This window comes from Tamandua tetradactyla, chromosome 20 (assembly GCF_023851605.1).
Source record: "Tamandua tetradactyla isolate mTamTet1 chromosome 20, mTamTet1.pri, whole genome shotgun sequence".
Classification (NCBI taxonomy): Eukaryota; Metazoa; Chordata; class Mammalia; order Pilosa; family Myrmecophagidae; genus Tamandua; species Tamandua tetradactyla.
In genome coordinates this window covers 45686525-45830703 of record NC_135346.1, presented here as the reverse complement: position 1 = coordinate 45830703, position 144179 = coordinate 45686525, and the positions used below count along the sequence as shown (strand labels likewise).

The 144179-nt window shown below is 35.7% G+C and overlaps 1 non-coding gene across 1 annotated transcript; it reads right to left on the bottom strand.

The window, feature by feature from the left end:
- Positions 1 to 44058: 44058 nt before the first annotated feature.
- Positions 44059 to 44165, bottom strand: LOC143665118 (U6 spliceosomal RNA). The gene has a single exon (XR_013166787.1). It is a non-coding gene; the product is annotated as a U6 spliceosomal RNA (small nuclear RNA).
- Between the last annotated feature and the right edge of the window lie 100014 nt (positions 44166 to 144179).

Here is a 144179-nt window from a genome sequence, read left to right as displayed (position 1 = left end):
ATACCAAATTAAGTTTTCAAAGCAGATTCTCATACTGTACATCATTTAATCAACCTTCTGGTACCTGAAGCACATTTTCTGTCTCCATGATACAAAGGTGTAATGGAGCAGAGGCTCAGAAAATTTGTTGCTCGGGTTTATCAGCTGGATGTCAGTATAGCCAGATCTGCTAATCTAGCAATCTTAAATCAAGTCCTATATAAGTTGTATCTTCGAACCTCTTGGCTGAAATTTTCTTACAATCCAGTCCTTTATGAAAAAATCTGTAACATTTCCTATTTGCAAATTTATGTAGGCTTTATGAATTAACAACTGATACAATTAATCAGCAAAAGAATGGCTTTTATTTTCTCTCTTTGTCACTGCTTTATTCTGATAAGCCCCTAGATAGCACTCAGAAAACCGATGAAGGGTCTATAGTTAAATGATAGGAATCAAATCTTGGAGAGTTACAGTCACACCCTAATGCATTTCAGTGCAAAGACTCAGAGCTAATATTCACAATCCCTGAAAACCTGCCTTCCAAAAGACCGATAAAAGTTACGCTTGTCATTTAACATAGCAACTTCTGGTGTCCTTATTTTCATGATACATTAGTATTCCCCAAAGCTTTTTGTACCTGTTGTTATTGTTAAATGTTAAAAGGGAAATGCTGTTCTGGTATTGCATTTGGTAAACTAAGTATATATCCTAACCCTCTGTCTGGCCCACTTTTGTCCCTGTCTATTGAACTAACATGGGAATTGTGGTTTGATAGTCTGTGTCAATTTATTTTGGGGATCTAAAGTACCCATATACATATCATAAAAATATGTCCTATAACTAAATACATCAACAACGTTAAGAAATGCCCTAATTATAAATTAACCTGACTTTTTCTTCGTCCATAAACATTTTACAGAGAATCAGAGTTTCAATATTCAGATCCAAAAAACTCCAGCTGGTTAAACATCTCCCCGGATTGAGTTTACCGATTGAAATGTCTGGCCTCAATTGCCAGTTCCTCTCTTGTGCTTTCTCCAGATGACATATGGAAACTTCTCTTCCTGACAAGAGACGAAACATTTCTGCCAGCCTAGGTGACATTGTTTTCACTCAATAATGATACAAGACCCTGAGGTCTTTCAGCAAGAAAGATAACAAAGAAATCCTCATTAGCTAACTGAGGAAGAATGAAGGTCATCCCACAGAGAGACTGTCATGCTCAGACGTCACCTAGAACATTTGTTCTTCATTAATTCTGTAAGCCCAAGCTGGTTGATCATCAAATAGCATTTTAATACTCTGTCCTCTGTTAGAAATAACAGTTAGGGGGGTTGTTTGCTCTATACTGTACTTAAGGAGCATTTTATGATGATTTGCTTCCATGTCAATGGATTCAAATAATATTTTAGGATATAATATGATTAAATTTAATATTGGTAATAACAGTTTGGATATCTCAGATCAAATAAATGAGGACTGCTGTCACCTATTCTAAGGAGTTCATTTATACAGATTCATAAAACGACTATTGCTCCTAGTAATGATATTGCACAAAGCACTGGTCTAGTTATGGTCTTGTATCTAAAAAGTGATTATTTGTAGCAGAAGACCTCTAAGTCATTCTGTCTACAAAAGATCCCTTTATAGTGAGATGTCATTTAATTAGTCCATCAATTATATGGTAGACATATATTTTCTACTTGCTACTGCCTAAGTCTAGAATTTTCTCATTAAAAGATATTAAAAAAGCAAAAGTAGACTTCTATCTAAAGAGTGTTACAAAAATTGTCTTTAAAAAGGATGCATGCTGTTTCTTCTGCCATAATTATTTGGCTATTTATCTTAAGTTTGTATGGGCAAGTCATTTCTATAAAATTAGATTGTCTCTGACTATTGGATACAAATCCCAGAAATTTCTTATAAGAAAGATTGGACTTTTTCTAATAAAAATGCAAAGGTTATTAAATGATGTGCTTCTCTTCATGGGAACATAGCTTTAAGCATTTTCCCAACAATTTCAATTATTAAGTGTGTTAAATAGGTCTATAATGTCAGGTTTCTGTAAAACGATACACTCTTAAGGATAAGTACTGCAAATGTCGCATTCTTAAAGCAAAATAACTGTGGTATCATCAAGTGTAAGAACTGTGAATCCTAACTCAGCTAATAAACTTCAAATGTCATTTATCTAAGTGCATTAAAGTTTAAGACAGCAGATAAGTAATAATTCTAATGAAATTTGATATCCAAGCATCATTTGTTAAAGTAAGTATTTTTTAAGCATTTGATTATTTAAGCTTTAATTTCTTTGAGAAACACAGAGGGTTGATAAATAGATAAGAACATAACCATATCAGCTTAAGGGGTTAAATTAGTGAAATTTGGAGTAGAAAATAATTGCCAGCAAAATCTGAAAATGTGTCCTTAAAAACTTAGTGTAATAAAAAAAGTGCATGTGAAAACTCATTTATGTGCAAAATCTGAAATTATTTGAAATATGTCGGAATCATGTAATTTTATATTGCAAACCGTATTGTTCTAATAACACTAGACAGTGGCTCTGTGGCAGGTGAATAGAAACATCTACCATTTTTTGTCAGCATTTTTCTTGCTTTATGCAAGATTTGAATTATAAAAGTACTCCAGGAGCATTTCCTTTCATAAAATGTCAGTGACCAGAAATGAAAGGCGAGAAATACTCACCTACAGGAAAAAAGAATGAGAATAGCTAAATATCAATCTTTTCACTGAAGATGGTTTTTTACCCTACTGAAACATTGCTAGTCATCTTCAGGAATATAGCTTTGGGAATGGAGATGATGGTATCCTTCCCTTATTTATTGAACTTGTTTTATAAAGTATGGTTTAGAGAGAAAAAATGACACCATCAGCTTCTAAACGTTTTCCTGATAAAGCTACTGAGCTCCCCTTTCCTGCTAGTTCTCTATCAAAAAAGACAAGGCCGAACCCCAAGGCACAGACTTCTTTATCATATATCAGCCTGCATATCTAATGCAAGTCAATGAGAAATGTCCATCTGCTGTAGTTTTCCACTGAATTCCACTTGCCAGTGATGCATTTCTAAGTCAATGGCAAAGCCAGACTCATTTCCCTTTTCTGTGTCGTACGTTGCAATATACTGGCTGAGAGATGAATCGAGACAGATAGAACCATATGTGCTAAAACTGCTGCTTTGCATTTCCACATATTTCCTGTCATGCTGTATTATTGTTGTTATTTGAGAAATTTTACTAAGAAGGATCAGTCTCCTCAGCTTACAATATAGTTGCTTAGTCCTATCATTTTATGGAACACAAGCATAAAGAAGTAAAAGGAGAACTCAAAATCACATCAGAACTTCTCTAACAGTAATTTTAAAATTCACCCAAGACATTTATTCTATCATTATGACCATCTAGACTCATAAAGAAATTGGGGGGCTCGGCTCTTTAAGGAATGCTTTAATGAAAGTTATACATGTGTATAGGCATAATTATTGATTCAAAGGAGCAATATAAACAATATAGTACAATTTCACATTACAGTTTGACTTCTGACCTTATCTCAGAAATGTTAGGCCAAAGTCTCTGTAGTAATAAGATATTAATATTCTCCAAATTTCCTTGCTTCCTCCCTCTAGGAGCTTGCATATGGATTATAAAGTGTTTGTATTTGAAAATGCTGCATTAAATAATGCTTTTTATCATTCTTTTCTCTTTTTTGCCTGTTTTCACCGTTAGCATTCTTCCTTCCCAAGTAAACGTGAAGATATTGCTCTCCAAACAGGTCTATTTAATTTTAGTACAAAAATATCCTTCACTTAACCAACAATCCAACCAAGCAAAAAAAAAAAAAAAGTCCTCCCCCACAAAACTAATTCCTCTACATAATCTCTCACCATCCTCTCTCTCCCATACACGCACACTTGTATCACATGGTTGTCTGCCTTCCTTAGTAGCATCAGTTGCTCAAACTCATTACATGCCTCAGTTTACCTATGTTTTCAGGTGTTTCCCCTGGCTTAGAATGTTCTTTCTTCTCTTGGTGGGAATGGTGAGGGAGAAGGGGGTGGTTCAAGATGGGGCACTTTTTCACCTCCTTTTTATCCTTCTCATGTATGTCCCCAACCAGTCATTCTAAAGTGTGTGCTTCAAGTTCTCACAATTTTCACTTATACGTATATCTACCCAAAGAAACCATACACTTCTTAACACCTCACTCAATTTTCTATTCCATAAACTAGTCAAGCATCTGGCCTATAGTAATGCCTATGAATTTTTGAGCAAATGAATTGAGATGTCTGTCCCTCTCATACGTATAATTTCCCCAATTTTCTTCCCCTGTGCTTCTACCATGAAATATATTATCTCATTTGACCTCATGTGCTTTAAGCTTTTATTTTCTTCTGTGATAAAGTAAATTTTGATTCCTTTTCTGAAAATCTGCTTTTCCCTGCCCATTTTCTATCTGTTTATTAAGTTTAGATGCTCCTCCCTGTCATTTTAAAAAGTATCATTGTACACAGGATCTTTCAATTGTATTCAATTCCCTAAAACAGGTGCTTCACTTAATCATCTCATTACCCAATCCTCAGTATTCAATCAAAAGCATGTTTTAGTCTAAACTTTAGCTTATAATTTGGTTGTTTTATTCAAATGCCTTTCTTTTTCCTAAATGGAAAGCTTCTACATAGATAAACTACAAAGGGAAGGGGGCTGTCATTTTCCTCGATTATTAGAACAATTCTTCTTCCTTTTCTTCTTTTTCTTTACATTTCCTCTTCCCCTCTTCTTTGTTTTCTCCTCCCCCTACTCTTTTCACCCTTTTACTCTTTCCTCCTCTACCTTGTCTTCTTTCTCCTCTTCTATATTCTTCGTCAACCTTTTATTTTTATCTTTACCTATATAAATAACTATGGATGATGAATAGGTAAACTCTGTAAAATGATTTTTCTCTAAGCATGGTTGATGGATCAATGGGACTGATGTCATCTGGGAGCCAATTAGCTGTGCAGAAGCTGAGGCACTGCCCCAGACCTATGGAATTTCAACATGTTTCCCATGATATATTTATGCACATCAAATCTTGAAAAGTACTGACCTAGACCATATTAATTTGTTCACAAGGACTACACATAGAATAGTGAGGCAGCAAAGCACTATTTTTAAATGTATCCGTGTATTCTAACATCAATAGCTATGCTGTAAATGCTGATAAATATACATTAAGTTTTCTAAATGCCAAGTGCAGGCAATTTTTTGTACAAATACAGAACAGATTTTTTTTGCTCTGAGAGGATTAATGACATTCCACAATAAATATGAATGGGTGGCAACTATGAGGCGAACACTGTGTTAGGTCATTAGGATGTAACTTACAAAATGATAGAGAGCCTGTCATTAGCAAGCGTCAAGCCTAGTGAGGAAACAAACAATATATTAACTGATAATCACAATACATTATGCTGCCACTGGTGGGAGCTGAGGGAAGAGTACAAGGAGTATTAGTAATATAGAGGAATGTTAACATAAAATGATCAGGGAACACTGACTGAACTGAAACATGAAAAAGGATCAGGTTATAAAGCTGGAAAGGAGGTTAAGGGTAAGAAAGAAACTTCCACACAGAAGAAACAGCATATGTGAATGCTCACAGGTGAGAGAACACATGTCATCAAGCCACAGGATCACAGTAAAACAGCGGTAGCTGAAAAGTTAAGTCAAACTTAATTTTACTAGCACATAAGACCAATCTCAACAGTTCTACCTCGTATGGCAAGTATTTATCTCCACTATAATTTCTGAGCTTTAATTTTAGAAAGGGATCTTTTAATTAAATCAGGCCTTCCAAACAGATTATAACTAGTATGTAGTGCATGAGACTTTCTTTGGAGGTGGGCAGCAAGGAAATTGTGAGGGCAAGGAGAGACCTCTCCACGGCTGTGTCAGGGTGACAAACCACGTTAGGGAGACTATGCCCCTTTTCTTTGATAGGGGTAAGTAACATTTTAGAATTATGTAAATTGCTATGCAATAAGTTATAACCTCTTCTTTTAAAAAAATCTGCCATATCAGATGGCCACACCTTTGTTCCTAATATGCAAATAAAATACAGTAGTTGCAATTATGTCTGTGCCAGAAAAGCAAAATAGTAACATCTTTTATAAAACAAAGTATAAATCAAGTTTTCTGTAAATATATATATATATGCACTGTTAGGTCGAGTATTGTATATTGGTGTTTGTCTATTCACTGTTTTTCAGTTTATTATAACTATCACATTTTTAGATATTCTCTTTGGCAAATATTTTTAAATAAAAATAAAAGGAAGAAAAATACTTCTCACTTATTGACATTTTAAATGGAAAAGATTTAACTTTATGGCAACAGCGTTTTAAATAGGAGGATATATGTGCTATATATTACATGTTTTTCTGAAATAGGGATGTATTTTGAAATCAAGGGAAGGGGAAGTTAAGGCCCCTAGTTCTCTTAGTGCTTCCCCTCACCCCACTTTCCCTTTCAAGGCCCTTGACCTAGTTAGGTATTTTAGTGCTTTATTTCTTCCCTTGCCAGGCTCTTACTCCCTTGACTCTACTTTTCTTTGTCAACACCTAATAGCCAAATAAAATTGATCAAATGGAGAGAGAAGGATTTCTCTTGGATATGTAGTTTTAAATTTATTTCATTCCAAAATGTGAAATTTCCTAAAATCTTGAAGTAGAAATAAATGGTATAAATGTTTAGCACGGGATCACCTCCTGAAACTTTCATGAAATTGGAAGAAATTTTACATTGGCAGAGCTGCTCATGTTATCCGCTATTATGTGTTACCTTCCTACACACATATCTAGCTATTTTTAGTTAATGAATTAATGAGCTGCTCCTTGAAATATGATAATTAACCACCCAGTTGACTGATAGGAGAAACAAATTCTCTGATGGGGAAATGAGAGGCTTTCAGGAATTCTAATCCCTCATGCAAAGCATATTTGAGGCAAATATTACTGCCCTGCATACTTTCCCTTGTTAGAGAAAACTGTTTTCAGTTCCATCAATCTCAGTCTATTTATTTAGAAATTACTGAGTTATTAGAGCTGCTGCCTGGTCTCTTGTGTTTAATTTTCACTCGGCATCACATTCAGAAATCCTAGCTGCTGACAAAGTGCTGTGTAGTTCCATTTCTGCATCTTCCAGTCCTACAAAATGAATCTTGCTGTGAAAAATGAAGATTAATGGGCTTCATAATGACTCTCCCCTACTAAAGCCATACTTAATGAAGAGGAAGTGTGTGTGTGTGTGTGTGTGTGTGTGTGCGCACACGCGCACATGTGCATGCATGCTTGCCAAGGTGCTGGAGTGAGCGTGATGAAGTCAGAAGCAAATGAACAAGAAACCATTATGGATTTCTTTGTATAAAAATAAACCCTGAGCCTATTTACCAGTTCATGAACCAAGTAACCATTTGTTGCAACTGTGCCATTTCAAACAGGAGGAATGGTGATTCCATGTGTTTCCTTCTTTTTAAACCTGTTAATAGTCCATCAAAGACTTGAGATGTGTGCTCCTCACCGGAGCATTTGAGTAACTGCCTCAGTGAATTCCCACTCTGGAACCCAGGCACATTAGCTCTTTTGGGATTAGGCAGCCTTATCCTTTTATTTTAAAGTGAATTGCTGCTATCTCTGAAACATAGTTATGGCATTTTTAGACTTTGCAGAGGAAAGCTTATATGTTAAGTGGGAGGCACAGTTCAAACAAAGAGTTGATGAGTAGGGTGGGCAGGATGAACTTGTGGATTTCCAATACTCTCTTTGCTTCATGGATGGTCACAGCAAACTTTATTGCCCAGTTTCTTTTGCAAACATCAACTTGAACAAGTTCACACTAGAGTGTATGGGCTGATAGTGGCAAAGCACCACTGAGGTTACATATCCATCTTTCCATTCAGTTACAAAGTTTCTGTTAGGAAGTCACAAATATTTGTGTTTAAGTTTCTCCCTAACTTCTGAGCATGGGCATTACATAGATTTAAGCATTTGGGAGAATCCCGACACTGCTGGCCTTTTGGTATTTAAAGCCTGGAATTTCATAAAATGTGGGCAGTATCACAATCAATTTCTTACTCTCAAATAAGTAGTGATTCTATTTTTATTTATTAGGAATAGATGCACTGCAAATTTTTAAAACAGTCATCTCAGTGAAGATTAAATATTATTGGAGCTAAATAGAATTTGTCAGCAGCAGCTATTGCTTCATACAATGAATTTCCTTTAATCACTGTTTTCTCTTAAATATCGAGAATGTCCACTTCTTGAATAACGATGAGCAGGCTGCCAAAAGTCCAATTTACTAGCTCCCCTTTCAAAGCTTCCAGAAATTGTTACAGATCATTGACCTTTGCTTAATAGTGTGACGTCTTGAGACAAGCTTAGCGCTGACTCTCTTGAACGTGGTCATTGATCCAGTAGCTTCTTCCTCCTTAGTGATACCAGCTCAATACTGCCCCTTCTTTTCTATTCCTTTTCAATTTACTTCAAAACCCCACAGGAATCTATAGGCCTTTCTTTGCCAGAAACTTCAGAGATATATGCAGGGTAGTGGGCAGGACAAAGTACTGACAGTCTCGGTGAAAAAAGTCTTTAGGCGAAGGGCTCTCATTTGATCCCATTCCACAGGAACAAGAGTTTTATTCACAGTAGTATTTCCCGGAGCATGAGAAATTTATAACAAAGCCTTAACTTTACTGAAGGCATGTGATGGGCCAGACACTGAGCTAAATACTCTACAAGCTCCGCCTGGTGTAATACCCAAGATTATTTTAGGGGCAATGCAGACAAGCCATTACACTAAATAGCATCACACACAGACTGCCTTTTCAATGTTCTTTCCACCCTGATTAATCCAAGGAGAAAGGGATAATATGATGCTAGTCTGTCTTTAATACCTATCTGTTGGTAATCTTCCTTTTTAGAGGAGAAGCCTGTGTCATAGCTGGTGACAATGATTAGCTGAACTTTGATACTTTTTTGTTCAATTTTGTATTTACTTTCACAGTATTTATGTTCAGTAATAAAGGATCCCTACTAGAAGTGGTGACAAAATCTCTACTGTAAATAAATGAAGTAGAGATAAAAATGAGTAATGTAAACAGAAATACTAATTAATGAAAGAATAATACAAGAGTATTTAGATATGGCCAAATCAAGATGGTGACACGAGGATGACCAAAGCAAATTACACTGCATTAGAGAACAGGGTACCTAAAGATCTAAAACCACCAGGATTGATGTAAACTCCTTTTGAAAAGCATTAGGGCATTGGCAGATTCAATGTATATTACTGAGCGCACAGGATATGCCATGCTGTGGATACAGCTGAGAATATGGTATTCATAACTCCCAAATGAAGCCTATCATTTTTCAGGGGAGAAGACATTAAATATGTACTTTAAAATAAAGTGTGATGAACTTTATATTTTAAAAAATCCACAGGATCTAAACTGTTTCTTTAAAATTACCATCTTCAAAAAACTGTATATTTACAGAAACAGAAAATGGGGAAAAAAAAAGTAGCAGCCAAGCATTTGTTGGTTTGTTCATTTAACCAACAAGTCTCATTCCCTATTGGTGAAAAGGGATAGAGGGCTGTTACAAGCTGAAGCAGCAGAATCCATGAGAACAGCTGACAGCACCATCAATAGGCATAACTGCTTTACAGTGGTATAGGGTGGGACATGAGCTTATAAACGTAAAAAAGATTAAAAGGCAAAAGCAAGATAAGGAACTTTGAATTCTTCTAGACCAGCAGTGTTCGTGTTCTTTGCTTGCATAAACCCTAAAATCAGACTGATGTTTAAAAATCTCATTTTAAGTTCAGCCTCGAAGATGCAATTTATAGGAATTTCTAAATGGAGCTACATTTAAAATTACTCAAACATATTGAATAAAGTCTAATTGCTGCAGTTATATGAAATCTTCATATCCATTTTGAAAATCTGTGGACATGTTCTTTAAAAGTTAAAAATTTTATAACAGAATTTTTCTCCTTGAATTTATATTTCTATTCAATGTGCTTTACTGAATTACTTTCCTAGCATTATATTTTCATCCCTGAATGTTTTTCACTGGCTATTTTGTCATAATTGTGTATAAAATAATCATAAAAATTGAATTTAAAAATTTTCCTGTGACCATAAAGCTCTAGATGTTAAGTTTTCTTCTGGATTGAATTGTCAGTATTATTATTAGTCATACAACATAAAATATAAATTTCAATCAAGGGTTATTTAACAATATAAAATTTTAATCATAGCTATATTCCTTAATTTGATGAAACCTTTTCCATTGATTTATATGTACATGAATTTATATTACAAGAATAAAACTTTCTTATTGCCAAAATAACCATGAAATCTATTCTTATTTTCCTTTTATAGAAATTTTGAAAAGACACTCATTAAAAATGTAGATGCTATGGAAAGAGTTATGTTCTTTAATGGCATTCAATTCTTATAACTCTGTCAAGTTTTATGTCAAAACACATGTTAATATATCTCAAAAATTATTTTTAGTGATCTACCCGCTACATTTTGTTGAAAACAAAAAATTGGACACCATCTGACTCATAAATATGTTTGTATGTAGTCATTATAGTCATTCCCTTTCCCAAATTAACACCAACTTTTTGAGTGGAACCTTGGTTTAGCACCAGATTTTTACAAGAGAAGGAAGGATAAGTGGAAGAAAGGCAAAGAGGTATGACACCTAAAGTGTCATACTAACCTAAAGCTAGGTTAGTTTAGGAAAGAATACAGAGGGTATTTGGGATGACACCGTATCACTAACCCTACATCACTAGACACAGGTGATAACATAAACTAGCATAAAGAATCTCTATCTTAGGGTATGGTCTTGTGGCTTAAAGGAAGGTCCTGGCACACTTCTCTGAGTCTTATTTCCAGTAAACCTAACAATCAGAATTATCAGGGAATGTGTTGTGTTCTGGTTGATTTATTGTGATCGACATCATTGTGGTGGTGGTGATTTTTGTTAATTCAGGTTTAGCCAGAGAATTCTTTTCTAAAATATTTGTATTATTTATTTTTTTTCTTTTTTTTCTTTTTTATTAATTAACAGAAAAAAAAAAAAGAAATTAACCCAACATTTAGAAATCATACCACTCTAATATGCAATCAGTAATTCTTTGTGTCCAATATAAATGATCCTTCGTAATTTTATTAATTTGCATTAGGTTTCTTTTTTCCTTACAGTTAGTGAACAATGTAAGGTAACTTAGGAATGAATTATATAGTAATTAGACTGAACATATAATTAAGAAAGACATTTTTAAAGCTGTCCATTTCTTAGTTTGTCAATGATGTTTCCTATATTTCTTGCTCTAGTGCCCATAATTCTTCGCCTATCCCCCCAAAAGAGAAAGAGAACACTAAGGATTTTGAGGGAATCTGGAAGACACAGTTTAAATGCCCAAATAGTTTACTTTTCAGGACATTCGTATTGAATTCACAAGATAAGGTGAAATCTATTTTTAATTTCGACATACTTTCTGAATGGATTTTATGATTCCATCCTTCTCTCTTATTCCCAGTCTGCAGAGAGCAGGGAGCCCCCCACTTGCCCACATACATCCACACTTCTCAGACAAAATCCAGGTCACAGTCAAAATTCAAATTTCAGATGAACAAATCATTTCTTAGTATAGTATGTCCCAAATATCCCATGGGATATCTTTATACCTAAAAAGAAATATATTTACACTTAAAAGAAAAAAATAAGCTGCCACTAAATGAATATTAGAAGATTAGAGCTTAGTAAGGGTGGACCTTCAGATGACCCTGACCAGGTGGAAAAGCCAACGGTAGAGTCCTGGCACTTTCCCACTTCTCACCTGTGTGACCTTGTGCAAGATATTAACCACCCTGGGCTGTAGTTTTCTCACGTGTAGCTCAGAGATAAAAACGGTGCCTACCATGTGCATTAACTGATTTCATATTCAAAAGCATTTTTGAAACATTTCTGACACATAGTAAGCACTACATTTTTTTCAAATAAATAAATACATCTAATGTTTTTAAAAAATATCTAAATAAGAACATCAAATTAGAAAGAGATATATGATAGGGAACTCAGACACTCCTAAGATTAGAAAATATGAAGACCTCAAATTGGGAAACACTGAAATAATCATAGTAAGGCTTTAGCGGCTTTAGCAGACTATCTAGACCAGAATAAGTGCTTGGTAAATATTATTTCAAAGAAGAACTGCAGCCCTAAAACTCTGCTCACCATTGCAGTGCCTTCTGCTTTATTTTTATTCAGGTGGCCTAGTTACTTCACACAATCTCAAAAATGAATCTCACATAAGTTCAAATATGTCCTAGAAACTGTCTGCTATTCCTTCGTAATTAATGAATACATAAACTCCTTCTATTTGTCTCCTTGGAAGTAGCCATTCCAATGACAAACAACTTGCTGTGTCAGAGGGGCCTATTTTCCTTTCTGGCCATGATATTTACTTATGTTGAAGTAGAATCGATCTCCCGATCACTTATTCATTAAGCTTAGTTGTGCCTTCTGGGGCCATATGAACACATCAAATTGTTTTTCCATAGGATAGCCCCAACAGTGGCCTTTCTAGTGCTTTTCTTATCCAAGATAACTACATTATTATATGGAATCATATAGATTGTTTTTCCTCTCCTTTCTTGGTAGATTCTCCTCTGGGTACTTAATACCAAATGCGATATTCCAGAATGAATCAATTTCTTTTGCAGTTCTCTGTATAGGGCACAGAGAACCAGAGAAACTATTTTGTTACTTAAATATCTTTATTCTATAGAGATTTGTGTACCAGGTGTGTGTCTGGCATTGAAGATGCAAATGTGATCCTAAAGGAGACATGACCCTTAGGTCTTGGAGTCTAAATGGTGGAAATCAAGCAAGATGGACAGCAATTGCAAAGCAGAGTGACCAAGGATAGAACTAAGAAGTACAGAGTGCAGTGGGAAAACAAAAGAAGGGCAATTACCTGATCACAGGAGCTCCAAAGGGCTCCACAGAAACCTCAAAAGAATGATTCATCATGACTTAGATAAGACAGAATGTTGCCTTTGAGAAACTAAATGAAGTTTTGGGTGGTTAGTTCCCTGAATGCAAGCCAAATAGGTGCTGAAGGATAAAGCTGAAAAGTAATAAAATCAAGTTATACGGTGCCTACTAAAATATGAATGTGAACTATGATCAAATGAATTTCTTGGCAGTCATTTTATACATTTCATCATTTTGATTCCAGGCTGACTTTCTATGAAAGGAACTCGATCTTTTAGATTTCTTCATCTGTGTATGTTTATTTGAATTGTATGTGGAAAATTTTTAAATTTCAACTTATTTGCAAAACATGTGCCACTGATTTGTCATTGTACATATGTTGTACTCACTATACTCTCATTTAAATTTCCCATTTTACCCACAAAAACATAGCCAACTTTAACAGTTTCCTTTGAGGAACTGAATTTGGAAACAACATATCTGCCCAGTAATCTGTCTTTGTTCAGAGATATTTAAAAAAGGCACTTAATGTTGTCCTAACCCTAATACAACCCTCATCTCTCCATAAACATTAGCCTTACAATTCAGCGGTTAGAGTCTAAAGCACCCTTTCTGAAGACAAACAATTTTATGCTTCTATTCCAATGGTGCTCATTTTATACAACAGATTCACTCTTTCTGTTTAGTTCTATTTTGTACATCAAAAAAGAAAACTCATTCAGCCTTTTATGGGAATGAACACTAATCAATATCCTTCAACAGAGCGCGTTGAGTTAAATACCTCCCCTATTCAGATACATATTTTAAATTTCCCTAATTAGTTTTTTCATTGGAAGATAGTTCACTGTTCTTTTCTTTGTGATGAAAGGAGATCTGAATAAAGAATAAGAGAGAGAGGGAGAGAGAGAATATGAATAAGTTTTTGAATTTCAAAGGAAGAATCTAAGGAATGTCTATGATTTTGCACCTTTTTTCCTGTCTGCTTTATGGCAAACCAAATTTCCACTTTTAACACCAGATATTTACTGCCTTTTCAGTAGGACATTTTTTTATCATCAGATTTAAAGATGTTATATTCTTATGAAACTTTAGAATTTATGGTCTCTAGACATGACTATTCTCATATAAATATTCTACAATCAACCTGTAATTTATTAAAGAAAGTATTTTCATATTTTTACTTCAAGTAAACAATATATATGCAAACTGCATACACGAAATGGAAGGTACAATAGCTGATTTTTCAAAAGCATTCTCCATTAACACCTTTACCAAGTTTCTCTAAAACACTTAAAGTATGATTCCATTCCTAACTGAACAATATTTAAGTATATACTTATGATACAACACAGGATTCACCAAATTAATTTAAAATATATTTCAATTAATGGCAAAGAAATAAGAAAATTCCTAAAAAAATTATTAAAATGAATCAACTAAGGAAAGAAAATCTCACCAATAAAAGAGTATTCTATTTTATCATGTAAAGACAAAGAGAGAAAGTTAATTGAATGTCAGGAAAGTGACAAGTTACTATCTTAACCTTGAAACTTGTGGGAATGTGGAATGCCAGATTTGTGCCATATGTTACAGCTTCTGACAGTATTATGTGTCTTTACCACAACACCATCTGTGCTGCTATACCTGAATAGAGACAGTGGTTAGAAATGGAGAAAAATAATGAACTCTTGCAACTTTTTTTCCCCATCCTGATCTCGCACAGCTGGTGATGGATGCCTTTGTTCAGTGCTGAAAAACACAACTTAGGTCTCGAACAGTAACAGATCAGAATGTCTTTGACATCTTCCTATTAGACATTTACATCAAACAAGCATGAAAATTATGGATTTCATTTCAAAAATTAAAAAAAATCATTAAAATTAAACATTTTAAGTTAAGGCTCAAAAATTTTTTTAAATATCTAAAACATTGATATCATGAGTTTTATCTCTTTTTTTCTGTATTCACAACACCTCTTACAGGTGCCTGTAAAAGAGACTTCATCTATGTGATGGAAAGAACAGAAGTAGGACACTAAAAGTTGCTTCCATTGTCTCTGGTGTCATCCTGGAATCTCTTAGATATATAACTTAAATACTCATTTTATTGTTTGTTTACTACATGAGTGTAGATTTAATACATGATCTTTTATTCTCATTTGTTTCTCTGTAAAATGAGACATGTCACGTAACATTTCAGACCTGCTCTAGCTTAGAGTTAATATGTGAGTCTAAGGTACCGCAGGTCCAAGGCAGGCAATTCTTAATTATCGCAGTCATACTAACGGGAGTAGCCATACTTTGCAATCAGCAAAGAAGGCAATTTCGTTATCCTCATACTACCTTCACTAAAGCACCCATATGACATATGTGGCCGATGACCTATCAAGAAATGAGTGCGCGAGCAACAGTGGCTCAGTAGCAGACTTCTTGCCTGCCATGCCAGAGACCCAGGTGCAATTCCCAGAGCCCGCCCATGCAAAACAAACAAACAAACAAAAACAAAAAGAAATGAGTGAACCCTTAATATTTTATTTCAAAGAAGCAGTATGCATCTTTAGAGAAAGAAACGGCTTTTATTTTACAAATAATCTAAAATGTTACCTCATGACTATTTGTCTGTCACTATACCAAGCATCCTGGAAGAATATAAAAGAAGGAAGCAGTGTAATCCTTTGTTCTCATATCCTTGGACTTGAGATAAAGAGAGAGAGAACTATTTCCTGAGAGAGAAAATGGACAGTCAGGTAATTATGTAGTAGGGAAGAAGGGAAACTAAATGTGCAGACAGATACATAGAAGGGGAAAAAGAGATGAGGGGAGTAAAGAGAAGGAGGGAAGCTACTCACATTTAAGGGGCAGTTTCTAGGCATAGACCAGAACAAATGCATGTGCAGAGTGATAATTGATTAACTCGACTATCTTGAACCACATTCGAAAGCGTTTACTCCCCTGCTTGTACAACAAAATCTCTGACTCCTGATGAGAAAATTTTAGGCATTAATAAACAAGTAGGGTGGCAATTTTTGCTCCAGCTGATGGAAACCTCTTGCCAATCCATCTACCACCTCCTATTTCCCAGGGTTATCAGGAGGCCCATGATGTCCCACTAATGCTGACTGCTGGCCCCTCATCTTAGACTGTCTTGCCCTATTTTACTCCTTGAACACAGAATTAGGGCACTTTGATTACTTTACCTTAATTATTCCCTCCCAAGTTTCTTAGCCTCAATAGGACACTGATTTTATGTTTGTATCCAGGTCATAATTTTTACTTAGCAATCTGTGATACTTTTATACCACAACCCTACTACTATTTTCTGAAGCACAATGCTAACTGTCTTTTTTTTAAATTACTTTTTGCATGAGATGCTGAGTATTTGACACATGTAGCATTCAAGGTACATATTCTCTTTAACAGAATCTGGAGACTTTGCAATAGTCCAATTAGAAATAATGATACAGTGCCTAAGGTAAACAGAAAAACATGAAACTGAAATTAGAACTTCAGTCTAGTGTTCTACATTGTCTTCATTTCCCAGATGCTAAAACAAATATTATACAATAGGCCGGCTTAAATAATGGGAATTTATTAGCTCACAGTTTTAAAGTTAGAAGTCCAAAATCAGGCAACAGCAAGGCAATGCATTCTCCCCACAGTCTGGGCATTCTGGGGCAGGCTCCCAACATCCCTTTGGTCATTGGCTTTTCTGTCAAACCATGCCCACAGCAACATCCTCTTCTTTCTCTTTTGGGTTCCATTGACTTCTGGCTTCATCGCATGGATTTTACTCTGTCTAAATAATCTTCTGTTTATCCAGTAATCCAGATTAAAACCCAACCTGACACAGATGGACCAGCCTTAACTGAAGTAACATCTTGAAGAGATCTACTTACAATGGGACCACATCCAAGGCCAAGAACATGTGCAAACCGGGCTACACAATTTGATCCACCCCAAATGCCATATACACAGTGATCCAAAAGAGTAATAGCTGGCATTGGTTATCAGCCTACCATGTGCTTGGCAATAAGAGTGAGACATTTACATGCATTATTTCTGTCCTGAATAGAATGCATAAATTGCTGTAGGTAGGAATACACTGATTTTATACATGGGAAGCAGATTCCATTTTATAGATGGCCGCTGTGGCATACGGATAGTGTTGGGGATTGTATCACGTGTACCACAAAGGTATCAGTTCAGGCCCCTCGCCTGCTCCTGTGTGTATAAAACGCTTTGTAAATAGAAAGTCTGAAGATGTTATTAGTTGAGGTGGACCCAAAATGAATAAGGGCGGGCCTTGATAAAATATGCCTGAAAGCCTTATAAGCAAAGGTAACTGGACATGGAGAAAGGAAGCCACCGGGAAACATTAGAACCCAGAAGATACTGCCATGTGCATTGCCATGTATCAGAAAAGCCAAGGAACCCCAAAGATTGCCATCCAGTCAAAAGATATAGACCCCAGGAGGAAGCAAGCTTTCTAGTCTCTGAAGCCACGAGTCAATAAATTCCTGTCATTAAGCCAACCCATTTTAAGGTGCTTACTTTAATAGTGGTAGACTAAGAAGAGAGGGGCAAAGCATCCTTCAAGCCAAGGTTCGTGCTACAACAATCAATCTTCATAGAAAATATTAGGCACAGCTATCAAGCAATACAATGATTGGTACACTAATACTATTATAAAAGCAGCCTAATGCCTACATAGCAAGAATGGTGCAATATTAATTCCTCTTAAAGAAAAATAATCGTCAAATGTGGAAAATCAATCATCTAATTTAAAATAAAATGTTAATGAAAACCTCTCAGATTAAATGAAAGATTTTTGGCAAGACTGTATGTGAAAGCTTCTTCAGAAGCACCGAGAGTCTTCTTATTAAATTCATAATGGGATGCTTTCCTCATAAAGTCATTCTCTGTGAGGCACACTTAGTAAAAAGCATTTACGACTTCCTTTAAAAAGAAGACTCCATTTGCTAATTGTAGTTTTCATAGAAGATATTACATGCACATGTATACATATACATTTACAGATTAAGTGTGGATTTTTGCAGTAAGTATTTATTATGTATTAGCAAATCAACACACTTACATGCAGTGGGTTTTGTAGGCAAGCGTTGTCTGCGCTAAACAAATTTCAGCTTAGTTAAGTCTTTCCCTTCCCTTGACTGTGAATCCCTCTGGTTCTTGCTGAAAAACAGTATCAGGCTGAATAGGTATATGTGCTTAATGTAATTTCTATCCTTGTAAAAAGCAGCTATTGCACATCTGAAATTGCTACTTTTCTTCTCTAATATTACTGTCATTTTATGGTATGCTGTATAATTAAGTTTACTGTAACACAGAGGCATTTGATAGAGTTTCCATTTCCTTCCTAAGGTTTATTTTTACTCCGTGTGGTAAATTAACAGGCTGCAAAATATAGTTTTAAATCCCAGTTATTTTAGTGAATCTTTTCCCCCTCTGGGGTTTTATTATTCTTTAAAAGTTAATGTTGAGGGGTGTGATGCCGACCTGTTATATTAACTCAGATATTATGATGTAGCTTTTATGTATCTCTATTCTTTAAAATGTTTTCTTTAATGAAGCAAATCATACAAATAATTTTAGAAAAATTATATCAGGATAGGAAAATCCTAAGGAAAATGAAACTGAAATTCCAGTTAAAACCATAGCTATCATAAATTTTTATAGCATTATGATTATGAAAAACCCATGATAATGGGGAAATAAAAGAAAGCTATTGAGATTTAAAAAAAATTAGAATAAAGGAGAAGGTAGGAATATTATGATATACACACTTGATGTAATATAGCCTTCTAGAATAGAGTGATGCCAAGTTTTACCTCTTAGCTTTACCTACATACTTTACTCTTACTGTATTATTTTAATGTCTTTGTCCGACTTGGAATTTGATTTGAGATGAAGTCTGTGGTCTCATTCAGCTCTTTTTCCTTTTATATAGCCTTTTGAAGCATTTTTTCTCCGTCCTTAAGTAAAATTCCCCCCACTAATACTTGGAATGGTGGTAGAAGTGTGTGAGGAGTACTTATTGGTTAGTCATTTTTGGAGATGACTATTGTATAGGAATGCCCTGTATTTCTACTACTCTATTGTAACCTTCTTCAGTAGCCCAATGAGACTATCCACTAAATCCCTCTATTTTTATAAATAACAAGACAGCTAGCTGAATGATTTGCCTGGGATTAAGCGATGGTCAGGATCATGGGAGAATTTCAAATCTAGAATACTACAAGAATAAAAGATTCCCTTGCTCCTGCTTATGGTAATCACAAGTGCCACCAGGAATTTCTAGTTAATTCATTGTTTAACATTGATGTTAAACGTCACGTTAACATATAACATCTCTCATAGTTGAAAGAAAGGGAAATGATAGCAAGTCTATCATATATTTTCTGTCTCTATCCAAGATGTTTTTCCTGTAAGTCTCAAAATGTTCCTCTTTCACACCTATTTTTTTTTTTTTGTATGCTGTATGGGGGGGGGCAGTCACATTTCATTCTTTTTCCATGTGAGTATATGAGTATTCCTTTATTGCAACACCATTTGCTGAATTTTTGTTTTTGCTTGGGTTTTTGTTTGTTTGTTTGGGAAGTGCATGGGTAGGGAATCGAAACTGGGTCTCTCTGCATCATTGAGATAATGAAAATTTAAAAGTGCAACTAGGGCAGTGTGACAGTGGCTCAGCGGCAGAATTCTCGCCTGCCATTCTGGAGACCTGGGTTCGATTCCTGGTGCCTGCCCATGCAAAAAAAAAAAAAACCTAATATAAACTATGGGCTGTAGTTAATAGTATAATTATAATATTGTTTCATCATCTGTAACAGAGGTACTAAACTAATGAAAAGCGTTAATAATAGGGAAAGGTGTGTGTGAGAGGGAGGGAGCATATGGGAACTCTGTACTTTCTGCTGGAGTTTTCTGTAATCATACAAATGCTGTAATTAAAAAAAAAACTACAACTAAAATAAATTTCAGAATATTTTCTATGTGCAACCCAACATATACAATCTTATTTGTACAGGATGACCATTATAGTATTCATTATAATAGCAAAAATTGTGAACAAAATTCTCAACAGGGAGATAAGTGAATAATGTTGTGCAAGAGGCCTGGATTATCATGTGCCTTTTAGAAAGTACATTACACTTGTATGTACAAACATGGACAGTTGTCAATATGTATGCATGCATATTTCTATATTTATACATGTATGTGGGTGAGTATATATGCTTGTGCAAATGTGTGTGCATACAGAGTACAATCACATTTTTATTTAAAAAATAAAACTAGCACCCCAGCTAGATTAACTAGAACTACTTCAAAAATATACTTAAATTATGAGTTGAATTAACATCTGAAAAGTAATATAAGGATGTAGAGATTTTTAAAAATTCATATGTCATGTGCTTCTGGTATTGATTAGAGTTTTGAGTATATAATGCCATCCTCAATATGCAAATAAGTAATAAACTTTCCTTGTACAGGTCTTCACTTTGTCCTTCAGTGAAATGGGTTTTTTTGGGGCCGAGTACCATGTTGAACCTACCACATTATGTTGTATGGCACCTAGTAAAGTCCCACCCCAAACTCAGTTATAAGGTTGTCTAGGTTTTCTGAATCTTTTTCCATAACTTCATCACACAGATACCCAGGCTAGTCGAATCCATCGCTTAGGCACAAAAAAAAATTTGTATTTTTCCAGTGTCTCCTGGAGGTCCACTTGTCCCTCTCACTACTTATCTCCTTCCACTGAATAGTTCACATCTGCCTATTGAATAAATTTTGTCAGCAAAATGCACAGCTAGGTGCAAAATCTAGTGTTTTCCCTTCAACCTTTTTAAATTCTAACTAATATTTAAGCTCCTTCTCCTACTTCCTATTCCTTGAAGAATGATTTCTATTAATCCCTTTAATAACATAACAGTTGTATTTTTTTTCTATAGTCTTACTTTTTTTTTCCTATTTGTTTTATTCTGGTCTTTGCTTAAGGCCCATCTCAAATGATGCCTGTTCTCAGAAAGTTTCTGAGTCCTCTTCAACCCACCTGAAATACCTGCTCTATCCTCTGTTCAGTGTTAGCAGTTTGTTTATGCTGGTGAGCTCTTTAAACATTAGATTATATTCTACTTAATGTGGTCCTGTCTCTCCTCAAATGGTGAAGTTAATTTTACCCCTGATCTCTCCTCTGCCCCTAGTTGGTGTCAAAACATAGTAGGAGGTGTCAGAATTTTGTATTATATCAATACTGGACATTCAGATTGTGGTATATACATGGTTATACTTCATGCTCAATTCAAATATGGACTTGTGAAGTAAAATCATCATCTACTTAAGAATTATTACCCACTATTACATGGAGGGCAAGTTATCAAACTTATCAGAAAATGTTCAGATAATGGCAACACTATAATAAATTCTTAACAGCATCTCATTCAGCATGGAACTAACATGAATGTTGATTCTTCATTTAAAAACATCTAGTTAACTCGCCTAGTTAGCATTCCCCTAACTTTTTAATAGGACAGTCGCAAAATTGTCACTACTACACTTCACTAAGGAGAATTCAAGAAAATAAGCCTAAGACGACACCCTAAATGCATCATTTTCCTTCTATATCCAAACCAGCTTCTCTTTCTGTATCACTTGTACTTACCGATTTTTCCCAACTTTTCTCGTTTTAAACCCGCAGTTATCTTCTCTCTCCGTCCCTTCAACTTTCTCTCCCCATCCAGCCTGCCTCTCTCTCAGTCTCCCTTGCCTTCTACATGAACCTTCTACAGTCACGTTGTGCTGCTCTTGCTTCCAAAAGCGTTTTTGGCTGCCCAGCTCTCATTCCTTTCATCAACACTAACACAATCATTCACTTCGTCCTTCTGAACCATTCTTCGTTCACCATTAATTTTTATGCCCTACTTATATTTACTTTTCATAATGTATGCATAACACAAAATTTGTTAGTTACTTCAGCAAATGTATTTTAAACTCCTGAGGGCAGAGTATAATTTTCAGTTCATAGTTTATATTTCCCATAGAAATAAGCACATTCCTCTGCACGTGTTCAAATGATGTTTTTCAAGGAATTTTTGCATATCTTCAAAAAATTGAATGATTTATATTGTAGAAGCAGCTGCTTAACCTTGCTTTATGCTTCAAGAAGAACTTGGCTATTCGTAGATACTTATTGACCACCTACCACACCCCAGATTTAAAAGCTGTGGCTAAAGATACAGCAGTGAAGATGACAAATGCAGTCTCTAAACTCAGAAAACTCACTGTCTAGGAAAAATATTAATAAAGAGACAATAAGGTGTCTGACAAGTACTAGAAAAAGTAAACAAAATATTCTTTTCATGCACTTAGAAAAAAATGTATTTTACCTGGTACTTACCATATTATTTGCCTAATTTAACCTGTTAGCAACAAAAGTGAATCTAGAAAGCAGGAGATATTTTTCACTAGAGATTCACAATGACCTTGGACAACATCATTGAATTATTCCATTTGACTTAGTTAAATGAGTATGATCATTTCCGTAATTGACTAATTCCATAATATGGATGGTAGCAAATGTGCTAACTCATTTATGTGAATTTAAATTTCAGGTGGCAGTGTTTGGTGACACAGATGTTCTTTTCGTCCCAAATTATTCAAATAAAAATAATAACATGCATCTGAGAGGAGCTTGGTGTATTCATAAAAAGGTTAGAAAAAAATGGTTCTTTTTTTCTTTTAAAAAGCGTATCTTTATCAATGCAGTTCACCCATCAGAAAAGCAAAAGTCCCATATTTTTTCCTCCAACTGGCAATCACAAGTGATGGATTAAAAAAAAGTTATTTTTTATTGCCAATTTCTTAAAGTATCAATCCTTATGTAGGAAGAGAAGCTTCACATTCCTCAATCTGAAAACACATCAATGTATGTACATAGAACTTAAATGACTTACTCTTAACCCAGTGTATTACAGGGAATTGGGTCCTGCATAGTTAATAATCATTTCCTATGTGGGTTACTAAACTTACCACCTAACATTCATTGAGAATTTATTATTTCCAAATAATGTACTCAATACTTTAGATGAGCTATCACATTTAATTCTTGTAATAGCACTTTGTGTTAGAAATTGCTATAACCTCTAGTTTATATATGAGGAAATTCAGGCTTAGAGAATAGATTAAGGTCAGAAATCTATTAAGTGAATGGACTGAGAGACCCTTCTGACTGATTTAATTGATATTATCTTGCAAGTTTTGTTTCTTATGTTTCTCTGTATGTGTACATGTAATTTTAGATTTTACTTTTTGATTTTAGAGAAAAGTAGAACACATAATTACTCAAGTGCAAGTCATATTGTCATTTTAGCGTGCTGCAGGACCCAAAATAGACAAATATTTCCACCAAAAAAAAAAACCAGCCTAAAAATCATCATTGGAAGTCTTTGCTGAATTTTCTAAAAATGTAATGAGAAATTTGGGAAAGGCTCTTGGTCAATTATTATGAATACTGTTAATATGATTTAACAAAATAAAGTGTAGCACAGAGGTTGTTTTCTCCTTCCAGATTAGAGAAACAGTTCCTAGCTATGCAATGCTCGATTTGCAATCTTACTTCACTTAAGGTAATTTTGCATCTTTTCTAAGATTTCTATTGATTTAGTTATAGTGAAATGAATGATTGTCCCTGAAACCACATATACAAAGAAATATATATATATGTATACACACACACATATACAAGAAAGCAATAAATTCATAAATTCCTATTTTGATTTTCATAGAAATTAATACTGTGAGCATCTGAACTAGTTTCTAATCTTGTGTTTTTCCTGTTTGTGAAGCCATTGGTGAGAACATCTCCCATTGCTAATTATGCTCCTTCTTGATGGTTAAAAATGGTTGAATGGGCATCAGCATCATGATCAGATTCAAAGGAAAATGTTACTTTTCTTCTATTTTACTGAGTTGCTCAGTGAGCTATGGAGACTTACTGAACTTTTACCATGTCCCTGAGGGCTGCAATTCAGATAATGATACTATACATGTATATTGTTGACACTTGCTTTCAAATTACCCTGTGATTTTTTTTTTTAATCCTGTTATTTTTATAAAGAAAAACTAGAGCATTTTAGAAATCTAGAAAACTGGGGAGATTTTAATGTTTCCAATATGTAAATCATTATTTCTGGAATATATTTTTATTACCCCTCCCCCCAAAGGAAATTATGGGATGTGTACAAGTTGGTTATACTTCGCTGAAATAAAGAAAAAGTAACAATAAGGAGGAAAGTCCGATCAGATTTTATTTTTGTTTTATTTCTAGCCGATTTCAAAAATGCATCCCACCTTGCTACATGTTCCTACTACAGAGTAATTAAAATATAACATTTCCACACAAATTAAAAAATAAGAGGTTGGTAAGAATTTACTTTATCATATATATGCACGCTTTTAAATTACCCTCCTATGGATTGGACTCAACACTTTCTGTGCTATCAGTGCAGTGGGTGACTTGAAAGATGACACACATTAAATCTCCTCGCAAAAGGTTAGCCATCCATGCATTTCATTTTGGAGCACCTGTAGCTTTATTAGTCACTGGAGATATACAAACAAATAATGGAAGTCTGAAGGGCAGAACTTGTGATCTAAATCTGAAAGATTACCAAGTACAGTGTGCGTTGCCTGTAGACGGTATAACTCGTATAAACTCAGAGAGAGAGAAAAGCAAAACAGCCTTCGGAAAAACAACAACTAGGTCCTAGTGGCATATAGGTAGCAAAATTTAATTTAGTAGAAAATGAATTAGGAAAGGTAAAATTGCATCTAGCTTATCAGAATTTCAAAATAAATATGGAGGTTTGTTTATGTGACTACTCACTTTCACATGAGAAATACATTTAAAAACTATTTACTTGTCTTCTGTAGTATAAACGTTTACAATTTTCTGAGCCTCTGGAGAGAACTGTTTTTTATTTTCTAATACCTACTTTCTGGTGTTTTAAACAAAAACATTGGAAAATTCAGAGAACTGAAACTTTAAAATGCTAAAATGGAGATTATTGCAAATTAACTTAATAAAGGAATGCATAAATCTGTTTTGGGTTGTTGCCATTTCATGAATGGTCTATTTTGGGGTTTTTATTAATGCTGTTGACTAGCTACAACAGGTGACATTTTATCCCCTTAGGCTGTCCATTAGCCAAATGAAGGGCCATCTGGAAAGGGATTCTGTTCTTTGAAAAATGTGACAGGGCTGATGGCTTTTTAACTGCTAGTCATCTATGATTGCTGGTAAACACTGGAAATTAGTGTTGATCCCTCAGAATTAAGAAGTTAGTCAAGTACTTAGAGCTGAAACTGGGGAAACACCTTGTAACCAGATGTTCAGATCAATTTAGTTAGTTAAAAAAAAGAAACAAACAAAACAACAAACAAACACAAAACACCTGCCTTACATTCATTACTTTAAAAAGCCTATCTCAACAATAGTGTGAAAAAAAATAAGAATTATTCTTGGTAACTTTCATTTGACAGAAGATGTAAACAAATCTGTGGCAATAAAACACAAAGAATATATACTTTGAAATACGCCAATTTGCATGGATAGCAGGTATTTTTAGGGAAGAAAGGGTGTTTTCATTATGATACTGCTGTTGGCAATTTCCCCAAGTGCTATTTTATAATACTGGCACCCAGATGAACAGAAGGAGATGGCTTTGATGGCTGGTTCCCAACAGCAGTTCACTGAGAGTCTTTTCATAATCAAATTTAAAGGTTCTCTAACAGAACCGTGTTAGAGGGACTTAACTGGCCATTACCAATTAACCCACTCATTTTTCAGATGAAGTTTCTGCCGCTCAGAGAAGCTGGGTACCTTGCTCAAGTTTACAGTTCTCTGGCAATTTTCCCCACATGCTCCTGAATTGGAGGTCTTGGGAATCTGTACATGTTTCTTTGGAGTTACTCAAGAGGATCATGAATTCTTGTAGATACAGCGTTCTATGTAGCATTCACAGGTCAAATAATTCTTGTTCACAGATCTATCTTTTCTCTTATAATTTTAACTTATCAATACAGGCTCATTTAAACATGACTATATATTTGCTTTTTCATCAAAATGCATTTTCATAATTAACAAAAGTACAGCTACTACAGTGTTGGAGTACAGGAACTGTTCGTCCATAGAAAAGATGACAAGACATAAAAGTGAAGAAAAATCTAATGGAACGTTTGTTGAAAAATCTGGCCCAACAGGTCATCATTTTTGTCAATCATGACACTTATTCACTATCATGTTTGACAATTGCATCTACATCAGTCCTATTCCTCATTCTTAAAATCTTAACAATAAAAAGTACATGAAAATAAGTAAAACTCTCTCCCGAATGTGGTGATGATAAGAATGAAGAACCCAACTTGCAATAGGGTATCTTCCAAATTTATGGAGCATTTTCAAGCCCAACACCTTCACCGTTACTCAGACTGGTGGTCTCTTTAAGAGCAGATTGGAAACTATTCTCTCACCTTCTGTAGGTTCAGGTGTCAACTTGGCCAGGTGATGGTGCCTAGTTCTGTTGTTGTGAGCCTGAATCATTAGCACGTGAAACTCATCTATGACTGATTACACCTGCAGTCGGCTAAGGGAAGTGCTTTAAGCAGAGTGATGTTTATTTTAATTAGCTGGAGGCTTAACAGAGAGCTCGGCAGCTCAGCCTACCTCAGCTCAGCCCAGACATTTGGAGATGAAGGAAGGAATTGCCTGAGGGAAGACCATTGGAACCCAGAAGCTGGGAGAGAAGGTCAGCAGACATCCTGCGTGCCCTCCCACGTAACAGAGAACCTCAGATGAAAATTCTCTGCCTTTCCTCTGAAAACTGTAGGTTTTTAACTTTTATTAAAAGTAAATCTATCTCTGGTGTGTTGCATTCTGGCAGCTTTAGCAGACTAAGACTCCGCCTAAATCCTTTCATAGGCTTCCCGTGAAAGGATAAGAAAATGATGCCCCCTGTGAGGCTCTGTTTTTTTAAAGTCTCATCTCTAACCATGTTCTCCCTACTCTCTATACTGTTAGTTCTCCTTTCCGTTTCACCCCCAACACAGGATCCTTACATTCCGCAATGTTCTCTTCCCTCACTTATTTGCCTGGTTCTCTCTGACTGCAGCACAATAGGTTTGTCCTGAGAGCACTCTTCTCTCCCATCCCAAATTACACCAGATTTCCCCGAATGTAAGTACTCCTTGTTCAGAGCACTTATCAGAGTTACAGCTTCACCTGGAACGTAGTCTGAGGAAAGGGGCCATGCCTGTCTCTATCAGCACCAGTGCAGACGTAGGTGCAGTTAGAGTGAATGATGAAATGATCTTCAAACCCACCCTACTCTTATATAGCTATTATTATATTCCCCCCCTTTTTTCTTTTACCTTTTAAAAATATTTTTATCGAAAAATGTTTGCACGCATATATTCCATACATGGTGTACAAGCAACTGCTCACAATATAATCACATATTTATGTATTCATCACCATGATTTTTTAGAACACTTGCATCACTCCAGCAAAACAAAAAGTAAAAACTCATACATCCTATATGCTTGACCCCTCCCTCCCATGACCACTAGTATTTCCATCTACCCAATTTATTTCACCCTTTTTCCCCCTATCATTTATTTTTTATCCATATTTTTTTATACTCATTTGTTCATATCCTGGATAAAAGGAGCATCAGACACAAGGTTTCACCATCATACTGTCACATTATAAGAGCTATATCATTATACAATCCTCTTCAAAACTCAAGTCTACTGGAACACAGCTCAACAGTCTCAGGTACTTGCCCCAGGCACTCCACTCCACCATAAACTAAAAAGGGAAATCTATATAATGCATAAGAATAACCTCCAGGATAATCTCTCTACTCTGAAATCTCTCAGCCACTAAAATTTATTCTGTTTCATTTCTCTTCCCCCCCCCCCCCTTGGTCAAGAAGGCTTTCTCAATCCCTTGATGCTGAGTCCCAGATCATCCCAGGATTACTGTCCCACATTGCCAGGAATTTACACCTCTGGAAACCCCAGGGAGCTGAAACAAAATGTGAGAGGCACATGATCACCAAGAGGGTGTGTGCTGGTCTTAAGCTTTGATTTTTTTTAAGTTTTACTTTATTTTTTTATGCCTTATGGCAGGGGCCACATTTCATTCTTCTCCCATGTGAGCATCCCGGTACTTCAGCACCATTTGTTGAATTCTTTTGCTGTTTGTTTGGTTGTTTTCGCAAGTGCATGGGCCAAAAATTGAACCCAGGTCTCTTACATGGCAGGCAAGAATTCTACCACTGAACTACTCTTGCACCCCTTAAACTTTTATTTTAAATCTCTTTATGCAAGGGCTCATTTTGTTTCATACTTACCCTTAAAGATGCCCAACCGCATCCCTTGCCTACCCATCTTTTTCCATCTAATTTCTTATTAAACTTAGTGGATTTTTACAGTTCCTAGATTTCTTTCCCACAAGGGCTAAATAATTAGAAGGCTTATTATTTAATAATAATCCCGATAATGATAAATAATATCTTCATCATTGTATTCATGGCCCTGCTTCTATGATCATTACAAAAGAGTATTCAAGCAGTGCAGAAGTTACTAGCTAGCATTCAGATAAAGGTTTTTTGAACAATTTAATCAAAACGTAACTTTCAACATTTGCTTCAGTGACTGTCAGTTTAAAAAGTAATTACCTGAAATTTGCCATGTTTCCACAGCATGAGAAACAGTTTTCCTGCCATCCTAACTTTGTTCTATATCTGCCTCTGGATGGGCAAACAGACAACACCAGACATATTATACCAGTGTGCTCTAAAAGCAGTCTTACTGATGTGGAAGCTTTTTGAGGGGTTCAGAAAAAAATGGAAGTAATGGGCTTTTTCATGCCACCAAAAACAAAGTGGTTTTAGTTCTTAAAGAACTGCTTAGAACAACATGGCAAGCAGTACAATCAAATTATTTTGTCTGCTTGTCTAACATGAAGGCAACATTATCAATTGACATCCTGCAGCTCTGAGATAAGACTCTGGAGAAAGGCCTGGGAAAACTGTTTATCTTACAGGAGACAATGGTTGGGTAATTTGGACATTTCATATTTAATAAAAACTATTTAAATCAGAAACCTTCAGATTTGCACTGATGGGACTTATATTTATATTTTATCCTCTGTCTGTCTCCAAAAAAGTGATTGAATCTTTTTCATTTTTAAGATGTACTCTTTAAAATGAAAGAAACATGTTAAATGCTTGGAATTACTTTAAATTAAACCAAACAGCTGACATGAATAAAAGGGAACCTCCTAAAGTGCTTTGTAATGATAGGGAGAACAACCAGCTAGCAGAACACTTGACTTGTTTTTCCATAGTGGCTTTGATCTGCACTGCAATGAAGATATTGAAAATGATTTCTACCAGATATCCTCACTGATAGCACAAATCATAACTTGTATAAAGCCACAGGAGTAATCAAAGATCAATTTGTATTGTGATTCATATATGCACGTGCCCATTCGGAAAATGCTCACTGTTCTATAATCAGGCCCTCAAACATTTTTCGCTCTTCTCTTTTGTTATGAAAGCTGTGAAAAGGAGGGAAAGATGGCATCAGATATAAAAAAAAAATAAAAAAAGAATGAGGTTAGAAAGCAAGGCAGGCTCACATTTTAAAGTCAAAAATTAACTTGCTATATATACTCAATTTTCAAATGAGTTGTATTTCACAAAGTAATCATAAAAATGGCTTTTCTCACACCAAAGGGCTTTTTGAATTTTCAAATCAAAATATAAAACGCACAACTTGACACTCCTATACTGAATAAATCATATTAATTAAGATCTCATTCTTCATAATCTCACATTGTATAGGCAAACAGGTACCAGGAAAAACTGTTTTTACTCTTACTAATGAGATAGATTTGCTTCATCTCTGATTTAGTTATATGTTAAGACGGGCTCTGTGTGTGTGCATATCTGAACTCCGTATCTGAAGGTGAAAACCGTTTCAGTGGATAAGAAAGGCATTCTTCCAGTACCATATGAGCACTATGCAACAAGGATTGCAAGTTTGTTAAGGATTTGAGCTTCATTTTAGAAATGTCCCATAAGAATTTTTGGCGTAAAATTCTAACTGAATGTATGAGAGCAATTACTGCTGGCCCTGAGGCAGAAAAACACACACATACTCCTCACGTAAAATTGAGCTTCAGCCTTTGACATAATTATATGTTGATCCGATTTTTCTCTGTTTTAGAATTCTAATCTTGTTTAAATTGCATTATCTAATTTTTCTATCTTTCCTGTTACACTGAGAACGAATATTCAAAGTAAAAGGTCTGAGTAGAATTATAAAGTTTTTAAAAAACTAGAATCTTCTAATAGCAACAAAAGAAATATTCTTTAAAAAGCCATTTATACCGTGTGTGTGTGTGTGTGTGTGTGTGTGTGTGTGTGTGTGTGTGTGTGTGTGTGTGTGAGCGCGCGCACCAGCTAGAAGGCAGTAACGAGAAAGTGAAGAGGGATGTAGATGAGAGAAAGAAGCTGTGAATTACTGGTGTTACTTTCTCCTTTAAGATTTTTAGCCCTTGCAAACATATATTTAATGATCAATCTTAAATGTTCTGATAGCTTTGCTGTTTCTGCATGCAACTGAGAAATTCACAACTGAATTGTTTTAGGTTTTCCCTCAAAGCAACTGGGTTGTTTAGAATACAACATTACACACACTGCTTAAAATATGGTTATCCAGGGCCACAGTGGCTTAGCAGGCAGAGTTCTCGCCTGCCATGCTGGAGACAGGTTTGAATCTCGGTGTCTGCCCATGCAAAAAAATAAAAATAAAAATATGGCTATCCAACCAATGAATTCATTTAAGGCCTAAAAAATGAAGATGCCATTGTAAAAGGATTGGTGATAATCTGTAGAATAATTTAAGTAGATAATTAAACCTCCTAAAAAATGTTTAGCCTCATCACAAAATAAAATGAAAATGGTTTAAACCATGACAATTGTGAGTATAATAATAAACATGGAGGTCACGGATGACATAGGAGAGCTGGGAAGAAGTTAAAAAAAGGTATTTGACTCATCTTTCATTTAAGGACACATAAATCTTGTCTAACATTGACAATGTAAACTACTGCATTCTTTTTTTTTTTTTTCCATTTGGGCAGGCACCGGGAATCGAACCCAGGTCCTCTGGCATGGCAGGCGAGCATTCTTGCCTGCTTTTTTGCCCATGCAAAAAAGGCAGACACCGAGAATCAAACCTGTCTCCAGCAGGTTTTGATTCAGCCACTGTGGCCCACCCTACTGCATATTTTTAATATTTCATACTCTTCTGGTCTGATAATGATATTTTAGAAACTAACACCTCTTATAAATAAATGTAAGCGTAACAATGTCTTCAGTATCTCCTCAAGCTCTATTTCTTCTGTCAGGCTCAAGAACAGTATATTTTATTTAAATATGAGAAACAAAGATTCATACCATTGTCTGCAATTATTCCTCCTAGCTGACTGTCCTTTAACTACATATATCTTAAGATTCTGCAAATGAAGTTCCCCTAACTTTGACAATGAATCTCTGTATGTGATTGGGTATCTTTCTCTAAAATAGTTTTTCAAAGCCTTATATATGGTATCTGCCAAGCTTCTTTTTTAAACTGCTAATGATTAGAAAATCTATGTTTTTTTTTACTATAACATATAATTTGTAAATATAATCCAGTCTACCACCTAATAAACCAAGAAAATCTTCCTCTAAACTAAACATTATATTTTTATTTTATGTATGTGCATATAGTTCCCTCTCTTTCATCTAAAATGTGATTTATCTTTCTGGTTACATAACTCACAAATAGTACAATCACTTAGATTCTTCATTACTTTTGCTGATCTAGAATCTCTTCTCCTTCTTTCTTTCTTTTTTCCTTAGCCTTAATAGAGATTCAACATTTTCTTTGAGAGCATTTCTGCACTTAATAATTCACTGCTCACATTTCTTTCCTTATCTAAATCACTATTAGACTTAAATATATTCCTGATAGTATGACTTCCTCTGACCATCTCATAGAATAGCTTCATAATTAGCTTGACTTTTATGTTCATTCAACCACAAAAATAAGCCTCATCATTTAAAAAAATAATTTTACCTCAAAAAATTTCTTTGAAATGCATTTATTGAACCCCTAATGTTTATCTATTTTCCTTATACAAAAATAAGTATATATTTTGTAGATTATATCAACTCAAATGACCATTTTTGTTATTATATGCAGAAGATGAAAACAATGCAGAGAAACTACAACAGTATTACCCTTCCCTCACACTCCCTCCTCTACATACCACCAATGTTGGCATTTTTAGGGACACTCTTCTAGGGATTTATAGATACTTATATGTGAAACATTACATATCTATAATAAATATACCTCCTATTTATATATGATAATATTGATGGGATTACCCTATAAATAATTTCTTAACAGTATCCTTCCACTTAATAAAATATGATCAACAATTTCCATATCTGTATGCAAATAGATGCCCAATTCTTTTTGATCACAAAGTATTTTAAAGTGTGTCTGTACCATAATCTGCCCAACCATTTCTATATAGTCTTCTAACCTCTTTCTTCATTTCAAAATTTTTGTTTAAGTTATGGACCTTGGTTGGTTTTATTTGCTTGTTTTTCTTTTTTCCTTTCTTTTTGGATTTTGTGTTTGGGGTTATACTTTCTCAAATTGTAATGCTGCTAAAATGTTGGCTATCAATCCATCTGAAATATCATCTTAATTTCCTTTCATTTAGGATGCCAGATATGCTCTCCAAGGAATAAGGGTTTGCAACTATTAATTCCATTGTCTATTTTCTAAGAGAAGATGATTTACAGGAATATGTTCATATAGTTAATCTTTTTCCTTTTACTCTGACTCTGATCATCACCTTATACTCAGTGCTACTTTAATGTGACGTTGACATGAATAAAAAAATAGCATTTAAGATATTATGTGATAATGCTTTAAAGGTTAGATATATTATCCAGTAAACTTGTTTTATGCCTTTAACCCAGTTTTCCTTTTATGAGAAGTAGAAGAAATGCTGCTTGGTGGAAAAATCCAAAGCACAGATGTACTGATTTCTTTCTTGTCTCTTCTCATATTTAGAAACTACAGAGGACATAGTTACTTGAAATTTCTAAATGTGTTCAAAATACAATTGTTCCTAATGCTAACCAAGCATCCACTGCAAAAAAAAAAGAAAGAGACTACTGCAGCTTAGAAATAACTCTGACAGTCTTTGCTAGTTAAAATTGAAACTCACAGAGCATGACCTGTCATCTCTCTCTCTGTCATGAATCTTTGCTATTACTAATTTTCTGCAAGTGCTAGAGTGACCTTCGGGCTGATTAATTAGCTGTTGGTTTATGTATTTTATAACATTAATTGTAAAACGTCACTGTTACTTCTTGGTTAGATTAACCTTGTTAGCATGTAGAAGTAGAAACAGAAAAGCCTCGTTAGATCATCTCTCCGACATTTTGAAAGCATTTTAACTCCCTGACTAGAAGACAGAACTTCCATAATGTTTTTGGTAGCTGATTATCCATCATATCAGGAGATATTGGCCTATCTTTTGAAGTTCTCTTCTCCTCGATGGTAGCTGCTCTCCTACCCACTCCTAGGTAAGTTACCTTTGCTTTTACCCTAAGTTTCCTATCATGTTGGTTGTCCAAGTGTTTACCAAGCACAATAAGTTTTAAAGTCTGTGCTGAGTCACCATACAATTTAGACTATATAAATTAGATTCTAAACCCCTGGCCTATTCTCCAATGAGGTCCTAACTTCCTCTGAGAAAATATTAGTCCAAAGCAAATAAGCTGGATCATTTCAATGGCTAAATCATTTCCAAATTTTTAGACATCTTTGGAAATTTCATTAATTATCTCAAGTCCCCCCCCACAAAAAAATACCTATTTCTTTATGAATTCCTCTCTCATGGTATGTTAGTGCTTACAAGATAAAATTTAACTTTCAAAATAATTGAAAGTGATTACGGTAACTGATATAACTTGACTGCAAAAATTAATAAAAATATCCGTTTTATTACCTTCTCAACTTCGGTGGTTTGCTGATGATTCTGTGAAGTTTTTTTTCCCTTTCAAGTCAAATATTTAATTACTCATAAAAGACATGAATGAAAGTCATCTCGTCTATTGAAAAAAAAAAAAAGGTTTTCCGTATCCCATACCAAGACACTTGGTGATTAATATTATTCTAACTCATGAGAGCTCACCCAAAGACTATATTTGCTTAGAGGTCTAATTAAAAGGATATAAAATTATTCTCAGGTCAAAATTAACATTTAAGATTTTAATGAGATTTTACACTCAATAAATACACATTGATTGATCAAGGCTTCTTTTTCTTTCTAGATTAAAAAGAAAGTCGAGCTTGATCTTGTGGTTTGTTTTGCAGCCTCACATTGCTTCCCTTTACTTTGATTTCTCTCCCTAACCTGACTAGCAATACATGAAAGCAACATGAGACTTCTGTGTAGTTGAACGGGGATGTGGTGTCCATATTTTATGAGAGAAGCACCATGCCAGGATAGTAAATTGATTAAGGTGTTGTTGGTGCCATTTCTATCACAATACCTCCAATCTTACATCATATAAGTCAATATTAGCTTTTGCTTGTGAATGTGTGCTTACTGTTATGTATGGATATACATATGCATGTAGTATATAGCTGATGTGTACACATGTGTGTCTCAGCACACCAGAGGTTTCTAAGTAAGAGCTGCTTTATATCCTAAAACTCTTTCTTATGCCCTTTCCCTAAACATAAGCCCAATATTGAATGTTATTCATTCCCCATTACTTTTTCAATTTTCTTTCTGATCTTTATTGTGAAGATGTTTGCTTCATCTTGTCATGCTTTCAAAATATGATTGCTCTCTTCCCTACTAATAACCAAAGTTAACTTCTAATCTCTCCCTGCACATGTACCAGTCAGGAGGCTAACATTATGTTTCACTCTTATAAAGGCAAAGAAAATTTCAATGCAGTTTCTCTGCACAGAGCTAATATTTTCTTAGGTATTACTGATTTAATATAAACTATGTATTACAGTTCCTAAAACATGCTTAGCTTATGTCTAACTGGAAATTATTAATGCACTGTGCTTTTATTTTTAGTATTCACCAAGCACTTATTAATTCTTAACAGTGTACTAGATATAATGCTGGGTGACAAAAATAAAAAGACATACACTTACATTGTTGTAAATGTTGCTTTGAGTTTGTAAAAGATGTTCTGCATTGGTGGAGATGATGTTCGTAAAAACCACTCTCTCCTTATAATTGATAGCTTATATTTATTCAATATTTAAGGAGAATATTTGGGAAAATAATGTACAGTTAACTGGTCCACATATCACAACTAAAAACAATTGATTAATCAATATATTTGAGGTTACTTTTCTGTTTTTTTTAAAGACTGTTGATTTCATTCAAATTGATGTTTCAGAAATAACAACTTTATGGTTGTAGAACTTTATCCCTAGTCTAAGGAAAAGTCATTTTCTTTTGGAAAGTTTTCCAATCCTGAAATTTATCACTGTGTAGTGTGGCATTATTTTTACCGTTATTTTGCTTGGGGACAAAAGATTGTGCCTGTCATATGAATTAGAAAAAATACAATATGTTTGTTGTAGTTTTTGATACTATATGTCTGTTACTTGAGGATATAGCTGCATGCTTAAATTTGAATCAATAAGGGAAAAATATGCATCATTTGGATTAAAACCAGTCTTCTAACTTTCTGTGTTTTCGGAAAGTTCAGTTCTAACAAGAAAATAACTCAATATAAGTGAAATTTATTAGCACCAATGTCATAAACCTATTTCCTCAAACCGGAATTAGCTAAAACTAGAACCAAGAAAGCAACAATTGTAGCACCATTTTTAATAACAGCAAATGCTATTTTACCTTAGTCGATGAGCATAATTGAAAAGACAAGAATTACTTCATATTCATCTAACACACATTTTCAGCACTCAGAAATTTGTTATCATCAATAGGAAGTTGATTTTTTTTTTGTATGCTGTATGACAGGGTCACATGTCATTATTTTCCCTTTGAGTACCCTGTTATTGGAGCACCATTTGTTGAATTTTTGTTTATTGTGTTCTTGTTTCACTTGTTTGTTTTTTTGGGGAAGTACATAGACCAGGAATCTGAACTTGGTCTCCTGCATTGCAGGTGAGAATTCTACCACTGAACTACCCTTGCACCACACCCAGAAAATAATAAAATTTTAATTTTCAAGACATTTAAAAATTTTTATCAATTCCAAGGTTGTATCTGAAACTGTGCTTGTTACCACCTCATGGGCAGGGCACTACTGCCTCACTGAAGATTTCCATTTACAGGTTTTATACCAGATTCTGTCCATCTCAAAACTTCAATCATGAGAACTTTTCTCCCACTTTTCTGAAGATTTTTTGTCCTATTTTTTTAATCATCTTGTTAGTCTAGATGCTAAAAAGAAGGCTTGACAGTACACAAGTTTATAGGCTTTCAATTACTCAGCAGTCTGCCATTTACGTGGAACTTGCGCAACCCAGATCAGATGAAATCGAGTAATAAGTACTAGCAGATAAGCCCACCCCATGCTAGGCATAGAACAGGGTAGTAGGAGTATGCCATTTGTGATAAGAGACCCACACTTACTTGCAATCTCAGGATAGTGTTTTCAAATGGAATAGTTGAATTTAGACTTTCAGTAAAGAATTCTAATTGCATTCACACACCTGTTGTATCCCTGCAGCAGCAGGTTTTGAAGCCTCAGCCTATTTCTAATAATCTTGCAAATAATGACACTTCAACACTCTCATTCTATAGCACAACCAGTGTTATGAAGCAAGGCTGTGGTAAGTCAATTTTTTTGGAGAGAGAGGTGCTCTCCTCCTTCTTGAGACAATCTTATTGTTCTAGTTTGCTAGCTGCCGGAATGCAACACACCAGAGACAGATTGGCTTTTAATAAAAGGGGATTTATTTTGTTGGTTCTTCAGAGGAAAGGCAGCTAACTTTCCATTGAGGTTCTTTCTTACGTGGAAGGCACAGGATGGTCTCTGCTGGTCTTCTCTCCAGGCCCCTGGGTTCCAACAACTTTCCCCGGGGTGACTTCTTTCTGCATCTCCAAAGGCCTGGGCTGAGCTGCTAGTGCTGAAATGAGGAATGCTGAGCTGCTAGGCTGTGCTACGTTGTCCTCTCTCATTTAAGCACCAGTCAGTTAAGTCAAACGCCACTCATTGCAGTAGATACGCCTCCTAGCTGACTGCAGATGTAATTAGCAACAGATGAGGTTCACGTACCATTGGCCTGTGTCCGCAGCAACAAGACTAGGTATGCTCACCCGGCCAAGTTGACAACTGAATCTAACTAACACACTTATGATTTGACTTCAATGGCAAAGAACTTTCTTCCTAGTTCCCCCTGCCTTTCTGCTTCTTCTCTCTTTCCTTCAAAGTTCAACCACTTCTACTAAGATGCTATTATTGCAATTTCTCAAAGGTCTATCCAAATTATGCTTCTTTTCACTCTATTACCCCCTGAGCAATTTCATCCACACCCATGACTTTGATCAACATCTGTACATATTTCCTTGGCACTTTAGATTCATATATCTCATAACCTAGTTATATCTCATAGCTACTTGATATTTTCTTTAAATATCTTAATGGTATCTGAAACCCAATATTTCTAAAACTGAATCCAACTGAGATCACAGAATCCAAAAGGCTGTTTTTCTTCCTGGAATGTATTTTCCCATCATTGTTCTGGTCATTTCTTGATTTTCCCAACAAGACCAAATTTCCTTGCACTGTCATTAGATTCTGAACATCCCCTTCAGATGCCTTAGCAAAATTATAATTTAAAGCAAATAAATTACACAATAAAAATGTAATATTAGTCTCTACCACTTGCAAATCAATCACATGAGACTACTCAAATCATGTCTATATGTGCTTCTCTTATTTCCAGTGTATAGCATAGGGTTGGGCCATGGGTTGAGTTCAAAAATATTTGTTGAATAATTGAGAGTTAATGAATGGCTGGGCAGAACTACTGATGAAGATCAAACAATAGAAACCGAAGATTAATCTAAATGCCATTATAATTAAAAGGTATTATCAAAGTGAAAATCAAGTATTCTACCAAAGAAAACTGTTCATTTGAGCTCACCATGTTGCCAGATGCCTCGCAAAACTTAGATGGAAAAATCAAATCAGTGACTTCTTTTGGGGATGTGGAATGGCCTGGAAATGAATCACTAAGCTGAAAGATGGTCAACTTTTTAATATAATTTCATTTTCAATATAATTTCATTTTCTAATTTCCAGTGATGATTGATTTGTCAAACAAATGTGGATTCTGTTATAAAAAATGACATCTCTGATAAATATTAATTAATATAGCAACATGAAGTGTTATAGTTTTGCTTCTTTTTTTTTTTTTTTTTTTTTAAAGGAAAGACAGAGAGAAGGAAGGAAGAGAGGAAGAAAGGGAAACATCTTTTTTAAACATTTTCTTGTATTTTGTTTCTCCGTTTTCGTTACATGGGCTGGGGCCGGGAATCGAACCGAGGTCCTCCGGCATAGCAGGCAAGCACTTTGCCCGCTGAGCCACCGCGGCCCGCCCAGTTTTGCTTCTTTATAGCAATAACCAAGTAGTTATAAATGTAAAAAGTAATCAAGCAACATATACTTTTGGGGTTTCTACCTCAGAAAAATACTAGATACTCTGGAAACCATGATTTACATTATACTTATGTTATGTCCTTATCATAGTTCACACGTGTACTAAAAATGGAACTGAGAATTGTAGGAAACATCTTGAGCAAGTAACATTCTTGCTATGAAAATAACTGAAATGGTAACTCATGGCTTAATGATTTATAATCCTCATTAATTCCTTCCATAAATATAAATACATATGAATATATACATGTATTATGTGAATATATACATGTGTGAATATAAATATTCACTAATATCATACTAGCAAGATTTATGGAGATATTTACCTGAAGTGGCCATAGACCCCAGATTTCCCATAACAGTTTTACTTTCAAATATCCTGTCATATTTATCATAGTACTTTACCTAAGTTGTCATTAAGAGAATATGTTCATCTTACATGAACTAGTATTAAGGAAAAAAGCTACGAACCTATGTCATTGAAAGGAGATATCTTTATACATTTAATGCTTAAAAATAATGAAAATTAATGCATCCCTTTATTAGAAGCTGACTCCATGTTAGGATATCTTTCAGTGTTAATATTTGATTAGATGTCCAGTGTCAGGAGCAACATTAAAACAGAATGATAAAATAAAAACAGGCAAAAAATATTTGTAGGTGGCCTTATCCTAATTTGTCGTCTAATAGGAATGACGCCTTCAGTCCAAAATCAGATATTTTCACAAGGACCGTTCTGTCTTTTCTTTTATTCCCAGATAATCACTTGGGATTTATGGGAACAATAATTTATGGGAACAATGCTTGAGAATTTTTGGCTTTGATTCATTCATAGTCCCTTTGCAAAAAAGTTACATGGGGAAATGGCAAGAACAGGTTTCCATTGTGTATGCAATATGCAAATATTTGATGACTGTTAACATACCTGGCTGTGGCATGCACGATGTTGATGTGACTTATAAAATGCCAAAGGATAAGGGTCTTGGATGAGATCTCTAGCAAAAGGTTTCTTCCTGCCCTTGTTTATTATGATCTGCTATCATGATTGAACGTTACTAGAGAGGGATATTTTAGCATGTTATTTAATAACATCTTCGTGACTGACTCTCAGTCCCATGAAGCTAGAACAATTGGAATTGTGAGTATTTTTACCAATTTTGTATATTTCAACAGGCTTCTCCTTACCTTTTCTATCCTACTTTTTAAATCACTATATAAAAATGACTAAAGCCCTCATTAAAAAAAAGGCATTGCATTTGTGAATACTTCAGAGAAAGAAAAAAGGAAGCTTTCTGAAGTAGAAATTGCCCTCCTGAAGTTTTGTCTTTGTTTTTTTTTTTTTTTAAACAATTTCACATATAACAAAGCTAGTATCAAAGGGGAAAATGAAATGACTATTTGGGTAATAATGCATTTGACTATTAAGCTACCTTTGATTTTAATGAAAAAAAAATGAATTACCAGTTAAGAAAGAAAAATGAAAAACACGAGGTTACCTTGGGTTTAAAGAAATATTGCCACATACTGTGAAAAAGGGGACACAAAAATTGGCACCGATGCCAGAGATATAAAGAACTTTAGAATTAAAGAGACTGGTATTTGAGCTTTGGCTCTGCCACTCAGAGCATAAGAGATACTGAGTAAATTGTTTAACTTTTATTAAAATCATCTCTAAAATAAGCCCAATGCTGTGAGGATTAAGTGAAGCAATCAAATATAAACTTCTATCACAATGCCTATAATATAGGCATATAGAAATATAGAAAAAACTCAAATAGGAGCTAATTTCACTACTAATGCTAATAATACTGATAACATTCTGGGATAATGATTGTTTCTAAATCTCCTTGACTCACCATTGAAAAACAGAGCTCCTAAAAGAAAAATCAAAACCCATGGACAATTAGAAATATACTAAGGCAAACTACAAGCAGATGGGGAAAAAAACACAACAGGTGCTCAGTGATATCAAGGACTAAAGAAAAAAACAAGCCAAGGGAAACAACAGAGTGCCTGAGAGCCTGGAATAGGAGAAAGAGGGTAATAGCTAGAAAGTTTTTATCAGAACTCATCAAGGACTAATCTGAGAACACAGAGTGGAAGGAGTTTTTGGTAAATTTAGAATTTCAAATGCCAGGATTTCCTTTCGTACCTGAGCCACAAGGCAAGGACAAACTGCTGGAAGAACTATCTCACAGAGAAGAGACAATAGATATGCAGAAAAGAAAATGTTGAGAGAAAGATAGGAAGAGGAAAGAGTCAGAAAAATCTCAGAAAGTGAGCCACCATATTTTTGAGCCCTTCATAAAAATGACAGAAGAGAGGGAGCTCTGTGAAGGAAGAAAAGCCAAACTGAAATTCTAAAATTTCAGGAAAAGTAATTTTACTTTAAAATGAGATATGGAAAACTATCAAGGTCACATCCAATACAGAGATTTTATAAGGTAAAAGAGTGTTGAGTAGACTAGCAGCTATTTGGAAAATGAACTACCCAGAAAAAAATTGCCCATAAAACAGAGGGTAAAAAAAGCTAAACTACCTCAAAATAAGATAAAGCCTTTAAGAAAACATAAAACAAGAAACAAAAATATTAATTACAAATGGAAAATGTCAGGAATGTTGTGACAGAACTCAGGAAATAATTACAAATAAGATAAAAATACCATTTCAGCCTTCAAGGTTGAATTTAAAGGACAGAAACAAGCAACAGCAAGATATTCCAAGAAACACCATGACAGAAAATGCCTAAAAGGAAGAACTTGAAAATGAGGAAAACTGTCAAAATTGAAAATGAATAAATTCTAAAAGCATTTTAAAAAAAAGTGGCAAATACTGGAAGCACACACACACACACACACACAGACGTTTCAACGCATGGATGACAGTAATTCTTGGGAAAAGAAACCAAACCTAACAGAATCCACACTAAAGTGCATTTCAAGAAAACTTTCCTGAAATGAAAAACAAACGATGCAACTGCACATTGAAAGAGTGCACCGTGCGTCAATTACTTTTGGACCAGAATATTCCACATTAAGACCTGTGCTGGTAAAGTTGCTAAACTTGAAGACAAGGATTTTTTAAATGAGGGGCCATCCAGTCAAAAAGAGCAAGTGGAGATTAGACCCATGATTTTTGACAGCAACATTTTATAGCAGAAGAAAATGAGCAACATATTTAAGATATTCTAGGAAAGAAAATGGGAGCCAAATATTTTATATGCAGCAAAACTCACATTCAAGTTTATAGGCACACACTGTTAACAACAGGTGAGAACTCAGGTAGCGCTGGTTTCATGAACATGTACTGAGGAATCCACTAGAGAATCAACTACAAACATCACGACCAGGTAGATCTCAACATAAGGATTGGTAGTGAGAATTAGCTATATAATGACTTGCAGGGGAAACCTACATGAAAGTTTAAATTGCTGAGTAGAGGATATAATGGCCATGTGCTCCATTCGATATCAATATGGGAAGAGAATATGCGCAAAAAATATTGAACATTTTCAATCATCATAATCAGTAGTTATAATATTAGTACTGCAATATCAACTTTGCAATTCTGAGCCTGTTGTGAGGAAAATGTGAGATAATTCAATTAAATAGTGGAGACAAAAATCTCATTCTATCATTTACTAAGCCTGAGGACCAGAATTCTCAGTGTGGACAAATAAAGAAACATGCAAATAGAGCAAGTTAAATAAAAACACTGCATTGCTGAATTTGGCTTCAGAGTACCAGAAAGAACCCCAAAGACATTGAATCTTAGAAATTACAACCAATCTAGTGTCAATTCAACATCCACACTGTGACTTGAAGTACTATTTCTACTAAAGGAATAAGGGAGAAATTGCTTGTTTCAGGAGTGGAACAAAAAACATACAGGATGATTCAAGAAAAATGTGGGATATCAGATATCAGGAAAACAAACAGGACAAGAGTCAAGTCAGAAACTCTCAGGAGTCAACAGAAAGAGGTTCCCATTGGTCAAAGATGGGACAATTGAAGCTTCCAGAAGAATAAAAACTAATAATTAATAACCCTTCACATAAATTTGTTTTCTTTCCTGGCTGCTGTGACAAATACCACAGAGTAGGTTGGCTTAAACAACAGGAATTATTGACTCACAGTTTCGGAGGCTCGAAGGCTTGGTTCCTCCCAAGGGTGGTAGTACCCTGGCTGGCCCACCTCTTGAATCCTGGATTTTAGGTCACACGGTGAGATGTTCTTTCTGTAATCTTTAAGGCTCTCGCTGACTTCCAGCTCCTTCCTGGATGCTTCCTCTTTACAAGGCCTCATTAACAGAATTAAGACCTATTCTGATTCAATTGGTCCCAACTGAACAAAATACCATCTTCAAGGTTCTATTCGCCATGGATTCCCATCCAGAGAGATGGGATGAAGGTTTTGTTTGGTTTTGTTTCCACTGGGGTACATAACTCAATCTACCATAACGTTTAATAAGAAGTTCAAAATGCTACTTAAATAGAAAGAAAAAATATTAACCACATTCAGAGGTTCATTAGAAAGCCAATTTATTATTCCAAAACTTGGAAAATAAAAGAAAGTACCAATCATTTCTTCTGCTTTATCGGTACAAAACAATAATAATAAAAAAAAAATCGTGAATTAGAACAACAGCATTTTGCAACCATGGATGAATTCATTAACCTAGCCACTGAGCATCCAAATCTGCTAACATCACAGATAGAGGGTATGTGCCTCCTGTTGAAAGAACAGATCAACACCTGTGGTCTTGAAAACACGATCAAACCTGAGTCAGATTGAAGCTCTGGATTCAGCTGCCAATTTTCAGAAACTAAAGAGGACAGAGGAGTACGCTAACTCCACCATGTGTTTGTAATCAGCCACATACAGAGTATGGGAGAGTATGCAGATCAAATGGCCAGTATTGGCAACTGAAAATATTAAAGGTAGAAAAGGGGGATGGAAGCAGAACCTGTAGAATGTTTAAAAGTGTAAAAGAATTTTCAAACTTTAAATCAGCAAGACTAAATAATACTGTCTTGAGATGTACACTTGAATGATAAAATAATAAATGCAAGGAATTCATCACCATAAAACTCAGGATAATGGTACCTTTTCTTACAGAGACACAAGAAAGGGCTTCTGAGGTAGCTGAAAAGTACTATTATATATATATATATATATATAAATATATAGACCATTTCACCAGTTTGGCTCTCACTTTTGCACAGGGGCCATGCTAATTTTCTCTGTTTCATTCCAATATTAGTATATATGCTGCCAAAGTGTGCACAAAATTACTATTTTTGACCCAACTGTTTGCTTTATGATAATTCATTAAGCTATAGAAAAATTGGCATTTCTATTGCTGTTTCTCAAAAAGTAAGTGTAAATAAACAAGTGTAAAATCTGGAACTTACACACAGTTTTATATTATAGCCTATGATAATAATTTTAAATTTCTGACAATGCCCAGAGAAATATATTACAATTAAAAATAAAATATTTTAAATGTGGTGATTGTCTTTTGAAGTAAGGGAATACCTCCCAGGTGTAAGCAAGTCTTTTTATGTCCCTTCAAGACTTGAAGTAATTTTGGAAAAGCACTCTGTCCCCTGACATCTACTTGCCTTGGAGTTGCTTTATGAGTTTTCCTTTATTGTGCAAATGAGTTGGCATGAAATGCATGCTTCTGCTACTATGATGAACCTCAAGTAGGATGGAAGAAGTAAAAATTAAATGAGCATAGGTTTAAAAGGCTGATGAGACTTTGCTTTGATAATAGGTAGTTCTTCCCTGAATCATCAGGGTTAAAGCTCTTTATTTGCAAGAGGTTATTTCTATTGGTTCTACCCAATTCATTGGATAATTGCTGGCTGCCCATGTCATGTTCTGTTAGACGGGACTTAATTCCTTCCAACTTAATTCTCAGAGTTGGGATTCCTTTATGTTTGATGGTATGTGGTTGTTTCTATGTTTTCAATAAAAGAGCAATATGTGATTTCCAAAAATGTTTAAATACCCATATTTTCTTTTTAAAGTATTCTGAAGGACAAACACATTCCTGAATCATCTATAGGGCAAGCAATGCCCTTTCTTAGTCACTAATGCCCACTCTCAGTGCATTATTTGTTTCAATTCTGATTTCACATATTTAAAATTTTTATTTTTCTCTTTATAGAAAATAACTGCATATAGGGTCTTAATTCAGATTATTTCAAACACTAAACACCTATTTAATGTCTATTATATTTTCCAATTTTTGCTTTGAAAAATGTTACATTCACCTTCTCAACATGAAAAAGTCAGAACAGGTATTCCCCAAAGATCCTTATAGATTGGGACAAGGATTAAAGGAGAAGGAGGAGGTATAACAAATAAAACGTGATTTAACAAACAAGTATAGCTGCTGAGTCATTACATTAATGTTCTTTTAGCCTCCAGAGTTTTGGAGCAGCGAGAAGGAAAAATCTGAGATGGTGGAACGGTAGCCCATGACAAACTCTGGGCTCTGTCCTGTAACTACTTGTTGAAGAGTGCTTTGAAAACTATTAGTTTTTTCTTTCTTTGCTTTGTACATATGTTATGCTATACAATTAAAAAAAGACCCAAAATAGCTAAAGGTATCCTAAAAAAGAAGAGTGAAGTGGGAGAACTATCACTCCCTGATGTTAAAGCTTACCATATAGCCACAGTAGTCAAAGCAGCATAGTATTGGCGCAAAGAAAGAAGTATTGACCAATGAAATAGAATCAAGAGTGCAGAGATAGACCACCAAATTTATAGATATTTGGTCTTCAATAAGTTCCCTAAGTCCACTGAACTGGGACAGAACAGTCATTTCAATAAATGGGCATGGCAGAATTGGATATCAATAGCCAAAAGAATGAAAAAGAACCCCTATTTCACACCCTTTAATTCCAAAAAGGATTAAAGACCTAAATGTAAGATTCGGTACCATGAAACTTCTAGAAGAAAATGTAGAGAAACCTCTTCAAGATCTATTAGTAGGAGGTATCTTCTTAAACCTTATGCCCAAAGCAAGCAGAAGAAAAAATAGACAAATTGGAACTCCTTAAGATCAAGAGCTTCTGTGCCTCAAACGACTTTGTTAAAAAGGTGAAGAGGCAGCCAACTGAATGGGAGAAAATATTTGGAAACCATATATCAGATTAAGCCTTGATATCCTGTGTACATAAAGAAATAATACAGCTCAACAACAAAAGGACCAACAACCAATTACAGAACGGACAGAGGATACAAATAAACACTTTTCTGAAGAGCAAATGAAGATGGCTAAAAAGCACATGAAGCAATGCTCATTTTCACTAGTTATAAGGGAAATGCAAATTTAAGATGACAATGAGATATTACCTCACATCTATAAAAATGGCTGCTAATAAACACACAATCAACTACAAATATTGGAGAGGATATAGAGAAATAGGAACACTTAATCATGGTTGGTAGGAATGTATAATAGTGCAACCACTGTGGAAGACAACTTGACAATTCCTCAGAAAACTAAATATTGATTAGCTCTATGATCTGGCAACACCAATACTCAGTATATACCCAGAAGAGCTGAGGGCAGTGACACAAACAGACATTTATACACCAATGTTCATAGTGGCACTATCACAATTGCCAGTAGATGGAAACAATCCAAGTGTCCACCAGCAGATGAGTGGATAAACAAAATGTGGTACATACATACGATGGAATATTATGCAGCAGTAAGACAAAATGATGTCCCAAAACATATGACAATGTGGATGAATCTTGAGGACATAATGCTGCGTGAAATAAGTCAGTCATGAAAGGACAGACACTGTATGATTTCATTATCCTGACTCTGGTAAAGTGAATCACAAAGGTTACACTATAGAAAAAAAAGCAGACCTAAAGGTACAAAAAAGCTAGAGATGGAGAAAAGGCTACCCAAAAGAGTTGAATTTAAATGCAAGGGGACAGATAGAAGTGATAACAATTTACCGGGTTTATAAGTAACATTCCCATATTAAAGGCGAATATGACTGAAAGAGGATGTATCATGCCATGTACCCCAATGATTAAATTTATGATATAAATAAGTTATTTATTTATAAATATTATATTTATAATATATTGACAAAGAGTCAATAGTAGAGAGCAATAAAGGGAAACTAAAAATGTATGCTGTGGCCAGCAGTTAAATAGGATAACATCAATAGTACCAGCAATGCCAAGGGCAATTAACTGGGGGTAGGAATAGGGGTGGGGGACAAGTGATAAGGGGTTGTTTTCATTTGATAGTTGGTGATATTATGTTTGCCAGTTCTTTGTCATTATGGACTAGTGAAAATTGTCTAAAATTGAGAGGGCTACTAATTGTACAACAAAATGAAGATATCAGAAGACATGGTTTGCTTATTTTGGACATTATCCATGATGCCCAATAGATGGAGGGAGCTGAAGGATACAATGACTGAGAAGAACAACGGTAAATGGTATTATATTATATGATGGAATATGATGAGGCTACAGAAAGGAGCAATGTTGAGGGGGTATACAGAGAACTGAATAAACCTTGGGGACAATGGGCCATGCAGAATGGGCCAGAAACAAATGAACAAATATGCTAAGGTCTCTCAGATGATATGTATAAAAAAAAAGAGAACCTGGATTGTGGGCCCTTATAGCAGCCACATTTGATCTGAAGTTGTGGGTGTATTTCTTGATTCGGAGACACTGAGATATATGTGTATCAGCTGGTATTTCACTGGAATTTTAGATAGCTTTGTGACCCCTGGGTCCCAGAAATGGAGTGCTACAGACCTGAAATTTAGCATAGCTATATGTAAAAACAGTTGAGATAACTGAGAAAGAGATCAAGCCTCAATTCGAATTTAAAACGAAACCATCTGCTGGTCTAAGATAGATTAGAATGCAGGATAAAAGTATGAGATCAAAGGCAGAGAGGTTTATTGTGCCTAGAAATTTTCTGTAACTCCTAGAGTCTGAGTCAGCCTCTCAGGATAGCTCCTCTTGACTGCCCAGACTTCTGGAGTCAAGAGCAGGAATGAGGCCTTGTAATTCTCTCTGGTTTGGTGTAAAGGACCAGATAAATCTCAGAGTATGGTGGGCTGATAATTAAGAAGTACTTGTAGAGTCCCTTGAGGATTAGAAGGGGGGAAAATATATATATATATATATGTATATTATATACATATTTAACTATTAAACTCTCTCATCTGGGAAACCTTGCACCCTCCCAACACTTGGGGACTCCCAAGAAAATAGGCCAAGCCTTGGATTTTGAAGCTTACACTTATGAAACTTTTTTTTTTGTAAAGAAGAAGCTATGACTACCCAGAACAAAGCCTAAGAGTTGTTTCCAGGAACCCTCTTTATTGCTCAAATGTGGCCTTTCTGTCTCTAAGCCTGTTGCTGTCACTTTCAACACAGGACTAGATGGTGCCAACAATGAAAGAGACTGGGATCAGGGGACCTCCCTTCTCAGAGGAGTGCAGGCAAGTTTATTTAGAACTGTACTTCTTTTTATACCCTAGATAAGCATGTGAAAAGCCTTGTTCTATTTTCTCATGTTCCTTTATGTTGCTTATCACTTTGGGCAAGGTCAGCTAGTTCTTGCTAGTCTAAGCAATCTTGTTTTGTTTCTTTTAGCAAAACATGCTGCGTTAAAAACATTGTCTTCTTTCCAGTTCAGCAAGACTGTTTATCCTTGGACTTTGGCGCATACTCCCTGGTCTTTACTTTTGCCTTTTAACCCTTTGCAGGCTGTTTTTCCATCATAAGCCCAACTCTGCAAGAAAAATAGTTACCCTCCCCCCTACATGGTACAAGCCATTTAGGGATGAAGATCTCCTGACAATGTGGGGCAGGACTCCTGGGGATGAGTCTGGCCCTGGCACTGTGGGGTTGACAGCACCTTCCTGAGCAAAAGTGGGGGAAGAAGTGTAATAAGATAAGGCATCACTGGCTAAGAGAGAACAAATGGAGTCAAGAGGCCATTCTTGAGGGCTCTTGTTGAGGGGTATACGAAGAACTGAATAAACCTTGGGGTCAATGGGCTATGCAGAATGAACCAGAAGCAAACAAGGTTCAGTTAGTGTTAATTGCCATGGTTTGCTAAAACCCAACCAACATCATTCCTGTTGACTCTTAAGAACATCTAGAACTCAAATTGAGACTCCATAAAAGTTTCATGCATTGGGTTTGTCTTCCTGGAACACATCACCCCCAGACGGTTCCCAAGTCAGATAAATCCTGAAACCCAGAGGCACCAGCCTCTCCAGGATTATCAATTAATTACATTCTTCCATCCTTCAGTGGACTCCCCTTTTCAACATGAAAAAGTCAGAACAGGTATTCTCCAAAGATTACTATAGATTGGGAGAAGGATTAAAAGAGAAGGAGGACATAGAACAAAGAAAATGGGACTTAACAAGCAAGTATGGCTGCTGAATCACTGTATTAATACTCCTTCTAGTCCCCAGTATTTTGGAGCAGCTAGAAGGAAAAATCTGAGATGTGGATCGGTAGCCCATGACATACTCTGGGATCTGTTCTGTAACTACTTGTTGAAGTGTCCTTTGTAAATTATTACTTTTTTTCTTTCTTTGCTTTGTATATATGTTATATTATACAATAAAAATCACATTTAAAAATTTTGACATTATTCATTGAAAAAATGACTTTTTGACATAATGTCTTTTTAAAATAAGGCCCAAGCCACAGGGCATTAATACATATGTTTATGCAGCCTATGTTCATTTTATATTTAGCAAAGGAATGTCATGGGGCTTTAAGTTGTTTGAATGGTTGATCATCAAAAATAGGAATGAATTTTGTATTGCTTCTATTTGGCTCTCTGGCAAATAGATGCATTTAAACTGCAGGAAAGTCTGGTATCAAATCCTGGGTGGGAAAGAGGGTTTTTGTTCTGTGTTGCAGTGTTTCTCACTTATGTTTACAAACTTGCCTTCGAGAAAAATTTTAAATGTAAAACTTTGAATGGTGTACCCTCTCTCCCTACTCTGGGTCTTGTCCATTACTTCAAACTACTTTATCTTGCAATGTGATAGATTAAGGAGTCAGCTCTGAAAGGGCAGCTGTGCTCCATCATGGAAGACTGATCCTCTAGTAATTTATACTGAAAACTCATGCATCATGATTATTGTGTAACTTGCATGAATTTATTATTCACCAAAAAGAATTATACACATACCTCTTGACTGATCCTCACTGCACGGGGCATCCTTGTTTTAGAGCCTAATTTAACTCTTTCCCATAACCAACTTGCCATCTGGTCAGCTGACTGATGTAAATTGTTATTTTAATATGACACCCAATTGAAGTTTAACAGAAGCCAGTGGTTTTACATAGCTTCAATTAAAATTAAAATGAGCTATCGCTCAAATGTAATAGATAAAAACTGCTATCACTGTCTTTAAATGCCTAAAGAATTAAGAGCAGAATCTCAATTATAAGGAGTAGCCAGTTTGTCCCCATATTCATACCCAAAGTATAGTAAAAGAGAAGTGTGAAGTGTGAATTTGGCTTTCGTAAACTTGAATTGTACCCTTTCCCTCTCAAGAATTAATTCAAGATTATGTATCACTTTAAGGGCTGCAGGAATTTAGCATAATGTTAATAAAGTGAGTATCATACAATTACCCACACACGAGCTAATGCCAGACACTACCGAAAGAGCTTCGGTCAGTGTGCAATGAATGTTGGTCAAATGAGAAAGAAAGTCAGTGGAATATGACAATGCTTTTCTCAAAAAATAAAGAAAAGAAAAAATGACTATATGGGCTTTATGAGTCTAATTAGCATCTGTTTCTGAGTAATTTTCAATGTATGATTTAAAAATCTATTTTTAGATCTTTGCCTCACAGACTTAAGGGAAAAAATGGCACAGAGGTTTGGTAGGCAGGTAGTATTTCATAGTAGCTGGTTTATTGGCTTTGGATTCAGATGGAACTGTGTAGAACAGTTGCGATTTATCGGCTATTAGCCTAATCTTTCTGAGTCTCAGTTTCTTCAACTATTATGGCTATCCAGTAAGTTTCTGGCTAAAAGTTAAAATGAGAAAATATGTAAAGTTACCTAATTTAAAGTTTGAGTCATGGGAAAATGGTGGAGGGCAGGGAGTAGCTGAAAACCCTGCTCACAGCATATTTGTTTATAATTAAATATGAGATCTAGCAATTGGTAAATAATGGAAATGGTTTACATTCCAGTTTAATTTGCAGCTTTTATCAAAGAATCTTCCATGTGATAAATTTTTCCCTTACTATTAAAGTTCCATTAATTAATCAAAGTGGATGATTCCAGGGTGTGAGCACTGTGTGATTTTTACTTTGGAGTACATTAGTCATTGGTATCCCTGTCCTCAAATTTCTCCCCACAAACCTATAGTTCTACCTTTTACACTCCATATCCTTCTTTTGAACTGATTTGATATGCTTTCAGCACATTGCTTTGTTTCCTTGCATTATGTTTTTTTTGAACTCAAATATTTTAGATTATTTCATGAAATCACTCTGAGACATTTCTTAAAAGCCTTGATAGAAATGTCTATGCTTGGCTTTTCCATTTGATTAATAGAAAATAATCACTTTCTCACTCTCTCATGCAGTTTGATTAATTAACTGATAAAGGCAGCACAAATAATTTCTACAGTAGTGTACTTATTGTTTTAAGAATTATGTGAAAATTAGACTGTTACTACATGATTAGATTTTTAGACCTGGCAATGAACAAAAACAGTCTTTCTGTGCCATCTTTTAATGTGTTTTTAATCACCAGCTAAATAACAAAGAATTGTCTTTTAAAATAATTAAGACTACATATCGAGTCTCCATAAGATGTCAACAATAAAGGGGTTAATGAAGCATCCAATCATCATGGAAACAATCAAAAAAATGTCTCACTTTAAACAACCCAAAGCAATTTCCACAATCTAAATGCATCTGTGCTAGAATAATTTCCATAGCATCAGAACATTTTTCATCCTGCAGAGATTACAAGACGAAAAAGAGGGAAGCTTACAAATGATGGCAACCTCCTATGTTAGTGGAGCCAAATATTTAAATGAAAAATCTGTCAAAAAAGCCAAGCTATTACAGTTTCACAAACCATGCTAAACATCATGGCATGACCTCAGTCGTGGCACCATTTAGAATCATGAAAGAATGCTACACTGAGAGATTTCCATTTACACTTTGTACATAGCTTCTCAGCATATTAATAAAACCTCTGTTATATTTTAAGCAACACACACACTCCCCCCACTCTTGCAGAGTCCAATGTCAATTCAAGGCTCGAATCAACTACCAATTCATTGCATCTTTCTGAACATCTCATTCCTAACCATGATTGGAAATAACATACCGTAAATCAGATGAAATGATTGCTTATTTAAAGATAGAATTGGCAAGATAAAAAACATGATGGTACATAGAAGTTTTCTGTGATTTGCTTTAAGTAGTCCAAATTTATATCTACAAGTTATAGTGCTGGCTGACTTCAAGTACTTACTAGCTCTATTATTGGACATGTTTTTTTTTCATCAACTGCCAGTAGTCATTAGGCTCAGAGAGATCAAGATTTACAACACTCTTTTTATAACCATATTATATCTTTAGCAAAAAATATTAACAGTGCATAATGCACATTTGCTAAATAAATAAATTTATAAAGAACTCGCTGATGTTCAGTTTTCCCACCTATTAAATGGGGATAATAATATATATGTTGCTGTAAAAATTGATGGAAGTGTAGATATTGCAAATAAAATATTCTAGGAACATAATAGATGTTCATTAAATGGCAGCTATTATTGTTGTTCACTAAAGGGGCCTCACAATAAATATATTGTGTTTATTTAAGAGAAGAAGATTTGTTCAACACAGTGTACAAGAAATGATATATCTGCCATTAATGTTATCTTGTAGTACAAATTAACATCTGTATTTTATCCTACATATTTATATGTAGTAAGATTGAATGATAATGTCTAATGCAAAATAATGTTTTTGGGCTCTTTGGTCTTACATACTTATTGACACTTCAGATCCTTCATTTAATAATCTCTCTCCATGGGATGAAAAATACACTTTAGCCCTAGCCTCATTTATTTTCTTGCTCTTTCAATAAGGGTTGGTATAATTCCCACTTATTATCAGGAGGGGACGAGAGAACAATTAAACATGGAAATTGAAGCAGTTTCTATTTAATGTGAATATAATCAACATGGAAAACCAATTTTCAGGCCCAAATGATTGTTTTTCCCTTATGAGTGAGTTGTTTTGGCTGAACACACTGTATAACTGTTCTACTTCATAGACTTGGTGCCAGTCAGTTTGCATTTATACTGGGAATGGAATCCAGATTTCTCACAGCGGCCATTTCCATAGAGCCAAGAGTGAAATGAAGAGGTGCTGTTTCCTAGTAAATTGTTAAAGTAACATAAATTGCTATGAAAACTATTGCTAACAATGTAGGAAATGCACAGCACACACAGCTTAGAAATTTGATTTCACTTTGAAATTAAGCCAAATCATATGCTTTCTACCTGACATCACTCTTAAATGTTAATTATACGCAGAACTCATAGGGATCATTGAAATTTTGTAATATGTACCAAATTGACTAACTTCAACAAAGCAGTGAATACCAAGAAATTATAATATGAATATATGGTCTCTACAAACCCACAACAAAACTGTATGTAGGCTCAAATGCACATTTTGAAGGAATGTAAGTTATTACCTGCATATATATATATATATATATACATAGCCTAGAAACCAAATTTATAATATATATTACATGTAAGTAAGATATAGAATGAATATTGAGTATATCTTAAAAGTTGTGCTAGAGTTATGTTTGGTAGTATTGAAGGTCTAGATAACAAGATTATTTGATATCATAATAGCATGCTTGAGAAAATCGATCCATTGTTTAGGTTTTCTATGAATGTACATACTCATATATTGAAGGAAAGTATTCAGCTTGATCACACCAGTAAATTCTCATCCATTATATCTGAAGAATGTAATGATTTAGCTTTCATGCCCATTTCTATTATATACTTTATTTTAGTAGGTGAAATATTTTGCTAAATTATTTGTAAAGCTTATGACAAATGTAAAATGGACTCATTGTTAATAAAGTTATGAAATAAAAGCTTAAAATAGTGCATCAGCCCTTCAAGTAACAGAAGACTTAAGAAACATTAAAATAATTGCTATTAGTAGAATTTAGGATTAAAATATTACTTCTTTATACTTAGTTACCTTTGTTTAAACCATTCTATTCCTTTCCTGATATATTTTGAAAAATTTATTGTATTTATTTTCATATTTCCAATATACAGTCACACCTTGTTTTACTGCACTTCATTGTATTGCATTTTGTAGATAATGCATCTTTTTACACATTTGTGGCAACTCTGTGTTGAGCAAGGGTTTTCCAACATTTTTACAACAGTATGTACTCACTTTGTGATGGTGTCACATTTTGTAATGCTCTCAACATTTAAAATTTTTTCATACTTATGTCTGTATGATGATCTATGATCAGTGATCTTTGTTGTTAATATTGTAATTGTTTGGGGCATCAAGAACTGATCCCATAAAAGACAGTGAACTTAGAAGAAAAATACATGCATTCTGACTGCTCCATCTACCAGCCGTTCCCTCATCTCTGCCTCTCCTTGGGCCTACCTATTTCCTGAGACAAAACAATACTGAAATTAGGTCAATTAATAATCCTGCAATGGCCTCTAGATGTTCAAGTGAAAGAAAGAGTCACCCATCTCTCATTTTAAATCAAAAACTAGAATTGATGAAGTTTAGTGAGGAAGGCATGTGGAAAGCCAAAATATGCCCCAAACTAGGTCTTTTGTGCCACACAGCCAAGTTGTAAATGCAAACAAAGGAAAAGTTCTTGGAGGTAATTAGGAGTGCTATTCCAGTGAACACAGGAATGATAAGAACGCGAAGCAGTTTTATTGCTGATAGGGAGAAATTTTTAGTGGTCCGAATAGAAGAGCAAACTAGCCACAACATTCCCTTAAGCCAAAATCTAATCCAGAGATGGACCCTAATTCTTCAATTCCATGAAGGCTGAGAGAGGTGAATAAGTTGCAGAAGAAAAGTTTGAACCTAGCACAGGTAAGTTCATGAGGTTTAAGGAAAGAAACCATCTCCATTACATAAAAGCACAAGGTGACGGAGCAAGCACTGGTATAGAAGCTGCAGCAAGTTATAGAGAAGCTAAGATAATTGATGTAGGTAACTAAATAACAGATTTTCAAGGTAGACAAAATAGCCTTCTATTGGAAGAGGATATCATCTAGTATTTTCCATAGTTAGAGAGGAAAATCAATGCCTGGCTTCAAAGTTTCAAAGGACACACTGACTCTTTTGTTAGGGGCTAATACAACCTTTTGAAAATCCTAGGGCCCTTAAGAATTATGCTAAGTCTACTTTGCCTATACACCATAAATTGAACAAAAAAGCCTTGATGACAGCACATCTGTTTACAGCATGATTTACTGAATATTTTAATCCCATTGTTGAGAATTACTGCACAGAAAAAAGATACGACTGAAAATATTACTGCTCATTGACAATACACCTTGTCACCCAAGAGCTCAGATGGAAATGCACAAAGCTAATGTTGGATTTATGCCTGCTGACACAACATCCATTCTGCAGCCCATGGATCAAGGAGTCATTTCAACTTCCAGGTCTTAATATCTAAGAAGCATATTCCATAAGGCTCTAGCCACCATAAATAGTGATTCCTCTGATGGATTTAGCAAAGTCAATTGAAAATCTGGAAAGGATTCACCATTCTAGATAGTATTAGGGACATTCATGATTCTTGGGAGGAGGCCAAAATAAAAAATAAACAGGAGTTTGAAAGATTTCGACCCTCACGGATGACTTCGAGGAACCTAAGACTTCAGTGGAGGAAATAACTGCAGATGTCCATAGAAATAGCAAGAGAATCATAATCTTGAGATGGAATTTACTCCTTATTAAAATGCTGTGAACACTGTTGAAATTACAACAAAGGATTTAGATTACATGAACTTGGTTGATAAAGCAGCAGCAATATTTGAGAGGATTGACTCCAACTTTGAAAGAAGTTTTACTGTGGGTAAATGCTGTCAATCATCATCATATACTGCAAAGAAATCTTTTGTGAAAAGAAGAGTCAATGGATGCAGCCAACTTCATTGTTGTCTTATTTTAAGAAATTGCTACAGCCACCCCATCCTTCACCAACCACCACCCTGGTCAGTCAGCAGCCATCAACATCAAAGCAAGACCTTCCACCAGCAAAAAGATTATGACTTACTGAAGTCTCAGAAATAGTTAGCATGTTTTAACAATAAAGTATTTTCAATTAAGATATGGACATTGTTTCCTAAAGCCATAATGCTATTGCACACTTAATAAACTACAGTATAGTGTAAATATATCTCTTATATGCATTGGAAGCTACAAGGCATGCTTGTATTAGGTCTATCTGAACTCTTTAGTCTTTTCAGAGCTTATACTTCAGTTAAATAATGTAAAACTAATTCAATTGATGTATCTGTATTCTGAAGATTATGTACAGCATAGCAAATATAAGTTTTGGATATTAACTGGCATATTTACAGGCACTTCACTAAAGATTATTTTAATAATTCCTATTATAATGAATAATTGAATTATCATAACAAATAATAAAGTTTACAGGCTTTAATCACTAATTGAACATATATGAGTTTCAATTATATTGAATTTGGGCATATGCTATGATCATCTGAGTTCTGGGAACCTATAATTTTATAGAATTCTATTTGCACATTGACTAGAATAGAAATGTAAATGTATTTATATATATATGAAAAATAGAAACAAACAGTTTAAAGGGAAACATTATATAAATGTTTTCATCAAATAACAAACCAATAGAATGGTATTAAATATTAATTTTTAAATAATGGACTCATTGTATCTTTATAGCAGTGTTGTTTATTTTTTATCTCTATAAATCAGTGGTATAGGCACCCAAATCCAAGATTCAGCAACAAATTTTTTTAATGATTGACTAGACTGCTCAAAGAGTACAAAAAATCTTTAGGTTTGTTTTAGTTTGTTAAAGCTGCCAGAATGCAATGCAATGAATGGCTTTTTAAAAGAGAATTTATTAAGTTGCAAGTTTACAATTCTCAGGCCATGAAAATGTCCAAACTAGGACATCCAGAAAAAGATACCTTAACTTTAAAAAAAGAAATGATGACGTTCAGGGTTTCTCCCTCAACTGGGAAGCTTTCTTTGCAATGTCTGCTAGCTTTCTCTCCTCATTTCATAAGGCTCCTCCAGGGGCATTTTCTTTCTGTATCTCTGAAGGTTTCTGGCTGTGTGGGCTCTAAAGCTTTTACCAAAAAGGTTCCCTCTTAAAGGGTTCCAGTAAGTAGACCCACCTTGAATGGGTGGAGACACATCTCCATGGAAACCGTCTAAACAAAAGTTACCACCTACAGTGGGGTGGGTCACATCTCCATGGAAACTATCAAAAGATCCCACCCAGCAATATGAATGAGGATTAAAGAATGTGGCATTTCTGGGGTACACAACAGTTTCAAACTGGCACAGCTGTATAAAACAAAGACAGCATTTGGAGGAACTTTTAAATTTTGAATCATCAGAAAAACAAATTAATACCAATGAAGAGAAAATAACCTGTATGGGAGAAAGCACAAAATAGGGATGAAAGCTCTGATGAGCATTTTCTGTGGGACTTTGGACAGGTTGTTTTTATCTACATTTGTTACTCATTTATAAAGTCAGAATAATAAATGAATATAATTCATAGGGCAGTTTTGAGTACTGTATGTTGAAAAGTGCTATGAGGTTGTAAATCCCTAAAAAATTACAGATATTATCATTATTTTGATAATCAATTCATCACAGCTAAACTCTAACTCTCCTATTACTAAGACACTTCTTTTTGCTCTTTGGTGATGATGAAGATGTTGATTCCAAGTTGTCACCTGGAAATAGCACATTTTTCCAGCATTCTGAAATTGTTGTTATAGGAATCAATAGATAAAAATTTTATTTAATTTAATATAGTATTAGAAATATTAATTGGCCAATTTTCATTTCACTCACCTTTATATTCAAGATCTGGATACATAACATACAAGAAGAAAAATAACCAAAAGACAAATAGCACAAGAGAGGATCAAAGGTCTACAGACAAGCTACGTCCTAAAATAAATGAATAGATCTAGAAAAATTGAGTTGTTTCTATTTCTCTAGGATATTTTTTGTTAAAGTATCGAAACTACAAAATCAGTAATTAGTGGATTTTTAAAATAATACTGTGTTTATCTCTCTTTTGGATAACTGTTGATTTTAGCTCATGACTTTGAAATTTTCCATTATTTAAAAGTTTTATATCTGCAGATATAATATGGCATGCTATCAGAACCTGACATAGAAATGAGCTTTTATAATATTTAAAAGTATCTACTTATTTAGAACACAATTATGAAGTCATCAAATGATATTCACCTAAGAATCTGAACTTTTTAAAAAAGGTAGATAAAGGTTGAGGTAACTTGTCACCACATTTTCTACATGTGTAGCAGTGGTCCACTTCTCATAACAATGTGACTCCTGAGTATTAAAGAGACTTCAAAATGTGGAGCAAAAAGCCTGTGTTGTAAAATGGTCGTTTCATGCCTCTGATGTACAAAGCAAGACAGCCTGAAATCATCAGAGAATTGTGATAGCAGGGGTTGGATAAATTTCAGTGTGATCAAAGTATTCCAAGCCAATGACATTTCAAAGGAAATTAATGCTTTCTCCTCCAAGATTTAGCCATTCTTAGTAACAGAATAGATGCAAGAACACTGATGCACATGATGTGTTAAATACAAATAGCATTCCCTCAAACCATCATAATGGTGCTTTGTTTATTAGAGCGGTGTTTACCATATTCATTTGCAAACTATGGAACTGTTCCTGCAAAAACTTTTACTGCATTTTTTAATCTTTATAATAGTATGCGCTGAATAGAGAAATTACCCACTGAAAAATTATTTGTCTGTCACATTATCGATAAGGGATCATTATGAAATCTTAAGAATTAGTAAGGGTTAATCTTTCATTTCTAGTGTTGCAAAAAGTCTGATAGCAAACTAATGTAGCTCTCTAATGAGAACCATTGTAATGAAATATGGTGTCTTAACACATTTTGATGATTCAAGGGACAACTATTACTTATCTGGGACAATAACTGAAGTGCTAAAAAAATATTGTTACTGCTGACATGATCACAGGTTGAAAGGACAGATTGTAAGTTGAAAGTTTGCGTTTGCTTTTCAAAACACTTCTTTAAGCATTCTCTAATATTCTGAAATTCCATTCATTCTGAGAGCAACCAAGCAATGAATTATTCTTAGCATAGACTCCATTGCTTGGTTTAGAAATGTTAAATGGTGCAAGAAATATTATATAAAATGGCTCTGAGAATTATTTGGTTTTACATATTCAAAAATAATGATGTGATGTAATAATATTGTTCTATTTCAGTTTTGCAGATAGCTATTCTTTGGAGGCAAGTAGTTTTTGTATCAAACAAATATACAAGAATTCTGTTTTGACATATTTAATCTTTTAATGTCTCTTGGAGTAGACTTTATACAGTCACATGTTTTTATGCCATTCAACATGCTTTAATTTAAAAACTAAATATACAGTTCAGAATTCTCCATTAAAAATATCATGGGTATTCTAAAATGAACCAAATATGGTCTCTACTTCAGGAAACTTTTATTCTGGTGAAGAATATGGGCACACAAGCAGAAAGCAAGAATTCTGTATGTTCTTTTGGGATGACAAGATCATACAGAATTCTGGGCTTGAATATGTCCTCTTATTAGAAGTGTGAGATATAACAGGAACAAAAGAGTGACTGGTATTAAAAATATGTGAAGCACTCCCACATACCAGGTAATCCTGTCCTGAAACACCACAATAGATGAAAACACACATACACACACAACCACGCTTTTGAACCAAAGTAAAGACCCCACAGTTTGGTTATTCAATTTAATTATATTGATTGCGTAGAAGGTGAAATGTTACCATGGTTAATGTCCCAGCCTCCAGTATAAGACTATCTTGATCTGAGTTTTGCCTTTCTACTTTTCTGTGTAAGTTTGGAAAATAAGGACCATAGCCTTAACTCATGGAGTTGTTGTAAGATATAAAGTGGTCATAGATTTTTTTAAGCCCTAATAAATGACAATAAACATTCATAATTACCATTAATATTGTAATTATTACTACTATTATTCTATGTTTTCATACAGATGAATTTTGTTCCATATTTATCACTTTTAAATTGGGCTTTGGAAGACAGCATTTTCTAGAAGTGATAGGAGGGCTTAATCATTTGTGTTTGATGGTTCAAATGAAGTGACAGGGCTGCTTGGGCAGGTGGCCAGAAATCCTACAATACTGTGCCAGGATTATGAATTGTGAGTGTTTTGAACAAAAAAGTTCTTAAGGAATTCAGTCTCCAAATGAAATTAAGTTTGTTTATTTCCCAAAAAGAAAGCATCTCAGAAATGTTCATGATTGAGACAAAGTCCCACAAGTAAAAAATGGAAGAATCAGCTCCAAGGCAGATTTTCTCCTATTCCAGTCACGTTTTACTTCCACATTCTCTTTACTCTCTAACTTATGGTGTTCAAATATTGAACTTCTTTTAAAACTATCTTTTCAGGAGCAATAAAGTGAATAGCTCACTGATCCATATGTCTCTCAGTTGTCAGTCTTTTCAATTTTCTTTCAAATATTTTATTGATATAGTGTTTGCAATAAACATTCTTTTTTGCAACTGACAAGGAAGTATGTGTCATTCATAGGTTGGTATCTGTCAGAATTTTGAGTTTTCTCTTAGTAAAGGTATTTTTCAAGTCTTTCTCTAGATACCCGATATGTGGCTGGGTATTTTTTGTTTGTTTTTTTTCAAGGCTTGTTGAACATGTGTTTGGAAAGTCCACCAGGTCTGTATATCTTAATATCATGAACAGTTTTTGCTATGGTTGGTGCCTTTTCAACTATTTCATTTTCAAAAAATGCTGCAATTGTTTATTTTTGTAGTTGAACTCAAAATAATATAATATTTAATGACAGACAAGCCTACCCGGATAAGAGACAATGAAACCCAGATAGAAATTCCTTGCCAGGTTCAGTTTCCTTGTGTGTAAAGTAAAGACATCCATATTATGAGTATTAACTTATCTTAATGATGGCAAAGAGTTTGGGTGTTATATTTTTGTCCCCCTGCTAAATATACTTGTTAAACTCTGCCTCTTGGGCCATGGAATGTCTTGGTCATTTGCCATGTGAAATTCTTCGCTGCATCTGGAAAAGGGTCAATCGAATGAATTGTCTCTAGAATAACACAGTGGGGTATCTTTTATCTGAAAGATTATTTAAATATTTAGGTCCCAAGAAGGGAAGGGAATAAAAGCATTATACTTTTACAGTCTCACTATCTCTCTCTACAGCTAAGATATTTTGCATTTATGTCATTCATAATATATTTGAAAACAGAAGAAAGGACTTCCTTTCAATGGTGCTGAGAGTAAACGGCATTTGTTAACCATTTGAGGTATAAAGAGGGATTCAGATCCCTTTGTCCTAAGGAAGGATTATTCAGTTTGTGTCCACAGAGCTTGCCAACAGAGGAAACTTGCTGTGTAGACCCATCTTAGATGAAGGCGGCCGGGAATGGTGAACCAAAATCAGTAACAATTGAACTCTCAAAATATTGTTACAGGGCGGGCGGTGGTGGCGCAGTGGCAGAGTTCTCGCCTGCCATGCCAGAGACCCGGGTTTGATTCCCCGTGTCTGCTCATGCAAAAAAACAAAACAAAACAAAAAAGCCAGACAAAAAAAATATTGTTATCAAAAGCCATTGGATACTGGGCATGATAACAGAGTTCCACCAATATTTAGAAAATAAAAAGGACTTTACTGGAAAAATATAGTGGCTGATATCTGTCTCTTGAGAGTCTGACTCTTTTACTCACACACCTTATAGAAAAATAAGCATTAATTAGTTTAATACTAGGCAAGGAGAAAGGAATCTTTCTTAGACTTACATCAATAATATACATAAAGGATAAAACCATGGCTATAATCCATTAGAATTAAATTTGACTATTCTGAAAATTGGTTAAAATATTGATATTGAATTCACAGCAAAATAAATATTGTTCTTTGGTTGTTACTCTTTTAATCAGGGATTGAAATAATAGCTCACTGAATGTTATATAAATCATAGCTATAGGCTTGTAAAAGTGTATATGTCCACAAATCTTTATTATACAGAATTATCAATTTCCATCACCAATTTAGAAAATTATTATGGAGACAGAAATTATATAATGCCATATGGTGCTAGACATTATTTTAAATTCCTCATTCTAGAAGATATAAAAGCATATTTAGGAAGTTAAAATATAATAAAGCATATGTAGAAAATATTAATGCTTGAAGAAACTCCAGGATATTGACAATTTTTGTAAAAATAAATATTAGTTAAGGGATGCATTGATCGCCATGATAAGCTGATTCAAATTCTTTCAAAGTGGTAATTCCTAATTTTGTGAATTATATGACTTTGGAATGAGCTAACCAATTCAGAACATGTTAGTAAACACTATAAAAGGTGATCTGGCTATTTGGGTTGATCATAACTTTGCAATTAAATGAGCCACGGAACACATGCAATTAAAACTGTTGAAAAATGTTAACAGAAATGGCTCTAGACCACACATATATATATCATGTCACTCTCTCGTTCAAATATGTTCATATCTGTTTATAAGAGATGAGGTTGGCATCCTTTAATTAAATAGTCATACACTTGCAATAAAATATTACTGCTTATTCCATTTGAGGTAGTAGCAATCCTTTCTGGTAGGTTTAGATTTTTGCCTTGTGGCAATCACTCAATCTACTACACCTTTTGCTTTTCAATGGTTTTCTTTGTTGTTGAATATGGGTATTGTGCATCTTACCTTTCCGTGTGCACTTCTGCATTATATATATCCATATAAAATACTAAAAATAAACTTGTAGTTTATATTCTTTGTAAATAAATGAATAATTTATACTAAAAGTCATAAATTATTCTGAACCTATTTTATTAACTGCAATTTCACTTCTCTTTAGAGTTCTCAGTAATTCAAGTATTACTAAAAATAATTCCTTACTAAGCTGTAAAATTCTTAATGTAGAACCTATATCTGATGCTCTATTAGCACAGTGATTACCTACTTTATGCGTTCCATAAATGCTAGTGTCTAGTGTACAATGCTAGGTAACAATGATAGGCTACAAATGTGTTGAATCCACCCCATTTGGTGTAAATCCATCTCATTTGTTGTCAGCTGAAATGCTATATTTGATTCATTTTCCCAGAAACTAACTCTAGTCCGGCTATAGAAACCAACTTTGTCAATTGTTGAGTGGTGACATTTCAAATGTGAACACAAATAGAAAGAATGTGAATCCCATTCCTTGAAGCCTCCATTTTCATGTGGTTTAATATACTTGTAACAGAGAAGTTAAAACAGACCGTGAGTACCTCTAGCTTGGGGTCATCAGCATCTTAATGCTTGCATTCCTATAAAACAAACACCAGTAATCAATGGGAAACTACTAGGACACATGCCCAGCCCAATTACAACTTTTGAGGAATGTCCCTTCCTCCAATTCACCTCTCCACGTTTGGACTACCCGAGAGCCCACCTTCCAGGCCAAAAGCAATTGAGTGGAATAGATACATAATGTTTGCTGGACCAACTGAGTTTCCTTTTCAGATATTTTTTCAGTTAAGTCACTGGGGTTCAAATCAGTTGGCTGGTGGTGCTAAAAGCAACAACAGCAAAACAAACTAAAAATAGCAGAGAAACCTACTCAATGGTGGCAGGGTGGGGTGTGGCAAAAAAAAAAAAGACAGGAAACAGGCAGATAGAAGAAAATACCAGAGACTTTGAAAGAGGGTGCCAAGGCTATTAATGACTCACAGTTCCTGTTTCCAGTCCTCCTAAAATCTGAACTACACTTCCTACATTTACTGCAATGAAATGTTCCCGTATCTACGTAACAAATCATTTTTATTCATATAGAGCAAGTGCAGTTGTGGCAAATTCATCCTTTGTTATAATTCCCATCAAATTCTCTTGTAATTCCAGTGCCTTTTCAATAGTGTGTTTTGCTATTAACAGGTTAATGTACATCAAAAAAGAAATGGAAATGTGGATGGAGGACGGCTCATGTAACCAAAGTTCTATGAAAGCATGTTTAAACAACTTGCTCAAACTTGGCTTAAATGATAAAACTCACTGGGCTTCCTATTTCTAAGCCAGTTTATAACTATGAGATCTTCCAAAGTAATATATACCAGAAACATGTATCAGTGATATTATCAGAAATAATTAGGTGAATTTCTGAAAAGTTATAAGAGGTTCATAAAATAGGTTTTAAATAATTGGTAGCATTTTAAAATATTTTACTTTCTAGGAAATAAACCATTTTATGAGATTATGTATTACTTTGTACCCTTTCTGTCTGGATATTTTAGTTAAATTTTCAATAGATGTCACATTGAAGGGAAGCTAAAAATGGCTTGAAAGAGTGTGGATATCTTTTAAAAAGTAGGGACAGTTTTAACAGCATAAATCTAGATAGGCCATCACAAATTTTTTTTTAAATTAGGAATGAATGGGCTTTTTAAGTATCTTCTAAAGCACACTATGCTACTTCAACAGGGGCGACAAGAAGAAAACAATCTATATTACTCTTTCTGCAACTAAACAAAATAATATTCATGAGCAATAATAGCAACATTGAATGGTTGAGTGGTTGGATGGATGGGATGGATGGGTGAATGGAGGCATGGATGGATGTTTGAGATGGAAAACTTCTATCATCTTATTTTTGTGTTGACCCCTTGATTTAAATAGATGGTGGGCATATCACAAGAGTACCCATTATTTATATACAAAGTACTGCTCCTCAGCTTATTGAAATGATTAAATAACCAAGAGATTTTCCACTAGTGGGGAAAAAAAAGAGATCTTCTGATACTAGATCTTTTTTCTAATACTTAACTTCCTTTTGTAATTGATTTTTGGAAGGCATGTGCTCATATAAAAATGATTAAGTTATTTAAAAAACTTCCTTGAGTGGCTTACTCACCTTTATATTTTCTGTAATAGACCACTAAAATAATAATACCAAATAATGAAGATATTTTCTCAAAAGCAACCCTGGGAAAATTATGAAATCCTCAAATGATTTTTGCAATAATAACAATTTCATGATCACACTGCAAAATTCAAAGACAAGGCAAAGCATACCATATTGGCATATAACGCTGTTACATCTTTTTGTAAACAAAACATAAAATCTGGTGTATACATACAAAGGACTACTGAGTGGCTGCAAGAAGGAATGAAGTGATGATGCTGAAACTAAGTGAATGAACCTTAAGGACAGTAGGTTTAATGAAATGGCAGAGGGTGCATGGGTGGTTCGGTGGTAGAATGCTCGCCTTTCATGCGGAAGACCTGGGTTCAATTCCCAAACCATGCATCCAAAAAAAAAAACAATACAGAAATGGCAGAAACAATAAGACATATCATGCCTCACTCATATGGACTAACTATAATATACAGACTTGAACAATTGAAATCGAGAGCATGGTTATCAGTTTGGGACCTATTGTAAGGGTCTTAGATTGTAAGTTTATAAAGCAGTCATGTATAATCAGGAGTTGTAACTGTTACATCTAAATTTTGAGATACTGAGGTATTTGTGTATAACCTGGTCACACCTGGGACTCTGAGTTAGAGCACTGAAGCTATAAAAGCCAGCATTGCATTACCTCATATAGCAACTGTTTAAAAAGTTGAAAAAGTGATCAGATTTTGATTACAGATTTGAATGAAGCTGATCTGGATAGAAGAAACTTAAATCAGAATAAGAGTAAAGGATGATATGGTCCGTATTTTAAAACTTCAACTTCTGTATGAGACCAAACGGAGAGATGTTTATTTGATACAGAAGTTCTATTTTGGGTAGTGCATTATCTGATTTAATGCCAAAGAGTGACCCCAAAAAACCTATTTGTTGCTCACTTGTGGTCTCTCTAAGCCAACTCGTCATGTGAACTCACCGCCCTCTCCCCTACCTGGGAAATGACTCCCAGGAGTATAAATCTCCCTTGCAATGTGGGACACGACTCTTGGGATAAGCCAGGACCCAGCATCATGGGATTGAGAAAGTCTCCTTGACCAAAATAGGAAAGAGAGAAATGAGCCAAAATAAAGTTTCAGTGGCTAAGAGATTTCAAACAGTAGAGATGTTATCCTGGAGGTTATTCTTATGTGTTATAAGATATCCCTTTTTAATTTATGGTGTATTGGGTGGCCAGAGGGAAGTACCTGAAACTGTTGAACTGTTCCAGTAACCTTGATTCTTATAGATGATTATATAACTATATAGATTTTACAATGTGACAATGTGATTGTGAAAAACCTTGTGTCTGATGCTCCTTTTTTCCAGAGTATGGACAGATGAGTAAAAAATAAAGATAAATAAATAAATAAATAAATAATAAGGGGGGATAAGGGGTAAAAAAAATGGGTAGATTGCAATGCTAGTGGTCAGTGAGAGGGAGAGGTAAGGAGCATGAGATGTATGAGGTTTCCTTTTCCTTTTTCTTTATATTTCTTTTTCTGCAGTGATGCAAATGTTTTAAATGGTCATGGTGATGAATACACAACTATGTAATGCTATTGTGAGCCACTGATTGTATACAATGGATGGACTGTATGTGTGTGGAGATTTCTCAATAAAAACATTTTAAAAAGAAAAATAAAGCATAATACATACAAGAAATCTGAAATTGAGTCATTCTTCTAAAAATAGGCCAAATTGCTTTGTGTGTGCGTGTGTGTGTGTGTGTGTGAGTGTGTGTGTGTATGCACAGTCCAGGAGTCAAACCCGGTTCTGCCACATGAACACAATTGGTTTTTTGACCAATGTTTTTAAAATACGGACAGCAGTATTTCTTCACAATTTTTTGTTTTAGTTTTCAAGGTACAACTTGCATCAAATATTTTTCCTACTGCTAATAATCACTTTTGATTTTTCCTTGTCCTTGTCACCAATTATACTCACATGCAAGGATTCTTCTGTCTAAACCATGTCATGTTGCATGTCAAGTCATTGATTCACATGTGTAAGCAAAAAGCATATATTTGCCTTTTTTCTCTGACTGTTCCATAATACGAACATAAGTATGTTTTATTCCCCATAGAGAAAAAAAAATCAATAAATTCAGTAAACGGACAAAATTAGAATCTATCAACATGTAGAGATTATTTCTAATTTCATGGACATTTCACTAGAATTACCTCATTTGGAAATGTCTTTATAGATTATTCTATTTTATAAATTAAGCAACCTGAAATCAGGTTTGGGTGAGATTACTTTGACCTTCTAATATTGGACCTTGGATTTCTCTAATTTGAATGTTACGCATTTAAGAAAATAGTTATATTTTCCCAACTCGTCTAATTTAGTGTCTTTAATTTTATACTTTGTAAATTATGCATGGCTTCAGTTATTAGAGCAACCATATAAAAGCTGAGTCGCCCAATTGCCTGATTCCCCAAGCACTTCCTACAAATAATAATGTCTTGCACATCCATCCGAAAAGTATTTTTTCTTTCATATCATTTTTATACTTATAATCTGTTTCTTCGTTGTACATTCTTGGAAGAGAGACAGATCAGGGGAGTATTAACTCTATTTCATTATAGAGAACACTGATCTCCAGTGAGGCTAAATGACATTTAAAGGTAGCCCAGCTGGTCACAAAAGAAACACTGAATATTTTAGTCCTCTACTTGAAAACCTCTCTGGCTCCCCAGAATCTGTATAAAGTATGAAGTTAGGAGAACATGCTTAGCCTGACTTGGGAAGAGCCATTGGGTTTCTGTCCAAAATACATCATGGCTCAATCCCTCTCCATGTCTTCTGTAACCCAGATTCATTCTCCCATATTTCCTGGGCTTAAAGTTGGTCTCTGTTCTTTTATTATTTTATTCCTCCAAACTGTTGTCCAGAATGAGTTTCTTTATATGTAAATTAAGATTTTCCCGCTCTCACACAGCTAGCCAAATGCAGAATCTAAGATGCAAACAAAATTTCTATTAGATTGTTGAATGGAAACTTAAACTCCCTGAGGCTAGAGTTTATCATGTATCTCTGCATACCCAGCAAAGTGTCAAAAACATAATAGTTGTGTCATAAATGTTGATTTAAATTAAGATCAATGCTGAGACTAGCATCTTAAGTCAAATCATCAGTACCTTGCTGTAATGATAACCAGCAAATGTTCAAATATCTACTATATACACATGTTATTTGTTGAGTTACTTTCAGAGTTGCAGTTTCGAACTTGTGGTCAGAGAGAGGCAACTTCTTCATATGCTTTATTTTTGTGTTATTTCCTAGGGTATCTAGGAAAACTTCTTCAGGCAGGGATATGGCAAATATATAGAATTAAAAGCAGGCTTTTTGCTCTTTCTTTAATTGATGCTCTAAAGCCAAATAAACCCTTCAACAATAAGGATCTTCAGTTAAATAAACTGCTGTGTCAAACTGTACTCCTTCTGATCTTTCTCCACACCAGCCAGCTGTTGCTGCCTGGCCGTTCAAGAAGACAATACTTAAAAGGACTTACAAGTTTGACAAAAAAAAAAAGTTGGAAAAATTGATTGGTATTTAGAGTTTAGTGGTCTCCTATGGGTATTCCTGGGTTTCTGTGACTGATTTTGATGAAGTGCTTTTATTTGTCTCTCTACCCAGAGACTGTAGATGAGTTTGCGATAGAGCAGCATGCCTCCTGTTTAGCTTTGTCAAGCACCACTTAGACACGTTATAATTTATTTTCCAGGAAAAATATTTCTCATGAGGGCTTCTGGCTAACACAGTTATAAAGCAGCTGGCTACCATTCAGCCTGTTGTCTGTTGGCAGCTGGGTTTTCCTGTACAGGCTGAAAAGAAACACAACTAGAGAGGAAAGTTGTGGGAGATGGGGGGGGGTGGGGGTGGGGATCAAGAGTCCAGCTTACACGTACTTGAGTCTCTTCCCGACTGCCTTTGGCAGTTTGTGAATTTGCAAGCATCTAATCAAGCCTGGCAGGGGTGCTGCTATTTCTTTTGTGTGCTGGTGTTTGCACACCTTAACAGGCATTGGTTTGGTCTCATCATTAAGCAGGTTCAAAATTGCCCTTGAAAATTCATTAAATTGCACAGCTAATTTTTGTTTTCTAACATAGAACATAGATAGAGCCCCAGATAACTACTTTGCTAATTTTAAAGGAACACGTTTAAAAAAAATTTTAACATGGAAATCACACACTCCGTAGGGAAATTTCCACATTACTAGAGGTGTACAGGAACTGAGATTACAGATAGCGATGTTCCCTCTTTTACACTCACTCTGGGGAACAAGTTGACTGAGTGTAATAACAAACAGAATTGCCAAAGGGTGTAACTTGCTTTTCTTTCTGACTAGTGCATACACCATGTATCATCAAGTCTCAGACATTATTAATTATAGATATTTTTGTGTACTGTTAAGAAATAAAAAACAAGTGCTGTGAAATTAGCAAAAGCATCATGTTTTTGTATCACTTATAGTTTATTTTCACCAAAAGTGTTCTTTTTAGATTTATCTACAATTAGATTTCTATCACAGCGTTCTTGTGTGCATATAAAAGAAAAATTAAATAGGTAAATAATTTCACTAAGCTATACTTAAAACTTTTTCAGCCTAAATCCATTTTTTCTGAATCACCTTTTGACTCAGTATTGTTAATGTCTGAGTATTGCCACAGAGAATCATCCTTTGTGCTATCTCTTAAAAGAAAGTTCACTTTTGCTTTCCGGAATCTTTTCTAAGTTTCCTGGCAACGCTTGTGCAAAATTTGATGCTTCCCTTTCCTTACTCGTATTTGAAGATGTCAATAGACATCAAGGCCTCACGCCCTTTCTTCAGTTTGAGCCTCAAATGATTTATTGATGAAAACAATCACAGGCTACAGTTGTCCAGTCCTACCTTCAGAACAACAAACTAAATCTGTGAGTACATAGGCACTGAAAGTTATGTCATCATTTCAAAATGCCATCATTTGTAAGCTGTATCTGTATCTTCAAGATGTTGAAATGTGGAAAAACATGCATCTTAGAATGAAAAAAACCTACGGAGATTGAGTAGGGTAAATGTGCATGTGGACAATTCCAGTGTGTGCTACAAATATAGAAAGAATTCACAGGTAAGTGAACTACTCTAATTTTGGGCTTATTGGTATAGTCATCAGAATCGCTAGGGGCCTAAAATTGTAGACATTCTAACCATCTAGAAAGAGAGGCTGGGGTATTAGCATTTTTAACAAGCAGTCCAGGGGATTCTGATGCAAAATCAGATTAGGACTGTGTTCCAGTAGGCATCATTCTTGAAGAAGATTGTACATCTATATGGTTTTTATAATGTGACTGTGTGATTGTGAAAACCTTGTGCCCGATGCTCATTTTGTCCAGAGTATGGACAGATGAGTAAAAAAAAAATAAAGATAAAATATAAATACATAATGGGGGAGACAAAGGGCAAAAATTGAGTAAATTGAAATATATGGGTCAATGAGAGGGAAAGGTAAAGGGTATGGGATGTATTCATTCTTTTTTTTCTTTTTATTTCTTTTTCTGGAGTGATGCAAATGTTCTAAAATGATAAAGGTGAAGAAGACACAATTATGTGATGATATCGTGAACCATTGATTATATAATATGACTGGACTGTATATGTGTGGATATTTCTTAATAAAAATATTTTTTTAAAACTCAGGTTAAGAGGGCAGGCCACAGTGGCTCAGCAGGCAGAGCTCTCGCCTGCCATGCCAGAGACCCAGGTTCAGTTACCAGTGCCTGCCCATGCAAAGAAAAAAAAAAATCAGATTAAGAAACCATGTTTTGTGGAAAACCTGGGATTCACTGTCTGTGTTTTGCCATCCATCCCATTTTCTATACAGAATGCTCACATCTCCAGTCTTACCTGGAACAGTCCTGGTTTATTTCCTCTTGTCCTAGCATGATGCATATGCTTTCATTCTCAACTGTCCATCTGGAGATATTTCACATGGTCCTTCTAATTTTCTGAGAATGTATTATCATAACTATTAGGAATTCACATATGTGGCAATTTCCCTGAAATGTACAGAGATCCAGTTCTTAAAGTGTATATGGAAAACCCATTGCTCTCAGGCCTCCTAGTGAGAGTCCACTATGATGAGACGTTCTCAACTTGTCCTCTAGGAAAAAAGAAATTAAAGAGAAATATGCTTGAAGAGACAATCACTAACTCTGCAAACTCTAGGATTTCAACCTTTGCTGAATGTGTGGGATTTTTTTTAATGTGTATGCTTTACAATTCTCATATTTACTGTTCAGAGGCTAAAGTCACATTATTAGAAGCAGCAGGCTCCTGCCAGATTTTATCCATCATTAAATTATTGCCATTTAGTTAGTTTTTTAGATAACATGTTAAGTTATTATTGCCTTTTCCATGGCATTCATAATGAATCCTTCCAACAGAGTCTCTTTCCAGATCTCAATTTAACATTAAAATGGCGCAAGAGCAAATCTTCACCTTAAAGACAGCATCAGTTAATGACATGGAAATGAATATTTTACTATAGGTTTATAAGTACAAGGAGGAAATGAGTTATTTGCAACTCAAGAGTGGTAAAATCTGGGCACTTTAAAAAATCCATAGACAGTTCATAAGAACTGCCCTGTAGAATTAAAAAATTTTCCAACTGGTAAACTTGGTGATGAAACAGAGTGTGACAAGGAATTATCATTTATACTAATATATCATTTAACCTCTATGAGAAATTAGTTTGGAAGGAAATACAAAAATCTGCTTATATAATGTCTAAATGCTGTTTTAGCCATTCAAATCATTAGCCAACCTGAGTGATGGGTATTTGAGAATATGCAATGAAATAAATAAGGACTCACATTCTGTGTCTGCCGCCTTTGGTTCACCTAGGACTACTGAATGGAAGTTATAAGAACATAGATTTTTGATAAACCTGAGGACTAACTTTCTTGTAGTTAGAATGTTACAAAATGTTTATAAAATGTTCTTTCTTGGAGGTGAATCCTTCATCTGTAAGCATTACAGATTATTCTAGAACAGAACTCTCCTAAGTGGAATGTGCATATACCACGGATGTGCAGGTATGAGCAGGTGAACCAAAACAAAATATTAGAGTATATAACCCCCAAATAAGAAAAATGGTTTTGCTGTTATTGAATATTTGGAATGACCCTGAACTCCTCATGTGGTCTAAATGGTAGATCAGGTAATATGCTGTTTAGTTATCCTGAGGTTATACATGTGTATATATATATGTGTATATCCTGAGGGAAGGCAGGGAGCTCTATACCACAGAGTGGTTAAGAAATACCCTTACTTTGTTGTTCACTTTTATCATATGGAAATAAATAATTTAATATGAGCCATGCTGAATGGAATTGTGGATTATACTCTACAGTTTGAACCAAACTAATCTTCCTAGCCCAATGGTATGGTTTGAAAAGAGTATTGTTACTGGGCAAAGGCGGTGGCTTTTCTGTCCAAAGTATTCAATGACCAATTCCTGAGACACCAGAATTTCAAAGGGAGAAAGACTTTATTGTTAGGTGTGAAGCAGGAGAGCAGATGGCCTATTGGCCCAAAAATCTGTCTCCCCAAACTGCAGTAATTCTGATAGTTTTATGGTATCAAAAGATGGACAGGATTAATGTTTCCAGATGATGTATTTAGAGGTGAGTTAATTATTGAGCATGTGCAGATTGATTACACACTTAGTCACAGAACATATACAAGAAAAGGGCAATCTTAATATGATGATGCATTTGATTTTGAGTATTGTAATGAGGTTTAGGTCACTTATACGTTAAAGTCTAAGCCACTGCGCATGTCAGATGGGCCCAATTTGGTCAGATCCAGTTTTGGTTATCAAGATAACTTTGGAATTGGGGTGGGTTCATGCTGGGCTAACCCAAGGCCCTTCATTAATGCACAGTAGGAGCTACCTTTAGTGATTACAAGACTCCCGAGTTGAAATAATGGATAAAATGGGTATAAATGAGGGTCACTCACAAGGTTTTTGCAATCACAAGGGCACAAGATAAAGGCCATCCAATTATTATGAGAGATCAAGGCAGTTGGATTCCAGTTCAAAATGCTATAAGCTAAGGATTTCAAGTATTTCCTCTGTCTACTCCAATATACCAGACAGTAAAAAGGAATATCTATATAATGATTCAGCAACCATAATCATCCCTTAAATTCTAACTTTTTGGTTATATTATTGCATATAAACCTTAAATTTAAGATAATACGAATAATGGAAATCAGGTCTGGAAGGAAAAAAAAAAATGACCAATGGAGGCCCAGAAAAATCGCTCATTATAAACAGCCTGCTAAGATGGCTGCCATAAGTGCATCTGGGTCTGAAATTCCAGGGAAATGTGATACAGCAGAGCTTATGTAACCATAATTATGTAACCAATGATGTAACATACATGTATCCAATCATACATCCCATGAATGATGTCACCTGTTGGTAAATGCCACTTTTGTGTAGGCTAGTATATAAGGGACTACTGCTCTGTAAGCATCAGAGTGGAGAGAACCAATAAGGGATGACCATTCTGCCTGTCACTCCCTGTGCCTTCTTTCAATTTGCTACTGGACCAGAATGACCACTCCTTGGGCTGGAACCTGACAACCAAGCTGATACTTTTTCTACTTTTCATTAAGTACAAACTCTTCAGTAACCACATTGCTAGGTTTAAACATATATCTTACCAAATTTAATAAGAAATTGGTGAATCATCTGTTTTAATTTTCAAGGGGGTATTTGATGTATGGACTTTCAATAATTTTTTTTTTATATTTTGCCTTTAGACATGAGAAATAATGTTTAAAAAAGCCATCTAAATTAGTAAGATATTTTAAACTAAGAAAGAGTTTCTTTTGAAGTATTTGCCTTATTAAAAATAAAAACATTCCCCTTTGAGGAAACACGAATTCATCCTGACTAAAACTGACATAATGTTTGGCAAATGATTTTGCTGATAAATTAAAATACATTCTTTATTTGGACATACTGTTGTCAGATATATTACTAAAATTTTGAAGAGATACATATTAGAACAAATTAAGTAATATTTTCTATGTGTTTGAGAAAAAAAATACATAAAAATAGAAAGTGCTGATTTTTTTCTAACCTGCCTTAGCTTATGACATTTACTAGATAGCATTTCAGAAAAAAAAAAGCAATAATGAAAGGAACTATTAGAGAAAAGATGTAGATAAGCAGACAGATAGACAGACAGACAGACAGACAGACAGACAGATAGATAGATAGATAGATAGATAATGATAACTAGATAGATTTCCCTACCAGTAGTAAGTGGGGGGAAAAAAGCTTTGTGTGGGAAAGAGAAAAGCAAAATACTGTAAAGAGAACCATTGGAAGGAACAGTTGATCTGACTAGAATTTAGAGAGAGATTCCAGAATACATCTAAAGAGCTATCACTACACTTGAAATTTCATTCCCTGACTCTACACAATCAAGCTATTGTAGCACATATGTTATAGCCAGAAAAAACATAGATACTATGGATAATTAATATGAGATTTACTTAATAATGTTTAAAATATATTTTTTGAATTATCAAGTGACCACAAGAATCTTATGTAGTCTAAGAAGTTAACATTTCATCTTACTGTAAAAACAACAACAAAAAAAGTGGTAAAAATTTAATTGCACACTTTTCTTTTAAAAAAAAAAATATTAAAGGAGGTTGCCTGACCAAGTTATCAAAGGGAGATGCTTCAGGGCTCTATTCCCCCCACAGAGGTTTTGAATACTCAGTAAGAACTGACAGCAAAATCTTTCTAAAAATTTAGAAAGCAGTTAAAGGACTGCAGTAAGAGAGAGAGTGATGAATCCAGGAGAAGGCTACTAACAGTAGCCTGGTGCTCTGGCTGGCCCTTCCTCTACTCCTCCCTAGTCAGCAAGAAGCTGACCTTTGCTTCTGGTACAGATCATTGTTCCTAGTTCCAGAGGGAGCAGAGTTGTCTTTACATATACTGGGAACATATATGTCTAGCCCAATCTGTCTAGTGGTAGCCTGAGGGACTCAGTACCCAGAACTAGCCCTGCATGTAGAGGTCTCATCAGGGAATTATCCTACAGAAAACAGTGGGAGAGCAGTGAAATCATGCTGCCTGGGGCAAGGGATTTATTGCTGGCTGTAGGACATAAAAAATGCAGTACCTAAGACCATGAAGAACCTGTTTCCTAGGGAAGAGGTGACATTTGTACCTGTAAAATAGAGGAGTCCCTAGGGCCACATGACCATGCCAAAGACAAGATGCATGCACAAAAGAAGGATCAGGAAGGCTCCTATGTTTTGACCTGGGTCTATTCTACAAACTCTTTGTTTGATTAAGTCTTGAAGGAGAGCAATAGGACAGGCCAACCTGCAAAGACTGTGAAAGGTGTTTTCTTTTTCTCCTTTTTTTTTTTTTTTTGGCTATTATAGTCATCACATTAGCTGGAAATAAGCCTACAGAACCAATGCCTCAGAGTTTAAAATTCCAGCAATAACACATTAAAATATCAAAGTGTCCAGGTTTCAAAAAAAGATTACAAAAAATTAAAATTAAAATAAAAAGAAATAAGGAAGTGATAGCCTAGGCAAAATAGAAAAATCATGGCATTAGAAACTATCAAGGAGGAGCACCAGACTTGGGATATTCCAAAGACTTACAAAATGGTCCTAATTCCTCTCAAAAACCTACAAGAAAAAATGGACAAAACACTAAAGGAAATCAAGAAGACAATAGATCAAAACAAATAGAGTATTGGTAGAGAAATGGAAATTATGAAAAAGAATGCAACAGGGCTGAAAACTACAGTACCATAATTAAAAATTTCCTAGAACCGTACAATAGAAGATTGGAGCTGGTGAAGAAAAAAACCAGTGAACTTGAAGCTAAGATTATTGACATCATCTAATTTGAGAAACAGAAGGAAGAAAGAACTGTGGAACTCCATAAAGCACATCAATATCCGCACTATGTGGTCTCAGAAGGAGAAGAAAGAAGAAAATGGGGCAGAGAAAATACAAATAAATAATGGCTGTCAACTCCCCAAATTTAGTGAAAGGCATAAATATACATATCTGAGATTTACAATGAACTCCAAACAGGATAAACCCAAAGAGAGCCACAGCACTGCATATTATAATCTAACTCTCAAATGCGATGGATAAAGGGAAAATTTTGCAAACCACAAGAGAGAAGCCACATGTCATACCAGGGAGCCTGAATAAGATTGACTGTCAATTTCCCATCGGAAACTATGGAGGTAAGAAGGCAGTGGGATGACGTATTTAACATGCTAAATGCAAAAAAAAAAAAAAAAAAACAAAACCCAGGATTTCTATATCTGACAAAACTGCCTTTCATACATGAGGAAGATATGAAGCCATTCCCAGATAAACAAAAACTGAAGGAGTTCATCACTGCTAGATCAATCCCACAATAGATACCAAAGACAGTTCTGAAGATTGAAAGGAAAGGACAATAGAGAATAGATAGAAGCTATATGAAGAAATAAAGATCTCCAGTAAGATAATGACAGGTATAAAGATAAATACCAGTACTATTTTTTTGGGAGGGTTTGTAGTTATATTCTTTACTTCCTGTAAGATCTAAAAGGCAAATGTATAAAATGTAATGAAAAATCAGTGGTTTTGGACTTATAAATCTGTATGTAATCTGTGACAAGAACTACATAAAGGGACAGAGGGATATAAGAATATAGTTTGTATATACTATTGAAATTAAATTGCTATCAAAGCAAATAAGATTGCTACAGATTAAAGATGTTAAATTTCTGTCCTATGGTAACTACAAAGAAAATATCAGAGACTATGCAAGTTCATAGAAACAGAAATTGAAGTGCTGGTTGCTAGGGGGAATGGGGAGTTAATGCAAAATAAGTGTAGGGCTCTATCTGCAGAGATGGGAAGGCTTTACAAATGGAAGGTGTTGAGGGTACCACAACATAGTGCATGCGATTAAGCCCCCCTGAGTGGTATGCATGGGGGTTGTTGAGATAGGAAAGCATATGCTGTGTATCTGTTTCCACAATAAATAAATAAATACATAAATAAATAAATAGCAACTAAAGAGACAATGACAGATACAGTCAAAACATGATCCTGGATGGAATTTAACAAAGGAGTAGAGAAGACTCAAATAGAAAAGACTCAAAAGGGCATTATTGGTACATATGAAAAAAAAATGAAATATAACCATGTAAGCTTATATCAGTGTTAAAGTTCTGGTGAACTTGATAACTGCACTTAACTTGGATACATAAGTGAATATCCTTGTTCTTAGGAAATGTACGTATAATATTAAAGATCCAAAGAACATGATGTGTACAACGTACACACAAATGTTCAGAAAATGGATTGAGAAATAGATAAATATACAGATGGATGTGTAGATAAATAGATATATTAATAAAATGATGAATGGATAGAATGATAAATCAAATATGGCAAAATGTTCAAATGGATGGGTGGATCTGAGCATCTGTAGGGATGAGGTATGTTAGAGTTGGAATGGGGTTTGTATTATTTTTGTAACTGTCCTGTAAGCTTGAAGTATTTCAAAATAAAAAGATTTTTTAAGAAAAAATTATAAAAAAATACCAAGTATTTAATATTTGTTATGATGGCTGGCTGTCAAATGTATGCAACTTAGAAAGCAATTTTTAAAATTGACCATTTAATCTTCCTTTTCAGGACGAATGTGTTGATTTAATAAGAAGTGAAAAAAAAATCACTGCTGTTTTAAAAGAAATTTATGCCAGAAGAAAATATTTAGAAACTGGATGTTTGGAAGTGTTTTGATCATTTAGTGACTTTTTTGCTAAATAAGCTCATATATGCACACTAAACAGAAAACAGAAAATATGTGCACAAGGAGGAGTTTCAGTGCAGCTGAAATTCATTTATTAAAATATATCAATTTGACCCTTTCCAATTTATTTATGAGAAAAATTAATAGATATAAATAAAGACAGAAATTTGGAAGATGAAAATCAATAAAAGCTACTGCATAATTGTTAGATGTGATTGAAGCATTTGTATTAGGAGTCAATAATTGAGTAAGCACAATCAATCCATGAACTTTTTCCATTTATGTACTTTTGTGATTATATTTTTCAGCCTAAAATCATTAATATAAGCATAAAAGTAAGTTGATCTTAAATCCAGATATTCAATCATTATGTCACAGAGATTGTATCTCAAGATTTTTAAGAAATAAGCAAAATTCTGTCACTTTACATCCACTAAGAAAGCATTAGTAATTTAGTGGCTTGAAATAGCATTTTATGCTATTACTAAATCAAATCCAAAATATTATATTTTTAAGTAATGCTCATTTTATCTTCTTACAGTTTAAAATATTTTTTAATTTTTATTATTTTAATCAACTATCTAATTCATATATTAGTAAATATACAAGTGTATCTGAATATTGAACTCTGATTCCTTGTTGGCTTAAGGTTTCATTTTTGAATCAAAAGCTGAAAAAAATAGATTCTACATTATATGTCTATGCAGAATATGTTAATAGATTGTGAATTCAGTCTAGTAAGTATTAGCACATTGTGCTGGCTTAAAGCTATGTGTACCCCAGAAAAACATAGTCTTAAATTTAACCCATTCCTGTGTGTGTGAACCCATTGTAAGCAGAAATTTGATGAGTTTACTTCAGTTAAGGTGAAGGCCATCTCAATCAGGATAGGTCATAATCCCATTACTGGAGTCCTCTATAAGTGGAGTGAAATTCAGAAAGACAAGAGAGCCACAGAGACAAGAAGCTGAAATTCAGCAGAGCCCGGAAGAGAAAGGAGAGGCCAGGAGAGCCCACCATGTGCTTTGCCACGTGACAAGCTAAGGACAAAAGATTGCCAGCAGTCAGCCCAGAGTGCCACAGTCTTCAGGAAGAAAACATTGCCCTGATGAAACCTTGATTTGGAAATTTTCCCATCCTCAAACTGCGAGTGAATAAATGTTCATTGTTTAACCTGACCCATTTCATGGCATTTGCTTGAACAGCCATAGGAACTAAAACACTCATTAACTAGGAGAAGATCTTATGAGTGGGAGATAGGAAATACATCAAAGAGATTGAAGAGATGATTTCTTTAAAGATAAAAGTATCAGAAGACTGTGGTATCATCCCTGCCTTCTTTCACACTTCCCCCTAATCAATGAGGAGGGCTTCAAACAACCACACTCAGAGAGAGATTGCTGAGCCTCTCCTTATATTTTGAGGGATATACAAACTCAGGCCAGAAAAATTCTAAAAGCATGAGATATGGCTGGAGTGGGCTGTATGGGCATAATAAGTCCTGCAGCTGGAATGAGTCACATTTCCACAAATGGCAGACCAGATATGAGTTTTTCCCTCTGTCCTTTGTTAGGGAGCCTTGAAATCAACTTTGCCCAAATGGTCATCAGGCAGGATAAGGACTCCAGTGGAAAGCAGAGAAGAAGTCTAAACAGACAGAGGAGGCATGGCCTGTGCTGGCAAATGGTACTCAGAGAGCCCTAGAGGAAACAAGTACCAGGAAAGTCCCAGAAGTGCTCCAAAAGATAAAAATTCTAAACTGAATGATTTACCCAGAGACCACCAATAAACATTGCAATTCTACTACTGGTCAAGATTTGAATTTGACCCTTCAGCCATTGAAGAATGCCAACTGTGGTAGTCAGATTCAGTTATCAACTTGGCCAGGTGAAGACACCTAGTTCTGTTGCTGTGGACATGAGTCAATGATACGTAAACCTTATCTGTTGCTGATTTGCAACTGCAGTCGGCTAGGAGGTGTGCCTGCTGCAGTGAATGATGTTTGACTTAATTGGCTGGTGCTTAAATGAAAGAGCACAACATAGCACAGCCCAAGCAGCTCAGCATACCTCATCTCAGCACTTGCAGCTCAGCCCAGGTCTTTGGAGATGCAGAAAGAAATCACCCCAGGGAAAGTTGTTGGAACCCAGAGGCCTGGAGAGAAGGCCAACAGAGACCATCCTGTGCCTTCCCACGTAAGAAGGAACCTCAGATGAAAGTTAGCTGCCTTTCCTCTGAAGAACTAATGAAATAAATCCCCTTTCATTAAAAGCCAATCTGTCTCTGGTGGGTTGCATTCCAGCAGCTAGCAAACTAGAACACCAACCAATAAGTGGTACAGCCAGCTGTGCTTTTCAGGAAATTTTTTCTTACAATGAAGATAGTTTTAAAAGAACCTGGTTAGAAGGACAGTCAAGAGGCTTTGGAATAATCCAGACAAACAGTAAAGATTACCCAAACCAATAAAATCATGGAGTTCTAGAAGGCTTAAAGACCTTTAGAAATAACAAGGAGACAAAGTCAACTAAACTTGTAGTTTAGCTGTATGTCAGGGAGACATACAGAGAGAGAGAGAGAGGAGTCAGGAATAAAACCATGTTTATTCCTATTGGGCAGCTGCTTAAATCTTGTTGCCAACACTGTGATAGAAGGACTCTAGAGGAAGCAATTTTTTGCCAAGACAGGGTTCAATCACAAACTTGCTTTCAGAATAGCTGGATTACGCCTCATTAAATAATATATCCATGAGTTTGTGTAGGCCCTTTCCAAATGAGTAGAAAATAACAGGTTATTAACAATACTAGTTTAGAGCTAACACTTTATTTGATGAGTTTAGTAAAAGAGCGCCCACTCATTCACTTATGTATTTTATTCATTCATTCATCTGTTAATTTGTTCATCTCAGACTTATTGTACACTTCTTTTTTTTGACATGCGCAGGCTCTGGGAATCAAACCCAAGTCTCTGGCATGGCAGGTGAGAATTCTGCCACTGATCCACCACTGCATCACCCTGTAAATATAACACACTCCTCTTGAATTTTGTTTTGGGTAGTGCATGGTCCCGGAATCGAACCTGGGTCTCCCGCATGGAAGACGAGCATTCTGCCACTGAACCACCTGTACAACTCTATTTTATGTTCGACCCTGGAGATACAAAAATTAATTATTCATGTCTTTCACCCTCAAATCTTGTAATCCAGGTAGACAGAAAAAACAAACACAAGTTACTATACACGTGGGTCTTTATCCTGGTAACAAAGAGGAGGGAATTGAAAGGTTGAGGAGGACAGCCAACAAAGCCTAGGTTAATGGAGGGGGTCTACCCTAGAAATTTGTCATGAAAGGTTGATAAAGGTAGTGTGTAGCTATGCATCACTTGTAAATGCAGAGAAGTGGGAAGATAGAGGCTGGTGAAGTTAAGACAAACAGGTAAATAGAGAGCTGGATAGGAATTAAATCATTAAGGGTTGTTTACATCCAGCTACCATGCAGGTAACATTATACTATCAAACAAGCTAACATTATTATGGTAAAGTATTTTGTCACAACTGAGGCAGTGATTTTTTTCCTATTTCTGGGCCTTAATATGCTCCTCTAAAAAGTTTGAGGGTTGGATTGCTGTGATTTTATACCTTTTAATTCCAGGAATCCTTTCATTCATAGGAATATGATAACTAAAAATGGTGCTGGTATGGTTAAAGCAAGCATAGGAAATCCAGACCATCCTCTTCTACCACCACAACTCCAGTAGCCCAGAAGAACTTTTTATGCTCACCTCAGTATACCAAAAGTTTATTTTCCAGTCTATTGGACTAGATGATCTCTAAAGTCACAAAGTCTGAATGTCCTAAGATGCTGCTTTTCTCATTCATTTAGCTTTTCTATTAAAAATGTGATGATGTTGTCACAAATCCACGATTAGAATAAATTTTAGAAGTTGTCTAAGTAAGTGTGGAAACAAAATTGGTTAAACTGTAAAGCCAAATACTGTGTGAAACAGTGTGATAGGAAAATACTAGAACTATCTCAGTTAGACTTTGCTCTACAACAAACTACCCTAAAATGGAGAAACTAAAATAAAAGTTTATTGTTTCTCTCATTCCTAATGGTTGGCTTGACAGCCCATCTGGAGTTTTCACTTGAGCTCACTCAGTTGGCTGATCCATCCAGGGGACAGTGAAGCTGAAAGATATAAGAGGTCCCAGTCACGTATCATACAGCTGGTACTGATGGTCCTTAGGAGCCTCAAGTCTTCTCCACCTGGCTTCTCATCCTTCATATTCTAGTCTGGCTAATTTACATAGCAGTCTCAGGCTCATATTCCAAGGTCTTTTAAAGCTTAGCCTGAAAAGCCAAATAATGGGGACTTCTGGGAAAATGGCACAATAGGATGGGCTGAATTCACCCCTGCTCAAAGAAACAACTAGAGAAGTGGCATGAAAATGACTGAGACAGCGCTTTTATGGTGCAAATGACCAGAGGGGGTTTTCTACACTATATAGGGAGGACCTGGATGGTGAGGAATTGGAATGCAGAGAATGGGCTTGCTGGGCTCCATTGGGACTCCACTGGGGACAAAAACCACACTCAACTATCTTGGGATATCATTCCCCTCTGCTCCACAACCTGGAGCTCCCTTGGGGAAACTGAAAGTCAGCAAAGTTGCTTTTCCTGCTCATAGAGTCCATCCAGCTAGTGCACAAAGTCTACCACTCCCCTTTACATACAAAGGCCTGGAGCCCTAGGAGTGCCTTTATAGTAATAACTTAAAAGTTAATGGACTAACTAAACTCATCAATTAAAAGATACAGATTGGCAGAATGGATTTAAAAAAAATGACCCATCTATATACTTCCTACAAGAGACTCACCTTAGGCCCAAGGATGCAAACTGATTGAAAGTGAAAGGATGGAAAAAGAATTCCATGCAAGCTATAACCAAAAGAAAGCAGGAGTAGCTGTACTGATATTAGAAAAAATGGACTTTAAATGTAAAGATGTCATAAGAGACAAGGAAGGATACTACATGTTAATAAAAGGGACAATTCACCAAGAAGAAATAATAATCATAAATGTGTATGCTCCCAATTATAGGTGCTTCAAAGTATATGAGGCAATCATTGACAAATCTAAGGGGAGCAACAGACGTTTCAACAATAATTGTAGGAGACTTTAATACACCACTCTGCTCTATAGATAGAACAACCAGACAAAGTATCAACAAGGAAATAGAGAATTTAAACAATTTGATAAATGAATTAGACCTAACAGACATATGTAGATCATTACATCCCAAAACACCAGGATATATATTCTCTAGTGCTCACGGAACTTTCTCCAAGATAAATCATGTGCTGGGAAACAGAATAGGTTTTATGAGCTTAAAAAGAATAAAATTATTCAAAGCATTTTCTCTGATCACAATTCAATGAAGCTGGAAATCAATAATCACTAGAGAATCTGAACTTTCACAAATATATGGAGATTAAATAACACTCAAATAATCAACGGGTCAAAGAACTTGCTAGAGAAATCGGTAAATATCTGGAGATGAATGAAAATGAGAATAAGACATATCAGAACTCATGGGATGTGGCAAAGGCAGTGATGAGAGGGAAATTTATTGTCCTAAATGCCTATATTAAAAAAGAAGAAAGAACAAAAATTGAAGACTTAACTGCTCACGTGGGGGAACTAGAGAAAGAACAGAAAACTAAACTCAAAGCAAAAAGAAGAAGGAAAATTATAAAGATTAAAGCAGAAATAAATGAATTAGAGAACAAAAACAAAATAAAATCAGTAGAATCCAGGGATCCCTAGCTACACTGAAAAAGAGACGATGCAAATAACAAAATCAGAAATGGGGGGGGGGCATTACTATGAACCCTTAAGAAATAAAAAATCATACTAAGAAGATACTATGAACAACTATATACCAACAAAGTAGACAACTTCAATGAAATGGACAAATTCCTAGAAACATAAAAACAACCTGCACTGACTCAAGAAGAAATAGAAGATCTCAACAAACCAATCACAAGTAAAGAGATCTAATTCATCATCAAAAACTCCCTACAAAGAAAGGCCCAGGACCAGAAAGCTTCAAAGGGGAATTTTATCAAGCATACAAAAAAGAGCAACACCAGTGTTGCTCAAACTCTTCCAAATAAGTGAGAAGAAAGGAACACTACCTAATTTTTTTATAAAGTTAACATCACTCTAATGCCAAAACTGGGTTAAGATGCTATAAGAAAGGTAAATTATAAACCAGTCTCCATAATGAACATAGATGCAAAAATTCTCAACAAAATACTAGCAAATCAAATCCAATGACACATTAAAAAAATTATGCACCAAAACCAAGTGTGGTTCAATACCATGCAAGGGTGGTTCAACGCAAGAAAATCAATCAATGTAATACAGCATGTTAACAAACTGAAGGGGAAAAAATGACATGATGATGTCATGGTTGATGCTAAATATGGTTCAACAAAATCAGCATCCCTTTCTAATAAAAACACTTCAAAGGTTGGAATTGAAGGAAACTTCCTCAATATGATATAAGGCATATATGAAAAACCCATAGGCAGCATTGTACATAATTGGGAGAGACTGAAATTCTTCCCCCTAAGATTGGAAATGAGACAAGGATGCCCTCTGTGGTCACTATTATTCAACACTATACTAGAAGTTCTGTCTAGAAAAAGAAATAAAAGCCATCCAAATCACAAAAGAAGAAGTAAAATTTTCATTATTTGTAGATGACATGATAAACATACTTGGAAAATCCTGAGAAACCTGTGACAACGCTTCTTAAGCTAACACACAAATTCAGCAAAATGGTTGGCTACAAGATTAATGTAAAAGAATCAGTAATGTTTATATACATAAGTAATGACCTAACTGAGGAGACAATGATGGAAAATTTGTCATTCAATATAGCTACTAAAGGAATAAATTCTCTAGAAATAAACGTACTCATGGATATAAAGGACCTGTACACAGAAATCTACAAAACATTGCTAAAAGAAATTAAAGAAGATCTAAATAGGTGGAAAGACATTCCCTGCCCATGGATAGGAAGGTTAAGATTTCAATTCTACCCAAATTTATCTACAGATTCAATGCAATCCCAATCGAAATTCCAACAACTTATTTGAAGACTTGGAAAGGCTAGTTACCAATTTCATTTGGAAGGGAAAGAGACCTTGAAGAACTAAAAATATCCTATAAAATAAGAATGAAATGGAGGACTAACATTTCCTGATTTTAAAGCTTATTACAAAGCCACAGTAGTCAAACCAACATGGTACTGGCACAAAGGTAGAAGTATTGATCAGTGGAACCAAACTGACAGGGCAGACAGACCACCAAATCTATGGTCAATTGATCTTTGACAAGGTCCCCAAATCCACTGAACTGGGACAGAGTAGCCTTTTCAATAAACGAGTATGAGAGAACTGAATATCAATAGCCAATACAGAAATTATACAATTTTGTATACCCAATACAAAAATTAACTCAAGTGGATTGAAGACCTGACTATAAAAGACAATACTGTAAAACTCCCAGAAGAAAACATAGGGAAACATTTTCAAGACCTGGTAATAGTAGGCAACTTCTAAACTTTACACCCAAAGTACAAGCAATGAATGAAAAAAATAGATAAATGAGAACTCCTCAAAATCAAATTCTTCCGTGCATCAAAGGACTTTGTCAAGAAGGTGAAGAGGCAGTCAACTCAACGGGAGAAAATATTTGGAAATCAAATATCAGATAAAGGTTTGGTATCCTGTATACATAAAGAAATTATACAACTAAACAACAAAAACACAAACAACCCAATTATAAAACAGGCTAACAATATAAATAGACAATTTTGTGAAGAGCAAATACAGTTGGCTAAAGAGCACATGAAGAGATGCTCATTTTCATTAGCTATAAAGGAAATGCAGATCAAGACTACAATGAGATATCACTTCACACCTACAAGAATAGCTGCTAGTAAACAAACAGGGGACTACAAAATGTTGGAGAGGATATGGAGAAATTGGAACACTTATGCATTGCTGATGGGAATGTATAATGGTGCAGCCACTATGAAATACAGTTTTGTGGTTCTTTAAAAGTCTAAATATCAAATTGCCCTATGACCTGGCAATACCATTATTGTATATACCCAGATGAGTTGAAAGAAAGCAGTGACACAAACAGAGATTTGCATACTGAAGTTCATAACAGCATTATTCACAATTCCAAAAGATGGAAATAATCCAAGTTCCTATCAGACAAGTGCATAAACAAAATGTGATGTATGCATATGATGCAATGTTATGCTGCAGTTAGATGAAATGAGATCCTGAAGGGTATGATAACATGGATGAATCATCTTGAGAACATAATGCTCAATGAAACAAGCCAGACACAAAAAGATAAAAACTGTATGATTTTGCTCTTATGACCTTGGTAAAGACAAATTCAGAGGCTTATAATATAGAATATAGGGAACTTAGAGATCACAGAAGCTAGAGATGGGTGAACAGTTACCTAATGAGGTTGAACTTAAATGTATGGAAATAGAGAGAAGTGAAGGCAGTTCATTAGTGGATTTATAAGTAATATTGCCATATTGAAGGTGAACATGATTAAAAGGGGTTGTATTCAGCCATGTATCCCATAGATTAACACTACAAATATAAATACGTTATTGCATGAATTACTTCAAAGGTGTGAGTCTTGTACAAAAAAGTCAATAATAAAGGGGTATGGGGGGAACTACTGTTGAATGCTATGGCCTATTTTTAGTAGGAAGATATCACAGCAATTCCAGGATTAAATAATTTGAGGGGGCAGGTGGAAAAGAGTTAGGAGGAGGTTTGGCCTTTCTATTTGGTGAGGGTGTGTTTAGCAGTTATTTTTCTCTTTGGAGCAATAAAAATTTTCTTAAAATGCAAGTGTTACTGATTGTTCAACTAGGTGAGGACAATGTGAGACATGGACAATTGACTTTGGACATTATATGTGATGCCCAATGGATGGAGGTGGCTAAAGGATACATTGACTGAGATGTAAAATGGCAAACTATGGTGTATACATATGAGGGAATATTGTGTTTCTACAGAAAGGAACAAAGTCATGAGGCATGCAATGAGGTGAATGAACCTTGAGGACATTACATGACGCAAAATAAGCCAGAAATAAAAGAATAAATATTATGTGACCTCTTTTAGAAAATTCTTATAAAAATATTGGGGCCTAGATTGTAAGCTTTTATAGCAGTTACATTTAGTCCAGAGCTGTAAATGTCATTCCTAGATTTTGAGATGCTGTGTTATATTTGTATATCTTGGTATCTGCCTGGAATTTGGCTACCTGTGTGACATCTAAGCCAGAGTTGGAGTTCTGCAGCTCTAAAAGTCAGCATTGCTACATATAACAACTGTTAAAGAAACTGAAAAAGAGATCAGGCTAGAGATAAGAATGAAGCTGATTGTTGGGACTAAGTTAAATCAGAATAAAGGGGTAAGCATGACGTTGTCTGTATTTTAGAACTGCACCTTTTGTATAAGACCAAAGAAAGAGAAGTTTACTCTGTCCAAAACCTAAATTATCCATAGCAAATAATTTAACTCATCCTGTTTGGATAGCTCTTTTAAACAACCCAAACACATGAAGCCCAGAATGGGAATGAGGGCTTATCATTATGTATAGTTTAATCTAATACCTGGATATATCCCAGAGTATGTTTGGCAGATAATTGAAATGTATTGGTAAAGTCCCTTGAGGGATGGGGGAAAAATATGGAACTATTCATTGTTATCTCTGGTGAAACCTCTAATACTGTCTCAAATATTAGGGTCTCCCAAGTCAATAGGCCAAGACTTGGATCTTGAGGCTTGCTCTTATGAAGCTTATTTCTGTAGTGGAAAAGTTAAGCCTACTTATAGTTATGCCTAAAAATTTCTGAATTTACTTCACAATATTCCAGAAAATCTCTTTTGTTATTCACATGTGGCCTCTCTCTACGTCCAACTTTGCAAGGAAAATCATTTCCCTCTCCACCATGTGGTATATGACCGCCAGTGGTAAAAGTCTCCTCGAATCATGGAGCATGACTCCCAAGGATGAGCCTGGCCTTGGCACCATGGGATTGACAACAAATTCTTGACTGAAAGTAGGAAAAGAAATATAACAAAATAGATTATCAGTGGCTAAGAGAGTTCAAATAGAGTCAAGAGGCTATTCTGGAGGCTACTCTTATGCTAATATTGCTAATTACCACAGGTTGCCAAACCCCAACCAAAACCATTCCTTTCAACCCTCAAGAGCACCTAGGGCTCTAGCTGAGAGTCTACAAAAGTTTCACACACTTAGATTACGTTCCAGAAACCTACAACCTCCAGATAGATTCATATGCCAGTTAAGTCCTGAAACCTAGAGGGGCCAATTTCTCCAAGAACATCAACTAGTTCCATCCCCCCATTTCATATTATCAACAGCCCCTTCCAACATGAAAAGTTTGAATGGGCAAGAGCCCAAAGACCTCTAAAGATTGGGAGAAGGATCAAAGGAGAAGGAAGAGTTATAAACAGAGAAGGTAGGATTTAACAAATGAATATGACTGCTGAATCATTATATTGATATTTCTTTTAGTCTCCAGAGTCTTGGAGCAGCAAGAAGGAAAAATTAAAATTGTGCAACAGTAACTTATACCAAACTCTGAAATTTGTTTGTAACTACTTGTTATAAAGTACTTTGAAATTTCTTTTTTATAAATATGTTATATTTCACAATAAAAATGTTTTTCTTTTTATTTTTTTAATATCTTATATACCACATTGGCACAAGACTAGCCCAAATTCAAAGGGTGGAGATTAAACTCATCTCTTGGTGGAAGGAGTGATAGAATCACATAGCAAAGGAGCATACACTTAGAGATAAACCATATCTTACAATTTATCCCATGGGCATGCTTATAACAGTTCCTAGAATGTGGTCACCCCTATTATGCTTTCATACTACAAACCAGCATTGGAACCCTCAGACTTCAAATATTTCAGTAACCTATTTTAAAATAGCTGTCCCCTTTGATTTGTATATTGTAACATCGCACATAACTGCATGCATTTGCAGAAATAGGCTTATTATTGAAACAACTCAAGAGAATCTACTGAATGGAAGAAAAACATTTACATTGGAACAAATTACATTTTACTGAAAACCTAATTGTTTCACTGAGAGTTGTACACGGTTGTAATTGCACACTCCTAATTACACACGCTGCATTATTTAAAAAAGAGTGGCATTGTTTATTTGTGAGATTCTCTGCTTATTTACACTTGCCTATTTGAACAAGGAGCAAGAACTTATTTCTACCATGAGGCAGAGATTGTTATCTGTTCACAAACACAAAATTAATTCAGCAGAGGGAAGCAGCTCTCAGACAGGAAGAAAGAAATTTCTCCTGAGGCAAGACAGTCTACAATTGTTTCTAAATTTCTGTATAATTAACAAAGCACTTACCATCTGCGGTGATTGACCTGTCAGAGCTGCTCCTCTGAGATAATTTTGGCGACATTAAAAAAAAGAATATCCAAAAGCCACATTTGATGTAAATGAATTAGCTTATTCTTGTAAATAGATGTAATACTCAAGATAGAATAGTATACGAGATGACACTTAATGTGGGTAACCTTAACCAGATTAACTTCCCTTTGGCACTTGTCTGAGTCTCCAACTGCCCATTGTAACAGTAGCCTTGTCCCTCCCTCTTATCATTTTGATTTTGTAAATGCCACTCAAACCTCACAGCTTGTAACCCAGTCAAACCTCTTACTTAAGTCTATCGTGAAGTATATATTCTTTCTGAATTATAATCACATTTTCTGATTGATGTGTCAGGCAAAAAAAAAGCATGTGCGCAGAAATCCTTTAAAAGCTCAAATGGAAAAGTTTTTATTTTCTTTCTTATGGTTCATATTTTTCATTGTTAAAAAGTGATGTTTATAAATTACAAATATATTGGCTCATGAAGGAAGATGTTTTACCCTCTCCTGCCACAGAAGCAGAGTGGTATGTAGTGGGTACATTGTGTAACCTGTTTCTTAATATTATGAAAATTAAAACAATTAAATGATTATTGAATGAAAATATGAAAGCACTCCTTATTAGTCAGGGCTCTTAATTCTATTACTAGCTCCTTTTCAAGACTCATCGCTCAGTATGCGGCAATCCTTTTTATCTAGGAGCAATGCAAGCAAACATCTGTTGCTGTTACGGTAGAATAATGTGTGAGTGCATTCAATTCTTAAGAAACTCAAAGTTCAAAGCATCCAGGACCATGGGCTCAGGAATGTTTAAATTTTAGTGACCAGTAGGAAACAGTCACTTACTGTATAGTTCACTAAGATTGTTCCTTTACCTTAATACATGAAAGAAGAAGAGTCTTAACTTTTCATCCTATTTCAGAGGAGATTCCCCCTACAGAACAGTAATAACGTATCCCTACAAGTCCAGTCCATGCTCCTAGCAGAGAAACTTCTAAGTGTGTAAGCTTGTGACTGATCTTTTCTATTTGATGCATTTGAAGTTCATTGCTAAAGTAACAAGAACTTAAAAAACATAAGGGATAGACTTACATGTGTCTAAAGTGTCTTATGGTGACTTTGTATGTGTATTCCAAGGACTAAAGTCGAGTATCAACATACGTTATGATAAATGAAAAGGATCTCTTTCCATCAGATGTTCTCACCATTTTATGTTACTGTCATTAGTAGAGCTTCCTTACCAACATTGGCTTAGATTCCATTTTCTGGAGCCATGAAGCTGGGAATCATTTGCCCCCATAGCCTTAAAAAAAAAAAAAAAAAAAGGAAAAGGAAAAGAAGGTAGTATAACAATATTTATTTTTGGCAGAGTTTGAAAAACCTTCCAACAAGATTCCTGATCTTAGCTTTTTGGGGAATACTAAGTTTTCTGGAATTTTTCATGCTGGGATATCTACTTCTGTAGGATAATGTTAATAACTACCTGAAATTGTTATTACTACCTAAAATTGCATATATATGTGTGTGTATAGATATATGTATATCCATATTTATACATATATATATATCCTTCTCCTGTGTGTTAATCGATTGCATTGTTACTACATTTTATAATTCACAACGGAGAAAAAGCACCTACTTTTCTTTTTTTTGGCATGGGCAGGCACCAGGACTACTTTATTATTTTTGAAAGGAAATATTGAACATGGAAATCAGTTTACTTGAATTCTATTTTTGTTTTCCCTATCCTTCTTAGTGCCCAAATACCATATGTTATTTTCTCCTTTGCACATTTCAGTTTGAGAGAAAGTAGAAGGTGTCTCTAGTCCATGTTTTCTTAAGAACTCTCAGACTTTCTCATCGCCCACCCTCTGCTCCTTTGCCTCCTAGGAAAATAAGGTCACATCCCTTCACTTCAAAATTTTAACCATTTTCCTTGCCTCACTCCTTTCTCCCATGTTCAAGGCCTGCTTTTCAAAATCGCCCATTCGGATTGATTGCTAAGGAAAATAAAAGTATTTACTCTAATGAAAAAGCCACGGACTTAACAGACAGCAATGGCCATTGTGGGTTTAAATCCAATTCTTTTTTTCTTGTACTACTCTTTTCATTAACTCGGGGAAACATTCTGAGTCTAACTTGCCTGGAACAATTATTTAAACATATTAGGGAAGACTAAAGTGAAAAAAATGTGTCCTTCTTAATTTAAATTTTGATTATCATGATACCCTAATTTATACTTCTAAAATACAGATGTTTAGAGAAGTAGAAATTGAATTTAAAACATAAGTTAGCACACAGGAAAATCCAGTACGTCATTTGCCATATTTTACTCCACTTGTTTCTTTCTTTGTTTTTAACTCTCATGGGCAGGGACCGGGAATCGAACCGAGGTCTCTGGAATTGCAAGTGAGAACTCTGCCCACTGAGCCACCGTGGCCTGCCCTCCAGTTGTTTTTTTATACATATTTATTTATATGATTTCTTGAAGAAAAAAAGCACAATCATAATTTTGGTCATGTCAAATACAATGTCAGGCTTTTTTTTATTTTTTGTTTTGAGTGGTTTTAAATCAGTGGGACAGACTAAGGAAAGAGAGGTGTGGAAAATTCAAATCTGAAGTAGAAGTTAAGAAAATCTAAGCATTGTATTTCATCTCTTCTAATCACCTTGTGACAACCCACCTTCAGATAAAGAGAAAATAAGCTCTGTAACTACTTTTGCCTCCTGCCCATTTGTATTCACTTTTGAAGGCTAGAAGAAAAAGGGAAAAGCAAAGGATTTAGCTGATGCCCAGTCTCAGCCTCTATCAGGCTGACAGTGGAAAGGTTTGTGAGAGCCTGTCCACACTGACTTTTACCTGGTTGCCTTCTTCCAGCAGACATTCCTGCAATGAGGCCATATCTCAGACAGCAAAGAAGTGCCTCCGAATAAAAATGAAGATGCTTGGTCAAAGTTATATGAAAATGGCTTTATAAATTCAGATGAAATGCATAGGCAGAAAATCCAATATGTGATCTGTTTTTGAAAGAGATCAGGGAATAGGGATATCATGATTGTTCTAAGATGTTTTAAAATAATTCTTCAACATATCTACAGAAAAGACAAGAGGTGAGAAAAAGAACCAATGAAGAATGGCTGTCATGACCTATTGGTTCATTGCCTATTAGGACAGAACCCACTGACTTATTTTACCAGTGAACTGCCAATTCTGCTCTTAATTGTATTAATTTAAATTGAGTGTTAACTGTAATAGACATTATTAAAAATATATAGAATTAGACATTGTCCCTGCTCATTAACTCTGCTTCCTGGTGGCTATTTCTCTGCCCATCTTTCATGTTCACAGCTTGCCAGGTGAACAAGGACAGAGTTGAAATGTTTCATGAAGCTGATCATTATCATTATTTCCAATTAATACTGTGAGTACATATGGGGCGCATGGTGCCACACCAGGTCCCTTAAGAAGCGCAATAGAAATTAATTAAAAGCCTTGAAGGGACATCAGATGTAAAGGGCAAGTAACACCTCAAGCAAAGAAAGACATCATAAATAAATTATTCTAATAATTTGTTCTTCATATGGCACTGTTTTCACATTTTACTCAGGCTTAACTGTGAAGTAGCATAGAGGGAGGGAAATGATACCTGAAGGAGAAAGGCATTAAAACAGAAAGAGTATAGAACAGTAAAGGATGAGTTGGAAATCACTACTCACAAATGAAAAATAGAGATATAAGAGCATCAGTTAAAAATATTTACACTGTAAATTACAGAAATCCAACTAAAAATGGCTTACATAAAAACAAAAAGGAATTTATTGGTTCATATAAATCAGCCAAATGGAAGTTTCCTGTACAGCTTGAATCAAAACTTTAAGCAATGCCACTGAGGTTGAATTTTCTCTCTTTCATCATTCAACTTCCTTTCCTTTGTCTTTAAACCATAGTGAAAAAGTTGCCAGTTATATCTCCAGCTTCATATAATCTCCAGTTCAACAACATAAAAGAAGCATTATGCTAAATGAAAGAAGCTAGAATCAGCACACTATCATCTTTTCTCCTAGCAATGCAGCAGTTACATTGGCTCTCCTTGGACCGTATGCTCTCCCTGAGTTAGCTATCACGGTTTCTTGTAATGTAATTGGCCAGGCCTGAATAGTATACCCAGTCTTGGAGATAGAAGTGGAATTAGCTTCACTTCACCAAATCTCATGAACTAAGAGTACTGCAAGGGTGATTTTATAGAATATTGGGATTTAATAGAACATTTCATGGAAGTATGTGGGAGTGAATTCTGTCAAGAAAAACAAAACCATCAAACATAAACAGGAAATATTTGTTATAAAAACAAGCAAGAGGGGTTCCCCCTTCTCCGCCAGCGCTCCCGCTGCCTTCTAGCCCTCCTCTTCCTCTTTCTCTGCCGGTGGTGCTCCCGCTGCCATCTAGCTCTCCTCTTCCCCCTTCTCCGCCGGTGCTCCCGCCGCCGTCTAGCCCTTCTCTTCCTCTTTCTCCGCTGGCGGTGCTCCCGCTGCCATCTGGCCCTCCTCTTCCCCCTTCTCCGCCGGTGCTCTCGCCACCATCTAGCCCTCCTCTTCCTCTTTCTCTGTGGTGGCACTCCCGCCGCCATCTGGCCCTCCTCTTCCCCCTTCTCCGCCAGCGCTCCCGCCGCCATCTGGCCCTCCTCTTCCCCCATCTCTGCCGGCGCTCCCACCGCCATCTAGCCCTCCTCTTCCTCTTTCTCGGCTGGCGCTCCCACCGCCATCTAGCCCTCCTCTTCCTCTTTCTCCGCTGGCGGTGCTCCCGCCGCCATCTTGCCCTTCTCTTTCTCCTTCTGCTCCGGCGGCGCTCCATCTGCCATCTTATCATTCCCTTTCTCCTCCTGCTCCAGTGGATCTCCAACCACCACCATGCCCTCTTCCACCTTCACCGGCTCCTCTGCCACCGTCCTCGACAGCCTTGCCATCCTCACCTTTCCTCCTCCAGAACAGCTCCCGGAGCCATGACAGAGATAAAAAAGACAGCGTACCCCATCCTGGAACGGCTGATTGGCTGGGAGAACCTGCTCCAGTGAGATCGCCGAAGGGCATGGGCTTCCCTGGGTGGGGCAGCAAGCGGCCGGAGTCCCTCCCCTCCTCCTTCCCGGGCCAGCTGGCAGAATTGGGCAGGGGGTCCCCTCAAGCCGCAGCGGCTGGTGCCCCCACCACGCGCGGCCCCCCAGACCAACTGAGAGAATTGGATCGGAAATCCCCAGGCCGCGGAGAGCGGTGACTGGGGGAGTCCCTTCCAAACACGTGACTCCCCGGTCCGGCTGGGAAGAGTGCACTCTCCCGGGCCACGGCAGCTGGCGCCCTCCCGCCACGCTTGGCACTCCGGGCCGACTAGGAAATTCGGACGGGCGCTCTCCCGGGCTGCAGCGGCCGGCGACCCTCCCCGCGTTCGGACCCCCGGGCCAGCTGGCACTCTTCCAAGCGACTTCGGCTACCGAACCTCCCACACGGCGAAAGTTTTCCAAAGTTAAAGGACCCACAGCACCTTTTACTGGTGGGAACTGCAGACAAACATGTGCAATGAGCACCACCTACTGGGCAGGATAAGAAAAACAGAACCCCGAGATTTTACAGAAAAATCTTTCAACCTGTTGGGTCCAACACCCAGGGAAATCTGACTAAATGCCCAGACGCCAGCAGAAGATAACGGATAACGCTCAGAAAATTGAAAATATGGCCCAGTCAAAGGAACAAACCAATAGTTCAACTGAGATACAGGAGCTGAGACAACTAATACTGAATATATGAACAGAAATGGAAAACCTCTTCAAAAACGAAATCGATAAATTGAGGGAGGACATGAAGAAGACATGGGCTGAACAAAAAGAAGAAATAGAAAAACTGAAAAAACAAATCACAGAACTTATGGAAGTGAAGGATAAAGTAGAAAAGAGGGAAAAAACAATGGATACTTACAATGATAGATTTAAAGAGACAGAAGATAGAATTAGTGATTTGGAGGATGGAACATCTGAATTCCAAAAACAAACAGAAACTATCGGGAAAAGAATGGAAAAATATGAACAGGGTATCAGGGAACTCAAGGACAATATGAATTGCACAAATATACGTGTTGTGGGTGTCCCAGAAGGAGAAGAGAAGGGAAAAGGAGGAGAAAAACTAATGGAAGAAATTATCACTGAAAATTTCCCAACTCTTATGAAAGATCCAAGAAGTGCAGTGCACCCCAAAGAGATTAGACCCAAACAGGCGTTCTCCAAGACACTTACTAGTTAGAATGTCAGAGGTCAAAGAGAAAGAGAGGATCTTGAAAGCAGCAAGAGAAAAACAATCCATCACATACAAGGGAAACCCAATAAGACTATGTGTAGATTTCTCAGCAGAAACCATGGAAGCGAGAAGACAGTGGGATGATATATTTAAATTACTAAAAGAGAAAAACTACCAACCAAGACTCCTATATCCAGCAAAATTGTCCTTCAAAAATGAGGGAGAAATTAAAACATTCTCAGACAAAAAGTCACTGAGAGAATTTGTGACCAAGAGACCAGCTCTGCAAGAAATACTAAAGGGAGCATTAGAGTCTGATATGAAAAGACAGAGAGAGAGGTATGGAGAAGAGTGTAGAAAGAAGGAAAATCAGATATGATATATATAATACAAAAGGCAAAAAGTTAGAGGAAAATATTATCCAAACAATAATAACACTAAATGTTAATGTACTGAATTCCCCAATCAAAAGACATAGACTGGCAGAATGGATTAAAAAACAGGATCCTTCTATATGCTGTCTACAGGAAACACATCTTAGACCCAAAGATAAACATAGGTTGAAAGTGAAAGATTGGGAAAAGATATTTCATGCAAATAACAACCAGAAAAGAGCAGGAGTGGCTATACTAATATCCAACAAATTAGACTTCAAATGTAAAACAGGTAAAAGAGACAAAGAAAGACACTATATACTAATAAAAGGAACAATTAAACAAGAAGACATAACAATCATAAATATTTATGCACCGAACCAGAATGCCCCAAAATATGTGAGGAATACACTGCAAACACTGAAAAGGGAAATAGACACATATACCACAATAGTTGGAAACTTCAATTCACCACTCTCATCAATGGAAAGAACATCTACACAGAGGATCAATAAAGAAATAGAGAATCTGAATATTACTATAAATGAGCTAGACTTAACAGAAATTTATAGGACATTACATCCCACAACAGCAGGATACACCTTTTTCTCAAGTGCTCATGGATCATTCTCAAAGATAGACCATATGCTGGGTCACAAAGCAAGTCTTAACAAATTTAAAAAGATTGAAATCATACACAACACTTTCTCAGATCATAAAGGAATGAAGTTGGAAATCAATAATAGGTGGAGTGCCAGAAAATTCACAAATACATGGAGGCTCAACATCACACTCTTAAACAACAAGTGGGTCAAAGAAGAAATTGCAAGAGAAATTAATAAATACCTCGAGGCGAATGAAAATGAAAACACAACATATCAAAACTTATGGGACGCAGCAAAGGCAGTGCTAAGAGGGAAATTTATTGCCCTAAATGCCTATATCAAAAAAGAAGAAAGGGCAAAAATTCTGGAATTAACTGTCCACTTGGAAGAACTGGAGAAAGAACAGCAAACTAACCCCAAAGCAAGCAAAAGGAAAGAAATAACAAAGATTAGAGCAGAAATAAATGAAATTGAAAACATGAAAACAATAGAGAAAATCAATAAGACTAGAAGTTGGTTCTATGAGAAAATCAATAAGATTGATGGGCCCTTAGCAAGATTGACAAAAAGAAGAAGAGAGAGGATGCAAATAAATAAGATCAGAAATGGAAGAGGAGACATAACTACAGACCTCACAGAAATAAAGGAGGTAATAACAGGATACTATGAACGAAATAAAGGAGGTAATAACAGGATACTATGAACAATTTTACGCTAATAAATACAACAATTTAGATGAAATGGACGGGTTCCTGGAAAGACATGAACAACCAACTTTGACTCAAGAAGACATAGATGACCTCAACAAACCAATCAAAAGTAAAGAAATTGAATTAGTCATTCAAAAGCTTCCTAAAAAGAAAAGTCCAGGACCAGATGGCTTCACATGTGAATTCTACCAAACATTCCAGAAAGAATTAGTACCAACTCTCCTCAAACTCTTCAAATAAAATTGAAGTGGAAGGAAAACTACCTAATTCATTCTGTGAAGCCAACATCACCCTCATACCAAAACCAGGCAAAGATATTACAAAAAAAGAAAACTACAGACCAATCTCTCTAATGAATATAGATGCAAAAATCCTCAATAAAATTCTAGCAAATCGTATCCAACAACACATTAAAAGAATTATACATCATGACCAAGTAGGATTCATCCCAGGTATGCAAGGATGTTTCAACATAAGAAAATCAATTAATGTAATACACCATATCAACAAATCAAAGCAGAAAAATCACATGATCATCTCAATTGATGCAGAGAAGGCATTTGACAAGATTCAACATTCTTTTCTGTTGAAAACACTTCAAAATATAGGAATACAAGGGAACTTCCTTAAAATGATAGAGGGAATATATGAAAAAACCCAAAGCTAATATTATCCTCAATGGGGAAAAATTGAAAACTTTCCTCCTAAGATCAGGAACAAGACAAGGATGTCCACTATCACCACTGTTATTCAACATTGTGTTGGAGGTTCTAGCCAGAGCAATTAGACAAGAAAAAGAAATATAAGGCATCAAAATTGGAAAGGAAGAAGTAAAACTATCACTGTTTGCAGACGATATGATACTATACGTCGAAAACCCGGAAAAATCCACAACAAAACTACTAGAGCTAATAAATGAGTACAGCAAAGTAGCAGGTTACAAGATCAACATTCAAAAATCTGTAGCATTTCTATACACTAGTAATGAACAAGCTGAGGGGGAAATCAAGAAACGAATCCCATTTGCAATTGCAACTAAAAGAATAAAATACCTAGGAATAAATTTAACTAAAGAGACAAAAAACCTATATAAAGAAAACTACAAAAACTGTTAAGAGAAATCACAGAAGACCTAAATAGATGGAAGGGCATACCGTGTTCATGGATTGGAAGACTAAATATAGTTAAGATGTCAATCCTACCTATATTGATTTACAGATTCAACGCAATACCAATCAAATACCAACAACTTATTTTTCAGAAACAGAAAAACCAATAAGCAAATTGATCTGGAAGGGCAGGGTGCCCCGAATTGCTAAAAACATCTTGAGGAAAAAAAAAAACGAAGCTGGAGGTCTCATGCTGCCTGACTTTAAGGCATATTATGAAGCCACAGTGTCAAAACAGCATGGTATTGGCATAAAGATAGATATATTGACCAATGGAATCGAATAGAGTGCTCAGATATAGACCCTCTTATCTATGGACATTTGATCTTTGATAAGGCAGTCAAGCCAACTCACCTGGGAAAGAACAGTCTCTTCAATAAATGGTGCCTAGAGAACTGGATATCCATATGCAAAAGAATGAAAGAGGACCCATATCTCACACCCTATACAAAAGTTAACTCAAAATGGATCAAAGATCTAAACATTAGGTCTAAGACCATAAAACAGTTAGAGGAAAATGTAGGGAGATATCTTATGAAACTTACAATTGGAGGTGGTTTTATGGACCTTAAACCTAAAGCAAGAGCACTGAAGAAGGAAATAAATAAATGGGAGCTCCTCAAAATTAAACACTTCTGTGCATCAAAGAACTTCACCAAGAAAGTAAAAAGACAGCCTACACAATGGGAGACAATATTTGGAAATGACATATCAGATAAAGGTCTAGTATCCAGAATTTATAAAGAGATTGTTCAACTCAACAACAAAAAGACAGCCAACCCAATTGCAAAATGGGAAAAAGACTTGAACAGACACCTACCAGAAGAGGAAATACAAATGGCCAAAAGGCACATGAAGAGATGCTCAATGTCCCTGGCCATTAGAGAAATGCAAATCAAAACCACAATGAGATATCATCTCACACCCAACAGAATGGCCATTATCAACAAAACAGAAAATGACAAGTGCTGGAGAGGATGCGGAGAAAGAGGCACACTTATCCACTGTTGGTGGGAATGTCAAATGGTGCAACCACTGTGGAAGGCAGTTTGGCAGTTCCTCAAAAAGCTGAATACAGAACTGCCATACGACCCAGCAATACCATTGCTGGGTATCTACTCAAAGGACTTAGTGGTAAAGACACAAACGGACATTTGCACACCAATGTTTATAGCAGCGTTATTTACAATTGCAAATAGATGGAAACAGCCAAAATGTCCATCAACAGAAGAATGGCTAAACAAACTGTGGTATATACATACGATGGAATATTATGCAGCTTTAAGACAGGATAAAGTTATGAAGCATGTAATAACATGGATGGACCTAGAGAACGTTATGCTGAGTGAGTCTAGCCAAAAACTAAAGGACAATTACTGTATGGTCTCACTGATGTGAACCGACATTTGAGAATAAACTTGGAATATGTCATTGGTAACAGAGTCCAGCAGGAGTTAGAAACAGGGTAAGATAATGGGTAATTGGAGCTGAAGGGATACAGACTGTGCAACAGGACTGGATACAAAAACTCAAAAATGGACAGCACAATAATACCTAACTGTAAAGTAATCATGTTAAAACACTGAATGAAGCTGCATTTGAGCTATAGGTTTTTTTTTTTTTACTATTATTATTACTTTTATTTTTTTTCTCTATATTAACATTCCATATCTTTTTCTGTTGTGTTGCTAGTTCTTCTAAACCAATGCAAATGTACTAAGAAACGATGATCATGCATCTATGTGATGATGTTAAGAATTACTGATTGCATACATAGAAGGGTATGATTTCTAAATGTTGGGTTAATTTCTTTTTTTCCGTTAATTAATAAAAAAAAAAACAAGCAAGAGGGGAAGAAAGAAAAGACTATGGTAAGATGAGCCCCTTTGCTTAAACATTGCCATGTACTTTATAATTGATGGAATAGAGTTATGACAACTCAAAATCACTCATTTTCCTATTGCCACACCCCCAAAACACATTGCTGAATGACTAGTGAATTATATTCAGTTATTCAGTTGATTAGGGCCACTGCATGCTTAAACCTTCCAATTTATTGTGATATGACTCGAACATTTGCCTGATTTAACAAGGTATGAAGCAAACATCCCATTTTACATTGGATTGTTGCATACAGTTAGCACCCACTGAGGCTTGCACAGAATCTACACATGGCATAAGAGACTTGCTTGCTGAGACCAGAGGAGGATGGAGAAAGGAGCTCCACAAACTTCTCAAAAAGGATCAATAAAACTGTATCCTCCCTGATAACCACATACAGTCATTTAAGAAGCACCTCAAAAGTTAGAGTATCAGTTAGAAATAGCTAGTAAATGCATGCTGGTTTCTTGAGAATTGAACCATTCTTACTTATTTTTATGATGATGTTTTTTTCCTTCCACTATGATGTCTGAATGGTTTATATTAATTCATTGTAACCTTATGGTTTTTCTCTCTCATTTCCTTGTGAATTTTTACATAGCAACATCTGTAAAAGCCAGTTAAATATTTACTTAAAATTCTCATAAATATAAAATGAGGTAAGAGATATCATATGGAGTGAGAGCAGTGGTTCATTCAGCAATGTTCTACCATATAATTCTACACAGAAAGAATGTGGTTTTATTCCTTTCGTGAATGAGGTACCATGGACAGTTCCAATAATACATGAATGATACATTATGGCTCAGCCATTAAATTTCTTACATGCTGCCTTCTTAAAGGCTTTTGGTGAAAGTGGGCGTTTTAGTTTGCTAAGGTTGTCAGAATGTAATATACCAGAAATGGGCTGGCTTTTTATAAAAGGGATTTATTAAGTTACAAGTATACAGTTCTAAGGCCATGAAAACGTCCAAATCAAGGCATCCAGGTAAAGATACCTTGTCTTAAGAAAATCCAATGGCATCTGAACACCTCTGTCAACTGGGAAGGCACATGGTTGGTGGCTGCTGGTCCTTTGGCTTCTGATTTCAAACAGTTTTCCCAGGGGCATTTTCTTTCTGCATCTCCAAATGTCTCTGTCTTTGTCAGCTCTCTAGCTTTTCCCAAAATGGTCCCCTTTTAAAGGACTTTAGTAAGCAGATTAAGATCCACCTTGATACATCTCCATGGAAATCACCTCATCAAAAGTTCCACAATTGGGTGGGTCATATCTGAATGGAAATGGAAACAACTTAATAAAAAAGATCCCACCCAAACAATAGGTCTTCCTCCACAAGTATGGATTAGAATTGCAAGAACATGGTTTCTGGGGTACACAACAGTCTCAAACCAGCACAGTGGGATTTGGTTCAGGTGAGATTTGGTTCACTAGTCTGTTGTGAGAAGAAGCACTAAATAAAGCATGACATTTTTTGTTTGCTTAGTGTTTTTAATGCATGATGCTGTGAAATGTTGGTTGAACTCAAAAAAGTTCTTATTGTATCACTAGCTTAACAGCAATGAACACATTATCTTTGGAACTCAGTTACATCTATATAACAGGAGTCAAAACACCAAATCTCTTGAAAGCAAGAGACAAGAGCCATGTGAAACTTCTAACTCAAAGATCCAGTCTAAGTGAGGAAAATAAAGGCTGAATGTTTCTTTGCATCCTTAAATTTTTCATATCACATTTTTCATCAGTGGTGCGTTGATTGAAAATGGATAATGTAATTTTTATGTTTGGAACTCAAAGACTTTAATCACAAGTGCCCGATTAAAATGGAAGCATAATTAGTAGCAACAAATTACTGAACTGAGAAACAATCAACTACTATCAATAATATAGTTATTGTAACTTTTTTAAAGAAAGGGCATTGAGATATGAAGTATGTCATCTTAAATACACAGAACTTGTATTTTTCATTATTGTTACCTGTCATCAATCTCAGTATCCAAGAGATTAAATTTCCATTGCCCGCATGTAATGGTGTGATGACATAAATAAGTGGCAACTATGTTTGTATGGTTTTTTTCATGGCAGGCACCAGGAATCGAACCAGGATCTCCGACAGGGCGGGTGAGAATTCTGTCACTGAGCCACTGTCGCACCTCTCAGCAACTGTTTTATAATGATGACTAGCTCTACCAACCACATTTCACATTGCTTATTTTCAATCTTCTTTACTCAAATAATATTAACTCAATGTTTTTTTTCTCTCCTCTTCCATGAAATATTTTTAAATGTTTAAAACTTTCAAAAGAATTCTCTAATATTTGTGGACTTCAAACTCCAATAGGCCATTAAAAGGTTTTGCTGTGGATGTAAAAGTGTTTAACATTTTAATATGTGATTCTCTGCTGAAAGTATAATACATATGTTGTACAACTTTATATGAACCGGTACTTGCCTCAGAGATCTCAGTTATCAGTTGTTTGGTAAAATAAAGCTACTCTATGTCAAAGTAGCAAAACAGTATTAAATGGAAATAGATTTCCAACATGAAGCTCCATCTTTGCTTTCTTATTTGTAACTTATTTTCCTTGAGTTTTGTAATGAACCCATTGTATAAATAGTTGCCCTTCTATCAAGAGAAAGGTTGAAAACCTTTAGAAAGGAAACATTCAATATTTGGATTTCCCATTTTGTTGTGGTTTTTTAGAGGAAACATCTATTTGCAAATGATCATAATTAATCTACATTCTTGATGAGCAACAGAAAACTTCTTGGGTGAAAAATTAATTGCTAGATCTATAAATTTCACTACTAAGCAAAGTTTCCTCATGGTCTCATATTTCCTTAAACATCTCATCTACAGTGTATAACATTATTTTCCTATTTTCAGAGAAGACTGGGGCAGATTCAGTCCTGGGCATCATGCCAGACCAGTGGCTGGAATCATTCCCTCTAAGTTTAGAACTGGAGAAAATATATTCTGCTCTTATTTTGTTAAGTCACTGTTGCAGAATTTAGTTAACTCTCCTTATTGTCATCAACAATAATCTGGCTGCCCCAGAATAGTTGTTTAAGGGAAAATGACAGTGAGCAAGGGGATGAGGTGGGAAAGCTGCCAAATACCCACTTATAATGGTGGGTGTAAGATAAGGACCTAGCATTAAGGGCAGCAGGGAAGAGGATCCAAATAGCAACTCAAATTGGGGAAAGGGAATATTAAATGACCTAACATCCATGTCACCACCACCAGAGGAAGAAGGCTGAGGATTAAAATTTTGTTAACTACATAAGTACTGGTGATTCTGTTTAAAAGGTTGGAAATTGTAAAAACATGTTTTCCCTGAGAAGCATTAACCAACCCTTTATTTTAGCAATAGACTCGCAAGTTTCCCCTTTGGAGAACTCACCTTTCTTCCACTTTAACCCTTACAGTGCAGGTTGGGTTGACCTAACTTCCTTGCTTGGAGTAAAAATATGACTCTGGGCAATGGATCTGAATCCTACAATTTACCCTGAACAACTGAGAAAGTAGAATGCTGCACACCTCTGCACACAGTAGGTACCCAATAGATGGCAACTGATGATTTATGACAAGGATCATTTTTTCTAGGAACACAAATGATGATTAACTGGTGTTATTGAGACTTTTTTTTAGACTTGTGAATTAAAGTTTTGAGTTTGTCTCTGTTTATTAGAAAGAGTTTTGAGAGTTTGTTTTGTTTAATGGAAAAAATAATACTGTATGAGAATTTTTCTAAATACTCTACGTATATTAAATTAGTTAGTAGATAAGTGTGTCCTGACTAGTTTTACATGATAAATAAAATTAGTTCACATGAATAAAACTGATTGTTTTTGCTACATTCATTCATTTATTTATTAGGAAAATGAATGTAATGCATTTTTCTGTTTCAGAAGTCATTTTATTAGCTTAGAATCTAGTCTCATGATTTTATTTAAGAAAGGATTACAAGTACTTTTTTATACCATAGCAGTGAAATGTGTATATGTTCCCTACCATTTCATGTTTGCTAAACTGTTAATTTCTACAGCAATCCATGAAATAAAAATAAATATTTGCCATTGAAATCTACTGTGATTTCAATGGCAATGTGTTTCTCTTCTAAGTGACTTTGCTGTCAATTGAGAGTTTTTCTCTTCTCATTTGTTCTTGGCAAAAGTATTAAACTACCTCAACTTAAAACACACTGCTATAAAGATACTTAGCAAGTAGAAACAGTCCAAAATATTTAGAGAATATCTGACAATTTTGTATATATATATATAATGGATTCATAAGCCTAAACTCATGTGCAACTATGAGTTTTTACATGAAGTTAATGGTAACCTGAAAATAAAGAGAAATCTCTACTTAAGACAAAATAATAAATATCAGTCATTTTGAAATAAGACGATAATTCAGCTGGTATTTTGATTTGCAAAGATAGATGTAAACCTTGCACAACAGGTATGATAAGCATTGCTGCCCAATTACTTTTTGAGGTTTACAACTTCAAGTTATTTGTCTCCAAATAGACAGTGAAAGTAAAGAAAAAAGAAAAAGAAAAAAGAAAAAAACAACAAAAACAAATAGACACTGAAGGGAAAAATTAATAGTGCTCTAATATACTAACATTTCAAAAACGGCCAGTTACAAGATCTCATCTCATGGATGCAAATTTATTGTTTTTCCCTGCCTCCTTTAAAATACATCTCAGCTTGAAGCACCTCAGGACACTTTCCCTAATTGATCTCTCCCAATCCCGAAACTTAGTATGCCTAACTATGAGGACTAAAATGACACTACTCAAACTGGACCCCATAAAATACTAGTCCTAAAAGGTGTAACTGGTTCCATTGCTCAAAATAAGGGTCTTTGAAGGAGTTCATTTGGGAACGCAGACATACTACAGACATGCTAAATCTTCCTTTGACAGGCATAACGAGGCGCAGAATTCCTAAAGGGCTGTTTCTCCCAGCTTTCCTGAACTTGATACATGAAGCGCTTTTTTTCCTCATAGCCCTCCTATTCATGTCCTAAGGAGCAATATGCTATGAAACACCAGTGGAATGATAATTATGATGCAAGTGTATTTAGACGGAAATAAACTTTATTAGGGCAACCTTCTGTTACAAGTGAAACTTTCTTAGCTCACGTCACGGGAGGGAATCAGAATTTTGGCAGTAAATATCAGGCGGGTTCTCTGAGTCTAATAATATGTTCAAAGATTATCAAACCTATGAAAGGTAAGATTGAGAATGAATAAACTTACAGGATATATATATATAGTACATAGTATCAAAACAAAGCAGGCAAATACAGATAAAATTATGATACACATTAAAAATTCTTATTCATTGTGGAATTTGTATATGCCCCTAAGCAAGTGCACCAAAGAAAAATTCTCAGTTTTTGTCCATATGCTCTCTTTCTTATCTTCCTTTCTTCCTTATAATATATAGTCTGATAATTCTTCTTTGTGTCCCAATTGTTAATATTTTTGTCTTTTATTATTCTGTAATCATAGTCACGTAATTCTATCAGAATATTAACATTAATATTATATACCAACATTTATGCTTAAAAAACAACTTATCTGCACACACACAGAGAAAGTATTTCACACAACAATTAGTATAATATATTTTTAAAAATCTGAAATTAAATTTATTGAATGGTTTGCATAGTTTTGTCTAGGGAAGGTAACTAATTAGCATAAGGATATATTATATTTTTAATTTTTTTATTTAAGAAATAAAAACCAAAAAGTAAAAACAAAGTTAGCTTTCACCCACTGTAACTATCAGAAGGTCATTAAGTCCATCCATGCTGTGACAACTAACTATACTATACCCTTTCTTTCCACAAAGACTAGCCGGTAAATATTTATTTAAAAATTAAACAAAAGGCTGATCTGTAGAGTACAATTTTGAAATTAAATATTTTGTACATTTTGTCCTTTGTGGTTTTGTTTTGACTTCTAGATTATATTATATGCTTTATCGAATCCTGTAACATATTTATTATATCTGTATATCTGGCCAGAGAATTTTGTGGGATATTTTACCAAAGCAAATGCTCACATAATGCCTATTATGTGGGAAAATAAACATAAAACAAACCAAATATGCCATGGAAAGATAATGACTGAAATCCTAATTTCCTTTGATTTCATTTTAAATCCCCTGGAAGATTAAAACAGAAGGGAAGGATTTGTCTGAGCTATAAGACTCTGTAGTACTCATTCATGCACTATTTCAAGCACGTGCAATTCATAAAATGCTTTTTGTGTTGATGCTAGCAAAGTAAGAGGAAAACTTAAAACACATGTCCTCACGCAACTTCTAGTCCTGTGGGTGAGGCATACATTGAGGTTGATAGTTAAAAACACCAGAAAGCAACTTCTAATTGGGCTGTCTTAAAAACAATTAACTAGCCTTCAATCCATTTCTGTCAAGGTACACCATGCTCCTTATCCCAAGCATATGCATTATTGTAACCAAGGAGAAGTTCTTTGAGATCTAGACAACACTTCATCAGGATTCTGCAAACATCCATTACTTATGCTCCAGGAACTCACCAGAATGTATGTCAAGTTATAAATTAAATTTATATAGAAGTTCATTTGTTCAAGGTGAGAGAGTTTTGACTCAAAGCAAGAAACTCCATTCCATACACAAAAGGGAGAGGATGACTTTATACAGTCTTTCTCTAAATGGTCATAAAACACTGTTCTAGCTTGCTAGCTGCCAGAATGCAACATGCCAGAAATCGAGCAGCTTTTTATAAGGGGAATGTATTAAGTTGCTAGTTCACAGTTCTAAGATTGTGAAAATGTTCAAATTAAAGCAAGGTTATAGAAATATCCAGTCTAAGGTATTCAGGAAAAGATGCCTTAGCTCAAGAAGACTGATGATTTTCAGGATTTTTCTCTCAATTGAAAAGCACTTGGTGAACATGGTGACATCTGCTAGTTTTCTCTCCAGGCTTCTCATTTCAAGAAGCTCCCCCTGGGACATTTTAATTCTTCATCCCCAAAAATCTGTAGTTGCTTGGACTTTGGCAATTCTGATGGTTCTGCTCTCTGTGGCTCTGTTGCAGCTCTCTCCAAAATGCTTCCTATTTTAAAGGATTCCAGTAAAGTAATCAACACCCACCTGGAATGAGTAGAGTCACATCATCATCTAATCAAGGTTAATAATCACAATTGGATGAGTCACATCTCTGTGGAGATAATCTAATCAAGTTTCCGCCCTACATTATGATAGGGATTAAAAAGAAATGGGTGCTCCCACAAGGTTGGATCAAGATTAAAACATGGCTTTTCTAGGATGCATAATCCTTTCAGGCCAGCACAAACACTTAATAAATATGACAAAAAAAAACCAGAAACAGTGGTAATTTGGCCTCCTTCGTTTTGATAGCATGTCCATTTGGAATTAGGAAGAATTGCAAGCACTGGCAAGCTGTTCTTTGATTGTTTTCTAAAGTTCGTTGCCACTTTTTTTTTTAATAGATTTTTCTTTTCAATTGATTTAAATGATAGGTGTGTGGGTTTATCTGCGTGCAGGGAGGTGGGTATAAAGGGTCCACACAAGTAAAAGCTGCAGTTTTAGAGGAAGGTTGTAGAAGATCGAAGGTGGGCTCTGGTAGTTGGAACAATGATACGGGAAAGCAGAATCATCTAGGCATCGCCTAAGGATGAAAGCTGATATTAACACGAGAGTCATACGAAATAGATTTAAAAATTGCCATTGGGTTGCTAATGATCACAAAGAGAAGAGATAAGGAATCGAGAAGCAAAAGGAAACTTGGATTTCAGAAACTGAAGTCTGAGGAAAGCAGAGAGGAAGGTAAATGCAGGAAACGATTTTGCCAGAGGCAGCTGAGAATACGCATCGAAACAGCAGGGGGAGCTATGGGATCACAGTTGTCAAGGCCAATTTTTTAATAAGAAGTTTCAGATTTATGGTTCTAGCAAAGACGACATGTTAGTGATTCTTACTTTTGTAACAAACTGACCAGCTACAGTGACTGCAATGAGTTTTAATGATCTGTACCTTCTACAAATGCCAAAAGCATGAGCAGCATATCACCCACTTCGCCCGGACATAATTTACACCACGCACAGGTTTGAATGAATTTACCCTCAGGCAGTGATTTTTCCTCTGAAATTTATGGGTGTGGATTTGGAAAGAAGTCGCCCATACCGTTGGTTAATTATGAGAAGAAACTTGAATATACAGGAGGAGTTGAACAAAGTATCAAGTAGAGAACAGAGAGAATTTTCTAAATTCCAGAGATTGTTTCTTTAGACCTTTATGAAGGATTTTTGTTTTTATAAATAGCTTTCAGTTGGCTACGCCATGAAAGACAAATGGCAGAGTGGGTGAATGTGCATATATCAACTCCCCCATGATAACCTGCCCCACTTTTCCCTCCTACTGCCCATAAACAATCAGCACTAGCACCTCCTGTCCCCAAGGAGACACAAACACACCCTCTGAGCCATTGAGTCTATCTCATGTGTTTAGCTCAGTGGTTTATTCCTATCTCTATCTGTGCTTGAAGTAATCGGCCAGGATTAGGCACAATGACCTGCACTTATCTCTTTATCCAGCATGGTTTAAAAGTCCTTGGACAGCAGGAAATCTGCCCATCATTTTCTCAAAGCTACTAAAACATTAATAAGGAATCAGCTCCCAGTATCCTTAGAACAGTAGAAGGGGTGGAATCCCACAGGAACATTATACCTTAGGGGCAGCTCCCAACTGAACTATCCCTAAAGGGAAAAGGGCTATTGTAATCCAGGGCATGTATCAAAGATAGGTGAAGATCAATTTTACCGGTTTTAGCAGGAAGAAAAAGAGAGAGTGATGTGGATTAAGATTATGAATATGCTCATATCTGAGTCCTTAATTCAATTTACCGCAACTCTCAACAGATTAAACTTTCTGTTTGTGCAAATGCATTATAATTGCACTATGCAATATAAAGGGAAGTTCTATGGAGGCTAAAAGTTGCAGATTTGCATTCTGGTATATACCATACATGAGTAATACAATGTGAGCTAATTATTTACCCTGTCTGGGACTTTCCTTCCTTATTTTTAAGACTGAATAGATATTATCTGCAGAATTATCAGAAGATAAGTGTGGAGCCAGAGGACAATGGAGAACACCATAAATGTTAATTTATTTACCTTCTTTCCTTTCACATCAAGTACTCAGCCTCTTCCTCCCACCATAAGCTAATTCATACTTGAAAGATACACAATTACCTGCTGATTTGTTATTTTGTACAGAGATGTTACTCGTGCTTTCAGGCATTGTCACAATAATGATTTATCCTGAAATGTTGCATAGAAATCATGGTAGTAGATTTTTTTTCAAGAAGGAAAAGAAAAAAGACCAATTTTCGGTTATTTTCCATGTCACCAAAACACCTAGCTTACTGAACAGTTCATGTATTCAAAAAATATTTATCGAGCAGGTAAAACTCTTAGCACAGTATTTGGCATATAATCATTTATTTATTCTTGCATTCAGCAAGCATAGATTGTATGATTTCTGTATGGGATACTGTACTGGATATATACCATGCTCTCATGAGCTTAGTTTAGTCATGGAAATAGATTATTATTAATTATTTGAATATTAATGAAATAATCATACAGATGTAGAACTACAAACCTGGCAAGGAAAATTAAAGGAGAATTAAATGTGTTGGAGAAGTAAAAGAATTGGGCCAAATCAGAAATAGTAGAGTCAATTTCCTTAGTGAGGATTGATCAGAAACCTGAAAGATGCTAGGAATTAACTGTGTAAAGAGGTGTAAATAATAAGCGTTATAGGTAGAAGAAATAGAATATATAAAGGCCCTCTGGCAGAGAGGAGTTTGGCTTATAAGAAGGGTAGATTTTTTTCAAAACATGGCCAGGGCAAGAAAAACAAAGGGTGTATGTCTACTGGGTGGTGGCGGGGTCCGGGCGGGGGGGGGGTCTATATCCTGACGCTGAACAGGTAGGTAGGTATTAGGCTGTGCAGAATTGTACAGGTGGGTTAACAAATTTTATTTTTAACCTAAGAGGAATGGGATGCCCTTAACATTTTTTAAGCAAGAGGATGCAATGCTCAAGTCTGGCTGTGGAAAGATCACTCTTATAATTGAATTGGAACAGGATAGTAATAGATTTAAGCCAGCTAATTTCGGAGGTTATTGGAATAGGTCAAGCTAATAGTTTGGACCAGAAAAAATGGATATTTAGAAGTCGAGAGCCACAAGATTGCACATGAATAATTAAGCAAAGAGAGGGAACCCAAGACTCTAAGGTTTCTGGTTTGCCAACCTAGATGAATGATACTGTCATTCTCTAAGAGTGAAACACTGAGGGGAAGAGTGGTTTTGGAGGGTGATCGTGAGTTGGGCCATGTTGAAGATGATTTGTCAGTGAGACAGCCCAGAGGAAATGCCCTTAGGTGATTTGGGTAAGGGGATCTGGGGCTCAGAAAAGAACTTTAGACTAGAACTATTAATTTGGGAGTCACATTTAAGTAGAGGTAATAATTAAATAAAAAAATATGAAAGAGGGAGAAGATCCAAGGATTAAAATAAAGATAAGGCTACATAGAAGAACTATTAAATAGTGACATCTAATATATGTTTATTTTTAATGCCATCTGAAATAATATGAATTAAAATCCTGAGTTGACTTGATTAATGGATTACAAAAATTTGAATCTTTTTTTAAATGAATCGACAAATGGATTAAAATTTTCTTTGAACTTTTGGCCTTTCTAAATTGTCCCAGTTCACAGATTAAGTCATCTCAAATCAATTTATTCTACTCCTATTTATCAAATGCCCACTCTGTGCCAGGCACTGGCAATACAGGAATAAATAAGGAAGACTTTGAACAATTCCCAGAGGCTGAAGTGAGATAATCCACAAGTGAAGGTGTAATTACAGAACTGGAAAAGCTCAAGAGTTCATGGGTTAGGGACCTGTAGTCATATAAAATGTGGATGGAATTGTATGATGCTCTAGTAGAATTTGGCATAAAGGATTAGAGAAGACTTTTAGACAAAGTGATATTTAAGCAGAATCCTGAAGAATGAATAGAAGTTAGCAAGCAAAGAGGAAACAGGAAGGCTTTCAAGAACTTTGAAGAGAATATTCAAAGCCCAGGGTCAAGAGTATGATGCTTTCTGGGGATAAAAGCGTTTGATTTGACTAGAGTTGGTAGAATGCTTCATTCCAAGAAGTGGATGGATATTAAATCATCATAAACGTCCAAACGAAATCTTGTTTAGTCCCTGGTTAAATAATAGTTGGCAAGGAGATTCCTGCCATATCTATTGTAGGCATAGATTCATAAGATGAAAATATAAACATCTTTGTAATAATACAATATTCTTATAAGCCTATGAAATTAATACAGGGAAGCCCATACTCTTCTGTCTGAAGAATTTACTTTCAATCTTCATGTAACATCTAAATATGACATATAAATTGGTATGTCGAAAATACCCTCTCCCTTGACTGAATACCTTGGTTGGATTGCATGGTATGTGAATATAGCTCAATAAAATTGCATTTGAAAAAATACCTTCTAAACATTCACCGGTTTGTTTTTCTTCTTTTGAGCTGCAACTCTATTAGAGAATTTGTTGATTCATTCTTTGAAATTGAGCATTTCCTCCGTAAAATGAGGTTTTAGAGTCTCACTAGTGATGAGGATGGGCACATGCTATGCCGTGTTAACATAACTTTGTGCTTTCTGTGTAAAGTTATGCATTTCTTCTATCTAAATAGCCTAGTCCCACAAAAAGCACCAGCTCATCACCTGATGGGGAGTGATTGGTGATGAAAGTTCGGTCTAGAAGATAATCAGCTATCTGAAATGCAAATAGTACATGGGAACAGTTGCACTTAATTAAATAAATTCTTATATATTGATCAGGTATGATTTAAGCCAGATTTCCCAAACACATTACATTTTTTCCTCCCAAATAGACAGAAATGTTCCCTATCTGTTGTAAACTTCCCCAACCTAAGGCTATTAGCATTTACAATTAAATAACCCTGTTATTTGTGAGAAGCATTAAGATAAATACTCTTAAAGGAAAGAAAATGGTTGAGAAAAAACATGTATATATATAAGCTGGTTCCATTACTGATTTTCCCCTTCCCTAAAATTAAATGAATTCTTCATTCGCTATTATAAACTAAATATTTCCTTTGAGTCCAATTAGCATTGCTGAAAGAAAAAGCAAATCAAGGCTCTGTTCAGCATGCATCAATGTAATGGAAAATCAGGTCTTTTATTCTAGCTTTAATAACTGCAGCTTGATTAGAGGCAAAGAAAAGGCTATGAAGGGAGAAGGGGAAAGGAGAAGGACTGCCAAATTAGTTCTATAAGAATTCTCAACCTGTCTACTCTCTGGCTCACTATTCAAATGCTAATTGAGCCTTTTGGTAAACAGAATGGGTAATCATGGAAGACAAAAACAGACACAGAAAACAAATGAAATATCATACCTTATCCAAAGCAGCATGGCATTTTTCTGATAAGCTTTGGAAGACTTAAAATTTTAAGTCCTTGGGTCTTTTTTTTCCCGGAAAGATTACAATTAATATAATAAAATAAATATTGCATAATCAAATAAAAAATGACAAAGAACCATTTTGTTTCAACAATGAAACCAGTCATGTTATAATTAGATAAGAGGATTTATATTCACAGCTATAAACATGAAAGTAGACCATGAGGCTGGATAAAGGCAAGTTTTAATTCTTAAAAATTAATTACATGGCATTATTCTTATCAGTACACAGAATGCATTAATTATACAATTAATAAAAAGATGAAAGGGATTTTTTTTTTTTTTTTGGCAAGTGTCATGCACATGGGGGCATTTGGTTTTATACCCAGAATTGTCCTTCAGGCAGTTCTATAATCTTCTTACTAAGCAATGTCAAGACCCTAAACCATTTAGTAGGAATATTGCATGGAGTGGGTCTTTACATTAGTTCTTAGACACATTTTGGAAAGGTTGTGGATTTCCTTGTAATTGGGATATAAGGTGTAATAGGTTTAATTTGAAGTCTTCTTTAAAGGAACAGCAGGAAAAGGTATTGTAAGCAATGTGTAATAGCCAGTAAGAAACGGTGGCTGGCTTGTTCACAATGGGCTTCCTTAAGGAGGAAAAAGCGATTATCTTACTACAACAGTTATTTCTCTGAGTGCCTCTGTCGTCCGCGGAGCGTGGAAGATGCCTTGTGTGTGTGCTACCACTTTATCCTTGAAAACATTTTAAAGCTATAAATAGCTTTCATGGAAGAAGAAATATGGGAGTGAAAAGACAGCTGGCTTTCAGGAGCAGAGCCACAGGCCAAATCCATTTGAGCAAACTCCAAGGGACTACCCAAATTCCCTTGCTGTCTTGCAATTGTGTTTTATCAACTATTACTTGGAGTAAATGGGCTATCAGCCAGGGCTAGGAGATCTGTTTTTGTTATATACAAATTGTTGACATAATATACAGCAGGTCGGCACAGTCATTTTGCAACAGCATTTGAGTTGACTGATCTGACGGCAATAACTCAAGCAGGGACAAACAAGCTACAACTTCTCACTCAAAAAGACATCACTCAGCTACTTTTTAGGATATTGTGAATACCTACAAATAACTCAGAAATATAATCTTCAAATACAAAACCCCAGATATTTACAGTTTTAGAACAAAGCTGGGAAAGAGCTCTAGACAATAACAGTGACTACTTTGTTGTTTGCAGGAGGGAAGGAGAAATCTGACAAAACAGAAAACCAAGAACTACCATCAGTGTTGGTTTCTAGGTGTGACTGGGTAGGTGACTATCATTCCTCATCATTTTCTCCACTAATCTCAGTTCTTTGATCTGGATAATTAATGCTTTATCAATAGTATAAAGTGATATGAAAATGCAGCTTCAGATCCCTACCCATTAGAATATGCACTCCCAGATGCTAATATAATAAAGAAATTACATAGCTACCACTCATCTCCTTGTAAACTGTCGCACTCTGTTAGTCTTTCCCCTCTTTCTTTCTGTCCCTCCCACCATTCAAGCAAGCACAGACTTACATACACACATACATATTCTTTGCCTTTCTAGAGCCTGTCAGCTTGCTGTTTTCTGCTTTACTGTCCCTAGGCATATCAATTTCCCAAGGTTAATGATGAGGCACCTTCAAAAAGCGGTGTTTGTTTAGGTTCAAGTAATGTTTAAAATGTCTTCCTGTGTGTGGCACTCTCATGTCTAATAAACAAGACCCATCTGCAATCTGAACTTGAATTCCATGTCAATACCTTAGACAGACTTCTGCAGTATTTTTTGCTTGTTTGTTTGTTTGTGGATTTTTTTTTTTGTTCTCTTGTCCTGGCTGAAAAATTATATGCCAGACGAAAGCTGGCAAACACAAGAATCAGTTTGCTAAGTTCAAGCTTTGAAAATCACATTTTTCCAAGCCTTATTATCAAACTGATGTGCTGTGGCATCGTATCCTACCTAAGTTCCCTCAATTCCTGGCAAATGAAATAAATGAGCTGGGTATTCAAACGCAGTTTGTTTATGACTCCTTTGAAATTACAAAAGTGGATTTTAGCTATATGCATTTATGAGACAGTTTTTGATTCGTTTGGGAGTAGTTGCCATTTTTTTCCCTAAATATTCACACCCTGCTACTTAACAGGGATGCATTTCCTCACAGTACTGATAAAGAAGAGTTTTATTTTCTTTATACGGTTGTCTCAAAGTTGATTTCAACGGGATCATGTTTGTCATAGGCATGTGACAGAATCTCACTGTCCGCTGTATATGAAGGTCGGTGAATGGGCTGTAACTTGCTTTGAACAATGATACGTGGACAGAAGAGATGTGTTGCTTTCTCACTGAAGCTTTAAGTTCCAGTGATCAATTCACCATCTTCTTTTTCCCCTACCAAGAAATGGTGAAAGTGCTTGTCAAGATGGAGTGTCTTACCTGAGTCGCAGAGTTAGAGCTCTAAAGCTACAAAAGCCAGCACTACCGTATACAGCAACTGTTAAAAAAAGTTGGAAAAGTGAGCAGACTTCAACTAGAGATATGAATGAAACTGATCTGGGTAGGCCTAAGGTAGGTAAATCAGAATACAGTGCAAAGGACGCTATGGTCTATATTTTATGTTTATTTGGTGCGAAATTTGTATTTTTGATAGGGCATTATCTAATTGGTATGGTCAGTGTTTTAGTTTGTAAGCTGCCAGAATGCAATATGCCAGAAAAGGAATGACTTTTAAAATGGGAATTTAGTGGGCTTTGGGCCCTCTACATGATGCCCAATGAATGCAGGTGGCTGAAGGATGCACTGATGGAGGAGTAGATTGCTGAACGATGGTGTATACTTAGAATGAAGTTTGTGCTGCTACAAAAAGAAACAATTTCATGAAGCATGTAATGATGTGAATGAACATGTGAGACATTTGGTGAGACAAAATAAGCCAGAAATAAAAAAACAACAATGGTATCTTTGGAATCTTTAGAAAATGCTTATAAGAACACAGGGACTTAGATTGCAAGCTTTTAGAGCAGACACATTAAATCTGGAGTGGTGATTATTATTTCTAGATTTTGAGAGGCTGTTTTATGCATATTACCTAATACTTAGAGATAAGAATGAAGCTGAACAGGTTGGGGTTAAAGTAATTCAGAGCGTAGAGGTAAAGAAGACACCTTTATATTTTAGAACCACACATACTCTCTGAGACCACTAGAAGAAAGGTTTATTTGATCTGGAACTGAAATTTTCTGTAGTGCATAATCTCATTCAACCTATCTGTATAGCTCATTTGAGCAACTAAAGCACTGGAAGCAAAGAAGAAGCAAGAGATCCTTGAATCCTGTGTAGATTACTATAATGCCTGGAAACATCCTAGAGTATATTAAGCAGATAATCAAAAAGTATTGGCAAAGTCTCCTTAGGGAGGGGAGAAAGACTATGGAATATTAAATCTTACCATCAGGGAATCCCCTGAGACTATGTCAGTCTTTAGGGACACCCAAATCAATAGGCCATGCCCTTGATCATGAGGCTTACTCTTGTGAAGCTTATGTAGGTAGCATAGAAGCTTAGACTACCTATAGGCATGCCTAGGAGTTACTTCTGGAGGACCTCTGTGGTTCTTCAATGTATCCTCAGTCTCTCAAAGCCCAACTCTGCAAGTGAAATCATTGCCCTCCCCACTATGTGGGACATGACATCCAGGGGTGAAACTCTCCCTGGCGATGTGGGAGAGGACTTCCACGGATGAATCCAGACCTGGCACCATGGGATCAACAATTCCATCCTGACAAAAAGGGGAAAAAGAAGTGTAATTAATAAAGTATCAGTGGCAGAGAGAGTTCAAATAGAGTTGAGAGGCTACTCTGGAGGTTGCTCTTACGCAAGCTTCAAGTAGATCTTGCTACCTATCATAACCTGCCAACCCCCAATCAGGACAATTCCAGCCAGTCTTAAAGAACACCTAGGACAACATATAAGATTCCACAAGCATTCCATGCACTATAGTAACTTTCCAGAAACTTACAACCTCCAAATGGGTCCCTGCTCCGGATAAGTCCTGAAACCTAGCCCAACCTCTCCAGAACACCAGAGAGCTTCATCTCCCTACCCATATTAGTGACAAACCCCTCCAATATCAAAAATTTAGAATTGTCATAGCCCAAACAACCCCAAGGAGCAGTATGGAAGGATCAAAGGTGATGGTGGAATTATACATAGAAGATAGGACTTAACAAATGAATATGAATGCTGAATCATTAAACTGATATCTCTTTTAGTCTCCAGTATTTTAGAGCAGTCAGAAGTAAAAACCTAAAATTGTGAAATTGTAACCCATGTCAAAGTCTGAAATATGCTCTACAACTAATTTTTGTGCTGTGCTTTGAAATTTATAGCTTTTTTGTATATATGTTATTGTTCACAAAAAAGAAGGAAAAAATGTCAATTATGATAAAAAATTATTTAAGCCCTCTAGCCTCCTATATTCTGGAGCAGCTAGAAGGATAAATACGAGAGGATTGTATGGTAGCCCATGACAAACTCTGGGATGTATCCCATAACCATTTTTTGAATACTGCTTTGAAAACTATTGCCTTTTTATTTTTTTGCTTTGTATATATGATGTACTATACAATTTAAAAAGTTAAAAAAAAGGGAACTTATTATGTTGCAAGTTTACAGTTCTAAGGTCATGAAAATGTCCAAATTAAGGCATCCAGAGAAAGATACTGTAATTCAATCATAGGACTGATAAAGTTTGTGGTTTCTCTCTCAGTTGAGAGAGTACATAGTGATGGTTCTGCTAGCTTTCTCTCCTCATTTCATAAGGCTTTCCCTGAAGTGCTTTCCTCTGCATCTTCAAAGCTCCCTGGCTGTGTGGGCTCTGTCAACACTGAAACTTTTTCCAAAACAGTTCTCTCTTAAAGGGCTCCAGTTAGCAACCTGATCTTGAATGGATAGAGACACATCTCCATTGAAACCACCTAATAAAAAGTTACCATCCACAATTGGGTGGGTCACATCTCCATGGAAACAAAAGATTCCACCCAGCAATATTGAACTAGGATTAAACAACTTGGATTTTCTGGGGTACAAGACAGTTTCAAACTGGCACAGTCAGTTTATTTCAACACCTTAATTACATGGAATCTTGAATAGGGAATGAGATCTTGTTGGTTTGTGCAGGTTAGTGTGATGCCCTGACACATCCCAGAGTAATTTGAGCAAATAATGAAAAAATTATTTGAAAACCCCCTGGGGGTATTGGGGAAAAAGGAGGAAATATTGAACTTCCTCATCTGGGGAATTCCTGATACTCTTGCAAGCAGTGAGGACAATCAATTCAATAATGTGAATCCTTGATCTCAGCGCTTGCCCGTATGAAACTTTTTCCTGCCAAGGAAAAGCTAAGCCTACTTATAAGTATGCTTAAGAGTCACTCCCAGAGAACCTCTTTTGTTGTTCAGATCTTTCCTCTCTCTCTAAGCCAACTTAGCAGGTGAACCCACTGCCCTCCCCACTATATGGGATGTGAATCCCAGGTGTGTAATGCTCCCTGGCAACATGGGACAGGATTCCCAGGGGTGAACTGGGACCCAGCATCACAGGATTAAGAAAACCTTTTTGACCAAAAAGGGCATGAGAGAAATGAGACAAAATAGAGTTCTGGTGACAGAGATTTCAAACAGAGTCAAGAGGTTATCCTGGAGGTTATTCTTATGTATTATATAGATATCCCTTTTTAGTTTATGGTGTAGTGAAATAGCTAGAGTGAAGTACCCAAAATTGTTGAACTGTGTTCCAGTAGCCTTGATTCTTGAAAATGAATATATAACTATAGGGTGTTCAAAATGGACCATGTGGTTTTAAAAACCTGTGGCTGACACTCTCTTTATCCAGGGTATGGAAAAATGAGCAAAAAAAAAAGGACAATAACCAAATAAATATTAGGGGGAAAAGGGGTAAAAATAATTTGAGTAGATTGCAATACTAGTGATCAACGAGAGGGAGGCTGTTAAGGGTATGGGGTATATGGGTCTTTTTTTTCTCTTTTTATTTTTTTTTCTGGAGTGATGCAAATGTTCCAGAAATGATCATTGTGATGAATACACAAATATGGAATGATATTGTGAGCCATTGATTGCATAGTTTGGCTGACCTGTGTGATGCTTGAAGATATTGCAACAAAATATTAAAAAAAAATAAGAATAAAAATAAAAGATGGATTGTCCTCAGCCTAGACCCTTGATAATCATGGTTAACAAAGCTCCATATTGATTCTTGTTGAAAATGAGAAAGAAACAGAAATTGGCTTAAACCTCTGAAATTAGGTACTATTTGTTTTTACAGCATAACCCAGATTATCCTGATTTATACATCAAAGGACAACCTTCTATTACAACAATTCCTAAATTCTTAGTGATCTTCTAGAATCATTTTGTGGATTGAGAATACAACCCATATCCTCAACTATTCAAGGTAGGCTAATAAAAGGTGAGATTTCATTAGTACTAGTTATTGTGCTAAGAGTTTCACCAAAATCATTTTATTTAATTCCCATATGAGATAGGGTTGAAATTAAAACAACTTAATGGCTGACATCTCTGAATCGCATGTGTTAGCTGCTCAATATTTAGCTAAGCGTTTTCTTAAAAAGGATTATGATTTATTTTTAAGAGCAAAAGAAACAAATACTATCATTCTTTGTGTTTAAACACTCAACATTGCCATTTTTTGACAGTCCTGAAGACAGCATTTGAAGATACTGCTATTAGCAACAGTGTACATCTGAAAGGACTAATAGGAAAAAGAATATTCAACCCTTACTAGGGATTTAGAATGGTGTGCTGAAAAGACAAAGCAATCGTTCTGACTATTGTCCTTATTTAAATTCATTATGAAAATTTATTTCCCTTTTTTCACAGAATATGTGTGCTGGTTTGAAAAGATATGTGTTCCCTAGAAAAGCCATGTTTTAATCTAATCCTATTTTGTAAAGGCAGCCATTTCTTCTAATCCTTATTCAACATTGTATGTTTGAAAATGTAATTAGATTGTCTCCCTGGAGATGTGATATAATCGAGAGTGGTTGTTAAACTGGATTAGGTGATGACATGTCTCTACCCATTTGGATGGGTCTTGATTAGTTTCTGAAGTTCTATAAAAGAGGAAACATTTTGGAGGATAGAAGAGATTCAGAGAGAGCAGAGAATGCTGCAGCACCACAAAGCAGAGTCCACGAGCCAGCGGCCTTTGGAGGTGAAGAAGGAAACTGCCTACAGGGGAACTTCACTAAACCGGAAGCCAGGAGAGAAAGCTAGCAGATGATGCCATGTTTGCCGTGTGCCCTTCCAGCTGAGAGAGAGAAGTTCTTACTGTATTTGCCATATGCCTTCTCACTTGAAAGAGAAACCCTGAACTTCATCAGCCTTCTTGAACCAAGGTATCTTTCCCTGGATGCCTTAGATTGGACATTTCTACAGACATGCTTTAATTGGGACATATTCTCGGCCTTAGAACTGTAAACTAGCAATTTATTAAATTCCCCTTTTTGAAAGCCATTCTGTTTCTGGTATATTGCATTCCGGCAGCTCACAAACTAGAACAATATGTTTTGAGAGCTAAAATAATCCTATCATATCTGAACACCTAGAAGTAGCTATTACTTAAAGATCAACTGGTTATTTCTTTCAAAAACCATATCTGTTCTATGTACTAATAATAATTTCCAATTCTAAGGTTATGTTCTTACTTTGGCACATCTTTTGGATTTGAATTGGCATCATGGATGTATATATCTATCTATTCAATTGTGTGTTTGTGTGTGTGTGTGTGTATGAAACATACAAATTTATCCCTTTTCTTGAAGAAAACTTTCATTGCTAAATCCAAACTTTCAAACAATCAAATTAGAGAGTGATTATTCAGGAAAGCATTAATATTATGCCTCATTGCCGGGATATTGAAAAATATGTAACCTCATGGGCATAAACAATTGAAAAAACTCTAAAGCTCTCTCTTTTACAAATACACACACACACACACACACACACACATATATATAGCTCAAGGGCAAAATACATTGGAGATTGATTTCTCAGATTCATTTCTGTGTATTGGAAAAATGCCCTTCCTAGTTAATCCGAACACACTGAGGAAGTATTTCATCATGAGAAGATAGTCTGGTACGGGAGCAGTTTAATATAAAGTATTTCATCCAGATTGCTGATCCAATCTAGATAAAGCTGAGTAACTTTGATTTTTGCTATTCAAACTGTGGAAAAATTTAGATTTAGTCTTCCACGAGTCTTCTGGATAAAGAGTTTATGAATGTTGTTTGGTGACTTCATTGTATCCACCTATTTATTATTGATAAAATATTTCCATTTATAACTTTTTATGTCAATATGTGATTATAGACTTTCTCTATGTGCCAAAGAGATTGAAGATTGCCTATGGAAATATGAAGGCCATATTAAGCCCTTTATATTCTGCTGCCTTCTTGATTCTCTGAGCTCACCCAAGACCACTCTGCTGCATGCAACCTACCCTTCATGCCCTCCAGAGATATTTGGCAATATTCAAACTTGCCATTTTCTTTTGCATGTGCAGTTCTTTCCACCAGAAATGTCCTTCTTTCTCCGCGATGCACAACTATTTGTTACTGATTTTGTAAAGTCTGAAACCTCTAATATCAACTGTCCTTTCCAAGAACACTTCTTGGTCTCTTCCCATACAGATTAGGAATATCCTTTTCTATTTCTTTGCATGCTAGGCTTATTTGCTCCTATCATGCTATTTTGTAATCATTAGTTTACATATTTGCAAGCAGCTTGAAGGGAAAGATTTGGTCTTTGATACCTTTTTCACAGTATCTGCACATACAGGCGCTCAATAATGGTCTGTGCAATGAATAAATGAATGAATTCTGATATATTAGTGAAATATTTTAACTGGCAATTCATTAGCTGTGGTGAGACCATGTGGCAAACAATGGTCCAGGCCACATAAGGCTAAAAGTTCATGCAGTACATAATATACCCCCAAATCCTAGGTAAATCTACTGTAATTATTCAGCTCAGCATAGCCCAGCATTATGCAGCTCAGAGCTCAGGGCCAGCTCAGAACCAGACATTTGGAGATACAGAAAAGATGTGCCCTGGGGAAAGTCATTAGACCCAGAACCCAAGAAAGAAGCCCAGCAGGGTTCACCATGTGCCTTCTCACATTAGTAAATTCGTAAGTAAATAAATCCCCTTTATAAAAGTCATTCCATTTCTGGTGCATTCAATGCTTTCCAGCCACCTTAGCAAACTAAAACAGTACTTTAAAAAATATTATCTTATTTATTTTTATAATGATCTTTTCAATTGGGTACTACTGCCATTCTTATTTTACAGATGGCAAAACTGAGGCAGCACAAGATTAATTAATTTGCCCCAGATCACAGACTTAGCAAGTGGTGGGTACAGGTTTTAATTCAGCAAAACCTATCTTTAGAGTGTCCGCTTTTGACCTCTGTGTTATCTTGCTCCTCAAAAAGGTCATCACTGGCCTTCTAATTGACAAATCAGTGATCTCTTTTTTATTTCACAGCTTTGTGCTCTCTAGATTTTATTTTACACTGTTGAACACCTCTTCTATTTTGAAACAGTGCTCTCTGCCTTCTGTGGCAGTTTTCTTTCCTGATTCATCTTCTATGCATCCAATGTTTTCTAATCCTTTACTTAATTTCCATCTCTTCTTGATTTGTTCCATAGATATTAACATTCCTCATGAGTCTTTTCCCAGTCCTCTACTCTTTCTACTCTGTAAGATCTGTTTTCTCTTAGATAGTAACCATTCTCTTACAAAGAATCTTACAGATTCTTTGGATTAAACACTCACATCCATCCTTTCTCTTCATTTTGCCAAATTATGCCCAATGCCTCTTCTTGGCCTTGACCAGTTGATGACAATGTTTGTCCTTTTTCTAAACCAGCACTTCTTCTCCTACCTGGTTGAGTTGTTAGCTTATTGTGTCAGATGATTTTATTTCCAAACATGTTTATGTCTGTTGGTCTGTTAATTATCAATAATCCTTAAACTGCTGATTCAACTGATATTTAATTTTGCCTTAGCCCTGAATTCCTTTGCCCATGAAATTATAATTTCCTTATTTTACTTCTGGTGGTATGTGTGTATGTTGTATATTGGATCAGAGTTTCTTATTTGTGTACATTCTCTCTGGTTTGACCATGAACTTCTAGAGCAAGAACTAAAATTTTGAACGTCTTCATACCTCTAATGCATAGAATTCAGAACCTGTCACATACAAATTAGTCAATAAACATTTTATGACTAAATGAAGAAAACTAGAACATGACCTTTCTTAGATAATGGCTAACCTCCTATGCTTATTTCACTAAGTTATGGTGTCCAGTTGTTAGGCCAATCAAACTCTGGCCTGATTGTTAATGTGAGAGTATTTCCCTGGATTTAAACCATTATCAGCCAATTGCATCCATGGTTGATTAAATCTATGATCAACCCAGGAGATTGCTTTCTTCTATGAGAGAAGGCTTCTCATCCTTAAAGGGAGAACTGATGTCAGCAGTCAGAAAGGAAAATTTCTTTTTTTACTTGTCATCCAACTCCTCATGGGGAATTCAACCTCACCCTCATTGAATTTCCAACTTGCAGCCTACCTTACAGAATTAGGACTTGCCAATCCCCATGGTCATGTTAGCCAATTCCTGTAATAAATTTCTTTATTGACATGTATCTATACCTATCTATCTATCTATCTATCTATCTATCTATCTATCTATCTGTCTGTCTGTCTGTCTGTCTGTCTGTCTGTCTGTCTATCTATCTATCCTAACAGTTCTATTTCTCCCGAAAATCCTAATACAGATATTTAAAAGGTAGTTAAATGTTCAGTTTTATAATCAATCCTAAATAGACCATTAGTTCACTAAGTTAGTAATTTTATTAATAAAACTTTAAAAACATACCTTTAAAAAAAAAGTGAAAATCATCGTAAGAGACTACAGGTTTGTGTAGTTTTGCAAATTGCAACCTACAGTGGTTCTGGCACATGATTTAAGATCAAATCAGACCATTGAACCCTTAGGGCAAGTCAGCTATTACTATAAAATGAATCTTTATTTACAGAGAGGAAAAACTAGCACATCAAAATGGGAAATGGTTCTCATTGTAATGGAAGAATTTCAGTAGCTATTAGTGTTGTTATAACTCAGATAACATGGGGTAGACCTTGCCAGCAGATTTGTTCTTAGACAAAATTGTAAGTAGACAAAGTTCATCCTCACAACCTCTGTTCTTTTTTTTTTTTTCTTTTTGAAAATCTCCCTGGAAAAGTTTCCAGTCCCTCTTGTTACCCTTATTAACCAGTTGCCACTGCTCTTTTAAGTGTGTGCATCATATCTGCGTCTATCTATTGCCTCGTGTAGACATTCTTCCTTCTTTGCCTCTCAGAAGACACTATGCCGACATGGAAAGAGGCCTCAGCTTTGAAGTTTAAAAAATAAAATTGTAGATGTTTCAGTTTTTAATTTTGTCATCTTGGGTAAGTTACTCTACATACCTATTTACTCAAATCTGAACAATAATGATAATAGTTCATTGGCTTATTGGCTTGAGTAAAGCAGAGAGCCAGAGTAAGCTCTCAAATGTCAGCTATTATTATACTTGGGTATATGCGATTTTAGGAATATAATATTGGTCCTCTGTGAAATGCAGATGGCATTCCCTACCTCACAGAGCTTCACTGATGTTAAAAGAAATGGCATATGTTAAGTGTCTAGCACAGAGCCTAGGGTAAACAAGAATACTTTTAATATTAATATGATTGATCTGTAAGGTAAGTGATTGAGCCAGGATTAAAAAGAGAAAAAGTTCTAATGACTGAGTGCTGGAGAATGAGGAGTGATCAACACAGGAAATAAAAGAAATGCCAGTGAAGTATGAGTATGTGGTACTATGGAAGGCAAGTGAAGAGATGTTCAAGGAAAAAGGTTTCAACTGTATCAAATTCTACTGCTTGGTCACAACATGCAAGATGCTATTTTATTTTCTAGTGTCTGAAAGATTCTCTTGCTGCATGTTCATTATTTTCCGTCAGTGTACAATGATGAATCGTATATTCTCCTTTGCAGAGATCTGGGCATATTAGATGTTAATACAAGTTACATATGGCAGGATTTTCAGCAGCCTTCTATGTGCCCTTGTCTTTCCCCTATGGCCTCATTTCTGACATTTCCCTCTAGATAAGATATCACCAATTTTTCCCATTTTAGCCAATTACAATATGTAGGCAAAGCGGTTTTAAAGCTGTCTTCAGTCCCATCACTCATTGCACGTGAAAATTTTACACCAAAATTGCAGGTTTGGCTACATACTAAACAGCAGCCTATGTCATTGGGCTGCTCATAAATGGACCCCTTGTCAACCTGAGCAGAAACATTTCATTTTAAGTTTCAAGGTGCTGACAAACACCATCAAAACTACATACACTTCAAGCTTGATCTAAGTTCCAAGTTTATAGACAGAAAATAGTTAATACAGTGATATTTCTAATACTGCTCACCACTTCGCCCTCAATAATTTTCTGTTTTCAGAAGCCAGATTGCTGGGCGTTTCTTACCAAAGTGGACAAAGCTTTCAAATGTATGGGCAGCACACAGCAGCAAGGAAGCTGACTCTTCTTGAGTATATAAACACAAGGAATTAAATTTGTCACATAGGAGTATTTTGTGTATATTCTGAATTGTGTTATGTTTTTGCAATTGACTTCATGGTTTCTCAAAATATGTGAGCAAACAGTGCTTTATTCATCAAGGGCTAATCTAGTTTATTACGTGCAAACCATTTATAAACCTTGGAGCTGAAAGGAACTTTAATTTTGTTGTTGATTACCACTAACTCATCCTTATAAATCTTCCTCTCTCAGAGTTATGCTGTGATTATGGGTCATGAGATCGTTCATCTGGTCTTACTTATTCTGTGCTAAGTATTATGTGTTGATTATCAGGGCTCCAAGGCAAAATTACTCTAGTTTCTTTGATATTTCTTCCTTCTAACCTATGTCCTGAGGTTTCCTTTTTTTTCATCATTTTTAAACATTAAGGTCTGATGTTTGCACCAGTATTTTTTTTCTCTCTAGTTTAGTTTCTGAAATATAAAATATAAAAGAAGTGTCCAGTTGTGCTTCTTGGATTTTATGTTTGAAAATGCATAAGGAAAAAACGCAGCGGTCAAATGTTCAGACTCTAATGCCAGAACGCCTGATTTTGAATCCCTGCTCTGCCCCTTACCAGCTTTGAGACCCTGGATAAGTTACTTAACATCTGTGTTTCTTTGTTTTCGCATGGGTAAAATGAGATTAATAATAGCATCCCGTTTACAGCATTGTTAGGAGGATTACATTAATTAATATCTGTAATGTACTCAAAAGAGCATGGCACAGAGTAAGTGCTATATTAAGTGTTTGAAAATTAGAAGAGATTTTTTAAGTAATTTCATATGTGGAATTTACTCCATCTCTATCTCGTAGATACTTATGTCTAGCTCAATCTCAAAACCTAGGGAAAAGTAATGTTTCTTTATTAGGGCTACCCTTGCTTGTGATAATGAGGCATAAATATTCATGATCAAACCCTTCCAGTTCCTTTAACTCTGTATATGTTTTTATCATTGATACTAGAGACTATTAAACTGAAAAAAATAAAAAGATATAAGAACATGGTTAAAATAAGGAAATCAAGGAACATATTAATCACTGACTTTTAAAAAGGATAACCCAAAAAGGCACATTGAAATTAATAACTTTGAATTGATTATGTAGACTATTCCATACAAAGATGTTGACTATTTTGTTTTTTAAATAGTAAACTATTATAACAAATGATATTATAAATTAAATCCTTGGAACACAAAATTATTAACATAAACAAAATACACTTTTACTTATTAAATATCAACATAAAATCACAACATGCTTATAACATGGTTTGGATGATTTATAATACAATACAAGAAAAAATTTAAAAATTCAAATTATGAAATATTGGATAAAATAATTAAATATATTAATCTGTTTCTTGCCTGTAAAGGACTTCCAGATTATTTTTCTGTTTCTTTCTTTGGCTGTTTTTACTTTCTTGTTGGTCATACACAAATGGAAAATAGAGGAGTCAACTTGTGACTCATTCTATAAAGTTTTAATTATCTCCAAATAGAAGTTAGTATACTACATTTACATGGAGGGTGGGGTTTGGAACTTCTATCATGGTGTAAGGATAGATTCTGGTGCACAGTGACTGGGGATGTCAGTAAAAAATGAGATCATGCGTGACATCCAAAACTCGCCCTTCCCACCTTTCTCCAATAGAGTCACCTGCCCAAACTTTGGGTAATTTAACTTCAATTTGAGGTCATTCAACTTCAATTGGTTCCAATACACAAATGTTAAAACTAACATCCATTAATTTAATGTTTAAATTAAGTTTACAGACACATGGTCTTGACATCAGAATTCCATTTCCAGAGATCTTTTCTGAAAAATATTCACAAAGTTTTATTTGTATTTCTGAATGCCAATAAATAGAGAAATGATTAAATAAACATATGTGCAGTCATGCAATAGTGGCATGGAAGGATGCTGATGATATATGAAGTGAAAACTACAAGTTTAGAGAGATTAGGAATAATTCTGTGATTGAATATTTGAAAAGTGCATATAGTTTTGTAGCATAGACACACATTTGAACTGCCAAACTGGAAAGAGTGTTTCTTCCTGAAAGTGTGATGGAGTGAGTGAAATTTCACTTTTATACATTTCTACATTTAATTGTTTTTAAGAAGTACTATTTTGCAATGAAATATATGTAGGTATATTTTAATGTATACTAAAATACAAAAGTAGTGCATATTTCTTGAAGCAGTTATAGACATGCATTTATATAAAGATATGTGTATCTAAGTAATTACTTGGGTAATTTTACAAAATTTCCATTCCTATTTCTCACTGGAAACCTGCTCACTGTGTCAGAGAAATGCTGGGGTCGTTCCCAAGTAATTCTGATGACCTAAACAGCCAAGTTTGAGAACAATTATTCTGAAATACATAATATTGGCTATTCGTGCAATTATTTTTATTCATTCATTCCTACAGTTATAGTTATTAAAAAAGTCCTATGAAATATGCTGTTCTATTTATTATTAAGAATCTTCTCTACAGTAAATAATACCCAATCTATAATAACTTTCAGAAGACATTTGGAGGAATAGTTTATTGATTCAACAAGTACTTTCAGAGTCTGCTTTTTACCCAGTCCTACTCTACATGGAAGAAATGCGAAGTTGAACAAAAGAATAAACATCCAACTTCATGAAGATATCACTCTATGAACAACTGAGTGGCTGCTTTTATCTTATGGCTAATTCTATAATGTAGTGGTTCTCAAACTTGAGCATGCCTCAAATTCACTTGGAAGACTTGTTAGGATACAGATTTCTGAGCCTCCATATCCAGAGTTTCTGATTGAGTGTTCCAAGGGTGGGGCCAAGAATTTCCATTTCTTTTACTTCCCAAATTCCCATGGCTGATACTACCTGTCTGGGGACCACACTCAAGTGCCTTCTATTCTCTTCCTTCCATCAACTGGTACAAAGATGACTTCTACTCATAGGGTCCTCCTCTAGCAAGAATATAAGTTTTTGTATGTTGAGTGCTAACCTCACAACTGGCATTCTTTTACTTTCCTCTCCTAATATCTAAATCACATTTTATCTGAAATTGTATATATATATTTAAGCATCTAAAATACACTATTTGGTGGTGCCTGCCTATGGAAAAAATTTTTTTTTAAGTTATATAAAGTACACTATTTGGGAAAAAAAAAGTGATCAGGTATAAAAAGAAATATAGTTAGACAAAGACCAAGAACCTGAACTTTATTAAACACATGCAGCAAGATAGCTGAAGTGAGGTTGGACCATTTTGACTACTCTTTGCTTTCTCTCAAAATCATGTCCATCTCACCTTCTTCCCAGAGTGGTTAAAATCAAATGAAATAGCATTTGTGAAAAGTTTTGTAAAATATAAAGGGTCATAAAATATAGGTCACATAGAGAAAACCTAATCGCATGTCTGTTTCCTAGAAGAAAAATATGGAGCTTCTCTTCCTTGGCCAACTCAAAGAAAATGCTCTCCCATTACCTTGAATACATTAAGTTTGATCTGTTTACCCCAAAGCAGTGTACATGCCTGGGACATGTTCTTTGGTACTTGTCAAATGCCAGAGGGTGAGTGTCCGTTTTTGGACACGCCACTGAGCCTCCACATGCTGAGCCTCCACATGATGGAGACAAGGGCACATAGCCTTATGTGAACCTCGAGATTTCTGAAGAACACATGCTATGTATTTGTCATCTTTTTAGAAAAGCACTTCTGAAGAGCCCTTTAATGAGTTTCCTAGAGAAAATCTGAAGGAATGGTAATGCAACTAATCATTTCTTACCTTCCCACTGAACCTCTTATTAATTAACATGTTAATGCTCTGTTTGATTTCCTAAATTTAGTTTGAGAGACAGTAAAACAGCTATTTTCAAATTAAATTAAATTGAGTTGCGAGAAGATTTTCAACTGGTATAGGGCTTTTGGTACTATACTAATTCTAGTACTCATTAAGATTTAAAAAAAAATCAATGAACTTGAAATGAAAGTGTTGATATTATTGTAGGCTAAATCTACTTCTGAATAACTTACTTCTTCTACGACTCTGTTTTATCATGTATTTGACATTAGAGAAAGAAAATTTCAGTGCTTAAACAGAGAGAAAATTTTCCTCAGTTACCATAAATGTCACCAAAGTGTCTGTCCTAGGAATTAGAGCAGTCATAAAACTTAAAAATTTAGATTTTTTTTTCTAATACAGTAGACATCCTTGCTGTTAATGGGCTGCAATAATCTTTTAGTCTTCAATGGTGTATTACTCTCAGTTCACTGTGCAGATTTAAGGTATAATTAATTATCTGGTATCTTCCTCTAAGGCTTTTATTTCGCACCATAGATATTTGTTTAGACTTCTTATCTAAAGGATTCCAATGGGAAATGGCACATAAGCTAGTACCTGAGACCAGATTAAATGGCCGTTGCTTACTTTTCTTCAATAAACAATTTTAAATATCTTTGTTTATATTGACTTGGAGTTTCTAAATCTTTTATCTTGCTTATTTTATATTGAACTTCAGCACATTCATCAGTGTTTATAATTAACCATTCTTAGATTAGGATGCAATAAGGACTTGGGCTGACAGCAGAATTCCACCAATAGGAATTAAGTATGACCATGCCAGAAAATTTCCCAGTCAATATCTGCCCTAGGTAATGAAAGTGTGTCTTGGGTCAGTGCTTCTCAAACATTAATGTGCAGACAAATCACACGAAGATCTGTTCATCTGTGGGTTCTGATTCAATATGTCTGGGGTGGGGCCTAAAATTATGCATTTCTAACCAACTCCTATGCTGATGATTCTGGTTCACAGAACCACACTCCAAGTACCAAGGGTTTATATGACACTGATAAATCAACAGTAAATTTGGCATAGGGGTGACTTTGATAACTGCAAATACAGCTTTTCTAGAAAACAGTGTGCTACTGAAAATCATTATTTTCAGTAGTGCTATAGTCTAACACAATTGCAATATTTCCATCTTTTTCTACCTTCTTAAAGCAAGGTATATTGTTAGGTAACAGATTTATAAAGATATGTAGATATATATTTAGTATTTTCATTGATTTTTTTTTATTATTTGTAACCCTTTTACCTTAGTTTGCCATTTGAACTAATCAAGGTACCATGGTAATTCTTTCTGTGCCATTGAGACAGTAGTTAAAATTTGTTTGCTCTTCATCCTCTTTAAGAATCTTATAAAAGGAGTAAGGATGTTGAGAGGAGGGGCCAAGATGGTGGCTTAGTAATGTGTGCATTTTAGTTCATCCTCCAGAACAACTACTAAATAACCAGAAACAGTACAGAACAGCTCCTGAAGCCACAACAGTGACTGGACACACAGCATACCCCAGTCTGGACCAGCTGGACCAGCTGCGAGTCTCCGGAACCGTGAGTTCCCCAAGCCGTGGGGGCTGGCGCCCGGTGCCCCTCCTCCACAGGTGGCTTCCCGGAGGGAAAGGAAAGAGACTCTAACAGTAGCAGGGACTGAGTCCAACCAAACACCAATTGTGGCATTAATAAACAAATTCTGACTACTAAAAATAGGCCCTCAGCTCAGGCAAAACTGGTCAAGGTGGAGGTCGCTTATTGGGCTAGCCAAAAAAGAGGAAAGGGGACGAAACAGAGGCTTTTGGGGCTGTTTCTATGGAGGCTTGGCTGCCTCTGGATTCAGCGGCAGGATTACACAGGCTGCAACTGCCCCAGGCATACACAGAAACAGGCTGCTTTCAGGGCTGTCTCCCGCCTGGGCCTTCCCCAGGGGAGGGATGAAACCCAATTTAGGTGGAATCCCTCTCTCAAGGAATTCAGACCCCAGGGCTTGGCAATTTGAAGCCATTAAAACCAACCTACAACCTCTCCTCTATCTCCACCATGCCCCCAGCAAGGAGAGCCTTCCAAAGTTAAAGGACCCACAACATCTTTTGCTGGTGGGACCCACAGACAGACAAGCACCACATGCTGGGCAGGATAAGAAAAACAGAGCCCAGAGACTTCACAGGAAAGTCTTTCAACCTGCTGGGTCTCACCCTCAGGGAAAACTGATGCAGGTGACCCCTTCCCCCCGAAAGGAGGCCAGTTTAGTCCAGGAAAACCCAGCTGGAGTCTGTAATACCTATGTAGACCCTCCTAAGGGTGAAGAGGGAAAAGGCACCTTACAAGCAGGACAAGAAACATGAAAACAAGAACTGAAAAATTACCCTCTGTTAAACAAAACTTAAGCTAGAGGCCCAGAAAAAGCTGAACTGAAGGTCAAAGAACAGATAGACAACAAAATCATCTAGCAAGAAAACCCTAGGTAAGATAAGTGAAAGCAATCTCCAGAATAAACTAATTAAGGTAATAAAATGTCTAGACACCAGCAAAAAATAACAAATCACACCAGAAAAATTGAAGATATGGCCCAGTCAAACAAACAAACCAATAGTTCAAATGAGATACAGGAGCTGAAACAACTAATTCTGAATATACGAACAGAAATGGAAAACCTCATCAAAAACCAAATCAATGAATTGAGGGAGGATATGAAGAAGGCAAGGAATGAACAAAAAGAAGAAATGGAAAGTCTGAAAAAACAAATCACAGAACTTATGGGAATGAAAGATACAGTAGAAGAGGAGAAAAAACAATGGAAACCTAAAACAGTAGATTTCAAGAGACAGAGGTTAGAATCAGTGAACTGGAGGATGGAACATCTGAAATCCAAAAGAAACAGAAACTATAGGGAAAAGAATGGAAAAATATGAGCAGGGACTCAGGGAATTGAATGATAATATGAAGCACACAAATATATGTGTTGTGGGTATCCCGGAAGGATAAGAGAAGGGAAGAGGAGGAGAAAAACTAATGGAAGAAATTATCACTGAAAATTTCCCAACTCTTATGAAAGACCTAAAATTACAGATCCAAGAAGTACAGTACACCCCCAAGAGAATAAATCCAAATAGACGTTCTCCAAGACACTTACTAGTCAGAATGTCAGAGGTCAAAGAGAAAGAGAGGATCTTGAAAGTAGCAAGATAAAAGCAATCCATCACATGCAAGGGAAACCCAATAAGTCTATGTGTAGATTTCTCAGCAGAAACCATGGAGGCGAGAAGACAATGGGATGATATATTTAAATTACTAAAACAGAAAAACTGCCAACCAAGAATTCTATATCCAGCAAAATTGTCCTTCAAAAATGAGGGAGAAATTAAAACATTTTCAGACAAAAAATCACTGAGAGCATTTGTGACCAAGAGACCAGCTCTGCAAGAAATACTAAAGGGAGCACTAGAGACAGATAGGAAAAGACAGAAGAGAGAGGTGTGGAGAAGAGTGTAGAAAGAAGGAAAATTAGATATGATATATAAAATACAAAAGGTAAAATGGTAGAGGAAAGTACTACCCAAACAGTAATAACACTAAATGTTAATGGACTGAACTCCCCAATCAAAAGACATAGACTGGCAGAATGGATTAAAAAACAGGATCCTTTTATATGCTGTCTACAGGAAACACAACTTAGACCCAAAGATAAACATAGTTTGAAAGTGAAAGGTTGGGAAAAGATATTTCATGCAAATAACAACCAGAAAAGAGCAGGAGTAGCTATACTAATATCCAACAAATTAGACTTCAAATGTAAAACAGTTAAAAGAGACAAAGAAGGATCTACTAATGAAAGGAACAATTAAACAAGAAGACATAACAATCATAAATATTTACACACCGAATCAGAATGCCCCAAAATACGTGAGGAATACACTGCAATCACTGAAAAGGGAAATAGACACATCTACCATAAGAGTTGGAGACTTCAATTCACCACTCTCATCAATGGACAGAACATCTAGACAGAGGATCAATAAAGAAAGAGAGAATGTGAATATTATAATAAATGAGCTAGACTTAGCAGACATTTATAGGACATTACACCCCACAACAGCAGGATACACCTTTTCCTCAAAGATAGACCATATGCTGGGTCACAAAGCAAGTCTCAACAAATTTAAAAGGACTGAAATCATACACAACACTTTCTCAGATCATAAAGGAATGAAGTTGGAAATCAATAATAGGCAGACTGCCAGAAAATTCACAAATACATGGAGGCTCAACAACACACTTAAACAACCAGTGGGTGAAGGAAGAAATTACAAGAGAAATCAATAAATATCTCGAGGCGAATGAAAATGAAAACACAACATATCAAAAATGATGGGACACAGCAAAGGCAGTACTAAGAGGGAAATTTATTGCCCTAAATGCCTATATCAAAAAAGAAGAAAGGGCAAAAATTCGGGAATTAACTGTCCACTTGGAAGAACTGGAAAAAGAACAGCAAACTAACCCCAAAGCAAGCAAAAGGAAAGAAATAACAAAGATTAGAGCAGAAATAAATGAAATTGAGAACATGAAAACAGTAGAGAAAATCAATAAGACCAGAAGTTGGTTCTATGAGAAAATCAACAAGATTGATGGGCCCTTAGCAAGATTGACAAAAAGAAGAAGAGAGAGGACACAATAAATAAGATCAGAAATGGAAGAGGAGACATAACCACTGATCTCACAGAAATAAAGGAGGTAATAACAGGATACTATGAACAACTTTATGCTAATAAATACAACAATGTAGATGAAATGGACGAGTTCCTAGAAAGGCATGAACAACTAATTTTGACTCAAGAAGAAATAGATGACCTCAACAAGCCAATCAATCACAAGTAGAGAAATTGAATCAGTCATTCAAAAGCTTCCCAAAAAGAAAAGTCCAGGACCAGACGGCTTCACATGTGAATTCTACCAAATATTCCAGAAAGAATTAGTCCAACTCTGCTCAAACTCTTCAAAAAAATTGAAATGGAGGGAAAGGTACCTAATTCATTCTATGAAGCCAACATCACCCTTATATCAAAACCAAGTAAAGGTATTACAAAAAAAAAAAACTACAGACCAATCTCTAATGAATATAGATGCAAAAATCCTCAACAAAATTCTAGCAAATCGAATCCAGCAATACATTAAAAGAATTATACATCATGACCAAGTAGAATTCATCCCAGATATGCAAGGATGGTCCAATATAAGAAAATCAATTAATGTAATACACCATAACAACAAATCAAAGCAGAAAAATCACATGATCATCTCAATTGATGCAGAGAAGGCATTTGACAAGATTCAACATCCTTTCCTGTTGAAAACACTTCAAAGGATAGGAATACAAGGGAACTTCCTTAAAATGATAAAGGGAATATATGAAAAACCCACAGCTAATATCATCCTCAATGGGGAAAAATTGAAAACTTTTCCCCTAAGATCAGGAACAAGACAAGGATGTCCACTATCACCACTGTTATTCAACATCATGTTGGAAGTTTTAGCCAGAGCAATTAGGCAAGAAAAAGAAATACAAGGCATCAAAATTGGAAAGGAAGAAGTGAAACTATCACTGTTTGCAGATGATATGATACTATACATTGAAAACCCTGAAAAATCCACAATAAAACTACTAGAGCTAATAAACGAGTACAGCAAAGTGGCAGGTTACAAGATCAACATTCAAAAATCTGTATGTTTCTATACACTAGCAATGAACAAGCTGAGGGGGAAATGAAGAAACGAATTCCATTTACAATTGCAATTAAAAGAATAAAATACTTAGGAATAAATTTAACTAAAGAGACAAAAGACCTATGCAAAGAAAACTACAAGAAACTGTTAAAAGATATCACAGAAGACCTAAATAGATGGAAGGGCATACCATGTTCATGGATTGGAAGACTAAATACAGTTAAGATGTATTTAAGATGTCAATTCTACCTAAATTGATTTACAGATTCAACGCAATACCAATCAAACTCCCAACAACTTACTTTTCAGAAATAGAAAAACCAACAAGCAAATTTATCTGGAAGGGCAGGGTGCCCCGAATTGCTAAAAGTATCTTGAGGAATAAAAATGAAGCTGGAGGTCTCACGCTGCCTGACTTTAAGGCATATTATGAAGCCACAGTGGTCAAAACAGCACGGTACTGGCATAAAGATAGATATATTGACCAATGGAATCGAATAGAGTGCTCAGATATAGACCCTCTCATCTATGACATTTGATCTTTGATAAGGCAGTCAAGCCAACTCATTTGGGACAGAACAGTCTCTTCAATTAATGGTGCCTAGAGAACTGGATATCTATATGCAAAATAATGAAAGAGGACCCGTATCTCACACTCTATACAAAAGTTAACTCAAAATGGATCAAAGATCTAAACATTAGGTCTAAGCCCGTAAAACACTTAGGGGAAAATGTAGGGAGATATCTAATGAAACATAACTGGAGTTGGTTTGCTGGACCTTACACCTAAAGCAAGATCACTGAAGAAATAAATAAATAAATAAATGGGAGCTCCTCAAAATTAAGCACTTCTGTGCATCAAAGAACTTCATCAAGAAAGTAAAAAGACAGCCTACAAAATGGGAGACAATATTTGGAAACGACATATCAGATAAAGGTCTAGTATCCAGAATTTATAAAGAGATTGTTCAACTCAACAACAAAAAGACAGCCAACCCAATTAAAAAATGGGAAAAAGACTTGAACAGACACCTCTCAGAAGAGGAAATACAAATGGCCAAAAGGCACATGAAGAGATGCTCAATGTCCCTGACCATTAGAGAAATGCAAATCAAAACCACAATGAGATATCATCTCACACCCACCAGAATGGCCATTATCAACAAAACAGAAAATGACAAGTGCTGGAGAGGATGTGGAGAAAGAAGCACACTTATTCACTGTTGGTGGGAATGTCAAATGGTGCAACCACTGTGGAAGGCAGTTTGGTGGTTCCTCAAAAAGTTGAATATAAAATTGCCATATGACCCAGCAATACCATTGCTAGGTATCTACTCAGAGGACTTAAAGGTAAAGGCACAAACGGACATTTGCACACCAATGTTTATAGCAGCATTATTTACAATTGCAAGGAGATGGAAACAGCCAAATTGTCCATCAACAGACGAGTGGCTAAACAAACTGTGGTATATACATACGATGGAATATTATGCAGCTCTAAGACAGAATAAACTTATGAAGTATGTAACAACATGGATGGACCTAGGGAACATTATGCTGAGTGAGTCTAGCCAAAAACTAAAGGACAAATACTGTATGGTCTCACTGATATGAACCGACATTAGTGAATAAAACTTGGAATATGTCGCTGGTAACAGAGACCATCAGGATATAGAAATAGGGTAAGATAGTGGGTAACTGTAGCTGACGGGATACAGACTGTGCAATAGGACTAGATACAAAAACTCAGAAATGAACAGCACAATACTACCTAACTGTAATGTAATCATGTTAAAACACTGAATGAAGCTGCATGTGAGAATGGTAGAGGGAGGAGGGCTGGGGACATAAATGAAATCAGAAAGATAGATGTTAAAGATCGAGATGGTATAATCTAGGAATGCCTAGAGTGTATAATAATAGTGAAATGTACAATGTACAAATTTTAAAAATGTTTTGGCATGAGGAAGAACAAAGGATTATCATTATTTCAGGGTGCTGAAAATAGATGATAACTAATACTGTAAAATGTCACTTTATGTGTGAGACTAAAGCAAAAAAATGTTTATTTGTTACAAAATTTAGATTTTGTCTAGAGCATTTCCTAATAAAACTCATGTAGATAGTTTGATTGAATGTCATAAGTACTTGGAATCTCAGGTAGGACATGAGATTTTGTTGGTTTGTCCAGAGTGATGTCCCGATGAATCCCAGAGTGATTTGATCAGTGACTGGAAAAGTATTTGCTAGCCCCCTTCAGGGAATGGTGAGAGTAGGGAGAAATTCAACTTCCCCAGGTTGAATTCTTGATGTTCTCATGGGCAGTGTGGACAGTCAAAGCTATAGGCTGAGCCCCCAGTCTTGGGGTTTGTTCATATGAAACTTAACCCCATAAAGGATAAGTCAAGTCTACTTAAAATTTAGGCCTAAGAGTCACCCCCAAGAGAGCTTCTTTTGTTGCTCAGATGTGGCCTCTCTCTCCAGCCAACATGACGAGCAGTCTCACCACCCTCCCCTCTCTGCGTGGGACATGACTCCCAGGGGTGTGGACCTTCCTGGCAACGAGGGACAGAGATCCTGGAATGAGCTGAGACTCAGCATCAAGGGACTGAGACAAACCCTAGAATGAGCTGAGAATTAACATCAAGGAATTGAGAGAACCTTCTCGACCAGAGGGGGAAGAGTGAGATGAGACTAAGTGTCAGTGGCTGAGAGATTCCAAACGGAGTTGAGAAGTTGTCCTGGAGGTTATTCTTATGCATTAAGTAGATATCACCTTGTTGTTCAAGATGTAGCGGAGAGACTGGAAGGAACTGCCTGAAAATGTAGAGCTGTGTTCCAGTAGCCATGTTTCTTGATGATGATTGAACAATGATATAGCTTTCACAATGAGACTCTGTGAATGTGAAAACCTTATGTCTGATGCTCCTTTTAGCTACTATATCAACAGAAGAGTAGAGCATATGGAATAAAAGTAAATAATAGGGGGAACAAATGTTAAAATAAATTCAGTTTGAAATAGTGGTAAATGAAAGCTAGGGGTAAGGGGTATGGTACGTATAGTTTTTTTTTCTCTATTATTATTTTATTTCTTTTTCTGTTGTCTTTTTATTTCTTTTTCTAAATCGATGCAAACGTACTAAGAAATGATGAATATGCAGCTATGTGATGATATTAAGAATTATTGATTTTATATGTAGAATGGAATGATACTTAAATGTTTTGTTTTTTAATTAATAAAAAAAAGACTCTTATAAAAGAGAATATAGACAAATATGCTCCAGGTGAGGGAAAAACTATTCTAGCTTACAGATGCCAGTCATGATTAGTCAATATCTCCTAAAGTTCAATAACATTTCAGAGGATTTGATTTCATTTCTTAGGTTGTTTGCAGCAGATACCATAAAATAGTTTGGCTTAAATCAATGGGAATTCATTAGCTTACAGTTTTGAGACTGAGAAAATTTCTAAATCAAGGTGTCATCAAGGCAATACTTTCTTCCCAAAGACAGCTACCAGCTATCCTTGCCTCCTTTGCCACATGGAAAGGAACATGGCAGCATCTGCTGGTCTTTCCCCTCTCTTTTAGAATTTGTTGCTTTCAGCTACTTGCTTCTGTGGCTTTCTTTTTTTTTCCTTTCTGTATTCATTCTGTTTATAAAGGATTCCAGTAATAGGATTAAATCCCATCCTGAATGAGGTGGGTCACACCTTAACTAAAGTAACCTCATCAAAAGGGCCTACTTAACAATGGGTTCACATCCACAGGAATGGATTAGAGTTAAGGGCATGTTTTTCTGAGGCATATACAACTTCAAACCTCCAGAGGATCGATCCCTTGAGAAGTAATAGAGTACTAGACACTGACTTAACAACTAATTGTTATATCTCTGCTTGGAATAGCTTGCCATCAAACACTTTGTACCCTCTAAGTGTTCTATAATAAATTTAATTAATATCATCAAATTAATTTTTTTCCACTGGGAAAGGAACTCTTTCAGAGGAGTTTCTCCCTTTCCCAAAAACCTCCTTCTCTTCCTAATTGTGCATTTTAGTTCAGGACAGTGGCTGTCAAATCTTAGAATGCCTTGGAATCAACTGGCAAACTTCAAAGACAGCTCGCTCTGACCCACCTCCAGTGTTCCTGATTCAGTAGGGCTGGGGTGGGGCCTCAGAGTTTGCATTTCTAACCATTTTCCAGTGAGACTGAGGCTGGTGGTCTATGGCCCATACTCTGAGAACTATTCATTTAAGAGAACATGTGCTCCTTTCGTATGTTTATCTAACTGTGGTTTATCTAACTGTGAGGATCTTAGGTTAATAGGAGAAATATGTGGATTCCAGCCCTGGACTAAACTTTTGACAAGTTCCAGGGCTGGAAGTTGAATCACCGGATGGCTGTCAAGGAGCATTGGCTTTCCTGTGTCCCAACTAGGGACAGAGATCCTTCAAGTCTCAACTTAAAGGTCATTTGACCAAGGAATCCCATACAGATCCTCAATATGAGGCCAGGTTCACTGGTACTCTCGTGGACTCCTGTAATTCACTGTCATTGCAATAATTGCAATTACATGATTATGTATGACTCTGTTTGTTTAATGCCTGTATTCTCCATGCCACTGTATTTCTTTTACATACCATAATTGTCTTTCCTGACGACTACTAAATATTTCAAATATTTAGTAGTCTGGCTAGGCTCTGATGTATAGTTGATGCTCGTTATCTGCCAAAATGAATGGTAGGAGAAATGCTACAATTCTCATATTTATATGGAGACTGTAGGCTTGAAGGGCTTTCATTCAGAGATGGTATTCTTTTGCATTCACAGCAGTTAGTTATTGATTATGACATTCTTGCATTCTGAACTCAGACTCGGCCAGGAATTATTTTTAATATAGGCAGTTTCTTCCAGTTGTCATAAATGGCATATGAGATAAAATCTAATTGCCACTGGTACAATGAACTCTATTCAGAATGGCCTACTCTTTGTTCAGCCAGTATCCCACGGTTTTTGCCTCTACCTTTGTTCATGCTATTTCATTTATCTGCAATAGCTACTCTCCTGCAACACACTCCATTTGTTGAAAACCTATTAATTCCTTAAGTCCTATCTTGAGCACCATCTTTTCAATGAAGCCTTTTTAAATCCCCTTAATTAGATGGAATCTCTGATGACTCTACCTTACAACAGTAATTCGTACGCTTGCATTTACTTCCTTACTGAAATGGTCCTTCTTAAAGACAGAGGACACTTATTCGTCTTTGTAGCTCTTACAATTTCTTTTACATCACTTCAGTCATTAAACAAATACATATTGATCCCCTAATCAGGTGCTCAACTGTGAGCTAAGGGCTGAGGGTGTAAAGATGAATGAGAACTGGCATCTGTCCCCAAGGAGGTCACAGTTTTCTAGGGCATAAAGCAAACAAATAAGGATATAATTGTAGAATAATACATCAGGTACTATACTAGAGGCATTTGCAAAGCACAGTGAGATGAAGACACAAATGAAAGAAATGATTGTCTCTAATGGTGGCTAGAGAGAAGTGTGTGTGTGTAATAATCTTAAGAGACAAGTAAGAGACCTTCCAGGTATGAACTCTATGTGGTAGCTGTTCAATATATTCCTTTTATCAAATGTAATTGAATTGATCTGAACCCAGTTAGTGAAACAACTCTATATCACTTTATCTCCCTCTAGTTTTCTGAATATCTGTGGCATGAAGTTTTCACTAATTCCATACCCAAATTTTCCTACCATCAGCTGCTTCTCTACAATACAACGTACCCTACCTCAACCCACACACCCCTGAGCCTTACTTGTTAGCAGTTTCTTCGACCCATCCTGGTTGTTCTGCACCCCATAGTAGTATCATTATATCCAGTATGAAGTGCCATAATGGGCCATATCAGAGAGATGCTTGAACCCCAGTGAGATAGCCATCTTTCCTACCAATGCATGTGATTTCATCTGTTGAGGAAATCTGCTAAGAACCTGTTCTAGTTTGCTAGCTGCTGGAATGCAATATACCAGAAACGGAATGGCTTTTAAAAGGGGATTTTAATAAATTGCTAGTTTAAAGTTCTAAGGCCGAGGAAATATCCCAATTAAAACAAGTCTATAGAAATGTCCAATCAAAGGCATCCAGAGAAAGATACCTTGGTTCAAGAAGGCCGATAACGTTTAGGGGTTCTCTCTCAAGTGAGAAGGCACATGGTAAATGTAGTCAGGGTCTCTCTCTCAGCTGGAAAGGCACATGACAAACATGGCATCATCTGCTGATTTTGTCTCCTGACTTCCTGTTTCATGAAGTTCCCTGGGAGACGTTTTCCTTCTTCATCTCCAAAGGTTGCTGGCTAGTGGACTCTCTGCTTCATAGTGCTGCAGCATTCTCTGCTCTCTCTAAATCTCCTGGCTTTCTCTCTGTTGTTCTCTTTTATAGGATTCCAGTAAACTAATCAAGACCCACCCGATGACACGTCTCCACCTAATCCAGTTTGACAACCACTCTTGATTGAGTCACAACTCCAGGGAAATGATCTAATTACAGATTCAAACATAAAGCTCTGAATAGGGATTAGAAGAAATGGCTGCCTTTATAAAATGGGATTAAGATTAAAACATGGCTTTTCTAGGGTACATACATGATTTCAAACCAGCATAGAACCAGAATTCAGTTTGTCACTACAGAAAGGGCAGGGGTACTTAAAACAACAATTTTCTGGCAGAGATTAAGTCACTGTCACCAGAATCACCAAGAGGGATTCCATCAAGGGATCTAAAGCCAACACTGCCCGCCTCTCTTTCAAAGATGCCACCCATCCTCCTGCTGAGGTACTGCTCCCAAAGCATTAGATGTTTTAGAAAGCCAGTGAATGCAGTGCGGCAAATTTAAATGTGAGAACTGAACTTCACATGAATGCTCAGAGAAAGATAGCTATCATCCATTTAGAAGGAATTAAATCTGATTTTCATCAAATGAAAAGTATTGGGTAGAGTAATCAGGTGCCAAGAGATGGTGATTTCCGTGTAAATGTGAAATTACAGCAAGATCTCTTTAGCTGAAAGTTTTGAACTTTAGGGTGCTTCACACTAGCCCAGGGACCTTGATAAAACAAACAAAAAAATTAGATTGTTGAGCCCTACTCCTAGAGATTTGGTTCAGAGTGTTTGAGTATCATAGTGGGTAATGCCGCCAGTGGCCCAAAGATCATTCTTAATAGGCAAGTTATTCCTGATCTTGTAGGGTTAGCCTTGAAACAAAGCCAACTGTGTAACTTTTTTTTTTCCTAACGGTTTGTTTTCTATGTTAAGGTGGAAAAGGACATGTAAAGAGATTAAAATTTGTACCATTTGCCAAGTGGTCTGCCTCAACTCCTTTTTCTGTTGCCTCTTTCTACAAAGAGAGGGCAATTAGTTGTCGTTCCTTCCTCCACATAAGTGATATAGAAGCAGTTTTAGAATTCCATGTCTCTTAGTGGTCTCTCGTGTCATTACAATTTACTTAAGAAGAAAGAATTGAAGCCAGTGCTTGTCATTCCCCTAAAAGATTGTTGAAGTTTTAGTATCATTATTTTTTTGTATGCTGTATAGAGGGGGTCACATTTCATTATTTTTCCATGTGAGTATCCCATTATTGCAGCACCATTCGTTGAATTTTTGTTTGTTTATTTGTTTGCTTGTTTTGGGGGGAGGTGCATGGGCCAGGAATCGAACCCAGGTCTCCCGCATGGCAAGCAAGAACTCTACCACTGAGCTACCCTTGCACCCCCTAGTATCATTATTTATCTGCTATGCAAAAGGTTTCCTGCTCTCACTTCTTCCTCACCATAGCCTTATGAAAAAGGTGCAATTGTCCTCACTTTACACGTAAGGACACATGATGAAGAGTTAAGAAACTTGCAAAGATCACACAGCAAATGGAAGCTGGATTCAAACCCAGATGTCTAATTTTATAACTCACTTTGTTTTTACCATGTCTGACTGTTGGCATTTCACTTCATGTTGTTGGGACAATGCACATTGCATGCATGATTAGTTTGCACATGCTTCAATTTTCCAGTGTCATTACACAAGTGAAACTATATCCTCCCCACATATCCTTCAGTTTCATTTCCTTCCTGAGACTAGGGTTTGTAATCATGTTCTCTGACACTGGGGCTTTTTGCCTCTGTGGTTTTCTTTTTCTTTGACAACCATTTTCCCCTTCTTCCTTTAAGATTCTGTATCCTCAATATTTGATCTACCTACCTTTTCTTTCTTCTCCAGAGTGTCTCTTCCCAGCAATCCCCCAGTTTTATTATTCGGGATTTTAGACCTTCTCTTCTCTTTCATCTTTATGCCTTAGGTTTTCCTCTTACCCTCCATCTGTGCTGGTCATAGGCCCATGCTGTTTCTTTCATTTGGTTTTCTTTTTTCGTTTTCAACCACATGTACTTTTCTGTCCCCTATTATTCTAGATTTCATCATACATCCTTAATCCTTACTAATATACCAGAAAGACTTTCCCTCCCTAGTGATTTTGATATTGGCCTTTTAAATACAAGGAAGAAATGAGATATTGACATCCTTGTTATTAATTTGATTGACCACATGGCTAGTTCTCCAGGCTTTTGTATGATGTTTTATTTACCCAGATGTATATGTATCTTATCT